Below are 143,057 nucleotides of genomic sequence, written 5' to 3'. Positions count from 1 at the left end.
TCAGATATCATCTTGCAAGGCAGCCACTGGCCAAAATGACTTTGCATCTGCTGGGGTCTTAAGCTCCCTGTTAACCTCAAAACATTCCAGCGTTGATGTTTCTCTGGCAGTTTCTCTTTACAACAAGCCTTATTCTATTTCCAGTTATCTTTGGGCTGTTCTGGACTTTCTGCAATTCATCAGTGCCTCTTCACTGTAAGACAGGAGGGATTAGTTGACTTGAACTCCTTTTCAGAGGGAGATCTTTATGTAATCGTACCAAGCCTTGTGCGAGGGTCCCGGTCACTGACTCACCTTCTGCCATTGCTGCAGCACTAATATTGCCCAGAAAACCTGCACTGACATTCCCATGTGTCCCCAGCAGCTTCCTGCTCTGAGGTTTTCAAAGACCTTCTGAGCTCTTCCTGGACCTGGCAAGCTGTTTTGCTACCGAGTATCTGTACCTGACTTGATTCATCTGCTCTCATCTGGCTAACAGCAAAAGCTCCACTAAAGAACCTACGTCCTTCTGTGTTTTGTTGGTGCTCTTGGTCATCCCAAACATCAGATCATCTGCCAGTGTTTCTTCCCCACCTTACTTCTCTGAGATCTGGGCAAGATCATAGAATGATAGAACCATAGAACCATAGAATGGCTTGGGTTGGCAGGGACCTCAAGGATGTAAGCGCTGAGATAACCTTTCAGAGATGTTTGCTTGCATCTTCCCAACGCATGATTGAGAATGCATCTTTTGTATCAGCCTTTCCCACCTTCCTAATGTGAAAATCCTCTTGAATTCACAAGTCTAGACTCGCGCACTTCAAACATGCCTGCAGGTTTTCTTTTGATGCTGTGCCATTTTTGGGGGTCTATGCAAATCCTTATTTTGCTCATTTTAATGAAACTCCGAATTGCTGTTAGCCCAGTCAGCTGGTTTCTCTCCACACTCCATCAAGCCTGGTTTTGTCACCCACTCAGGATCTGCTGTTTTGCCCCTCTGCTCCAGTGTGACTTCACGTGGCGCTTACTGAATTATTGGGGTAGTTGTCAAAGCTAGGGCTGGTGGTTTCACATCCATCCTCTATCACTAAACACTGAGGGAGAACATTTCTGAGATCCTTTTCTGTTTGCTCCACCATGTTGGTCTGCATGTGTTCCTTCCAAACTTATCAGACTTTGTAGCACTTTTGTTGACCATCTGTTGGTCTGTGGAGCAATGAGTCCCACTGTGTCTCTTAATTGCAGAAGCATCCAGAAATTCTACTTTCGTACTTGATTTAATTTCAAGGTGACACCTAGTGGTTGGCAACCCTGTTTGTGGCAGCGGGTTGGAACTGGATGATCTTTGAGATCCCTTCCAACCCAAGCTGTTCTATGGTTCTATGACAAGGTGCTCCAAAGCAGGGATCTCTTGGAAAGCAGTCACTCTATTGTGTTGAGAGGCAACTTGCTGTGGGTCTGATGCAAGCGCCGTTTGATCTTCAGTCTTCCTGGCTGCACCCTAGGGTGGGAGTGGAGAAGGGCAGGATCTGCATGCAGGCAGCAGCTGGATTTACCGGTTTACCTTGGCCGCTAGAGGGAACCATTGCCTGGTGGTCTGGGAGCTTGCACGAGGTCTTTGGTAGCTGGATCCATTCCCCTGCACTAGTTGGGCTCACGCAGTGTTTGTTTTCCATACCCAATGGATTCTGCCGCTCCTTTTCCTTGTAAAAAATACCTCTCCAGGCCTACATCCTTCAGAATTTGGGGCCTTTCCCCCATGCCAAGCCCTCCCAAAGAGCAAAGCAAACCCACCAAAACAAAGGTGCAGATTTTCAATGGCTTTTCCAACAGGCGTTTGTTTTCGTTCCCGAAAGCAGGACGAGCCAAGCGACAGTGTGAGTAAACACGAAAAAGGAAAGAAGTCTCCAAATGAGGATCTGGAGCATTTAAAATGGATGGGAAAACTCTTTCATTTTGGGAGTGACCGGTTCATTTCTTTGCTAAGTATCTTCCTGAGCCACCTCTTGTCTGAAGAAGGGAATAAATGAAAAGAGAGAAAGAGAGAGAGAGGAGAGAGAGAGAAAAAGACCTTTGCATAGCTTGAGCCTTTGTGCCGTGCATTCAGACTGATTTGTACCCTTTGTAGTCTTAATTATTTGTGAGAGCAGGATAACAGGAGTACCAAGCTCACCCATTATTTCCTGCATAAAAAAAGGCACACAGAAGCCGCTGATCGGTTTTGAATTAGCAAACATGATACTAAAAAAAAAAAAAAAAAAAGAAAAAAAAACGGGGGGAGGGGGGGAAGAGAGAGAGAGAGAGCATAAAAAAATTCATTAATATCATCAGGGATTAGGAGGCTGATTAAAGTGTAGCTGTTAGCGTATGCAAATGAGCGATAGGCATTTATCAGAGCCTGTGCAAGCTGTCTCAGAGCTGTAAAGCCCACGTATGTTTTTCAGCTGATTAAAACAGTTTTAAGTTCTGGAGGATTTTTTTCTTTCTTTTTTTTTTTTTATTTTTTTTTATTTTTTTTTATTTTTGGAGAGAATAAAAAAAAAAAAAAAAAAAAGCCACCATCATCTATCCTTTTCCTTTTGGCTAAATTCCTCTAAGTGCACTCCAACCATTTCCACTTGAATGCACTCACTCTCCCTCTCTCTTTCTCTTTTGGGTAATGAGAGTTTGGGAAGAAAATGAATGCAAACGAAGCAGGGGCTTACCACAGCTCTCTCAGCTCCACGTGAACTTGCAGAACAAGGTTGTCAAGAAGCTGCACCCCAGCAGCATCTCTGAAATGTTTGTGTGTTGTGATGCTGCATCCCAGACTGGTTCAGACTCTGGGGAGGAGAAATGGGCTGTGGCTCTTCTTCACCTCTCTGCTCCCCTCCAACTTGGATGGCATGGGAGGCTCCATCCCACTTACTCTCAAAGTTGGGGAGAGGGACATGTAAAATGGCCAAGGAGCAACATCAGAGGGGGCTGACGCTGGTCCATGCACACACCATCAGGTTTCCTTTCTCTGCACCCCACGCCCCACTGGATTTTATTGTGCTGGCCAAGGTTTGCCAGAGAGATAGGCTTTGCTTTGGGCTCCTCAGGGGAAATCCTCCAAACGGTCCATCTTTGAGATCCCTTCCAACCAAAGCCATTCTGTGGCTCTATTTTCGGAAAGCACTGACAGAATTTAGCACTTCCACACTCCTCAGAAGGGTCATCCGACATAGAAGCTGAGATCTGTCCTCTCTTCTGCAACCTTCCAAGGAGAAGCAAGTAGTAACAAACATTTTCAGTAATTTATTGAGATGTCTCCTTGCTGCTGTCAGTGTCAGGGCTTTAGGCACTTCAATGCTGCATTCCGGTTTGGTCCCTTGACTATAATCTTACTATTCTTTTTCTGTTACTTATCAGAGATTATCTCTTCAAGCTCAGCTCAAGACTTTTGTTGTTCCTCTTCTCATGTTGTGCTTGAGAAGGGAATTTCCCAGCACTGGGAAGCAATAAGAGTGGCTCTGGCAGAGTGCTTCTGGAGGGAGGTGACTGGTGGAGGGGAGCGAGCGACTGGAGAAAACTCTGCAAACATCCAAGAGCTGGGCAAAACACAGGGGATGCAGCCAAGGATCCTTTTTTTGTGTAATTTCTCATGGGGATCCAGATTTTACCGCGTGGATCTTTGACTTACATGGGGTATGCATCATGGTGAAACACCACTCGGAAGAGCAGTTTTAAGCTGACGGTCTGCCAGCTTTTCCATTATAAGCTAACAATGGTTAATTTAACAATTTAAAGTGGTTGTAACTTTGCTGTAAAATTTTGCTCCGTTGAAACTTGGCAGACAAGTTCCCTGCCCAACAGCAGGTTTTTGTTTTGTTGTTGTTCTGTTTTGTTGTTGTTTGTGTTTGGAAGTAAATCAGCCTGGCCATTTATGTTCTAAAAGATTACCTCTTCTGAGTCTCAGTCTCTCAGATTCTTAGGCTGGGAAAAGCCCCCAGCGCTGCAGGCAGAATGCATCCAGCCTAGAGGAAGGGCTTTGTGCCTGTCATTGAACAGCAAAACCTTAATATAATTGGGGAAGAGCTTTGGCAGGTCCTGGACCACATCCCATACCATATTCCCCCGCAGAAGGCTGGTAATTCATTGCTGCTTCATCCCATTCATTGACAACCTGTCCAGCACCAGGAAGAAATTCTATCTCTGTGTGGAACGTATCAAGACAACGAAGCGGGGCCAACTTGTGAATGATGTGGTGGAGTGCAGTGATGCAGTTGTGCTGGGACACGTGTTGTCTGTATGTGGGATAGGTGCTGTGTTTGCTCCAGTCCTGGGGAACTGTTGTACAGTGCCTGTTGAATGGAGCTTGGAGACACAGGAAGGCTGGGAATGGCTCCTGTCAGGTCTGAGCTTGGAGGCAATGGGTAAGTCAGAACAGTGACCAGATAAGTATTGAGAAACTCCATTCAATAAATAAAAGGGAAACCATATATCATGAAGAAAAATTCATCAGCTCCAAGCTGAAATATTTCAGTATGTCACATCAGGGGTCCATTCGGTGGCTAAAGTATCCTACAGCGATGGGTCAGGAGCCAACTCTACTGAGAAGTGAAAGGTTGCAGTAAGTGCTTGAAGCTCACTGTTACTACAGAGTTGGATTCCGGAGCAAGTCATTATCTTGGTCATTATCTGACTTTGCAAGTGTCATGTAAGTAAGTAGGATGATCAGCTCTGGACATCACAGACCTGCGGAGGACTCAGAAGAACATGGAGGCTGGGCATGGAGCTGCTGAGTGACACTAGGATTAGCAAGGATAAGATAACGGCAGTGGACTGTGGGCAAGCTGCTGTCTCACAGTGGCTTTATTCTCTATTCCTTTCCTCTCGACTAAAGGAGTGAGAAACTACGACTGCAGTATGACCACAAGCCATAAAGGTAGAAGGAGCTGACACTGCTCCCAGCTGAGATCCTGCTCCCACACTGAAGCCGGTGTGAAGTTCTGATTGTGCCACATCCAAAAGGAAGCAAGGAAACAACAAAGGCTTCAAGACAGGCAATACAAATACTTCCAAGTGTGGCTAGAGTGATGATATTGTCTCTGTTGTTTTTTTTTTTCCTGGGAGAGAATGAATAGGAAATGAAATGACTGTAATAAACCGCATAAAGAAGGTCAAGCAGGCAATCACGTTTTTTTTTAGACAATTACAAGAGTGTCTCATTCAAAGGGACACTGAATAAACTTGAAAGGCAACAGAACTGAAACTGATAAAAATACACTTTTGTGAGCAATTCTTACATAGCTTAGGGGATTCATTGCCCTAAGATATTGCTGCAATCAAGTTCTCCAGTTACGTTACACAGAAAAAAGCCATTAAAAATATATAAACCTCCACATTCCAAAAATTAGGGAAGCTTATTCCACAGCATTTTTTTTGTTTCTTTCCTTCTTTTCTCCCCCACCACCTTACCATCCCAGCCCAGACATACTGTGTGCTGAATGAAGCATGCAAAATAGCATGAAAACTCTATGTAACAAGGAACCTTCGCCCCACGCCCATGCAGGAGGAAATACCACCTTAATTAGCATAGAATTATTTGAATTGAGGTGGACCTTTAGATGTTATCCAGTCCAACTCTCCTGCAATGAACAGGGACACCCACAGCTCAATCAGGTGCCCAGTCCAGCCCAGGGATGGGACATCTTCCAATTCTGGGCAACCTGTGCCAGTGCCTCACTATCCTTTGTATAAAAAACTTTTTCCTTATGTCCATTCTAAACCTCCCCTCCTTTAGTTTGAAACCATTTCCCCTTGTCCTATCATAGCAGACTCTGCTGAAGAGTCTGTCTATTCTTACAGCCCCCCTCTAGATACTGACGGGCTGCTCTCAGGTTTCCCCAGAGCCTTCTCCTCTCCATGCACAGCCCTAGCTCTCAGCCTGACCTTGTAGGAGAGGTGTTCCATCCATGGGATCATTTCTGTGGCACTACTCTGCATGCATTTCAACACTCCGAGTTCCCCTTCCAGAACTTCATATTTGTGGGGTGCACAGCTGCACGGAGTGCTGAGGCTGAAAAATGATATTGTTAAATAACAGCAATCAAACTATTCAGAAACCATTTCAGCACAGCCACCTGGCAGGCCATGGGACAGTGCAATGAGACAGTGCAGTGGTTGCCCACCTGATGTGTGATGTTCAGGGGAAGTCTGGGATGAATTTCTTCCCGCTGAGCCCCTCTGCATGGCAGCATGGGGATGTGAGTAACATCTGAGTCAGGATGGGAGAAGAAAGGAGCTCAGGAAGAAATACAGCTCAACTCCTAAGCGTTTTTGGACCTCTCCAGTGACTGGCCGCAGCCTCGTGGAGCTGGCAGATGAGATTGGAGCCCAAGATGTATTGCAGTCATTCCACCAAGGAAGTGCTAACAACAGGAAACACAATGCAAATATAATCGAGGTCATCAGCCCCTTTTCCTTGCATAAGTGCTTAAATATGTGCTTGTATTGCAGTTACTTAACTGTAATTGCTCAGGGCAAATGTAAGCTCAGGTCTTTATGGTCGCTGAGCATGTATTCTTCTTTCAGGTGATGTATTGGTTTCTGGCCCTCCTTGAGCACGCCCTGTAAATATTTACATGCCTCCAGTCAACTGGTTTGTGTATTTATTCAAACAGATGACTCTTACTATGCAAGGGAAGGAGTTTTTCAAAGCTCCTTACGAATGAGTTGCAAGCTGTGTGGTTCTGGTACAGGAACAGTGACAGATGCTGGTGGCACATCCAAGAGATGTCTCCCTGCTGGAGGGATCTGAAAGGAATTTTGTCTGTATTATAGATGGGGAAAACCTTTTGTGAGTAACCACTGGGTGATGTTATCATTGCCCCCTTCAAATAGTCACTGAATGCTGACTGGTGTCACTGAGCTCAGCTCCTCCTCGTCCCTCCAAACACCTCAGCTATTTCCAGCCCTCCTGTAGCTGGCAAGGAGCAGCACTGACAGTGTTAACGAGGATGAGGAGATCATTTTTACAGCCAAGTGCACTGCAATGGGACAACAGAGTTGCTAAAGAATATTTACCAAAAGGCAGAATGCTTGTTAAAAAAACTATATCCAAGCACACATAATTACCACAGCATATCATGCTTTCATTTTGCGGCTTTCTTGATAACTTCTGGCACAGTTCTCTGGCAGGGAGAATGTGGGTTAGTGAACAAGCCATCCGCGTGTCCTTTCCCATCCTTGATTTGCCAAAGAATTGGATACAGCCCCGGCTGAAGCTTTGTCTTGGCTTAATGTGTGGATGCAGTCAGCATACTTATGTTTTACCCAAATTGTACCTTGTATCATGCAGACCAAGCCAGAGGAATCTGCAGACAGGGTAAAGAGGCCATGGTGTTAGCACAAGCCATGTTGTTGAGGATACCTCATCGGTCTGCACAGCTACAGCACCTCTCCTCTCCATTGCATGCAGTGCCATGTTGGGTAGAGCTGCTCAACTGTCAGGTTTGTCTTTGCAAATGTTGGAAAAAAATGATGCGTGGATAAGGCACACAATTTTTGGACTCCAGGAGTAATGTCTCTCAGCCTGACCTACTCTGACTACAACTAAATGGTTGTATTGGAACGTTTTCTTTGACCTTTTGATACAAAAAGTTTTTTAAGAGGACATCCATGCCTCCTTCCCTTATTTCCCAGGCTCCTGAGGGAGTTCTGGACCTGGTTTGCCTTGATGCAGGTGGAAAAACACAATGGTCCAGCCTCAAAATCTGCACGGATCTGGGGCTCGCTGTGGAACACAATGGAAACACACAGCTCTGGCATCAGTCTTTAGATGGAATGGGTGGGATGGATAGAAGAGGTGGGATGGGATGGGATGGGATGGGATGGGATGAGATGGGATGGGATGGGATGGGATGGAATGGAATGGAATGGAATGGAATGGAATGGAATGGAATGGAATGGAATGGGATATGATGGGATGGGATGGGATGGGATGGGATGGAATGGAATGGAATGGGATATGATGGGATGGGATGGGATGGGATGGGATGGAATGGAATGGAATGGGATATGATGGGATGGGATGGGATGGGATGAGATGGGATGGAATGGAATGGAATGGAATGGAATGGAATGGGATATGATGGGATGGGATGGGATGGGATGGGATGGCATACAATGGGATGGAATGGAATGGAATGGAATGGAATGGAATGGAATGGAATGGAATGGAATGGGATGGGATGGGGTGGGGTGGGATAGGAAAGTTCTCTGTTTCTGAGCCTTAGCTGATATCCTAGAAAGATCAGCTGGGCTTTGGAGTCTATAGTGCCAAAGACCCAGTGCTGTCCCAGGGAGGAGTGAGGGCTGTGTGATGCTGGCTTGGGTGCACAGGCAGGCACACAGAGCTCAGACAGCTTCTGTGTCATCCCCAGCAGATGGATGATCCTTTCTCACTTGAAATGCTTTTTTCAGCTAATACATGTTGCGAGTAGTTTAGCTCTAGTTTTGCTGAATGGCCTTTTACAAATTCAATTACAAACCATAGTCAGAATTGTTTTTAGCTAATATCTTGTTTGTCAGGGTTTTGTTTTGTTCTCATTGAAGCCCAAGATGTCCTTGTTCTAAGTTGTAGCATCTCACGGCCTCACTACCTTTGCGTGGAACACTTCTGGTGCTCTAAAGATACCAAAAGGTTTTAATTACAATTAAGCCAAGTCATTTCTGCAGTTTCTTGCTGTAAATAAACAGCCTGTTTTGGATAATGGAGGTAATGGTTTGCATTTCAACTCTACTTCTAACCTCTGATTTTTGCTTGTAACATTTTATGTGGTTAAATCAATTTTTTCTGCCATTGAATGTAGCCTTTCTTTTTATAAAAAACAACAAAACAAACAGCAAAACCTCAGATGTAAGCATGTATTTCACCACATCCTTGCTCGCCAAGGACATGCCTGTTGTAGTTTAACTAGGCTGCAGTCATGCTCTCTTTCAGAGGGGTCTGGAGTTGATAGAAGAAATGTTTGCTGTGTCCTCACGTTGCTATCGAAGAAAGCAGACTCATTTCTGGTTTATTAAAAGCCAGGTGTGAATGAGAGCTTTCAAAAGGCAGTGACATGTGATGGCAAGGTGAGATGGGTTTGGTGAGGTGCTGTGTGTGTGGGCAGGGGCTGGGGCTGTGCAGACCTCATAGGAGGGTGATGGAGAGCCCCAAGGCAGGGCTGTGCTCACTAATGCTCTCGGTTCTAAAGAGGCTTTACTAGGGCAAAGGGACTCTCCCAGGTAGGGAACTAATCGTGGTTATTTCAGTGTAGGGGAAACATAATACATATCATCAGTACAACCTGTCTTAAGCCAGCGAAGGAGTTATCATTATAGAGTATTTCCATTTAGGTCACTTAAAGCCTCGATTAATTAAATACAGCTATGTGATTTCTTTCTCAAACTTAATCCTCAATCCAGATTTTTGATGAAAACGCACACAGTTTAAATCAGCTCCTGACAGTGACTGCACTGTGCTTTTCAAAACAGTTGTTGCCATTGCCTCCAGTTTTTCTTCCTTGGAGGCTGCTGAGGTTGTCCCTGAGCACTGATCTGCATCCTTCCTCAGCTGCAGATGTCTTTTTTTCTGGCTACTCCATTCTCCTGTGGCTCTTCTGTGAGCAAAGACACAACCCAAGGCTGGTACAAGGGGAGAGAGGGGGAGCTGCTCATCCTGCTTGGGGGTTACATAAGGATGTTAGCAGTGAATGGCTTTATGTCGTGGAATCATAGAAGCATGGAATATCCTGAGTAGGATATATCCCATAAGGAATGTGAAGTCCAACTCCAACTTTTGTGGAGTTGGATGATCCTTCCTTGCTGGCAGATGGACAGCATCTCCTGTTGTAACTCTATTATTACCTTTATCTGGAGGACATGGAGCTCTGCACTGTTGGACCCTAAGCTGTTACTGATGATGTTTGGTGACCTCTGGTTACTCTAGAGCCAGGCCATAGCTGAATTTATCCTATCTCCTCCAAACCTTGGCCTATAGGCAGGTAAGAACAGAGACATACAGAATTTCTATAGACACAGATGAAGTCCCAGTTCCAGAGCCTGTATGAACAATAAAGAATGAACATGTGTTTCACTTTAAAGACCTGCCTCGCCCAATTCTCCAGCACAGAAATTTAACTCTTTCTTAAGCCAATAATCAATGAGTATCTAATTTGTTACACTGACATTTTTGCTGGTTTCATCTGAATGAATTAATTAACAGCAAAACGCTTCCTTTAAGAGTGAAGAGGTCTCAGCAGACAGATAAGTTTTGACCTTTGTTGAGAAAACATCTAAATGAGGTTAGGGTTTGGATCTCGTTGATTGAAGATCTGATATATAGAGGAATGCAACAGTCATGGCAGGGTGCCTGGAAGTGGCTGAAAGGGGGGAAGGGTAGGAGTTAAAAACAGAGCAAAAGCCCACCCTGATCCTCTTCCCTGGCTTGGAGATCCCCCTGCCTTAATCCCTGCAGCTGCAGCTCATCCAGGAGGCGCTGGGACCTGCACTCTGCTAATTGAAGTGCATTCAGATCGAGGCTTTCTCTGTGTGAAGTGCAGCTTCCCTTTATGGAGCATCACCTCTAATGAACCTCATGTTGATGCTGTTGTCAGACAGGGTCAGAGTGAAAAGAGAACAGAAATATTATCAAGGTGCACAGCTTTTGTTGCTTCTGGAGCTCGTCAGCTGAGCTTAATCTGTAGGGTTTACTCTTGAAGGAACAAGAATGGAGGTGAGTACAGTGAGTACACAGTTTATTGCCTGCAAGAGATGGTTGAGTTGCCTTCCTGTTGGTGTGAAGATTGGTATGAGCAGCTGGACAAAGCCTGGGCTGCTTCTCTACCACCCCTCACTAGTCTGGCTGCTGTGCCTAATGCACCCATCCACATCCCAGGGACCAAGCTCTGATGGGACACATGGGAGCCTCCAAGGGAATATTTAAACACCCCATTCCTGCCTTCAATGACAACAGCAGTTTCCAGAGCTCTGCTGTGGGCTCACCTTAAGTGTAGGACTGCTGGTGGCAGGTCACTGTGTCCATGGCTGTGACCATTGAGCACACAAAGACTCGAGGTTCCTCCTGAAGCCCCACAGCCAACACCTCCTCTACACAAAACCCACACCAGCTGCCTCCTGGGCTGCCCTGCCTCAGCAATGAGGTTCCCAGGGTGCTGTCACCAAGCAGCACACCTCAGTGTCACCCATGTTGGGAACCACCAGCAGGGACACATCCGACAAACAAGCCCTTTTGCTTGCAACGCCGCAGTGCTGGCTGATGGCACAACTCCTCCATCCCCATCCTTTGGGCTTATCCACGTGCCCACGGATTAGAACCACCAGGAAAGCTTTTTTATGCCTTCATCCTCATCTGCTGCCAGGAGATCTGGTGCGACTGCTTCTGCTTTAAAGCACCTTGCATCGGTATATAGCTGTTTATGGTGCCTGTTTCTGCTCTCCCAGCAGTGTAAATCAAGATTAATTCCACTGAAGTTTATGGAGTTACGCCAGTGTAAAACCAACTGATAAGAGATTCAGGCCATTATCGTTGGGTTTGTTCACTTGTTTGTTTGAAATTATATGTGTTGCTGTGGAATGATAAAACACATGGATTCAAAGGCAGGTTCACTGCAAAATATGATTCAAAAGGTTTTTGACTTCACATAATACAGCAAAACAATCACAGCTGTTAATATTTTACTGTGGAGTGGTATCTCAGAGTTTGGAGAGCCAGCATCTCTCTTGTCCTTGCTTTTGCATCCACATCCCCATCTCCTTAATCATGGTGGAAACTGAGGCAGTATCCCTCTCTGTGTGCTTCAACATATACTGTGTGCTTGGGGCTGAGGCATGGGAAAGCCACTGTGTTTATTCCCTTATGTTCTACAAAGCGAATGGCCAGTGCATAAATAATTCAGGTTTCTTTCCATGCTATTCCTAAAGAGATTTTCAGCTGACATCTGGTTGCATGCAGCCAGTATCAGTGCAATTTTCTCTTCTTTGTAGGAACCGTAGTTTCTGTTCTTTCACCTCCTGCCCGATTCACATTCACCCTGCTGAGCTACCTTCCTTCCTGCCAGCTGTCTGCTTGGAACAACCTGTCAACCAGCATCTGCTGGTTCCCAGCACATCCCTGAAGTGATCACAGTGCCAACGCTTTGGTTCCTCAAACACAGAGCTATTCCTCCTGAGGAACCCCAAGCTGCTGACAGGTGAGTTTGCTCTTACATAAACACACATTAAAATAGTGGGATTCAATGTTACGCCACTGTTAATAATCTGACTGTTTGTATGTATACATGCAATTCTTCTCATTCTGATTTTAGCATGACGAATGCATTACAGTCTAGGTTGATGTTAGTGAGCATTTTGCTCTGCAAATTTGAGACGTCAGAGAAAGAAGTGATTCAGGGCCATTCATGGCTTCTTGTCTTGCGGTCACAGCGCATGGTGCTCTTCTTCCTTGGCTAGAAAGAACAAGTGCTGGTGGAGGTAACGATTAGATGATTTGATATTCCCTCATCTTTCAGGATCCCTCCGCTTGTATGCTGTTGACTTTGGTGCTTGGCCTCTTGCTGGCTTGGAGAGGCTGTCCATACAGGGTGATGTGGGGGGGTGGTGCTCCCCGAGCCGCTTATCCATCTTGGGCTGCATTTATGGCCGAAGGATGGATGGCGTTGCTGCAAGCTTTGCCAAGCCAACACAAGGAGTGAAACAACACCAGCCCTTTGCTAGCAACACATTTCAGTCCCCATGCTCTCCTTGATAACCATTGTGCACAGGGTGATATTTCTCTCCCTGGCACGGACCACATCCCCTGTGTCCCCACCTTACCCCACCTCACCCAGCACCCGCTCCCCTGCCTCAATGCTCGCCTGTCTAATGTTCTCCCCTTACAAATTTCATCTTGCTGCACTGTGCATCTGAATGATTCCATGATGGAGTGCACGGGGAAAAAAAATTATAATGCCATTAAAAGTTATCATAAATTTCAGATCAGCATCACTTTTAATCCGATACACAATTTTACTGCCTCTATAAAGCAGGTGATTTGCAGTGGTCTGAGGCGTCTCCTGGCGCGTTTTACTTCTTTTTAAATTAAACACACCAACTTTGTGCTGAATTCAGAGTGCGGACATAAAAACGGGGGTAAAAAGGAGAGGGAAGGGACATCAGATGGGAATTGCAATTGAATCTTTATATATGCCATCTTGGTACTGTGGTACTAAATATAGTGCCAGGTAAATAGATGTGCTGAAATATTCAGAATAAAAAACAAATGTTCTGATAGCGGAGAAGGGGAGCATGGAAAATGTCTCCCTTGCTGCTGTGCTTACGGAGACTAAAATGCTGTTGTTTAGAGCAATCTATGCTGGAAGACCTTGCGTATCTCTTGCATTAAATTATAGGCTGTGTACACATGAAATTCTATTTTATTTTTTGTATTATGTGGTTTCTAACTCCACCCCGAAGCGAGCACTGAACCCAGAATATCTAATTAATATAAATACGACACGGTGTCATTTCTGCTACAAAGTTTTTAGGAGTGGAAATGTAAATAGGCGGCGCTTGGTGGAGAAGCATTTGAAATTAAGGTCAATGCTAAGGTAATTATGTTCCAGCCCTGAACATTTCACCTGCTGGTGGGCCCATGGATGTCACCAGACCACCGTGACCACCTGGTGGTGGCTGATCCAACGCACATCTTCTACAAACACACCCAAATTTCTCTAGAGCTCTCTAAGGAATGACAGCTATCTGTCCCCAGGTTGAGCCAGCCACGTGCTAACAGTGTACTGAAATGCCACTACCACATTTCTAGGCACACTGAGAAAGATAAAGACAGTTTGGGGAGGCCCAAAATTTTTTAATGGCCTCTCCACATCCAGCCTGATCGTTTCCTATTCCATTTTGGCAATCCTTCAGCCTCTTCCCTGTGCAGTTTGCACACACCAAACTAGCATGCTGTGGGGGCCCAAGAGGAGAGGTGGCCCTTGCAGGAGGTGCCTGACCTGATGCACCCATAGGCAAAACCCCTGTGGCGGGACCCCGGGGTGCTGGCAGCATTGGGTGGGAAATCCACACTTGCTCACACCCCAGAGCATTGCAATCCATTTATCCCCCCCCCACTGTGGTCCCCCCTCCCCAGAGCCTGCCAGCAGGCAGTGTGTGGCTGCAGCGTGTGGCTCCTAACAGTGTCACCCCCTGCTCCCGTTGATTGCTACCCACAGGGCTCCTGTGTACAGGTGACCATGTGTCTCTCTTTCTTTATTGCTCACTATTCAAATTCAAGGCTTGTTTAAGCAGCAGGCACTAGCAACTTGATGGGAGTCTGGCTGTAATGCACACACCACACTAAGCTAAGGAGAGAAGCTGGTGGGCTCGGCATAGGGCTCAGGGACATGCTTCTGTGAGGAGCAAGAGGCTCCATCTTTTGCATCTGCTTTGCTGCCCAGAGGTGTGAGGGGGGGGGGAACTGAACTGAAGCAGGACATGTGAAACCACCCAGGGCAGCTGGGGAGAGCACAGGATTTGGGAGCTTCTGCTGAGCATGCCCTGACACAGCTGTGGGACCAGTTGTGACCCAGCACAGACTTCTCCTTTGGGCATCACGTGAAGGCTAGATGGGAATCTGAAGAAAAGATTCTTTTTCCTTCCCACTTGCAAGATATTACCCTTCCCAAGCTGGCCTTTTGTCACCAAGGTTGATTCCCGCATCCCCAAAGGACTTCCCATGCCCATCCACCTCTGGTCCAGGGCTTTCTCTGGGAAGACGCCTCCAGCCCTCTGCTCTGCCCCCAAGCCCAGGGCACTGGTGGATGCATCCCTCGGGGGCCACCCCTTGGCATGAGGAGGTGGCATCAATGCCAACCATGGCAGTGAGCCACCTCTCCCTTGGAGCGCTGCCAGCCTGCGTCCCATGGCATGGTGTGCAGATTGCTGACCTTTAAGACGTAGGACCAACTGTGAATGAAATTGGAAGCAAATATCCCAGCAAGTATCCTGTTTGGGAAGAGGCACCAGAGCTGCTGGGATGCGGGGCTGCTTTTCTGTCACTCATTAGGGGCACTAATCAGGAGGTTCTGTATGCCTTTCAGCTCCAGTGTTTGCAGGAGGGCTGTCTTCCCATTGATTGAACTACATAAAACCCACAGAGTTCTAAGGAGAACTGCCAAATATTGATACTGGGGGAGAGCTGATATCAGATAAATAGTGAATAATGCTTCCAATTATGCAGGCTTTCATTTTTTTCTGCTAATATAGCTGATTACATTCAATACTGCAGGTTGAGTCAGCTGAGCACCCGACCTTCATTTTAAAGACAGAATGCAAGGCCACAAAGCATAGCTCACTGTTTGAAAATAGTTCATAAAGTGATGCCCCTGAGAAGGGGACTTTCAAAGATACCCTAAGAAACCTTTGGATGGGATTCACCCAGCACAGCTTGAATCACCCATGGGGACACCCATCTCCTCCCCTACACCTCTGCATGGTGTGGACACTGCAGTCTCCCTCTGCTTTTATGCAGAGGCCGAGGTGCCGTGCCCCACCGATGCTCACCTACCAATGATGTCAGTGTTCTTCATCTTTTGCCATCAGAAATACGGCACCACTTCGTTCTCCCCCTCCAAGAACGGTCTTTGTTAGAAATTACTTCAGCTGCACTAAAGTTGTGAGAAATCTCACAGCAATCTGTAACTGAAACACTTTTTTCCCCCTGAATTTTGAGTCAAAGTTGGACTAATTTCAGCGTGGGAATGTCCAACCAATACTTTCCTTCAACAGCTCCAACCACAAATAAATGAACACATACCCTTGTTGTTTTCCCCAGTCCCTCTGAAGCCCCAGCAAGAGGCAGGAACTGCTCTTATGCATTTCTTTCTCTGCACTAAGAAATCCCTACGCTTTCCTGCTCAGCCTCAGCCTCTGCTTTGCTATCAAGTATTGCAGCACCCTGTGATGGAAATATCTCTGCTCTGTCCCTGGCATTGTCACACGCTGTGCACGGGCTGTGTGAGCCTGATCTGTCCCAGGGCGTCATTAGCTCCGTGCATATCTGCCCTCCCTCTGTCACCTGTGAGCATCTCAATAGACTTCTATTATCCTCAGGAGGCTCTGACAGCCTGCTTCATTTTCTTTTCTACATCACCTATTTCCCATCATGGTACCTGCATCCTGAGTCACGTCCTCTCTCTTTGTGATCTCCCAGGGCTTTGGACAGTTGCAGTTGTCCCTGGCCCTGTCAGGCCCTTTGGTTCACACTTCTGCTGATGCCACATTGTGATGAGCAGGGCTGGCCAGCAAGAGAAGCTGAGATGCATGGCCAGGTGGTTTTGGGGTCTGTTGTGGAGGGAGAGCCAGAGCAAAGCTTTGCAGGAGCAGGACTTACAGGCTACTTAAAGGGCAGAGGAGAGGAAAAGCAAAACCTTTCTCCTCATTCATTCTATTTATTTTGTTTGGTTCTCTGGCTCCAAAAATGAGGTGTCTGCAGTGTGCTTCCTCCTCTCGTGGCTCCTAGAGTCTTTTCCACCCCATGCTGACTCCTCCAGGAATTACAAACTCGTTTTACCCAACTGCGAAATACTTTCCATAGCCTTAAACAGTCCTCACTCTGCCTCCTTAAAAATGGATGGAAACATTTTCCCCTGTTACCAAAGAGCAGCTTCGTGTCCTCAGCCTTCCCTCTGGGATGAAGGGTGCTTTGACTCTCCAGAGAACAAAGGGAGCCCAGGAGCTGAGTTTTGCTGAGACAGCAGGAGGTTGGAAGGGATGCCCATGCTGTGTTAGGTGCAGGAATGCTCAGGAAAGACCCGTGTGCCAGGAGGTGCATTGCCTTGTGGCCAGGTGGAGCAGACATCTGATCGCCTGCTTGTCCAAACCTCCAACCTAGTTTTATTTTTATTATTTTCATGGCTGCTTGGCTCGTCCTCTCCTTTCTTGTTCATTATCCATGAGCTGTGCCAGGTACCAGCCTGCCAGTGGTCAAAATCTCCATGCATGTGACAGCGAGGAGGATGGCATGGGCTGAAGGACACAAGCTGGACACCCTTCCTGCAGCACAGGTTCCAAACCTGCAGCTGCTCTGCATTGTCCCAGCCCTAAAATTCCCAGCTAGGATGGCTGACCACTGAACTTAGGAGGCACTGAGTGGGCAAACAGGAGATTCACCAGGTGAATCACGACGGCACTGGGGACATCCTGGCTGGCTGAGCCATACGTCATGGATGCTCAAAGTGAGTGTATTTGAGGAGTGCTCAGGATGAGAAGCAAAGATGAAAGAAGCTTTGGAGCAGCCAAGATCCCACAGAGATGTTGAAGTATGAGCTGCAGTGACCTACCCAAGCCATCTGAGGGGCTCAGCCTTGAGATCGACTGCAGAGGTGAAGGCGAGAGCCTGGCTTTTGTGATAGCAAGGGCAATGGGAGGACGGTTGGACCAGATGATCTTGCAGGTCCTGTCCAACCTTGTGACTCTATGATTCTATGGCTTCTATTAGGGGATGTGATAAGTCCACGTTTCATGCAGATATCTGGCTGGATTCTTTGGGGTGCTCCCCAGAAAGGGGCTGCCTGCCCCGATGTGACAACACCAGCCCCAAAGCATCCCTTGGTTTGCATGCGGGTGCGTGGCTTTAATTCAGGCCCTTCATGTTATTCGAGCACAGATGGCTTCCTTTTTTTTCTCCTTTTTTTTGGTGGTTTAGTTTCTCTCTTAACAGGAAAAAATGATCAAAAATAAGAAAACAATCACTGTTTGAAAGTGAATGAAGGGCGCTTTCTCCCCCTCCCCCATGCTTTTTTCCTACTTTGACATCTCAGTGGTTTTTTTTTCTTTTAGCCTCGGTTTCTGGGATAGGTGATAACTGCCAGTAATAGGATTAGCATTGATTTCTTTAGCAAGAACAGAGATGTGGCAGTTCCAGCCATTTACTGAACTGCCAGCTTTGAAATATCAAAAAAAAGAAAGAAAAAGAAATCTGCAGAAAAAAAAAAAAAAAAAAGCTTCTTGCAGCATTTTAAAGAAAGGAAAGCCTGTGTGAATTAAAATACACGCATGCACACACACACACACACACACACGTACCCACGCACATGGGGTATATAAATATATATATGGTATGTATATTATATATATGTATCTCGCTTGGTGCTTTTTTTGTTATTGTGTGATAAAGGATCAAAAGAGCTGTCTCTGTTCTAAGCTTCAAGAAAACCTTTTTAAAATTCATTTGGCTTTCTTTAGCTTTCACTTACTAACATATTTTAGGAGCTAATCTTACATATTTACTATTGTATCCTGACTTTTTTTAACCTTGAAATGCAAGCAAAGACAGAATGAGAAAGGGGAAAAAATAAAGGATTCAGAAGAGAAAGAAGGAGGGGATGTGCCTGCGGAAGTCTGCTGCATCTCTGCTGCTCTGGAGGCACAATGTGAAACCCACCCAGTGGTGCCTTTGTAGTGGCACGTCCTCTCCTTGCTGTTGGTTGTGGTCTCTGGAAAGGGTGTAGGATGGAGGGGCCGTAAAATGAGGGTAGTTCAAATCAACTGTAGCCTAAAAGCAAGAGTTTTAGGAGACCGGGGTTGTATTTCCTACCCTTGCCTAAATATTGGAGGGCATCATGTATTTAGAGTCCATTGGCTGTTCCTTTCTGACTTGTATTCAGCTCTTGGGGGAGAAGAATGTTCAAGGGCAACATCAGTGAGCAGAAATGGAAAGTCGTATGCAAGAACTGAGTGCTGTTCGGGAAGATGTCTGCTCTTTTCAGGCTCAGGGCCACTTCTGAGCATGGCCCAGGTCTTAAGGATGTCCTGGATGACCCTCTGTCCAATGATCCCCCAGAGCCCAAACTTTGTACCCTTCAAGAAGAATCTTGTTCTGGAAATATTGGTTCTTTCTCATTGAGTCTTGAGTTGACAAGATACTTTCATGAGAAAGTTCCATATCTTTATGTGAAAAATGCATGTAATAACTCACTGTCCTCATGAGCAGCACAAAGCTGGGAGCAGGATGGAATTAGAGTTTGCTTTTCAGCTTTTAAATCTGAAATAAAAGAGCAACACCAGTTCACAGTCAGTGAAGGGAAGGCTTTACTGCGCGAGGAGTCAGTGCACCATATTCTGTTCAGCTTTCTCCTCTTGTTTGTAGAGAGTTTGGGCTGGATTCCCATGTAAAACCAAATAAAAAGGTTGAGAAGGGAGAATACCAGACCCATTATTTGTAGATGCAGTCAGGATTCTCTCATTTACATGCCATTTGCTCGGAGCCACGTGCAAGGGTATCTCTAAGCTGTTACATATGGTGACTGAATGCTCCCAAACAGGGATGCCCATGAATCCAGCCAAACTTAGGAAGGGTCAGTTCCTTATTATGTACTCTGCATGGGAAGAGGTACTTGGCTGGTTCTCTTGTTTGCCACCCGCTGTAGAGATAAGGGGTCTGTGCTGTAGCAGGCACCAAGTCAGCCACATGCCTTTCACCAGTCTTCTGTGAATCTCCCTTGCTTTGACAGGAACCACGCATGCATTTGTAAAGCTGCAGGCTGATGTCTCACCAACTCCTGGAGATTTGCATTTCTGTGTTCTTATTAACAATCTCCCAAAGATCCACGATGCTCATTTCACAGCCTCACCTTCATTGTGCCCTCTAATCCATGTCCCCAGGGTCTACTTCTGACATTCAAGCTTCAGAGCAGCTTACAAGCCTCTATTATTTTTTTAACATCAAACTGCTGAAGGAATTATTGTTTCTTTCTCTGCAAACAAGGGCCTCCTCCCTCTGCATTCCCCCTCCTTAGAATGCTTAAAAACTTGCCATGACTACTCCACGGGTATAGGAATGCTGGGGCTGCTGCTACAGGTGATCTTCCAACCTTAAAGCGCTGATGCTCCGGAAATATACCTCAGGAAAACTAGTAGGACAAAACCCCTGGTGACTCTGGATATGGAGCCTGTATGGGTGGAGGGAAGGGATCATCTGTTGTAGGCTTCAAGATGGTGGAAATGCACTCATCCTGTGTTTCTGGGTGACAGGAATGGTGGAAGCTAGGAGACATTCAGCAGTGTCCATTTGAAAGCAGTGTTATCTCATCTTTAGAGGGCTAAATGCAAAATCTTTGCTCTTCTGCAAGAATAAAGTACCCAGAGTGCTGGAAAGAGCAGTTTCAGAGGGGTATCTGGATTAATGTAAGAGTTGCTAGAAAATGATAAAGATCTGAGTTTGTTTCCTGCTCTGCATTTTGTTTTTAATGCTCAGTGTCACCAAAACAAGCCATATCCCTTCTGCTCAGTGTAGTGAGAACCCCACGAAGACCTGACCCCAAAGAGCATCTCTGGCCCAGCTAAGCATTTGCACCACAAATCCAGCCAAGCCTGCTGCACTTATTCCAGCTTTCAGTGGCTTTCTGACGGCTAGCATTGATCTAGCACATTTAGTTTAACCGGAAGCCTCCTGCAGTCCTTGCAGGATCACCTTTACTGCTGTCTTGGGTTGAAGACAAACTCCATTCTGCCACAGTGTCTCATCACTGCCACTCCAGCCTAGATTGCTGTGTCTTTCCTGGCCTTGCTGCCTTACTAATCTCCAAATATTCGATACCTAGAAATTAGATTCTGCAGCAAATGGGTTATAATTAACCTTTTCCTGCCACACAGTTTCATGTTTTTTCATTCCAGCCCCACTTCCAAGCACTGCTCTGTGAGCCTAATTGCAGCGGCGGCACCATGGGACATCCGCCAGCCCTTCCCAGGGCTCTCACAGCTCAGGCAATCTCTTTATATCTCTTTCTCTTTAATTTCCTGTAATTAGCCATGCTCTAACTTCTGCACACACCAGGGAGAACGGAGCGCTGCCAAACTCCCTGAAGGATCCCGCCTCCCCCCGTGCCCGCACTGCAGCTTGGGGCCCTCCTGTGCTGGGTTTGCCTGAAGTGCCTTTCCTGGCAGCTTCCATGGGCTCCTTATGCTTGGAAGTAGCTCTAGCTGGTTTTCCATGCCTGGGTCTTTTATGTTCTTGATAATGATTTTATAGAAACCCCATGAATGCTTAACACAGGGATGATGCTTGCAACAGAAGCTCTGCATGGTGAGAGGCTTGCAAACCAAGCAGGTTTTCTGAGATGTTCCTCTCTGGGTCCACCACAAACCTACAGGGCTGCACAAGTTCTGCAATATCCAAAACACATTGAGCTCTGTAGACTCAACTTGGGAATATGGAGATGGACAGGACCTTGTGAAGACCTTTGCAACAAATCATGCTGCTTCAGGCTAATGGTTGTCATGCTGGTTGGAAAAGAGACCTCCAGCAGCATGGTTACAGCTTCTCTCTTGGTGCTTGTTCCAGCATATCAGCAGCTTCAGTGCTAGAAATACTTCCCTTGCATCCAGACTTAGCTTGGTTTAAACTCAAAACTACTAATTTTTAAGTTGGGCAAATGCAATGGCTTTCTTCTTCCCATCACCATCATGGTCTAATAGTGATAGGACAAGGAGGAGTGGTTTTAAATTAAAAGAGGGGAGATTTGGGTTAGATGTTAGGAAGAAATTCTTCACTCAGAGGATGGTGAGGTGCTGGCATTGTTGCTCTGTAGGTGCACCTCTGGGTGCTCCATCTCTGGAGTTGCTCAATATCAGGCTGGATGGGGCCCTGGGAAGCCTGAGTTGATGGGGGGCAACCAGCCCAAGGCAAAGACTGGAACAGCAAGGTCCCTTTCCACCCAAACCATTCTGTGATTCTGTGATTTACCAGGACAAAAATCTATCCCTTCCCCTTTCCATAAGTCTTCTACGTATTGTTCTCTGTCTTCTGATATTTCTTGTTTCTCTTCTTGTATAGAAAAATATAGGTTCCAAGTGAGCAAGAGAATTGTGTGAATTTGTTACAATTTCAGGGAAGATCTTCATCTGAACATACTGTAAATCTTGTGGAATTGAAGTATTTATATAATGGAAATGCTAAGTCACGGCCTGAAGCAGTGATTGAGCACCTGGTGGAAGGCAGGGCCAACCCAGGGGAGCTCAGGTGCATGCAGTGTACCTGAGTGACTGGAAGGGTGGAACAGGATCCAGCCCTTCCCAGACCTCATTTAAGGGTTGGCAGTGGAGGCGAGAGAAGTTTGCTGGAGATTCTTGTTGTACCTGGTGTCTTCTGAGGGTGAGTGGTTTTTCATTCTTTTGTCTATGTGTCCATGGTTGCTGCATTTGGGCTTATCCTCACCTTCTGTAACCTGGCTCTTTGCTACTGTGCTGTTATTGCTATGCTTTCCATCACGTTATAGCATTACAATGTGTTTTCTTATTATAAAAATGAAATGCTTTGTTTTTTTTCCAGGTGAAGTAATGATTCACTGAAAGAAGTAATTTTTTCTTTTTTTTTGTTTAAACCATTATATATTTGGAATGAAGATATTCCCCTTAAAAACAAAACAAAAAGAAAATCAACAAAAAAAAAAAAACAACAACAAGAGACTTGGAGAGCTGCCTAGAACTAAGATAGCTCCTGAATCCTTTGGTCTAACCTGCCAGTACTGCAGTGCTCACATTGTAAAATCCAGATCAGAAACTTCACAGAAGTGAAGTCTATCCAATCTTTTGTTTCCCTGCAACTGTTCCAGGCTCTAATTCCTTCACAACTGAAACCACACTGTGAGTTTACTTGCTGGAAATGGTGTAACCTTGGATTAAGAAGCAAGATCTAACTCTAAAATGAAAGCAGAAAGAAAAGGATTTGTGATTTGGGGGAGGCGTTTCAGTTCCTGCTAGATCCTGATGTTAATTTTGGTGCTAGCGTTATTGAAGTATACCCAGGTGGAGGGGAAAGAGGAACTTCTGTGCATTTGGGTGTTAAGAATAACTCATCTAACAGCATAGATGTTGGAAGGATGGGTTTTTGACCAGCGGGTTGGGCCTGTGATGCTGTGGTTACAAGGTGTGGGATTTTGCTGTGTTGTGATAGCTCCATCCTAGCCTGCCCTCATCCAGTGCCTCCATGCACTGCTGGCCATGACCTTCATAGGGCTAAATCAGGAGATGTGTTCAATCCAGAGGGCTGTGAAAAGACCAGAAATACCAGAATAGCCCCATAGAGTTGAGCACGCCACAGCTCCAGTTGAAATAAATGGAAGGACAAGTAGCATCCAATGTGGCATAACAAAGCACCAGTGAAAGATAGGAGTGTAAAGAAAGAACCTATAGTGAAAAATGGAGAAGGGGAAGAGAACTAAACAAGAATATACAGTCAGTTATGGCTTGCAGGGAAAAGATAAGGCCAGCTCAGAGAGCAGAAAGGCTTAAGGGGAATAAAAAGAGCTCTTACAATTATATCAGGGAAAAGGGAATACTAGAGAGAAAGTAGTTCCATTAATAAATGAAGAGGGAGACAAAATCAATGGTGTTGCTAAAATGGTAGAGCTACTGAACTCCTTTGCTCCCGCAGTGTTTAACAAGGTGAGAAGAGGGGCATAGGAGTTATAAAATAATGAGGGTTTTGACAGTACCATTCTTTGTGGGAAAGGCAGTTTGAGGGAGAAAGCAGCTTGGAAGAATCAGGATGCAGTACTGTAACAAGCAAATGTGCTCGCCCGTGCCTTTTGAGGACTTGCTCATCAATCCACTGTTGATGGCTTCTGGAGAGTAATGAGCAAACCAGTGGGTGAAAATAGCCAGGTGTGATATGCATTTTCCATCTTAAATGGTGAACCCAGGTAATTGCCATCTGGCAAGAGTTCACCAGATGGTGAAATCGCTCCCATGTGAAGCAGGTTAACGAGCCATGAAGAACTCTTGAGCCTTGAGGAGAAAGCCACAGTCCAGTGGATGCTGGTAGGAATTTGCCATGGTTTAGTTCATAGGCAGTTGCTCTGTAGTGAATTATCATTATTTCCTGACATCATTTCTATTTGAGCACAGCAGCAATGCTACAGCATGTTTGGGTGGAAGGAGCAGGTCTCGATGCAGGACGTATCTCAACATTGACCCTTGATGTGCAACCCATTGGTCGCACCCATTGGTCTTATAAATGGTGCAACTTGTGGATCTGGAGTGAGAAATCCAGCCCCACTTTATATTTAAGGAGTGACAAGTGATGAGCTGGAAATTCAGAAAGGAATGGGGAATTCAGAGGGAGGACTGGGAAAAGTTGATTTGTGAAACGTCTCAGGGAAGAGTGGTGCTGGCCAAACTTTGCTCTAGTTATGTCACTATGAAGCCTTCCAGGGAATTTAATGGGAAAGAAACAAAGTTGTGCAAAAACCTGCAGAGAATTCTATTTTAATGAAGAAAATGTCTCATTTTTGGGATATTTCTCTGCTTGCCAAGGAATCTGAAAAAAGAAGCATGGAAAGAATAGCACTTGCAAAAAAAAACAAACAAACAAACCTGTTTTCTTTTTTCCCTTAACAGAATATGGGTATTAAATCACTATTTTTAACCACAGTAATTTATTCAATTTATATGGCAAATGTAACAGTCCTCACAGTTTGTCATTTTAGCTACCTATGACAAAAATGCGTTGTGTTAGTCCTTACCACAGTGAAATTACAACATGGTGCACAGATAAAATGCAGCCAGGAGTGAGTGGCAGGTGCTGGGAAAGTGGTGGAGCTGCTTTAGTTCCGCATGCCAAAAAAAATCAGAGTTGTTCTTGCCATTACGTGGTAGGCCAGAGGCAGCTTCCCAGAAGCCTGAGGTATTTCAGCTGATGAATTGAGCTGACAAACTCAGTGTTTCAGTGGGTAAATTTCAGAAGGGTGATCTCAATGCTCTGTGGGGTAATGGTGCCTGCCAGTCATTCCCATCCAAGGATCTGGAATGCTGGACCGTGTGATGTTCCACCGCTTGCTCCCAGAGCAGTGCTCATTAGCAAATTGGTGACTTAGTTGCTCATCTGAGGCCATCTGGCTAACTTTTCCTGGTCTTCCCACTTCCTTTTAGTTTTGCATTGGTGTTTTTTATCCACCGTTTCCCATTTGGGAACCCTATGGGTCTTCCAGAGCTCATCTGCCCAGCTTGCTGATCTTCACTTGCAGGAGGTCTTTGCTGTTGGATTGCCTGTTGGATGTGCTGTGGTGTCATTTCCAGCTGTCAGGGAAAGACAAGGCTTTCGAGTTGTGTAAGCTTGTTAGTTCTAGTGAACCCATCTCTTGTGGGCTAAGGACCACTTCAGTGGGAAGCACGGCCTGTGCTGGGCCGTCTGACACTGCTCCAAACCACCTAGCTTGAGTTTTGGGGCATAATCAAAGCGGTCTGAGCTGTTGATAATTAAGAGCGCTTGTGATGGTGAAATTCACGACTTTACCACCTCTTTAAGGGCTGTTGAGCTTGCCTTCACATAAAATCCTTCTCAATGCGAGTGGGAATGAAACGTAGCTCTTTTGTAACCATGGCTGCTCAGATATTTTTTGAGTTGAGGCCATTCCCGATCACAAAAAGATGTTTTGCCAAGAATCAACATTTTCTGTGGGAAGATTGATTTTCATGGAATTTCTTTCCAGGGAAATGAAATGAAATGCTCTCTTTGGTGACAAGCTTTATCTCTGCATCTGTCTCGGTGGCTTGTGGGCTTCCCAGGAAGCCTGTGCAGTTGGTTAGAGGGATGCATCATCCACTGTGCCTGGCAGGTGGTGTTTTGGAGTGAACAGAGCTGAGCCATAATGGAGGAAGCAGATGGGTGAATGTGGGAGGCAGCTATGGCATAGGCTGGAAAGGAGCAGGATCGCCAGGTCAAAATGCCACGTCCTGTTTAGGAATTAGAGAGACTTCTGTATGACGCTTCTGAATCAATGTGTTTTTTTTTCTGAACTTCTTCCAAGAGGAGGCTTCAGGGTTTTGCCATTCAGTCTGGTTTTGGTCTAAATCCGACTCAAAATGTTGGGACTTCACTCAGGATGAAGTTCCGTGATTTTTAGTTATGTCCTTTTGCAACAAGAGTGATTAGCAGGAGAGGAAGGGAAGCCACTTTGCAATGGACTCAAGAAGGGGCAGGCTCTACATGTTCTCCATGGTGCAGTGTTTGTCCCAACAAATGCCTGAACCTCCTCAACCCACTGCAAAGTGCATGTTTTCACGTTCTGTTCCTAGCAGTGCCAAGTGTCTGCCTTCCCCAGCCAGTTCTGCATGGTGATGTGTAACTGAAGGGTTCCCACTTGGTTGCAGAATTGCCAAGAAAAGCTTCTTCCCAAGAAGCCAAACAGTCTGAAAAAGAGTAACGTGAAACTCCTGCTTCTCGCTGTCTTTTCTGTCCTATTGTCTGCCCCTTTTAATCTTTTGTGAGCTGCTGTGGACATTGGATAAACCTGCCCCAAGCCCAGATCCCAGCGGTCACAAAGACTTCAGGCAGCAATGACCATTTGCTACTGCAGTGGGACTGACAGTAGATTAGCTGGGATGTAATGGATATTCCTGCTAGTGGCCAAGTCCCATAGCTACCATGCTCCTTCTCCTTGGCTTTGGTACCAGAAGGAGGAACTGTGCAGCAGGTACCTGGAGACATGGCAGATCTCTTCCCATGCAAGAGACCATTGGATTGGGGAATTAACCACTCTACCCCATTGCTCCAACCAAGAGACCACCTCACACTCTGTGCAGGTATACCTGAAACAAGTACATCCCCACCAGCAGGATAAGTAGAAACGTGCAACACAATGAGGAGCCTTTCTGTTGCCTTGGCAGAGAGGGGATGGGATCCTGAATTTTGGGGTTTTGCTCCTGCAGTGTTGACAAGGCAGCTCCTTCCTCTGGGTTTACAGCAGAGAGTGCAGGTTGGGGCAGCATTTCTGCCAGTGCTCTGCATGGCAGCCAGTCCTTCCCCTCCCTTTAATTCTCCTTGCATGAGTTCAGGTGCGGCGAGGGATGAATTTCAGCCGTAAAGATTGCGAGGCAGCTCCCTGCTTTTACACCACTGGGGAGAGGAACAGCCTCCTGAAACGCACTGACAGGGGCTGTGTTAGCATCACACGTGTCCTTATGCCCCCAACCCCTAAAACAATGGCAGCTCTCCCTCCCACATCACTTCAGGATGCAGCTGGCAGGGCGCAATAAAATAGCGGTGCCTGGTGCTATCATTAAAAAACTATTACAGAAATAGCTGGGCTTCCACTCGGCTGTGTCAATGTAGAAACTGTATTTCCTATTTATTTGTTCTGTTTGTTTATTTTACCAGACCACCCCGTGAACCTGGGAGAAACATGCTAGGAAAAAAAAATTATAGCAACGCCAACTATTCTAGGAGATACACGAGCCCCTCCATGTTTATCAGGTTGAGGGCACTGTATTTTGATGTCAATAAGCAATTTTTCCAGCCCGGTCTCCTGCCCGACCCTTTTAATCCATCAATATATTATTAGAGATAAAGTTGGTGGAAGCCTGCTGCAGTTAGAAGATAAATGACATCTCTGAAGTCAGGCATTAAAGACTAGATTAAGGCCTTGTGACACCGTTTTCAGTGCTCATCTGTGCACTTCTGTTCAACCTATCACACTGAGTGACAAGAAAGAAAAATAATGAACTGGGCCAAGGAAAGAAGAAGGGAAAAAAAAGGCAGAAAGAGAGAGAGATTTTTTCCCCCCTAACACACAAACTACATCAGTTCACACTCAGGATTAGACTGCATTTAAAAAAAAAAAAGGGGGAAGGGGGAGGCTGGAACTGGATGGTACTATACAGATTAAAATAGGAAAAAGGGGAAGCTGAATGAGGAATTGCAGTCCGGCTTTGTCCTGGGTTTGTTTTATTATTTCATTTTTATTTAGTTTTATTCAGCATTTCATTTTTTTTATTTCATTCTGTGTGGGTTTTTGTTTGTTTGTTTTTCCCCTCTCTTTGCAGGACTGACCTAGTTGAGTTTGCAGGATCCTAAGGGTTTCGTCTGGAGCTAAAGCAAATCCCATTTAGGACCAAGGAAATACATCCTTTCAAGGGGCCAAGTGAAACTGCCCATAGACAGACGGGTCTCCTCCCTCACTCCCATGCCCACTCCTTGTCTTGGTGCAGCTGTGATGTTTCACTTGGGTTGGCTGTTAATGCTGATGTTGAAGACATCCCTGATGGCACAACGACAAGGCTGGGGCATTAGGGTTTAATGCTGGGTGTTTTTTGTCCTTGTGTGTCTGGCAGTACTGTGCAGGAGCTTTGGGGCTTCATATGCAGAGTCCTTGAGACCAGTAAGTTACAAATGCATCCTTGGGAACCAGATGCTGGCTGTGATTTTTTTTCTGTCAGCTGTGGGCCTTCCAGGTGTAAGCTCTGTCCATCTTGCAAAAATGCCCCACCTTGGTGTTAGTGCCAAGTTTCCAGCCTTCCACTGTGGTGGGGATCTTATTGCTCCCTTCCTGCTGGAATCAACTGAAATTCAAGACCACCCCAGGCTCAGTGATGACTCCATTGTTACGTTTGATCTCTGGGGCTCCCTTGAGAACGGTTCTTGCTCCTTCAGTTCCTGTAGGTTACCTGATGCAGAAAAAAATACTGTTTAGTGCCCACTGCTATCGCATCATGATGACAAAATAGACCAATTGTAATTGGCTGCAAGCCTGGCCACTGCTTTGCAGGGGTAAGAGGTAGAAGATCAACCTAGTGCTCGTGCAGAGCCTCAGGGTGCTGCTTCATTCCCATGGGCCACCAAGTGACTGACAGAGATCCATCTGCTCCACTGGGCTTCATCTCATTAGGGAGCCAAACATGGCAGTGCTTTACCCTGACAGCACGAACTCACAGTTGGGTAGGCTGGCATGGCTGGTCTGGCAGGCCCATCTGTGCAAAAGGTGGTATTTTATTATCATAACTATTATTAGTGACTAAAAGCCTGCTGTGGAAGTAGGGATTGGTCAAAGGATGTCATCCTTCCACTTGGGACAGTTGCCCACAGCAAGGAGCCTTTGCATCTTGGCAGAGCAGAGATGCCTGTGCTGGATCTAGCCTGAGATCTAACGTGCCTCTCTGGGGTCTCCATTCTGTACAGTATGTACACTGCTGCCGTCTTCTCCTTTTGAAGATATTTTTTAATGTCTTAAAAAAAAAAAAAAAAAAAAAAGATTACTTTGTTACAATCATTCAGCAAAGGGTTTCTGCGCCTGTAGAAAATATTAATAGACTATTATGAGGTCCTACAACTAATTTTTCCACACATATCATCTGTCTTTGCATGGTTATTAAACTCCAACAATATTTCATGCAATGCTTTCCTGCTAAATTAATTTGGTTTCTTCTTCTCCTGCTTCTTTTTTTTTTTTTTCCTCCTTCCACAACCTTTAAAATTAAATTGAATCTTCATAATTACGGCTTTTTTGTTGTTCCTCATATCTTTTTCTTTTCAATTTTCCTATCAAAGTGGCTATACAGTTTAATAAAGATGTAAAGAAACAGAAATGAAAGTGTAAGGGACAGGAAGGCTGCGTTGGGATCAGAGACTGGGGGCTCTGGGAGGACTGGTACATTCTGGTAAGAGTGGCATAGAGGTGAGCACAGAGTTGGGTGGCACTTTGCTGGGTTGGCTCCACCTTATAGCGAAAATGATATTTCTTTAATTATTTGTAGCATGGGAATTCAGAGAAAGTGGGCTTCCAGCAGGATTCGTCCTGACTTATCCATAGGTTTTTGGCATTAGACTGGTGCAGCTTGGGTTCCGCTGGCTGCCTGCTGCTAGCTGGGGTGCTAAGTGGAATGCTCCCAACAGCATCCCTCGGTTGCATGAGGAAATGCTTCCTTGCACACCCAGTCCTGCTGTTCAAGTCTGCTGGGTGCAGGACTCGGGCTTTCCTGAGGTTACCCAGTTCATCTGCTCTCACTCTCTTGTCAACACCTCCTCAACAAGCTGGGATATCTTGGGTACCAGGGAAAAAAAATGCTTTGGTCAAACTGTAGGGTAGTTTGGCACAAAGCCACAGTCTAGAGCTTGTCAGTGTCTTCAGGCAATTCCTGATGCCTTCTGGAGTGGAGCTTGTAATCATTTCAAAGCCTAATTGTGTAGAGAAGTACTGTGAGCTGGTTTTCTGCCTCTCAAAACTCTGTCAGACTTCAGCTGACTGCTGTATTCTTTATCAGGGATGCTCGATAGGTCTCACCTGAGAAGTGGGTAATCTTCATTAGCTACTGACCTACATAAATTGGTATTAAATAATAATAAATGGGAACTTTCCTCTTCTCTCCCTTCTTTTGTTCTGTCCAGCTGAGGAGGATGGGCAATAGAGGAAGCAGTAACTGCTCAACAGAGAGATCAGTCCCTTGCATAGGACAGGGTTTTTACCCTCTGCTGAAGATGGTATTAACTAATTCCCTTTGGCAGCTGGGATGGGTGCCCAGGACTGTGAACACCATGCTGGCACTTTGCTGGCTGAGTCATGTGGAGCCAAACCTGAAGGCAAGGAGATCTTTGTGAAGGTCTGATCCATTCAAAATTGGACAGGCTGCAATGGAGAACAACCACCTTTATGGGATGGACCAAAATCTTCTCTAATCCCAGGTAGAAAAAGTAGCGGCCAACAGTAGGGCTTCCTGATAAACTCAGGAGCAGCAAGCTCTTTATTCATTGGGTCATGAGCTGACCTGGCTGGAAAATGGTCAGTGGAGCTGAATGCCTCAATGGGTTCAGGGAGTTTGCCTTCAAAATGGTCCTAGATGATGCCTACATCATGACTGTAGCTACATGTCTTTGGTGAGAGGTCCAAGCCCTTGCCACAGCTCCTCAAAGGAAATGACTGTTTTCTTGGTTTGACATATGCACTTACCAATAGGTGGCACCAATGGAACAGAAATGTGAAACTCCATGCAAATTTTCTTGGAGAAGAGGGTGATGGGAATTTTCTCCTACATAACTATGGACATCCTGCAAACAGATATTGATTATATACCGCTGTCACAGTTAAAATACACTAAAGTCTGGAAGGCTCTTAAGGGACAATAGGAATCAACCCAAATTGCTTGTGATACTATTAAATGTCTTGAATTTAGATTCACGTGAAAGTGATAAATGTTTAACACAGTGTATTTAGCAACGTGATCAGTTCTTATTCACGGTTCGGAGGTAAGATTATTCAGATATGGTAAATGTGATCATAGAAAAAAGAGTTTATCTCAGGTGAGAAGATAATCAATTTTCCAAATGAATCCTTGCAGAATCTTTGCACTTTCTGGAGTTGCTGAACTCCCAGCAGAGACATCTGTGGTCCCAGTTAGGAGGAGCTGAACCTCCTTCTTCCAATAAATTCAGATGGAGCTGTGGCAAGACACAAATCAAAATCCAAGGTCAAATTCTGTCCTCAATTCGGTGGACCTGATTTGGTCCATGAAACTGAGGACCATAAAAATAGTGCAAGATACACGTACAGGAAAGCTCAAGATTGTGAGATGATGTTGCAGACAAGCTACACCAGTCACTCCACACCATTCCCATGATCATAGGCAGACTATGACCCCGCTAGGTTTTGATGTTTGGTTTATTCTATGCATTCTATACACTTAAAAAACAGTAGCCTTGTTTCCCAGTGTTGTAAAGATGATGAACGTTATCCTTCACATCCCTTTGCTCATCAGCCGTGTGTTTACATACCCAGCATCTGGCTACACTATTATTTATATTACAGGAGACCAAACCAAAAAAACCAACTCCCGACGACCTCCAAGGAAATCAAAACATTTGGGCCAAACCAGAGTGAAATGCTAATTTTTTCCCATATGAACCACTGCTACAGCAAAATATTTACTGTTTGCGATTATGCAGGCTTCTCATGTTAAGTTTTTACTGTGAAATTTATGGGCATGTTTGCATTTATATGTCAAAAGTTCCTCAAATCGCCACAATAGTCAGTTAAGGAATAATTTAGTGGTGAGATAGGGGAAAAAATGGAGAACCGAAACCTTTGGTGAATGAGTTCAGGGCCTGTAAAGCAATGTCAAAGTGAGTTATTTGATTATTTCCTGCAGTGCCTTTTGCGCCTGCCACTGTCTATGTTGCTTGTTGCTGTGTAAATGGGATGGCAGCATGGTTTTAGTTGAGTTCAGTGCTTTCATAAACAGAACCCATAACTCCCTTATGGGTAGGCCATGGGTGTCTGTAGGGTTTGGCTGCGGAGGTGAAGGAGAAAACGTGGCTTAGCATTTCAGGGTGAATGTGATGTCCTGGTGGCTTGTCTGTTCAAGTGGACAGCCTGGACTTCCTGGATGGACGAGCCAGTGCAGGCTCTCCCCTTCTCTGCCCCCCTCTCACCAATGGCCATCCCATTGGTTTCCCAGCACATAGGCAATGTTCTGGACCGGTCGGCATTTTGAGGCAAAGAACCCTCTGGTTAAAATGTCATCAAGAAGACAAACCTCAAAACATAGTTCTGCAAAAGCCAGTCCATCACAGGAAGAGAAATAGGAACTCTCTTTAAGAATACTACAGCATCCTGCAAACAAGAGTGTGTGTGTGTGTGTGTGTGTGCAGGGGAGAAAGTGCAGGCGTTGGGCTGGGCACAGGCATCTGCAATCAGGTACTCATCAGGCACCTGATCTAACTCCATTTTCTTCTCAGCATTTAACAAATCAGGAAAGAAATGCCCCTGTCTAGGGTCACAGATAAATCTTCTGCCCTGGACAAAGGGTAGATCTCCTTGTCAGCGCACTGATTTATTGTGACCTTATAGTCAGACTCTCTAATTTTTGCACGTGGCTATAGGTGCCACCAGTGATTTGTTTTCTCTTGATATGCCCTGGTTGCTCCATAACCGGCACTGCTGTGGGATTACTGATCTCTTTATGGGGTCATGGTTTGGGTGGCCGTTGCACTGCAGCTCTGCAGTGGCCAATCTATGGTGTCTCTGGTGGTAAAAGGATTCTCTGTGTCTGATTCTTGGGGCCCACAAGCCAGGTGCTCTGCTTTGCCTCCTCTAAGGCCACAACAAGTATGGGGGGGATCTGCGGGGTCTCAAACAGCCCAAATCCAGAGTGATGAGGAACTGTCTACTGGTTCTCCTACCATTGCACCCTCCCACTGCTGCTGTGCCAAGGTCCTCCGTTCACATGGGAGTTGGAAGAATCGCTGTCCCTGGAGGTGTTCAGAGCTGTGGAGATGTGGCACTGAGGGATATAGTCAATGGGAATGGTGGGGTGGGTTGGGGTTGGACTTGGTGAATCTTAGGGGTCTTTTCCAACCTAAATGATTCCATGACTTTATGATTCTATGCTCCTCCCATGGTGCTTGTATTTGCTGCTAGGATCTTCAGAGTTCTCATCCACGAGAGCTGTATGAGACAAATTTCATAAGGAGGCGTTCTTGTTGCACCCAGTGGGCATCCAAAGGGTCCACCTCTGCCATGCCACACATTAACACGGTGACAAAACTAGAAGGGAGGCAAGCAGTTAGATCTGGCAGTGTTTGCAGTGCTGCCACTAAAAGCCTGCACTGCCTTAAACCACCACAGCTTTTCTGTAGCATGCACAAATTGCCTCTTACCTAAGCTACCTAGAATGTATTTCAGAGAGCTTGGGACAGCGGTGCCCTGATCTCTGCTGGAGCTCCTGTGCCAAATCATTGTGGCAATTCGTTGTATCATGTTTGTATTTGGAGAAACAAAACCAAACGAAACACGGGGAACGATATCTATCTGCATTTAATGCAGCACATTCAAAGCACAGATCCTGGCAGAGCAAATTCATGCTTCATGCAGAACTCCTGAAGCACATTGCTTTGTGCAAAAGCCTCCAAGTCCAGCACTACCCTATCTCTTTCTTCTTTACAAACATACAAAGGGATAATAAAATAGCTAAGAAGCAAAAGCAGTAAAATTTCATACCCAGAGGGGAGAAATGGCATATACTGCCCTGAGCCTATAGCCGAGGCCAAAATATATAGAGAGAGACTTGGGAACTGTTTTCTTTCCTGGTGCGATATTTTACCTCTATTGCCCTCAGAACCAGTCAATATTTGTATAATATATATATAAAAATAACCTCAGATGGATGGATAAAAACCAAGCAAAATTCAGCTCAGAAAGCCTTTTATTCCAACTGGAAAATTGCCCTGCAAATGTACTCAACACAATACCCACTACTTCACTTGAAAGTGACAGTTGCAGCTGTTAACGTGGCTACATTATCTCATCTTTGGAGACAAATTTCAGGCCATATTTCACTGTAGCCTGGTAATGTATATATGCCCTAAAGACTGCTCCAGCCAGATCTGTCTTGCTGTATAGATTTCAGATACGGCTGTATACTTCCCGAGGTTTTTGCCTTCCCCTTGTTAGTCAGGTAGGGCAGGAGGTTAATAAAACATCACCGCATTTCCAAATGGTGCCCATTTCGTGAGAGGGGTGAGAGACAGAAGGGAGAGCATCCTACCCTGGGAATGGAGGAGGATGGCAGCTCGGCTTCTGGGAGCGATGCTCTCAGCGGTTGGTTGCGCTCAGCGTAGGGCTGGCATCACTGGCACAGAACCGAGGGAGAAAACAGCAGAGATTTGAAATGCCCCTTTGCTGCCCCTGCTATGGCTTAACGGTGGTCCCCAGTGGTGTTCTCAGAGCTGTTCCTCCTGGTGTGATCCCATGTCCTTTGCAGATCTGAACGGGGGGCTGTAACTAGGAATTCTGGGACTGTCGGGAAGGGAAAGACATAAGTAGGAAAAAAATAGCATCTATTAGGATTTTAAATAGTCTCTTGAGTCTCTCCATTATTTGAGACACTTAAGATCGCTTGACAAAGCCCCGGAGAATGTACAGAAAGCCAGACAGGGACCTTTGATGGATGTTTTAAACTATCTAATGCGTCTTTTCCAACTCTATCCACTAAAAAGTGACTAATTGGTTGCTGTTCTTCATTACTACGATTATAACAGTGTCCCGAAAGAGATGGGCACTCCCCCAAGTGGGATGCTACCTATCCATCCCCAGCTCAGCAGGTGCTGCTGCGTGTAGCCATTCATTTTCAAGGCAAACATCTGTGCCGTGCACTGCAGCGCCTGCATTGCACCTTGTCCAACGAGAGCTGATGCGTGTGCACGCTGTGACCAACCTTCTCCGTGGGGATGGAGAAGACCACGACCAGTTGATTGGGCACGGGGGGGAAGCCCAAAGCTGGTGAGAGCCTCCAGTCATGCACATTCTACTCTACGAAGCAAAGAGGGAGAAAGTTTACCGGGAGCTCCCAGTAAAGTTCAGAGAAATAATCAGGCACGCTTTATTTTTATCTGGCTAATTTTCTCTGCTGGAATTAGTTGTTTGAATGGAGAAACCTGCTGGAGCAGGAAGGGAGAAAAGCCTTGGACGGAGTGGCTGCGCCTCCCAGGCCCTGAAATTTAAGATCTTTATAAATGATCTGTTAAAACTATAGTGACGATAAGCTTATGAATCATGATCTATATTAATCAGGGCTGCTGATACGGAAAGATTAATTGAAACGTGCAGTTCTACACAAATGATAAAGTGGTAACAATTTAATATCAGACAAGGAGAGTGAAGAAATTACACTCCAAGCTTCATGCATCATTACTATGGATATTAATATTTTACACAGCGCAACAGCATCGGGAATCATAATGAAAATCCATAACTAGTGCACAGACATGATTAAATACAACAGTCTTTAGGTGCTGTTTGGTGACGGGGGCTTAGCCATATTTCACTCCTGCTGCCGGTGATTCGAGTGATAGAGTCTAGACGTGGGTGATTAAAAAGTGTTCCTCCTAAAGGCTGTTAACCTTTTACTACTGAAATGAATTTCTTTGATTTTTAAATTATGCCGCTCACTCTGTGGGGTTTTTTTTTTTTTTTATTTATTATTATTTTTTTTTTTCCCCCAAATCAAAACCTTGTCCAGAATATCGATGGAGCAGGTTCCCCAGGCGGTTGACAAAGCAGAAGCAAAGCACCACGAAGCAGACACGGAGGGGTATTCAAGAGCTGGAAGGAGAAAGAAGGGGGAGAAAACAGGTTAAAAAAACAGGTTTTCAGTGCTCGTCATTATGGTGGTGCATATATTAGATGTAATACCCGGTGCTGCGCTGGGCCGTAAAGGTTTTATCCGCTGGAGTGCAGAATGGGCGCATTACTCACAAGTGGCAACGGCGCCGGTGAGTTATGCACCTCATTCCCGACCAGCACAGATAAAAACTTTATGCTGCACCACGTCGTGGCGTCTCTCTCCTCGATGTGGGATTCATCAGCTCTGGTGGGGGCTGGATCTGGCCGTGAGTGAATTGCGGTGGGCGGGGGGAAGTGAGCCCTGACTCAGCACTGCGGAAAAGAAAACCCTTTGAGAAAATGCTTGGGTGACTCTTTAAATCCTCGGAGCTTCAAGGAAGGACATCTTTGCTATCTGGCTTTTCTGTGGAGATGGGGAGGGTCCAGACTGGCCCATATGTCACATGAGCTGCTAAAAACACAGTGGATTTTAAACACACTACTCATTGACTTTCCATCTTGGCCTACAAAAGTGATGGTTAGCGCTGTCCCACCCAAAGTGCCTACTCCTTCAGGAAAGGGCTCTCCTGGCTCTGCAGCAGTGTGGGATGAGGCCTCAAGCCTTGGTGTTGCCATGGGAGTTGGTGGTGGTGCGACCTGGGAGTCACCTCCTACATATGGGAGAAGTCTTGGAGATGCTACATGACTTGGTCTAGTTTAGATGGCATCTGTCTGAACTGCAGATCTAGCTTAGAGTGGACCACAAGAATGGTGGAAATGCAACCAAATGCAAGCATGCATGAATCAAGTCCAGGAGTTGGACTCGATAATCCTTTTGGGTCCCTTTTAACTTGGGATATTCTGTGATTCTATTCTCTGATTTTATGAATTGCCACCTTGTACCATTGAAATTTTGGCTTCTTATGAGTAGATTACACAGTGACCAGCACTCACATTCTAGTACAGCAATGCCAATGAGCATCCAATGCACGTTAAGGCAAAATACTTCCTTGTGTTCTGTGAAATCAAAATATTTTGTATTCCCAAGAGATCTCGAGTGCTGATAGTTCTAGTCTTGGGCATCATTTTTCTACTGTGGTTTTTGTAGCTAACAAATTTTCTCTGAAGGACTGCCGGCATCCAGAACCAAACTATGGAAATATGGAAGAAGTGGGTTTTGCATGTAAGGGGCAGGTTTCTGGGAATACTTAGATCTCAGGTGTCATGTCTTGAATGAGTCCTAGAAAAGCCTTAGGGATACCGAAGGACTTTCAGTGTCCAAGATCTTGGATATGAACTCTGGGATAAGTTTCAGCCGTGCAGTAGGCAGTGCCCAAGAAATGAAGTTGCATCCGGAATAGCTGCAAATGGCAGGACATGTGGCAGGATCCATAAGTGGTGTGGGTATATGGCTTTTCTTTCTGAGCAAAAGAATGCTGAAAGGACAAAAACAGATGCTTTGCTTTGTAGAAGAAGATGATCACATACCATCATGATGGGCCTAGCATACATATGACGGTGGAGGACGTGCAACAGTGGACGAGGACATGGCAGTGGGGTGGGATTAGCAAGGAGGATAACAAAGCTTTGGTGCTTCCCTTGTCACTTGAATTGGGCATCCTTTGGATACGTCTCACCTCCCCCTCTCCCTCCAGAGGTTTGAAAACACAAGGCTGAGAGGGAGCAGCTAATAATCAATGACATTAATTAATAGATGAATGGCAGAGAGGCACGAGTATTGCCCCACGAATGAAAAGCAAATCCCAGCCAAGGGAAAACGGCAAAACTGTAGCAATTTCTACTCTGTTACCCTTGAGATTTGGCTCCAGATTCAAAGGATAGGCAGGCGGAGAGGGAGGTTGGGAGGAGGCGGGCGGGAGGGGGAGTTGGCTCATATTCTGCTGTGACCCAATTCCATACAAAGCATCCTGTAACAAAACACGTCTCTATCTACAAAGTACAAGTAATCTTTGTTTTCAGTACAATACTTATCTGCATTTAGACCGACGATGGCAGTGCTTGGCTTATTTTCATGGATCCAGTTATCCTTTTTATCCCTGTGAGCGTGTGTAAGTGTGCGTCTGCGTCTCCTCCTCTCCATTCTCCTTTGCTGTCTCTTGTGCCTGTGCCAACAGCTCTGCGGTTGTGGGGTGCCGTTAGCCATCAGCAGAGATGGAAATACTGAAGGTCAGGGCCATTTTCAGGTTAGCCCAATTATTTGGAGCTTTGGGAAAGGGCGAGATTGAGAACTAGTCTTTACAGCATCTACCCATGGCCTGAGATGGGGCAATAGTGGCAGACTGGGAACCAGTGTGCAGTTTGTGAGATGCTGGTGCTGCCAGGGTTATTACCAGTCTACTCTCCGAGTCTCTGCACGATCTCCAAGTCTTTACACATCTGCTTCTGCTGGTACCTTTTAGGCAGGGCTGGTCTTCTAGCATTTGCCTTCAGAGCACCTCCCAGCAGGGTAGTCTTGTCTTGGTGGGACTGTTTGCAGGCACTACTGTGCTGAGCAGTGTCTGAAAGAGATGTCCAATGTCCCAAAAGGCAAAGTCGCAGAGGGGTAGCCTGATACTAAATCTGACTCTCCCAATCATGCTGTCTTCTTCAGTTGTACCAAAGGGGGTGGTATGTCACCGAATCACAGTGCTTTCAATCATGGAGCATCCATAAGGATGCCATCATCTGAATTCATCCCACTGCACACTGGTACTCCTGAATTTATGAAGCCTTTCTGCCTTCTCCCTCTCATCTCTACTACGACAAAGCACTCACACAGTTTGCTTCCATTGGTTTCTGAACATTTTGGGAAGTAAGGTGTCAATGTATCATTGTCAGTCATCCAGTAACACGAAGGAAAGGGACAGGAGACGTAAAGTGGTGTATCTAGGAGTTACACACAACCCAAAATTAGACCAATGAGGTCCATTGGGGATCTAGAAGCCATAACCTGTGAAGGAGGATTGGAGAGTGTTCAACCGTTCAGATTGAAGAGCACACAGATCTGAGGGCTCTTCAGGGCCATGATTTTGGCTTCTACCCTCTGAATCTTAGCCTGTTGAATGTTATGCTACCTTGATTTAATTCTTGTCCCTTACATTAATATTTGCTATGTTCGGCTGTACTGAATCCTGATTTTGTTTCTTATTTTTAATCCTTGCTTTTCATCGGAATCCAACCCTAGAGAATATGTATATTTTAAATAAGAATAAGAATAAGCACCAAGTGTAAATACATGTAATTCCGTAGTAATCATGTGTTTTACAGGCTGTTGACAAATTTGCTCAGCTAGAAGTAAATATCCTCATCTCCTTCCATCCCTGCACCAACAGCCTCTGTTTGTTGGGTAATCAGTGCGACCTCTTCCCAGGAGAGCTACCTGAATTGGTGCTGATAGGCAGATGTCTGCTGTTCTGTTTTTTTTCCCTTTCTTATATATTTGTGCACGGTGATTCTTCACCCTTGACAATCCTCCAATGATCTGCCAGCTTTTGGGGAAGGATCTCTATGCTCCTCGTTGCTTAGTTTGCCCAATAGCGGAAACAATGCTTTTGAACCCCTGATCGTGTCTGGGTTTGGCACACAAGTGGTAGATGGAGTTAAGGAGGAGCAAGTTTCAGCTTGAGGTCTTCTCTCCAAAAAGGAAGAGAGTGCTGCCAGAAGAAAGCAAATTGCTTTCCTCGAGAGACACGGTGCTATGGGAGAACTGTACCCATGATCCAGGCTACACCTTTGCAACCTTAATGGGCATCACAACTGACTATATTCTTTTGGTAAAACAGCAGATCTTGAACTTTTGCCTTTTATCATGAGTATATCTATTTTTCATTCAAAAACATAGTTTGCAAGAGGAGGACATCTCTGGGTGTGAGACAGGTGGACAGATCTGGGAACATTCATGGGTGAATAACCCAGCCCCAGTGCTGGGTAAGCAGCGTGCAAAAAGATGACAATGCATCCTTTATAATCCACCAAATGACACAAAATCTGCCAAAGAAAAGCAGAGGGAAAGCATTAAAGACGTTCACAAAATGCAAGAGTGCTGAAGAGAATAGAAAAGAGAGGAAAATTTCGGTGGAATTTGTCAGAGCAAGCAGCATATTCTTTTCTCTATAACCTCCATTTTAATGCATTTTGGCTTGAGATCTTCCCCAGTCAAGTCTGCAGGAAGCAGCACATAGAGCTGGGTGGGGGTCAACTCACTTCTGCTCAGCACAGAAGAGAGGTGTATATCTAGAAAACCTTCCCTTTTAGGAAAAGCTGCAAGAGTCAGGACTGGCTCTCCTCTTGAGGAGAAGGAGACAGGATGTGGGGAAAGAGATCATTCCTCCAGCTCATTTCCTCTCCGGATAGCCTTCTGCTAGCTGAGAGGCTGCTGAAAAGAGAAAGACAATAAATTGTTCTTCACATCTGCAGGGGATAGGAAGAGAAGTAAGAGCCCTAAATTGCAGCATGGAAGATTTAAGTCGGGTGCTCAGAAAAACACTCTGGTGCTAAGGGTAGTGAAGAACTGGAATAAATTTCCTGAGGAGGCTGTGGAGTCTCCAGTGTTTAGGAAAAGGTTAGATGAGCATCCTTCAGGGTTGCTTTAGACCTGCATGATCTCTTCCTGGAGGGATTAGATGACATCTCACCTCCTTCCCAGCCCTGGGCCCTGCACCTCTAAAGCACTTTCTGACATTTGTTCTGATGATGGAGCAAACCCTGGTCTAAAAGAGCCATGGTGGGACATGGGCTGGGGGGCTGGAGGGGGCTTCTCAGTCTCTGAGAGAAGGGGAAATGCAAAATTTACTCAAGTGGGCTGGGAGGTATTGAGGTTCAAAGCCGTGTGTTTGAGTCCCTGGAGCTCAGCGTTGGGTCAGGTTTTGCCTCCACTGGCCTCTGGAGATGGACAGGCAGACAGAGAGACCATTGCCGTAAGTCCAAGAATGAGGCCATCAGGACTGCTCACTCATGTAGTGTGGAGATGACCTCCACGGTGGCTCTGCTTTGCCAGGACAGAGCATGAAGATTGTCATGAATATGACGAGGACTTTTCCAAAGACCAGAGCCCTCTCCCGTCCATAGATTTCATCACCAAAGCCCAAGAATGAACCCCAGCGTCGCTTCACTCAAACCTGGTGGCAGATTTTCTCTCTCTTCCTCCAGCAAATTGCTCAGGGGCAAAGAATTGTGAAAAAAAAATGCAGAGATGGTGGCCAAGAGCCGGTCAGCAGATGGGGTTTGGTAGTTCCTATGAAGATATTGAATGGTGCTGAGCCGTGAGCATCCACATGTGCAAGTGGGGATGAGGAGAAGTCCTTTGTCACTTCTCCAGGCTGGATTCAGCCTCGTGGGACTTCCCCAGACTGCTGGGATGCTGGGAAGAAGCAGGTGGACCACTTTTCCAAGGGGACACTGAAGAAGAGAGAGAGGAAGGCAGGGGAAGGAGGGGCTGGGGAGAAAACCAGAGAGAAAGAGGGAGAGAGAGAGAGGGAGTGCGGGGAGGAGGGGAAATGAAAGGATATTATTTTTTTTGTATCTGTCATTTCCCTGCTATCTCCCATATGACTTCTTAATCCATCAGAATGCTGGGAAGATAATGTTTTGGGCGAAATAACATGAGAGAGAGGATAGACTCCCAAGGACCAATATCTTTATTGCTCGGAGGATAAACGGATTATGTCAGCCATTTTCTGTTGCTGACAGCTTTTCTTATTAACCGATTTTATTTTTTAATCTTCCAGGGAAGAAATATGGTTTTATGTCACAATAAAACGCCGGTCACATCTAATTCTGCCCTCAAACAAACAGATTTCTGAAAGCCTTGCAGAGAAATTTGAAATAACTTTAAAGAGGGGGTTTTTGGATAAAGTCTTTATCCAGAGGCTTGTTCAACCGCAGTGTAAAAGGTTTAGAGAGAGTGAGAGAGGGAGTGAGAGAGAGAGAGAGAAGGAGGGAGAGGGAGAGAAAAGTCCCTCACAGTTGTTTTTCCCCGGTTGATCCCTATTAAAAGAAACTCTTCATTGTGGTGTACTCAAGGAAATGCAGCTCAGACGAAAGAGTCACATGAATGTTAACAAATATGGCTATTTGTGTGGCTTACGCGCTGCGCCGGGCTTAGAGATGTTGTGTGTGACACTCAGAGAATGAGGGAAGCAATCATTAGCATCCCAGCAACCTGCTTAGCCGCCCGCTTTCATGCTCCCCCTTTTGATCTGACACTTTTTTTTGCTTCAGTTTTGCTGGGATTACTGCGGAAGATGCTAATAAAGTATCACACGCATTGTAGGCAGAGCGATAAGAAAGTCTGCTCGGGCGAAACTTTGGAGTTGGGAGCCAAGCAGGCTTTGTACTTGTTGCTGCTATTACCAGCACAGACCCGGAAATTGGGAGGGGTTTGGTGAGCTCCCTTTTTTTTCCTCCCCCAAAATAACCCTGTGTACAGACCCTGCACATTCCCTGTGCGTCTCCTGCAGGGATTCAGAGGAGTCTCCGTGAAGCTGCTCACATCCCCGTTGCCTGTGGGTATTTCCTTTCAACACACTGACTCAGGGAGCTGAATTTACTGCCATTCCCCAGCGAGACGCCGCCGCTGCCCTGCCTTTCCCTCTTCTCTTTTTTAGGAAACACGCCTTCTGCTCATTGCAAACACTGGGGAGTGGAGCAGAGGTCTTTGGGAGTCTTAGTGCGTATCAAAGCGAGGAACCCGTCCAGCTCTCAGCATCCTTTTTCAGCACACTGCTGCCCCTAAAGCACCAGCTGCCATCGCAGGGAGCGGTCATAAGGAATCAAAGCTCAGGACCATCTCTTGGGGTCGGTACGTTACCAGTTTTGTTGGTGTTTTTTGAGGAGGTCTACGTTTTCACTGCCTTCATTTGGTTACACAAATGCATCTTGGCAGGATCTCCCCTTCCTAAAGAGCTTACAGCCCGAACCAGAGGCATTAATAGCTTTTGTTTTACCGCTGGCCAAAGGCAGCTGCATCTCTGGCACCCTCAGCCTGCACCACATCTGCAAGCCCAGCCTTTCTGCCCCACATGTGGGGTGCTCCCAGCCAAAGCAGCAAAGAGCAGTGACCGCTTTGCCCACAGGGGCAGGTGCCTCCGAGCTCCTGTTCTCCATCCTCAGACCCGGGATCTCCTGCAATTTAAGATCTCAAGTGGCACGAAGCCAACACTGCCTGCCCTGGCCTATAAACCCTCTGCAGGCAGTTGTAGTATTCCCCTCGATGCGGATGTACAAAGAGCTACCTGGATAACTGTTCATATTATACCATCTTCCCAACAAAGTGTTGAGACTAATGGGGAAAACAGGCTCAGGTTCTCCATATGGTATGTCCCTCTCCAGGCTGGGTCACAAGAACACCCATATCACTCTGAGAAGAGCAAGAACTGGTTCCCCTGGAGCTGACTTTCGGGACATGGTCCTGATGCTGGAGCAGCTGCTGACTACTGTCTTGTAGCAGTGAGTTCCACAGGTAAAGAGCTGACAGCACAAAAAATATTCTCATTTTTCAGAGGCAAAGAACTGAGATCTGTCTCTCTTTTCCTTGACAATTTTTATTCTCAGTAGCTTTGGCAGAACTGTCCCTCTCTCCAAGGTAAGCCGTCCCAATCCTTCCATTCTCCCTTCTGATTATGGCCATGAATAACATCTAATATTCTTATCGCCCGCCTCCAACCCCCCTAATGCTGCTGTAGGCTTTTCATGAGGAAAACCACTAGTGCAAACATCACTGTGGACTGCAACTCTGATGTATATAAAGGCATTAGCACATCCTGCAGCCCACGCCTGGGCAGCCACGTGGCTGCTGTGCTGTTGCACTGCTGCTGCACAAAGAGCAGAGGTCTCTGCTGAGCTGCCTGAAGCTTCATTGGAGCTTCCTGCTTTCCCCAGTTGAAATTAAAACCCGATGGGGATGGATAATTTCAGTGTCTGTGGTGAGAGCTGCAACCTGGCTTGGGCAGCTCCCTGCTTGATACAGGAGGAGCCAGGCCACACTTCCACCCCAGCTCTGATCCCCATATGGGACGTCTCCTAGCCCTGGCTACATCATGTGGGCTGTGATGCACTGAGCTCTGTGGCACCTCTGAGAAGATGAGGCCACCCCATGGGCTCTCAAGTGGAAGGACAAGCCAGATCCTGGCCAAGGGCATGGCAATCAACTCCCATGTACCCGGAGGGGATTAAAAGACTCATCTCCCACCAAGTGTTTTCCCAAGTCCTCCATTCAGAAGTGGATGGCGTCTCCTAGTTGGAGCTTTTGGACCTGTGTGCATCTCTGATTGCATACCCAAAGAAAACAAGCTGAGTTTTTGGGTGGTGGCACCAAGGTCAACATATTTATGGATGACCTCAGCCCCTGACCAAGCCTTTGATGAACATTTGGTGCTGTCCCACTGATGAGCACCCTTCCCAGGGCCACGCTGGTCTCTCTGTGAGACCAAGGCACTAGCCAAGCAGAGAACAAATAAATCCACATTAATCCTAGCTCCATTAGAAACACAGAAAATAAATAAATGCTGTTTTCAAATGTGGAAAAAGAAAAAAAAAAATCAATAGGGAAAGAAATATTATTTTTAATCTTCTAAGAGGTTTTTACAAACAACAGGGAGGGGAAAAATTGAAAGCCATGAAAAAAGACTTGCCAATGTCCTTTTAACCTTTATTTATTATCACTCAGTCCACATCAGCCCCTGACTGCAAGATAATTTGGAATTTCATTTTAATTTCAATGTATCACATAATTCAACACAGCTTTCCATGATATTTTTTTTTTGTACTGGAAACTTAAAAAATCTCTCTATAGGAAATGCATCTAAAAAAAAACAGCAACAACACCATAACCCTTCTGCAGCAGTTACTTAATTTATAACATGAAAAGGGTTTGTGCTAAAATATGATAAAAATAAAATCAACAAACTTCAAAAAAGGAATATTCTTTAATAACATGCTTAACTTGAAGGGTGCCTGCTCCTCTGCTTTTCTTTAGCTTTGTCTGCTGCTCGCATTAGAGTGCAGGCTGGTTGGAGGCTGGCTTTTTGGAAGGCTTGTGTGTTGTGTTGGTTTGTTTAATGGCGTTGAGTCTGGCTGTGCTAATGGGGAGCGCAGAAGCAGCCTGTAGAAGGGATGGTGGATGAAGGGTTTGTGTCACCAGCAAGAGACAAGAAGCATGTCCCATGGACACCATGTCCTGGTCTCCTTCCTTCTGTGTGTGGGGTCCCACCAAAGCTGCCTTTTCCTGGCCCACATCTCTTGTGAGGCATTGGCACAGGCTGCCCAGAGGGAGGTGGAGTCACCATCCATGGAGGTGTTCAACAAGAGGGCAGATGTCGCATTGAGGGATGTGGTCCAGAGCAATCACAGGCATAGGTTGATGGTTGGCCTGGGGGATCTTAGTGCTCTTTGCAAGCTTTATGATTCTGTGATGATATGTTGTCCTCAAGACCACTTGTCCAAGCTGACAGCATGATCAGCCATTCCCTCCTGACTCCTTCAAACTGTAGGTTCCCTGGATGCTGCTGCCCTCCAGGGCTGTAATCAGAGCTAGTTTGAGGAGCATTACCTTCTTGCTACGTGAGCATGTGCGTCTGTATCTCAATCCATGCTGAAAATCCTCTACAGGGGAGACAGAGCAGAAGTGGGGGAGAAGAAACTTCATGATGCAAACAGTCTGCTTAATGAATTGTGCTCATTTATTGTTGTGCAGCTCCCTTGATTGCATCATTTTTCTTGCAAATCATGACTAATTTGTAAAAGAAGTTCCTTGGGCCCCCCTCTCTCTCTTTTTTTTTTTTTTTTTTTACTACATTTTTTATTTAAAAAAAATTCCAGGACATTAATTTACTTAATAGGACCTGACGCAAATGGTGCATTTTGCCTCAGATCTTGGCACTGGCTGTGGGCAGGAGGGATCTCATATATTCATGTCAGTTCCTCTCCACAGCCATCTTTATCAAGAGCCTCCTGAAGTGACAGACACAAAAGGGTTGTTTGTACTCCAAATTGCCCATTATTACAGGGCTCCAAAAGGACCCATCTCCCACCCCCAAACTGCTCACTGAGCTTGCAGTGAAGATGGGAGAGAAGATGGACATTAAATTGAAGAAAGCCGAACGTCAGAACTCACAGCAGCTCCTGGTGGTTGTTCCACTATGGCCTAGCCATGGAAAAAGGCAGTAAGTGAAAATGCTCCTTCACTGTGTGTTGATGCTTGGTACAGGGACTTGTGATCACCTGTCTGAAAGCATCCAGAAAATGCCACCAAGAGGTTCCTGTATTGCAAATACAAGCACCATTACTTGCCAGCCGGGGAGGAGAAGCCCTCTTGTTGGCTGGCTCTGCTGTAAAGTGCTGACTGAGTAAAACTAGAAAAGGGATGCACACCCAAGGTAATGGACTCCCTCTGCTTAACATTCAGCCATTGTTCATCTCCTGCTATCTCATATTTTGGGACTGAGCACCGTTTTTGCTTACCATGACTCCTGGCTTTGCAGGCAAGTGGAGATATGCAGTCAACTGGCTTTGAGCCATGCTCTGAGGACCAAGGAGGGCACATCAGGACAACCAGCTTAGGAAGAGGTAGCCTTCTGGGTAATCCATCCCAAAAGTCCCTGGGCTATGGCCACAGGCATAAACATTGATTTTCTGGACATGAAAAAGGAGCACAGCCACCAGTTCCTGATGGCCATTGAGGTCTGTAGCTTGATGCTAGGTGACTACAAAGAAGACACTGATGCCCTGGAGTGTGTCCAAAGAAGGGGAATGGAGTTGTGAAGGAGCTGAAGCACAAGTATTATGGGGAGCAGCTTAGGGAACTGGGATGGGTCAGTCTGCAGAAGAGGAGGCTCAGGGGAGACCTCATTGCTCTCTGCAACTCCCTGAGAAGAGGCTGTGGTGAGGTGGAGGTTGGCATCTGCTCCCAGGTAACATCAGTAGGACAAGGGGTGATGGCCTTAAGTTGTGTTTTCATGGGAAGATATACCTGGACAGCAGATATTAAGAGACACTGAAAGAAGGGGTATATACCCTCAGTGAAGAACACATACCTGGTCATGGGAAATGGTGCACCTGTAATGGGGTCATGGAGATAATGCTTCTGCACACAGCATCTGGACACCAAGGGTTTTGCTTGGTGCGATATGGAAAGGCGCAGAGGAAGTTTCCTTCTGCAGGAAGGGGTGAGAGATGTCTACCAGCACTAAGGGGAAGCTGGAGGGCCAGGAGAGGATGGGGAAGGGAAGTGCTGGAAAAGGAGCCCAAGGACTCCACTTCTTATCCCCACTGCTATGCCTCTTTGAGAGCTGATCTGCCAGGAGGCAGCACATTTCTGCATAGCCCTAAGCCTGCTGTCACTTGTAAATGGAGAATGGCAGTGCCTAGACTTGGCAAAAACACAGCTTTTTGAATCAGTGGAACCAGCATCCCCCCTTCCTATTTCATCAGAAACCTATGGGTAAAAATTGATAGTTGCTAGAGGTATAAAGAGAAATAATTTCAGCGTTCAGATATTCACGGAGCTCCAATGGCTGAGCTTAAAGGTGCCTACGAAAGCTGGTGTTTTTCCTTCATTTTCTGTGTCTGTTTCTGTCAGGGGACATAATCTTACGGACCACTCTAGTAAGAAAAACAAGAAGAGCTGGGGAGCTGCTGCACCTCGGACTGATCAGCCCACACCAGCCCCGCAGAGACAGCGATTTCACGCGGGTGTTATGCACCGTAACACGCAAGCACGAGCACTCAGTCTGGGAGCAGAACAGCAAACTCATCATGCCCTATTTAGCAAAATGTTCCCTGCCAACATGAAATTCTGACCCTCACATTTTATTAAAGGGATTATATCTTAAAGCAAACTATTTCAGTCCCTTAGCTAGCTCCTTTCTGTGGAAACTTGCGAGACAATTTTGAGGACCGTGGCGGGATCAAGATGAAACACTTCTGCTTTGCCCACTTATTTCTTCAGATGTGCTCAGATCCTTCCTCTCCTCTGGTGTGTCCCACCTCGTGGTGTCAGCAGCCATTTGTGAAGCATCTTTGGCTTTAGTCTCATCCTGCTTGCAATTAAATACATGGAATTAAATAGGTTGCTGTAGGGTCAGCTCTTTTGCTGGTGACAAATAGCCCTGCTAACAACCTGCATAACTCAAGAAGAGCATCTCCAAGGCCAGTGGAACTGGAAAGACAGTTTTACTCTCGATTGTTTTTGTGAGGGTTTTAATCCATTCTAGTTAATGGTAAGAATATACAGTTTATATTGTATATGATTGCATATGCATGTTGCAAGGAAGTGGGGGTGGGCCACATGTTGGGGTAGATTTGATAGAACAGCTTTGTGTCAAATGAATAGGTGGGTTTATTATAGACTTTCCTTGCTCCAAGCTTCAGATGAGAGAAATCCTATAATCCCGCCCTACTTTAATACTGGATTAATGTGGATTTGTTAATAAAATGCTAGTGAAATCGAGAATAATTTGTAATTAACTCAAACTTCTACTCCCGGCATCATTTTGAGTATCTTTTAATAGAAATGAGGAGCAGTTTCAGAGGCTGCACGCACTCCAGCAGAGCAACGCGAGTTGGAGCCTTGGCAAAAAACATGAAACCACTGCAACAGAGTAATGTGGGCTCATGGCAAAGAGTAGAACCAAATGAGTGTCAAATTAGCAGACACAACTTGGGAGGTGCTGGGAAATGTTTGATACGGCACCCCATTCTGATTCAATGCACCAGCACTCATGAGAATAAAACCCAAACTGTTAACCCCCAAAGCAAGGAATGCACCAACAGGCTAAGTGTTGCAAGTAGCAAATATGACAGGAACAATATGGAAACTGCTTAGCAGGTACAGCAGGTTTAGAATTATAGCCTTAATACTGCCCAGTGCTACCTCCTCAGCAGCATTAAAAGATCATGGACCGTGTACATGGATTTCAGACAAGATGCTTTTCTGATCTAAAATCTTTATAGGCACACAGAAATAGAGGATTTGTCCTACCAGATCAGAATGGCAGGCCATCCATCTCCAAATCCTGCCTCTTGCAGTGGTTAAAAAAAAATGAACTAAAAAGGCTGATTTGTACTGCTCAAAGATAACTGCGCTCTGCTCGGCCGTGTGGCAGTAGAAAGGCATAAGAGTGAGATGTGGAAAAGGCAATTTTACCCAGGTTAACTTTTGCAGAGATTTGCAGCTGTTTGAGTTAATTCTGAAAATATATGGGCTGTCTGGCTCAGGATTGCATAGGTACACGGTGTGACAGAGAGGTGGTTGGGATGGGAGAGGGGCCAGGATGGTGGGCTTAAAAGAGCAGCGTGGGGGATTTGTCTTCTCTAGGCAGGAGATGTCAAAGGGGTGTCATGGGAACATTAAATAGGTGAAGGTAACCACAAAATGGAAGGGTGTAAGCTTCCTGCATGTCTGGGAGCAGTAGGATTGATAATGGGTCTTGACTGGGGCAATGGACAAATTATGTTAAACAAGCTATGCTTGTAGAGAAGAGGCATCATAATAAATGACCCGTAGAAATTGTGAGATTTACATCGTGGACACGTTGGAGAAGAGGCTGAGAGCAGGACGTGTGAAGGTGGTGCTGCCTGAGCTGGTGGGATGTACTTCACCCTTTCTCTGCCACGTGTCCTGTGGCCCTCTGATGGGGACATCATGACCAAGTAATCCCCTACCCTAAGAGCCACATGAGCTTAATGAAGGGCTGAGGTCTGTAGAAGTCTCCAAAGACAGTCAAAGGGTCCTGCCTATACCCTGCAGATTGCAGTGACCAGTTGACCCAGGCTTTGATGTGGTTCATCAACTGCATCTCTTTATAATCTCTCCTCCTAGCCTTCACTGTCTGAGATACTTGCTCCAGAGATGTGGTGTGCTGTCATCTACAACAGACCAGAGTCTCACTGTGCTTCCTTTATTTCCTGTATATGTCTGTGCCATTGGTTTCCTTAAGTGACTCCGTTTGCAATCAACATTAGCTAGAAAAGGCTGCTATCTTAGCCTATGCCTACTGTTATCAATGGGCCTTAAAAGTCCTTTTAGACCTTAATCATTGACTTTATGTTTACATCCAGTTGCTTAACTTCTAGCTCAGGTAACACTTCCTGGGAGGAATCTTCTGGCCATATCACTGACAGCTTTCTTTCCGTCTTTTGAGTCTGAACCAGAGATGGGAAGAAGTCTTCATCCTCCGTGTCCCACCAGGGACTGACCCTACACTGCTACTGCTTGCTTGATTCCTGATGGAAACCCACGACTCCATGGCCATCGAGGGAACCACTCCTGCCGTGCTGGAGGAAAGGCTCAAAAAGGAAGAAACTATCCTGTTTTCATATTGGAACAACAGGGAAGGTTGGAAATAACTGTGAAACCCCAGAAGTTAACTGGAAGGGCCACTGGAGCTGTGGGGCTGGATGGTTCATGGTAAGAGAGCATCACCTCCCAAAGCTCACAGTTGTGCCTCACCCTGACACTGGCTAGCCAAATTCCTGCAGGAAGAAGCTGCTGGCAAAACAGACTACCATGAAAAAATCTCACTGTGACAGTCAGACAAATCCAGCGTTGAGTGATGCCCATCTGTGACACTGGGAATGAGGAAAGATGCTTCAGAGGGAAGCAGAGCAAATCCCCTCACCACAAACAAACTCCAGTGGTGCTGTGGGTCACAGTCTACAGCATTAACCACTGCTATCACTTGTTTCAGTCTGGCTTTGACCACTTCACCTAGAGCTCTTATTTCTACATGCCCTGGGTTGCACCTTTGAAACTTCCCAATAATTGACCCTCCTCAAGCCTTCCCTTTGGATCACAGCTGGGGTCATTGGTCAAAAATCCCCAAAAGACTAGGGCCTGTCCTTTCTCTTAGGGAAAGCCAGCTGCCAGTGTTGGACAACAAAAATAGTGATGACTTTTCTGTCTTCTAGGTTAATTTCAACATGTTTGTTCTTCATTTAAGGGAGATTCAGTTCCAGCTGGTTTGCCTTTCTGAAGCTCCAAAGAAATGTCATCATTTCAGCTGTGAGTTTGCTGTGATGTTCCTTAATGGTATCCTCAGCTGCTCAAGCCTTGTGTTGGGCAGGAGATAGCAGCCAGTCCTAACAGCATGTGCTCTCACCTGCCCTGGCTTACAGCCTTCTTCTTGCCCCAGGCTTCATTGCAAAGTATGCACTGGGGAGCCAAGAAAACGGCACCAAAATATCAGACACCAAAAACTGACTTTTCTTAAATAAATGGAACCACTACCCCATGGAATTGTTTCATGAAACCTAAACTCATTCTATTTTAACAAGGCTAAGCTGCTGTCAGGTTGGGATGCACATAGCAGCATGTATGTGCAAACCTGCTGCTTCTCTGCGCCCTGTCTCCATCCCTCCCAGCCAGGTCCATCAGGACAGTCTGCTCTCATGACCACACTTTCAGCAGTGCTTCTCCTCCTTGCTGCTCCCATCAGCTCTTCCAAATGTCTCGTTTTGTGTTTGTTTTTTTTTTAATTCTGGACCTTGGCACAACCTGAAACGAACAGAAGATGCTCTGGCAGTACTGCAGACCTCTCTCTTGCTCAGAGACCTCAAGAACAAACTACTTGGCACCCAGCTGATCTCCGCTTTCACTGCTGTCCTTGGTGATTCAATTGTGCTCTGAGGTCAGGTGAGGTATTTGTGTCTCTTGAATCCAACTGGAACCTCACCATTTAATTTGGATCATTCTTACTTGCACCTTTGTTGTCTGTATTCTTCATGACTTTGTCATCTGCGGGGCTGTTTTTTCTTTCCCTTTCCACTTCAGCCCTCACATGGCAAGTCTTTGTCTAAGGCTACGACTCAGAAAGGCCTGGAGTATGGATGGTGTCATGAGAGTGCCAGAAGTGCTCTCTCTTGAACAGAGGCGACTTTGTACAGAGAGATCTAATAACCTTTTATTAGACCAATCAGTACAATTGAAGAAATTGACAAGTATTCAGGCAGACAAGCCCTTTTGTATCTCTCTAAAATTCGCATTCTCTTTAAGAGACTTTGCTTGAAACAGTTACCAGAGCATTTACAAAAAATGTTCTCTCGGAACATGAAGAGCCTCTCTCTCAGAGAGACAGTTTTTGGGTCAAATGCTTCACTTCCATCTTTGCTATGGGCTGAAAACAAGGATTTAGTTGCTTTTGGGTTCTTTGGACTCCAATGGAGTGTCAAAGCAGAGACCGTGTGCAGAACACACTGTGCTTCCTACTGCTGCAGACTGAGTTTGCAAAAGCTCTGCAAACTCGAAAAAGACCAATTATTTTATATACCTCTATCATGCCATCCCTAAATTATGTACCCATGATCTTCCTCCTCTCTCTTTGCATGGGTGTCTTTCCATGCCTTAAATATTCTCATTTGCCCTCCCCTGCACCTTTCCTTAGTCTGCACCTTGAGGCAGAGAGGACAGAATAGAAAACATTATTCTGAGCAAGGGTGTATTGTGCAGTTCTGTGATTCCATTGCAACATTTTCAGTACTGTTTTTGAGCATAGCCTGGTGTTTTCTTGGCTTTCTGGCTTTCAAGATTGCACCGAGCTTTTGGCAAAAACAACTGGGATACTGTACCAACAGCTTCCAAGTCATTCTCATTTTGTGGTGGCCTAAGGAAAATCTCTTTCCTGAAGGAAGTTGTCTTCCACAGGGGAAGAATCCTGTGTCCCATGGGAAGCTGGCCCTGCCTAACCTTTGCAGTTGTCTTTATCTCATCTCCAGGACAGGAGAGGAAGAAAGAATAAAGCAGTCTGGGAGTGTGTGTCAGAGAGGGCTCCCAGGAAAGAAATCTGATTGTGGTCTGCCAAGAAGCCCAGTGTCCCTTGGCCGTCACTAGGGGCTGGGCAGTTGCTCTGAGGGGGCACTGAGCACTTCAGTAGGCTCTCAGTGAGGTTTTAAGTGCAAGGAAGGGCAAGATGCTGAATGCTCCAACTGAAGCAATAGCTTTACAGGCACAGGGCTGAGTTTCATTTCACTTTAAATTTGGCAAAGTCAAGTAGACAGCCGACATCGGGGATAGGGAGGGCTGCAGGAAAGGCAAATCAAAGAGCATTCCCAAGTGTAAATGGTTTGCTGTGGTTTAAGAACAGGAGCTGTTCCTGCAACACTGGTAGATGTGGTGGTTGGAGATGAGTCAAGTCCCACATAAGTACTGAAAACAAGAAAAAGAGCCATGCAAGAAACATGCTCCTTACATATTGACACATGTCCTCAATCTCCACAAGTTTGTCATACTGGCTGGGCAGAGCTTGAAGATGCTGCCATGCAGATAAGTGTCCCATTTGGCAGAAGGGATCCCAGTGGGGCTGGCTGCTTTTTGACACTCCTTCTGGGTCCTGCAGCTTGTGCTGAGGATCATTTCACTTACCAAGGAATGCTGCCTCAAAGCTATGCCTGTGAGCAAACACTGTGACCAACAGTCCCAGGTCTAATGACCAAGAGGCTCAGCGTTCAAGGAGGCAATTCCCAAGGCTGTCTGACCTCAGTCTGCCACATGAGGACTCCTTAGGACCTATCAGACCATAAGCATGACCAATTAATGCTAACGCTGCTGGCCTTGTTAGTCCTGATGGAGCTTCCCAAGGGTTTAGGGGGCTAAATGAGCAATACATATCAAAGAGCAACTGAAAAGCCATTCTGTATTATTGCCTCTTTGTTGATTTGAGGAGGATGTGATGAACTAGGTACTAATTACATTTAAAAATGACGTATTCTAAACCAATCTCATCTCTAATTAGTATCAACATAGACGGAGACATTCCTACTTCACAGCAGCCTAAGCAAAACATTAGTTAATGAAGGCAACACATGCTGAGCAGCTCTGGGATATGCAATAAGAGCACGTCTTGAACAGGGGGCACAGACTTCCCAGTTCTGAAGAGCTGAAGGAGATGCAGGTCACATCAGGGTGCCTCAAATACATTTTTGAGTCCCACACCATGTCATGGCACCACGCGTGCAGTCCCACGCACGCGCATTGCCCAAGGCAATTCTTCCCCAGCATCAGGAAAGTTCCTCTTTCCACTTAAATGGCTTTTTTTTCCCCCCCGATTCATTTTTACTTTATTTTATTTTTTTTTATTTATTTCTCTTCTGTATCCTTTTCAATCTGGAAAGTGACTTGGCCTCTCTTCCCCCCATCTATTTTCCTCCTGCCACTATTCAGTTTAGGCATGAAACACAGAACCAGATTGAAAGCATTCAATGGCCATTCAATCGGAGAAGAAAAGAGCCCCTCAGAGCTTTATTAGATATGAAGATCCACAATAAAAATCAATTTCTGCCTCTTTATGCAGTTTAAATGACAAAGCACCCACCCATTCTGCAGCCATTGTGCCTGGGAAATGTAATTCAGCGCTGGAGCTGGGACCAGAACACCACGGACTCGCTGACCTGCGCCGGCAGATTCCAATATGATACAGACCTTCGCAGATAATGACAGCCACTTCATCTCACCGCGGGGAAAAAAAAAGTGATCTGATATCTTTGAGGGTTAAAAGGCTATGTGGGCAGCATTTTTAATAGCGCTCTAAATCAGCATCTTCAAAATACCTCTACTTTTTTTCTAACTTCTTCCATCTGCCTTTTCCATTTTTGGCCATGGTCTTCTGTAGCCTTGGTGCACGAAGGGAAGAGTCCTTCCCAGATGCTTTACTGAATGGGAGAGGATTAGAGCTCAAACTTGATGACTGCAAACATTCATTCGATCCGCGTGGCATGCAGGACTTTGTAGAGGGGATGTCTGCAGCACTCTGGCTGAGCCAGGGCTCTGAGTGCTGTGGGACAGCTTCAGGCAATGATGAACCATGCCGAAGGGCAGGCAGCATCCTCTGGCCTTCTCTCCCCATCACTCAGCATCCCATGGCTGGCAGCAACCACTGCGTGCACATCACAGAGTCATAGAATCGTAGAGGCTGGAAAAGACCACTAAGATAACAAGATCCAAACCATGCCCACTGCCCATGGCCCCATATATTTTAATGGTAATCACACTTAATCCAGCACCGACAGGCTTCAAAAGCTGTACTCGTTTTATCACAATTTAAATTAGGAGAAAGGAACATGGAGAGAAAATGAAGTCATGACAGTCCCAAGAAGTGCCACTTCTGCATTTTCTGCATTGGGAGAAGCAAATGCTTGCACCTTTTTACTTCCAAACCCACTGTTTCTGCATGTTTTAAAATCCTCCCTTGTAAATAATGACCCTGAGTGATGTCACGATGGAAATGGAATGCTTTGATCTGCCTCAAATGAGTCGGAGCCCTTGGGTGACTAATGACAAAACCTCACAGGACTTGTATTAATCTGAATCCGGGGGTTATAGCTGCTGAGGTGGAAGGCATGTGCTCTGCAGGGCGATGCTGCAGCCCTCCACCACATCCATCTGCCAGTGACTGAGGCCCAGAGTCCTCCCTCTGCAGTGCAGGGTGTTGAATCCATTGTAGTTCTTGCTATTCCCTTGGCCTGCTAGCAGCTTTATCCTGATGAAGATGTGCCGTGTGCTTTTCACACAGGCATTGGTCTTGCTCCGGATAATTTTAAGGAGAAGGAATATGTTCAATAAAATTTAGGGTTTTTTTAAATGTTCTCTTGTTTTACAAGTTAAAATAACTTCAAGGCCTTCCCTGCTTGGAATTACATCTGTTCTTGTTTCCTGGGAAACGCTGCCCTTTCTGGCTATGGACAGACCAAATATGTGCCATAGTTTTGTGCCCTGGAGCATCTCGGCACTGAGGGAATGTTCTGTGCAGGAGGTGACCCTGCAAGTAATACGAATCACCTTTCCATCATAAAGGCTGGGGTGAGTTGGGGTGCAGCCTTCTGGCTGAGCTTGGAGAGATGCTGCCAGTCCCAGTGAGAGCACGTCCCTTTCCTTCTCTATCCAGAAAGGGACCACTTTTCTTGACACCACACCAGTTGGACGTCTTCTGAACCAGCTGAACTGCAGCGTGTTTTATGGTGGGATGGAGATTGAGAGGAAACAAGGCTTGGTACCTTACAGTAAGAAGATCTGTGATGATGACAGGACGCACAAGTATGAAACAAAATAAAGCCTTAGCATGGTGCAGCCCCAGGATGCAACCCTTAGGTAAAGTGTCACCAGTGGAAAGAAGGAATTATAATGCCATTGTGTTCTGCACCAGTCTATCCTTGTGTGCAAAACCTCAGATTTCTGGTCAGCTATCTCTGAGGAAAGATGGGCACATCCAGAGCCATGGCTAGGTAAGGCACGGAGACTGAGCAGGAGCATAGACACATGTCCTATGAATGAGACAAGAACCTGGCTTGGTTACTCCAGCAAAAGGAAACATGAGGGAAAATGTAGGAAACATGTCAGAGAATTAAATGGGAGGGAGAGAAAAGAGTTACTCCAGTCAAAGGACAGCACCAGCTTAAGAACCAAATGAATTAATTTCAGCAGAAAATCAAAGACAATGAGAAGATTCATATTTTGGAAGAGCCCCTAGAGACTATAAAAGGGACAAAATGAAGAAGCATGCATCCCTTGTGGACACAGATGGCTCTTTCCAATCCCTGTGACATTAAAAGGCTGCATGAAGAAAAATGTGGCTCAGTTTTGCACACATGTAAATGTATATATATACATATATATGTATTTACACATACATACTGTTTGTGCAGATGGATTATCATGAATATAATCAAGGCCAAAGTCATCATGCCCTCCCAGACCTGGAATGTTACTGTGACAGACAGCAGGCAATATGATTTAAGCTTGATCCCATTCTGTTGTGCACTTCTTTCAAGTTTGCCACCTGTCAGTGGTTCAGAAGCTGTGAGGAACCTATGGCAATCAGCAGTATAAGGAGCCCATGGCTAAAACCAGACCTCTGGGTAAATGGTGTGGTTGAGAACAGTGGTATGAGCAAATTCAGCTGGTTTTGGCAGAGAACTGGTGCAGAGTGCTGGAAATCTGTTCCAGTTGCAGCTTGCTCACAGAACCCAAGGGAGAGGGATACACCCAGACTGCAAGGAAATGATTGCAGTGGTTTGGAGCTGCGAGTCATTTGCCTGTCCTCCTCCATGGGTTGAGCAGACCACAAACCCTGTGTGATGGTGCTGAAGAAAGGAGCAGGGAGAGCCACATCTAGGAATCTCCATCCCAAACAGCGATGGGCAAGGCTGGGTGCCAAGGGGCAGCACACACCAATGGGGAAGGTTTGCCCAAAAGCAGCACACCTCTGAGGTCAGGTTCTGTGCCAAGCAGAAAAGCATCACAAACACCAGGAAGTGAAGTTGCTCGGAGTGTTAGCAGTTAAACTGACTCCAAGTGATAAACTGGGGAGAGCATGAGATGGCAGCAGTCTATGCACAGCTCTCAAGTAAATTGCAAGAAGAGAGCAAAAGCAGACTCCTCAGGTTCCTCAGCCATACATAGCAAAGCTTTTTCCAAACCTTTGAGGGGTTGTTGCAACTTACCAATCTTAACTAAGTCACCATGCCCTAGTAAGTCACAGTGTAAACCCATGAAACTTGGTTACTGGTTGATTCTGTGCTTAGACATGTGGTCCACCTCCATCCATATGCTCTTGCTCCCTATCAGTTTGCCCCAGCTTTCCCAGCTCTTGCTAAGGACTGACACATTACCAAACATCTTGGCACATTGACTTTGAATCATTTTTTGCAATTTGATAAAGTGCAGATGTGTCCGAGCTCAGGGAGAGGAGGGACATATGACAGAAGGTTCTGGACAAATCACTCCTGATCCTTCATGTGAACCAAAAGCACTAAACTCCCCAGATGTGCAGAGAGTTAGCGCAGATTTATGGTAGAACATCAAAAGCTGTGTCAATTCCAGCTACTTTTCAGCTGATTCAGTTACAAACACAGACGTGAGAGAGCAAAAAGGCATTGAAGCAGCAGAAAGGAGGTCCCGTGTGGATGGGTCAACCTCTTGCCTAGCTTTGAGGATCTGGGGTTGCTAGCCTTGTCTTTGAGGAGCTCTTTGGTGAGAGAGATGGTCAGGGCCATGCCAAATCTGGTTCAACCAAACCCCCTGTTAAGAAATACCCACAGCAAATTCTGCTCCCTGCTCATGCTGCCTCATGTCCCAGCGGTTGCCTTATCTCTCCTTGGCTTTCTCCTCCTCCCAGTTCCTCCAGGCTTGGACCCAGAAATCCCATACATCGTACAGTCAGTCTGTGCTGGCTCTGTGCCCCTGGCCCCAGCCCAGAACCAGAACCAATCCCCTGGCAGAGCACCCTGGTAAGACAACAGTGATTCAGCCATATATGAAAGAGGAAGCGAATGACAGAGCATCAGGCAAGAACCGAAAATGTGACACTTCTGCCAAACGACTCCTGAAGCTGCAAGCAGGTGCTTGTGCAACAGGCCAGAGAGCAGAGCAAGTAGTCATCTGGAGGGAAAGCAACAGGGGATGTGCTCCCCTAGGGCTCATGATTTTCAAGCATGGGCTGCATATGGATTTGTCCAATATGAAGAATTACCATAGAATCAGCAAGGTTAGAAAAGACCCTTAAGATCACCAGGTTCAACCCCAGCCCAACCCACCGTGCCCACTGCCCACGTCCCTCAGTGCCACATCTCCACGACTCAAGACTTCTGGGTGTGTAACCAAGACCACAGGAGGCACACATAAAGTCATGAGCTGGCAGTGTTGCTACATGCCTGGCAAAGATGGAGAGAGAAAGAGCAAGTAATAGAACCTTCCATCTGCAGTGATGCCGAGACCTAGCTTTGGTCTCTTGCCATGCGAGCTGAGAGGTCGATCCTGTTCAGCAGCAGTAGAAAAGGAGACAAGTCACCAATCTGCCAATGGTTTGGGTTATTTTTTTTCTGGAGTGAGTAGATCTCATTGATGATGAATGTTGGTCATTGCATTTGCACATAAAAAAATAGGGATGCAAGCGGAGTAACATCCACCATCAAAACTGTCTTTGAGAAGTCACTGCTTGTTTCATAGGGATCTCCTGAGATACAGACATGTTGAGGAGGGGGCTCCAGACAAAACACTTCCACGAGGAGCCAAAAAAGCCTATTTCCATAGCAGGCCACCATACAAAAGTTTTGAAGATGGAAGAACCTTCTGGCAATGCCCAACATTTACAGCAACCACGTAGCACAACTTTTCAGGTCAGCAGCAACTTACTGAAGTCCACTTGACATTCCTCTAAGTTCCAGAAATGATAGTTATTATTGGCAGAAATTGCAGCCAGAAAATAACAGATAATGTGCACATGAAATCTCATTCCATGTGATGTATTTTCCAGACGTACTGGGTGATGCCATAAGACCACTGAAAATATTGCATAATATCTTATGGCATAGGTAATCCATTGTCATTTCAGATAACATCCTTCACCTTGTTTATCAAAGAGTGCAGCTCTTTCTCTGAGTGCTTCTGGAGTTGATCCATACCCAAGCGGGCAGCTTTGTGCAGATGTTTAAAAGAATATCAGAGTAAAATGAGCAATATTCTTGCACCATTGTATTGCAAATTGATTGAACCTGGTCCTCAGCTGGTGTCCTTGCTAGGCTGGCCAGCAGAAGGTCAATAGCTGGCTCGAGACTGCTTGCAATGTCTATTGCAGATCCTCATCTCAAAAATGCACTGGAGTTTTCTTTACCACATTATTTTTTTTTCAGCTTGACTTGTGCCTGAGGTTTTATTTCTACAGAGAAGATTTATTGCAAGTACTGATGGAACAAAACCTCTGTTCTTTTCCATGCAGATTTATGGCTAAAACCAGAGGGGTCTGGGGGAAATTAAGTAATTATTTAATTAATTAATATAAGGGTGATTTAACAGAAAAGAAAAAAGGATAGTAAAACAGAAGCGTTGAGCTTCAAACAGTGATGTTTTCCCAGCTGAAAGCAGATAAATTTAAGCATTAATGGATCATAGGAGCAGATCACCTACGCAGCTGGCTACTGAGATGGGGAAACTGGTCAAGAACATTGCGTATATACAGGGATAAAGCCCAATACAGAGAGAAAAAGTTGTCAGCTAAATTATTCCAAAACTGAAGTTTGAGTGGGAAAGAAAGGAATTAATAGGGAGAAAACACACATGAAAAGAGCAGCACCTCATTCTATTGCTGCATCTAGCTCCAATATCCCAAAAGCTTTCTGCTCTTCCAGACAGCAGACTCCAAGTCAGCAATTTGCTTTGTTTTTCACTTAGGTACATCAACGTGAGCTTTGACTGTCCAGAAATGGGTGAATCAGGTTCTGATTTAGCAAAAGCCAGGCCAAGCATCTTCTTCATCCCGTCTGCATTTTAAAAGAACCAGTATTGGTAAGGATGAGTTCAGACAAGTGGGGCTGGCACTGGCTCATTTCTGCTGTGTGTGGATGTCTATGTGGCCAGGAATTGCACCAGGCTGAGGATCCTCCATCCTTTTCCCAGAGCACGGGGAGGTCTGGGGGAGGCACTGGGAAATGGGAAGGCTGAGAGAAAGGTGCAACTGAGCAGACCTGCTGCACACATGAATGCTGGCAGCTATGGGGAAAACACTGGCTAAATTTTTGGTAGTACAAACCCAACAGAGCTCTGTTGGCTTCTGCTGGCCGAGGACCTGCCCTGGATTTAAAGAAACCAAAAAATGAGCATTCTTTGTCACCACACACACCTGCATGCACACACCTGAAGGAAGCCATCCTGCCCTCGTGAGCAGCCAACCCAAGGCAGCCCAAAGCCAGGCAGACCTCTCCACCTCGCCCTGCAACACTCACATCTTCCATTCCTCCTGCAAATGAGTTTTCTAAAATCCTTCGCCCTTCTCCCCCAGGGAAAGGAAAGTGGAGAAGGGTTTATTTATTTAGACTGTTTTGCTGCCTGATCAGAATTACCCGTCTGAGAGGGGGATTTGAATTGCACCTTATCTGGGGTCTTTCTCTGTCTCCTTAATGCTCGAAATCAGAGAGCTTTGCTGCATTTATTTATTTATTTTTAATTACACCGAAAAGAGAAAAGGGAATGAACAGTAAAGTTAAAATGAAATTAAAAAAAAGAAAAAAAAAGGAAAAAAAAAACTTTAAAAGTACAATGCGAATGAAAAATGATGGCTTTACTCTTTGCCTTAAAGTAAAATAGCTTTTATCTTTTTTCCCCCCTTACAACAGCCTCCTCTACCTAGATAATACATTTGGTTAGATTTATTTGCTCAGCCCAGAAAACTTGACACTAAGGGGATTATTTAGTTTTAGATTCGCTGTAGTCCATAGTAATAGCCAACAGGGAAAGGAATGAAGCAGCGATATTAGCAGGAAGATGGGAGGGGAGGGTGGACGGGGGAGGGGGTGGCAGGGACTGCAGCTAAGCAAAACTGCTTGCATAAACACCATTAAGAAGATTTAGACATTGCTTTTCTTATCATCAGCACTCCTGGAAGAAATAAAAAAAAAAAAAAAAAAAAAAAAGGGAGAGAGAGAGAGAGAAAGGAGAAAGGAAAAGGGACAGGCCCTGACTTGCTGTGCATGCGTTTCCATCAAGGTTCAATAGAAAAATAAAACCGGCCCTGGGTCCATCCGCAGCAATTCTGCCAACCTCTCCAAGTTACCCCATCACGGTCCAAAGCAGGCATTTGTTCCACGTGTTAAAAGGAGGAAGGAGCAAGTCCAAAGAGGAGAAAACGCACCATTTCCCCACACCGACTCGGGCAATTTCATACGTATCCAAGAGAGCACATTTCTTTTCCTGTAAAATGCTTGAAATCTCTTTGTGTACTACTGAGAAGTTGAATGTGCTCTGTGTGAGAGGAGGGAGGGGGTCTGTGTGAGGGAGGTGTCGGACTTCATGTTGGCAACCCAACTTTAAGAAACTGTGGTCCCCATCCACCAACCATGGACCCCGCTGGAGGATGCAGCCATCGAAAGGAGTGGGCAAAGGAAGGCATTGAGAACTTTGCTCTTCTGCAGAATGCAATGCGTGGGGAGTCACAGACATTAGAACAGCTTTCTAAGAGGTTGTAGCCTGGGTCACCACACAGCAGTCGTGCATTTGAGATGGCTCACATCAGCCGCTGGTGGAGGGACGTCCAACCAGTGGTCTAGCTCAGGAGCATGGGGCCAAGCTGCTTTTCTCCCTCCTCACAGTGCCTGATTACAGTAACCTCTAAGCCTCATAGAGGCACGCACGCTTCAGGAGAGCAAAAATTAGGTTATCTGTGGTCACTCAATGAGGACAACATAAGCTAATCCATGGGCTTCCTTGTGTGAGCATTCTTTGTCCCAGAGGTGCGGTGGGGACGCCCGACAGCCCAGGTGACCCAATCTCCCATCTTCTTCTCTGTTCCACTGGATAGGCACAAAGTTTCTCCTTGAACCTTTGCTTCCCCAGGGAATTTGTTTGCATCACAGCCCAAAGGTTTGAGTCAGCAGATCTCAGCTGCTGAAGCATCCACAGGAAGGGAACACGGGCTATTTTAGAAGTCATAATGCTCTGAATGTTAAACAAAACATCCAGCGCTCTGGAAGAGACATAAACCTTCACGCTTCAGGGCACAAAAAATCTTCCAGTTACTGGGGATTAGGAGGGAAGTGTCCTTGGAGGCAGGTATTGTGGAGCTGCCAGTGAAGAGACTTCTTACCCTTTACTCTGTGTGAGCCGGATAAAAAATGAGAATTCTGTTTCAGGAGGAATTCTGTGGCTTTGGGGTTTGACCTTTATTCCACGTGGGCATGAGGCTGAGACCTTGCAAATGCCTCACTGGAAAGACAGCCCACGTATCTCAATAAGGGCACACAGGAGAAAGAAGAGGCAGCCATGAAGGAGAGAGGAAATTGAAGTTTGGTTGGTTAACCTACACTTCAGAAAGGATTTCCATATTCCAGGTGACTGCTGTGTTAACTCTGAATGCAAGGATTGTATTAAGAGCTGACTTTTCCACTATTTATTGATTTGGCAAGTAGATTATTTGGTAGTCAGCTTGTGCCTTTTTTTTTGGTTTTTGCCTGGTTTCCTAAGGAAGTGTGTGAAAAAGCCTTCCTGGGCAGGGAGATGAAAACTAGGGATTAGAATGGGAGGATATTTTGGAAGCTGTGAAAGAAGGAGAGATGGGAAAGTCTAATTCCAGATGAAAACACAATAAATTAATACTTCCACGTGGGGAATAACACCCTCCCTGTTGATAATGCTCGTAAGGATGGAAAAGCTCAGGGGTCAAAATGGATGGAACGTCTCCCTCCTTGAATTTCCAAATATTCTGCTATTCCAAACATCTCTTGGCTCCTCTCCTATAGAAGATGCTGTGCTTCCAAAATGGGTTCACGTTTGGGTTGGGAGATAAGATCAGCTCCAATTCATCGTCATCCTCTGCTCATTGCAACTCACCTTGATGAGTGCTGGAAGCCTCATCTTGGAGAAGCAGCATTTCAGCCCAGGCTCAGTGAAAGACTGTGCCCTCCCAGAATTCACATACAGAAAGAAAAGCAGGAGAGTGAGCAGTGTGCCTGGGATGGGCTGAGCAGTGCAGCCCCAGACCACTGGCATTCCTCTCCCCATGCAAGTGAGAAGACAGCACCAGCACTGTCTTAGAAAAGGCCTGAATGGCTTTTTTCTTTTTTTTTCCTAGAAGAATCATTTCCATCTTGCCTGGCTTGAGCTCCAGCCAGCTGTTTTTCATCCAGGAGCTTATCTCTTGCAGGCATAGTGACACTGTGTGACAGTGCCTGTTGTGTCTGCTGAGAAGACGTAAAGCTGGGGGCCAGCAGCTGACCCATAACACAAGAGCCCCTTGGTCTTTGTTATCTCCTCCCAGCGCTGAGTTCTGTGCCCATGCTACAAGATTAGCTGTTCTCCCATAACATGCTATTGTGTGTGGGGGGGAACGGGTTATTTCTATTTTTCTAGAGCAGCTGTTTTCAGTTGCCGGTTAATGTTGCTGTTTGTTTCAAGCAGCTTTTCCCTGTTTCTCAGCACAGCTGTCTCCTGTAGAATCAGCCTCCAGGAAAACCCATCTCTTAACCAATCGCATGTTCAGATACTTCCCACCAAGGTTTTCTGCATCTGCAGCATGAAGTTCTTGCACTTGCAGCCAGGAAGAACCCCTGTTCACAAGAGGTGGTGGAAAACTCAAGATTCTCTGATGCAGAGGTATGTGTATAGGAACACAAAAACCTTTGGGTGGAGCATCTCCAAGGGGGTTGGTTTGCACTCCCTTTAGATCCTGGGCTCCCTGTGCACGACCTGCTCCAGGTTCATTAGCTTTGTAGGATTTTGTATGAGGACAGATCTTGTGAGGGCCGTATCAGAGCTCACGTTGGTGTTTTATTGACCTAATTCCTCTTAGCTACACGAGAACAGCAGTGAGTGGAAAATTAATTTTGTAGCATACGTTTACAAGTTAATTGCAGTTTTGAGGGAAGGTGGGAAAGCTGCATTTCATAAATAAGGGAAAGAAGTGCCAGTACGTGCTTTCCTGGTCTTAGCACGGGGGTTCCTGTCGCACCACAGGCATCCTTCCTATTACAGAGCAGGACAGGGTCTTGCCCTGATGAACAGGCACACAGTAAGAGAGCTGCTGCCTCTGAAAGTGCCTCTTGGTGCTCTCCTACTGAGGACGGGGCTGATTCATTCACTCCTCGATTACTGCAGTCCTGATTTTCATTTTGAGGGCTTTCTTGATAGATTTCACAGGTAGACATTTCTGTCAGGCTTGGAGTATCCTTGGTACCAAGAAGGAAATCCTCAGATGCTCTACTTTTCCTCTGAGAAATGCCTTTTCTCCAAAGGTACTTGTTTGCTGTTTCAACTGCCTCTGTTGTTTGTTGTTTTTTTTTAACTTCTTTTCCCACTGAATTCCTTCAGTTATGTTTTCCTCGATGGGCTCCAGTGTGAAGGGTTTCAGACACGGCGAGGAATGAATGAGTTGAAAGCAGAAGATGTCATGCAATGGGTAAATGACGAGGGGGAAAAATTTAATGCTCAGAATCACAGGAAATGAAAACCACCTCCGTTCATCTGCAAACAACAAATAACTTGCACTCCAGCAAGCAGTTTGTCTCATATGCTAGTTCACACCTGCAGCAGGGGCAAGAAGGGAAAGTACCAAACCCCATTATCCTCAGAGTAAGAGATCAGAGGAAAGCAGAAATTATACAATTTCCATATAGACGAAGCAGCGGAATGCGATTTTGGCCATCTTACAACAGACTCCTGAGCTCTGAAAAATGCTGTGAAAGCTGTCAGCTGGGCTACAAAATGCATAACCTAGTAAGTCAGTAAAGACTGTGCACAAAGGGATGGAGAAAAGCATGGAAGAAGAAAAGCCCATCGCTGGACAGGCACTGCCATGCAATGCCACGTGCCAAGAACAAGAAGAGAAGAAAGATCCCAACAGAGCAGAGCTGGTGCCTGGGCTTGGCAAGGCTCAAGGTCACATCATCAGCAAGACCTGGCTGCAGAGCTTTTTCTCCACTCAGGCAATCCCAACTGGATTTAATCTGTGCAGGCTTTGCTCTGTTGTTGGCCCAAGCATCTTTTTCTGGGCCAACAATGATCTTAGATCAACGATTTTAGATCTGTCTTGGTATTTTGAGCATGCAAGCTTCCTAACTTCGAGCAGGCTCTGAACACAGGAAGCAGCCACCTGTAAGTGTTGCTCATTTGGGTCAGGGCCGTCTCCTGCTGTACGCACATCATGTTTCTGTGCACACTGTGCTGGTTTAATAACAGCAGGAAGAGAAGTGCCACAAGAATCATCCTGATTTTTATACATTGTTTTTGCACAGATATCTGTTTTATTTATGTATTTGCCAAGGACATAAATACGTGGAGAAGCACAGATAAGCTTTTCAGCTTTTAATCTGTGCTGCCGTGGATGTTATGGGCTTTGACTGGACCAACTCTCTTCCCCAAACAGCCAAGTTACTCAGATGAATAAGGTCATCTGCACACTTAAATGATTGCCACGTTGGGCCTTGTGCGTTCAGCATGGGGACTGGCATTAAATGGTATTTCCTTACTCCTTTCCTCCCCCCCCCCAAAAAAAAAGAAAAGAAGAAACTCACCAAAAAAAAAATGTAGAAGGTGGACAAGAAATCTCAGAATCTTACTCAGGAATGAAGAGCAAAGAGTTTGCTGCCAACCCAGATGTGATGGCACCCTGGGAGGGATGAGAAGCCCGCTGTTTCAGGAGGGCCACTAAATAATTTTTCAAACCTTTTGTTAATGAGAAGAAGCAGAGCGGCCTCTGCCACAGCCTCCATCTGTTTCCTTGGGCAAACCATTTATTGAAACCCGCTGTACTCCAACCTCTTCTTCTGCTCCCTCTCATCTCTGGTCTTGGCTATCTGACACCTTGGGGCACAGCAGGCTTTTGCTATTTCTATGCAGAGTGACTTCTGCCACGATTACTGTCGTGTAGACAGCAGAGTAGGACAGATCCCAGCTCCGTGAGCATGCCTGTGTTTTCCCTTGGGGGTCAAGCCTTTGAAGCAGCCCCTCTCAATTCACCTGAGCCAGGTAAGGACCTTTTGCCATGGTTAACAGCACTTCCTTACGTTTCCTCAGCAGTGATCAAGCAAAAGAAAAGGGGGGGGGGGGAACCAAACAACTACAAACCAGCCCTATAACAAAACCCCGTTGTCGTTTTGCTGCAATGGTAGTAATATTCTTAGCTATTGTTCCAGATCTGCCAATAATGTGAAGTTTAAAGGCGAAAGGGGTGGGCAGCGGGGGCAGAGGAATCAAAGCAGACCATTAGGCTCAATGGTTATCCAGGCAGTTTGCTCCAGGCAAACAGTTAATCCAGACCTGGGAGAGAGCACTGGTAGTTAAAGCCCTTTAATGGCCTAAGTCCTATGATAATTAGTCCTGCCCTGGAGGTAGTTAAGTGAGCCACTCCAGCCTGAAATGGAGCTCATCCACTGCTGAGGCCATAATCCTCTCCGCACAATGAAAGCTGAACTAATTCACTGAGTAAACACTTTCTCAGTTACTTACACGCTGTCTTCTTTCAGCCTGACACCAAATAGATTCACTTCCAAGAGCTGGAAAGAAAATCAACTTTTTTTTTTTTTTTTTTTTTTTTTTTAAAGCCAACTGATCTTGCTTGAAATGCTTTTGGATTTAGTATCCAGGGTATAACCTGGACAGATATCATCTCCTTTCCCCTGGCATCACATAGCAGCTTCTTTATTTTAGCCCGCTACAATGGCAGGGAGCACAAAGACATTTCCCCATCTATTTCCTGCTCTTTTCTCCTGCCTGTTTCTCTGACAAGGCACTGCAGGAGAGGAACAGGAAGGCTTGTGGGAAGCTCACTAAAATTTGGGGCTCCTTAAACTATTGAGATCTGTGCTCTCAGCTCACCCGAAGGCTCAAGGTGAGAAATGCGGCACAGAGAAAGAGAAAATGGAAGTAGCAAGGAAAGAAACACAAAGTATTTTCAACTGTTGTGACACCAGCTTTCTCCTTCTTCATGTTTCAGTTAAGGAAAGGAAATCGTGGATTTGTAGAATATTCAGAGTTGGAAGGGAACCTCAGGGCTCACCGAGTTCAACCCCTGGCTCCATACAGGCCACCCCAAACTCCGACCCTACATCGGAGAGGTGTCCAAATGCTCCTTGAACTCCAGCAGATCAGGGCTGTGCCCACTGTCCTTGTTCCATGCCCACCACCCTCTGAGCATTTTCCTTTTATTCAACCTGAAATGTACGTGGCTTGGCATGTTGTCCTTCCTATGTGTCCACTGTAAGGATGTGCCATAGGTGTCTGGTTGTCTCTGGATGCATTTCATGCTCATCTCTTCTCTCCAGCTCCTCCCAGTGCTTATTGTGCTTTCAGACCCTCTTGAAGACTCAGCTTTCAAGGACCTTTGTTTCCCACCAAAGATCTGCTTAAGGGCTGCCAATGGCTCTGCATACACAAACTCGTGCTGTCCCCCAGGGTGGTCTGTCCATTGGGCTTCCTAACCTGTGAGGGCACTCTGAGTGCTCCAAAGTCTCCATCAGTGATGCTGTAAGAGTCACAGGGTTTGTCCACCCTGATTCCTGCACTCCCAAGTGTTGAGGAACTGAGGACCCACAAGTGGAAGCAACCTTCTGAGCTGCTGGATCACCTCCACACCTTGCAGTGCAGCCTGAGCACATGGGACATGGTGAGGGATGTGCCTTTTATAATGCAAACATGTTGTGAAGTCTGTAATGTTATCGTTGTTCGTTCTTCTCTCAGCTTGTCCTTGCTGCCTTCTAGCCCCAGATCCCAGTGTCATCTGACTACTCCAAACTCAATGCTCTTTGATGGAGAAACTAGAAAACCCAGAACTCTACTCACTTAAAACCTAGGAGGAAAGTGAATTACATTTCAAAGTTGGGGTGATCTCATTGCCTTTAGAGGTGAACAGAGTACTTGTTTATGTCTGAACCCTTTGCTTAGGCTCATGTTAGAGTCTACACAGACAAATGGACATTTCTGACTCGCAGTCCACTCTGAATCAAGTAATGAAATGTAATGAAAACTTCACTGGTGCTTTCTGTGGTCTACCAGCAATGCTTGTTTTATGAAGGCCCACAGGTGGATGAGAATGGACCAGAAAAGGAGAGGAGGGATATGGGGTGTGAGAGATGGTCCGGAGCTGAGGTTGGGCACGTGGTGTTGGGATGTTCAGACTTTGGTAATCTGAGAGCAGCCACAGGGTGCTGCCTGGTGCTCGGTGAAGTGCTGATGGACAGGAAAAAGAAAAATGCTCCTTGAACCTCTTGACCTGAGCAACGTGAAAGGCAAGGCACGCAGCCTTGTTTTATGAATGCTCCCACAGCTTGAAACTTGTTGGTGGGTAGTAGTATTAATGTTGCTCAGGGTTAGGAGAAAAAAGAAAACATTCTGAAATGTATGTTCAGAGATATTCCTTTTTTTTTTTTCTTCTCTTATGTAAGGAAAATAGAAACAAAAAGGGGGAAAACAATAAAAAAAAATCCCTACCAACCCTCTCTGCATCAGCAACCGCTTCTGTCTCCAGGCTCTACGGCAATGATACCTCAACCCACCCATTCAGCAGTCCATTATCATTTCCCTCCTTCCATTATTCCCCTTCAACCTTATCAGACGTAAGCATCGTCTCAGATGCTCCAACTGGAGCCTTGTAATTGTCCCTGGTTAGAGCTCGATAGCACCTTGAACCGCCAGAGTAATCTCTGCTTTAAGAAAAAGGTCTCTGCAAGGAGACAACGGCGCTTGAATTTGCCCGTGGCTATGCAGGATCTTTAATAGCTAACTCTTTTCTCTCTCCCTCTCTCCTGCACGCACATACGAGCACAGATAAATGGAAAACTCTCTCTCTTTTTTTTTTTTTTTTAATATTTATCCTCAGCCTCTTTCGACTGCCTGTTAGGCAGCCATCACAATATTTATTACGGGGTTTGCAATATTATTATTAGCAGCTCCTGAGGGCAAGTGGAGGAGGAGGTGTCTGGAGAAAGCGTAATAATGTTAGTGAGGAGATCTCTCTGGAGAGGGAGAGTGGAAATGGCATTTTCTTGTGCTTCTCAATGGGAGGAAGGAAATCGGACCCAGTTGGACACTTGTTGTCCTCACATCTGGGTGAGGTTTGGGCCAGGGCAACATTAGTGCCACATCCTTCTTCAGTAGGAAAACAAACAGTTATTTATTTGATGGAATAAGGAATAAGAATAAGATGGAAAACAGGAATGGAATAAGAGCAGAACATGCAACATCCTGTTGAAAGAGGGGGTGAGGAGGATCTTGGCATTGCTCCCCAATTCAGGTCCCACCAGTTTCCCTAAGACAGCCTGAGCTACCAGCACAGCCAGCACAAGAGGTTGCAGAACATATAAAAACTCTCACCCACAAGTTAAACCCTTTCTTCAGTGAAGGCCTACGTCAGAGGATTGGAAGGTGGAGGGATTTAATTCCAAGAACTGATAGTTTCATAGAATCCTGAAGGTTGGAAATGATCACCGACGCCATCTAGACCAACTGCTGACCCACTGGTTTCTCTCTAACAAACAAGACCAAGCTTCCTGCTGATGTTCGCCTCCTCTGGCCTCTTCCAGATTCTCAGGTTCCTGCCCCATCCTCAGGATACACTTTTCAGCAGTCTACCAAACGTCACCTGAGGATTGCTGCCCATCATTTAATTGCAACAGTTATGCTCGGATGCTCGTTTCTGTCAGTGCCCATGAAATCTTCATTGTTATCTGCCTTTTTATTCCTCGTGTTTACACCTGCTTACACCTGCTGATTTTTCTGCTAAAGGTGCTTGTGAAGAGGAAAATGAGTTAGTGACAGTCATTGCTTTATGATGTATATCTGGTAGACTGAAGGCTACAAAAAAGAAAGAAAAAGAAGAGGAGGAAATAGAGAAAAAGAAATGGTTGAGTTGAGATGATACTTGAGAACATTTTAACGTTGTGGACAAGGTTTTTTCCTTTAAGTCTCACCAGAATATTAAGAAAGATGGAAGTTTGCATCATTAGTAACCATTTGCAAAGAAATCTTGGCTGGATTACAGAGTGTTCGTGTCTTGTATCTGGTACAGAGGGCCACCACCTCAGAGAAACAACATGACGTTTGGAAAATGCTATGTAAGAAACTATTCTCAAGCAGATACAACATTTCTTTTCTTTCCTCTTTAAGCAGGGCCAATCAATCCAAACATACCAGCTGGACCGTTTCCAGTGCATTTTTAAGAGCACAGCAACACGAGTTGTGATTACTTTAGTGCTAAGCCCATCCCAGGAGATGGGATAGAAGAATGCTGCAGCTTGGAGAGGGAGGATGTGGAACACAGATCTTCTGAGGACGTGCCACAACCCATCAGGCAGGGGAACACGTGCTCCTAAATACGTCCTCTCCTCGGATAACCACTTTCATCTCCTTAAGCATCATGAGTTTTCTACTGCAGCCCCTCATCCTCGCATGGTTGGTGTTGTGCTCCCATGGGTAGCAGCATCCACTTTTGATCATCACGTGGGTACAGCAGCTGGTGTCAGCAATTGTCTATGAGCTCACTAGATGTCAGGCTCAGTTAGAGGTGGAACATCCAACTGAGATTTATAGATCTGAGTTTTGCATTTAATTGTGAGAGCTGGATCTGTGCAGCCTATCGTAAAGGTGACAAGACCTCGCAGTCCTGTGCTATAAATCAGTCTCTTGTATTCCTAATGCAAAGAAGTATTTGTAAATTAACAGTAGTTATTATTATTATTATTATTATTGCTTAGAACCTCCTGGCATGACTAGTGATTATGTTTTAGGATTTGTAAATCTGTTTTAGGATTTGTAAATCTATTTCCTGACTTCGAAGCCAGTCGAACGCCACGGAAGTCAGTCAGGGAGTTGAATCTGATGCGAAAAGTCATGGTTTGTAAATCAAACTGCAGTTCTAAGGTTAGCTGAGAGGATTTATGAATCTGGATGGAGATATCTAAATCTGGTTTATAAAAGGACTGATTTATAAATGAAACCCCTCCAAAGAATGGCTCGGATCCTGGCAGGTGAGGCATCAAGAGGTGCAAAATGACCATGGTGGGGATGCCCAGCACTATTACAGGGACTTGAGATCCTCCGTCAGCAATCCCAGCATCATATTTTAATGGAGGAAAATCTTGAGGCCTCTGTATCATACCCAGTGTAATGGCAAGCCACGGGTGCTGAGGATGGAGAAGTTGGAAGTCTGCAGTGGTTCTGCAGCCCTCGGGAGCCCATCAGGACCACCTTGCTTCCACCTCCATTAACCAACAGAGAGTCCCACAGCCTCCTCCCTGGCCCCATTGCACCCCAGCTGCCACCAAGGCCAAGGAGTGGCTGCTCCTGAAACGCTGCTTCAAAAGTTTTACTGTATGAAAGTGTCTCTTCCATTAAAAAAAAAAAAAAAGAAAAAGAAAAAAAGAGAGGAAAAAAAAAAAGGGGAAAAAAATCAAATTTCTACAGTTCTAAAACTTTTTTTAAAGCATTTAAATTTTAAGCTGGGGATTTATAAATGGGCTATTAAAGTTTAAGAGTTTCATTATAGTTTTTTTTTAAATCATAATTACTTTAGGTAGGGGAGGAGGGATAGATCTACTTTATTCCTAGTGGAAACTATACATATATATGAAGTATCTATATAAAAGCTGGAACTGAGCTTATATTAATACAGTTTAACTGATATTCAATAACTTCACCCTCCCTTTTTCCTATTGTCCATATTTAAATACTTCAAAAAGAATTCTAATCAAGTGGAAATTAATAGGGGAGGAAAGACTGGGGTAGCAGGAGAGGGCTCTAATCCCACTCTCTCTTAATATTTCAAAGTCTCTTTTATTTTCCTAATAAAAAAAAAAAAAAAAGAGAGAGAGAGAGAGAGAGAGAAAGTGGAATTAATCCATGCTCTGAACTGTCCTCCCGTCTTACTGATTTAAATAAAATCCAAGAGCACATCACACCCTACGGCCGTGCTGCCCACGTGCCAGGGCAGGCTCTCACGTCCCCATTTCCCTCCCACCTTCTCCAGGAGGTGGTCGCCCTCCAACCCCAGCCTGTTGCAGAGAAATGATGGGCTGCCGACCTTCCTCAGGGCTCTGGGTTGTCCTCTATCCCCCCTCTGCACTCCTGTGAGGGCTGCCTCATCGCTTTGATGGGCCTCACCGACCCCAAAGGTCTTGCTCCCATGGGTAGCTTCCCCTTAGGGTCTGGTGGTGATAGCAGAGCAATGGGGGGTGGTTCTGGATAGGGAAACTGATGGTGGATGTCACTATGGGAAAGAAGAAGACAGGGTGTTCTGCATCATTTTGCCTTAACTTCTCTGCTGGTGTGTGGCGCTGCTCGCTGAAATGGGGAGCAAACCCCACTCTGACACCAGGTTTCATGGTTCCCCATGCAGCTCCAGGGCTCTTGTGCCAAGGAGTAAAGCAGATGAGCCACCTGACATATTATCTGTTCAGCCTAAGCTAATTATTAAAACACTAAAACACCAAACCTGAAGTCAGCCTTGTTAAACAACACAGAGCAGAAGAATATATTGCTCTGAGCCAAGCAGGTAAATAACTGCTTTATTAACACACTAGATGGCATACCACTCCCTACATACTGCTGTGTTATATCCTTGTTATTGTACTCACATTACCCACATTTGCATGGGATTTTCCCAACACAGGGAACTGCAGCTGGCTCGTACCAGAATAAAACACACAATATTCACCACAGCAGATCTGTGGAGAGCCATTTTCTTCTCCCCAAGCTGTTCTGCAGGCACATTGGTTGATATGAAAGCTGCTAATAGAAGTAGATGTCAGCACCCAGGCACGTCCTGGCAGTTGCAATAGGTATCAATTGGAAGAGATGGCAGGTGCTCCTTGGAGAAGATGCCTCTCAATGCTTTGATTTCATTTGACCAATCTATCTAGCCTATGGGCACTCAAACAAAACATCTCCCCAAACTCTCTCTGGGGGATTTTATTTTGTGATTCTGAAGATTTTTGTTGGGGAAAAAGAACAAAAGGTGCCTTCTGTTTTTTTGCAGGAAGAAGCATGTACTGCGTAGCTTCGTGGCTTAACGCACTATGTACGACGATGACCATGCAGCCCTATCTCATGTTTTAAGTTGTAGAACAATGAGTAATTTTTATTAGAAATACACAGACCTGGGCAAAAGCCTTCATTTGGCAACTCCAGAAATTGGCATAGAGGCGGAAGAGAACAAAAAGCTATTGGTTTCACAGCTATCCAAGGCAAACGGTGGCACCCAGCAACAGTCATATTATGGCAGGTATGAATGAAGATGACAAGGATACAGAATTTTCAACGCACTGCTGAGCAATTCAAAGCAAAAGAACGAACAAACAAGCGAACAAACAAAAAGATCCCTGCTCCAAGGCCACCAAGGGAAAGAAGTTTGAAATAATATTAAATCCTGCAACCGAATACGTTGGAGATGTGCCCTGTTTGCACACAAATGCACATCCATGCGCATGCAGACATCTCCTGCATGCACAAAGATCCATTTGCTAACAGAAACACAACACAACCCAATTTGAGCCTGTACTTAAGGATGCTCTGTTGCTGTAGGAAGGAAAGATAAAGTGGTGCAAATACAATAGCCCATAACACTCAGCAAATCCTTGGGTTAGAATATAATTTTACTGGAGAGGGGAAAAATAGCTTTTCTCTCAAAGAAAAGGTGGTTTAAAATTAAAATTCATTAAAGAAGGCTAGCTGACACGTTTTTGTATTCTTTGAGGAAGTATATCTTTAATTTAATGCATTGTCCAATTAAAAAGAAGTGGTCCCTTATTATAGATACGATTTATTCTCTGATAAACCACTGATTTATGGCTCGCTGGAGTATATATTTAATACTGTCAAAAAATATATATATAAAAAATGAAAGGACACCCAAAACTATCTGCAGTGCTACAGTGGCTGAAAAGGATCTGAGGAAGCAAAGACCCCTGGGAGTTAAATGTAATCTTTGCCTGGGATGAAAGCTGCTGCTGGTGACAAAAGCCACCATCCGTACACAAGCCCATGTACACATGGGTGTCCTTCCTCACCTCCTCCTCCTCTCGCAGCCCAGCCCAGCAGCTGAGGAATCTCACCTGCAAATTTTTAAGTGCTTTTCCATACGGTGAGCCCTGCGTTGAGGGTGGAGACCCAGGGGATGTAGATAGGGAAGGTGCTTTGCCTGCATTCCCAGTGTGATCAGGAAGGAACGCTGGGATTTCTCCATGGGTGGTGACCACATTGCATGGGGCTTTTGCTGGCCTTGAGCTGCCTGGTCCCTCCTTACAATCAGCAGAAGAAGAGGAGGACGGGCATGTGAGAGAGTTCCAGATTTTGCTTCTCTCCATCACTGACGAGGGGAGCCCCAGCTGAATCACCAAATGGGAACACCTGCACTGGGGATCCTTAAACTCCAGCAGACAGAGAATTGTTGGAGTTAGAAGAGCCCCTTGAAGGCTGTCTGGTCCAACCTCCTGCAATGAACACCTACAGCTCCATCAGGTGCTCAGAGCCCCATCCAGCCTGACTTTGGGTGTCTCCATAGATAGGGGCAGCCACCACCTGTCTGGGCAACCTGTGCCAGTGCCTCGTTAGTAGATACCTGCCTCAACCCAGTTCTATCTCTATTAGCTCCTAAGGAATGGTATGTAATATTTTCTTTGGTGCAGCACACCAAAACTTTCTGTTTTCTTACAATTAGCACATGAGTTTGGATCCAGGATCATAAATTCAAGATTAAGAGCTGTCTTGTGAACAGAAAGAAAACCTTAGGAGTAATTTGCCTCTATCTGCTTCTCATGTGCCCCTGTAAAATCCAGCTTATGAAAAGTAAAGCTCCACTAAAGCGATGGCATTTTAATTTTCTGGAGTATGCTTATCTGAACAATCGCTTTCTACGCTGGTGGTGGGAAGTGAGGTCAAACCCAGGCGAAAACCCCGTGCAACATGGTGATACTGTGCTCAGAGGCTTTTCTTCACTGAAAGCAGAGGTGTACGTTGGAAGTGTTAGAACTGCAAAAACACAAGAGATCGTGGGGCAGGTGTTGACAGGAGATGGTGGGCTCAGGTTCCCAGAAAACTTTTGGATACAGGAGCTGCCATGTGGCATACTGGCCAAAGGGCCCCAGTCCCACAGCTGTGGATGTGGAAGGGGTGTTTTAGGACATGCTGTCCCACCAGCTGCTCCTCCTGATGTCTCTGCAGAGAATAGAGTTGCCCAAACCCCCATCACAGCCTTAGGAAGGTGACACTGCCAGCTGCCATCCTTCCTCTCCCCTCTACCCTGCTGGCAGGTGGGTTGGCACACAGAGGACAAGCTGTGATGGCCACTGCTGCAGTGATTCACCATCCTGAGCGTCCTGCATCCAGCCGAGAAGTGTTAACTGCTTTTCCAGATACCATCAAATACATTTAAACAAGCCTGATGCTTGAATGCTTTTTGCATCGGGTGTGTTATACATAAAATATGTTGAGTCAGTGATAGTGCCCTTATCTAAAGACAGAAGCCAGGAAAATTTCATCCGGTGCACTTTGTCAGATTGTGCCTCGACACAGGCAGGCGGCAGCTTGCTGTGACAAGCAGGCGATGGCATCTGGCTCTGGGAGAGGTCGTGTTTGTACTCCCAGGGCTGGTAAATGGATGGAGAGCAAAGAGCTTGTCCTGCAGAGCAGGTGGGCTCTGTGGCTGTGCACCGTTTCGGTGAGGCTGCAAGCGTGCAGCTCTGCTCTGAGGACAAGGTGGGATGAAGCTTTGTGTTTTAAGGATGAATTACAAGCCTGATCTCTTCTGCTTGGCCAGCAGAATGTGCATTTGTGTTATCCACACCTCTTATAGCTGTTTATCTCCAGTGTTGGTACCCTCTGCATTGGCACAGTGTGGGCAAAGCTCTTACATCCCTACTGACCTTCTCACCTGCTGCCTGTGTGCATTGCCATGAAAGCTTTGTCCTGATCACTGGAGTTCCCATGCAGGGAAGCAGTCTTCTACAATCTCTGCTGTGCAAGAATTGCATTTCTTTCCTTGAGCAGTGCCTTCACAGAAAAAAAAAAAACCAAAAAAAAGCCAACAGACTCCTTTTCAAATTGGGGGCTGCCCTAAAGCCTACTCCAGTGCCAAGTGGTGCAATAGCTCCAGCAAAAGCTTGGCTCCTTCATCTGCAAATTCTGGCCCTATTGCAGTTCATCCCTAAGATCTTGCTGAGCCTGAGCTGCTTTACCCAGGGACTGGACGCAGTAGTTCCATACACCCTGACTTTGCCTTTTTTATGGAGACGGAGATTCTTTTTCTCCTCATCCTCCATCTGAGAACTGAAACAAAGCTTTAATGCACTATTATGTACCCTGGGGGCCAATTACAGTCTACTGTCAGTTCCAAGTGTGGCCATAGCAAAGTCCCGCAGGCTGCTCATCCCGACCCTTGGTTTCTGCATGGTGCCTGGGGATAACAGCACTGCCTGCCTCCGAGGGGTGCTGGAGAGATAAAGACAGTGACGCATCCAGAAACGATGGGAAAGGAAGCAGATAAGCACCTGAGCTGGAGAATATAGGCACAGGAATTATCTGAAGGCAGAAAAGAGATTATCACTTGGGAATGAGTCTGCCTCTGCTGATCAGGGGAATATTTGGCACTCTTGCTGCACCCTTGGCCCCACCACCAGCACTCACACAGCCCATGCATCCCCCCATCCGCCCAGGAGCCTCTCATGATGTTTGCACCCTGCTCCGTTTTCAGATGGGTTTTGGTTAATTTGGGACCTTGGAAATAAAAGCACCAGGTGAGCTCCAGACACGCTGTGACTTCTCCAAGAGGAAATCCATCATTGTGATTTCAGTTATGACTCAGCCATCCTTTAGGGCTGTGCTCCCAGTGCCATTTGCAGCTAGCCAGCCAGGCAACCTCTTCATTACCAGCAAATGTAATGAATTTTGTGTTTGCCTCTTGGTTTTTGGGCAATTACAGCAGCCAGGTGCAGGACAGGAGTGCAGCTCTGTGTTCCCAGCCATTGCAAAGGTGCTCCAACACACATATATGTGCAACTAGGAACCGGAGCAATTCATCCTGGAAACACTAAAGCAAACAAATCAAACAGATGGAGAATGACCCATTTCTTGTTTCTGGTGCACAGGAGGCCAGCAGGTAGCTGCTGGTAGGTGGCCAAGAGGAGAGCTCACCCTCGGAGCAAGACTTAACATCAAGCCCTTCACATGGGGAACGGGCAAGGCGCCATCCAAAGAAAGCCAACTTCTCTGCCTTTAACACCACGAAAGAAGCCTTGCTAAGAAACTCCATAAAAGACCAAGAACTTCCTCTTCATCTCCTCTCCCTCTCTCCCCCTCTCTCGCCTTCTCCCACCTCAGAAAGTAATCTCATCCTTTCGTCACATATTATTGAAATCCCAGCTCTTAAAAAAAAAACTCTCATTTTTGCCCAGACTGAGAGCATGTCATTCGGAAGTGATGTGCAAGGCAGGAGATAACCAGGTAGAACTCAGCAATTCGCCACAGAAAATGGCTCCATGTATGGTTGTAATGCTATCAGAGTCCGTCCCTCAATAGCTCTTTACCGCTGCCGAGCTCAGAATCTGCTGATTCAAGAACTTTGCCTGTGCGGGTAGAGGCGGAGGAAACGGGGCTGGAGGGAGATGGGGAGGTGTATAAAAATAGAGCATTTTCGGTCTGGACGGAACACATAATAATGCAAAGGCTCTGCTTTCTTCCTTTTTATTTATTTTTTTTTTTTTTTGGTGGGGCGGGAGGGGCAGAGCACGGTCTCTCCCACTCCTTCCTTCTTTCTGTGTCCTCATTTCATGCTTTGGTTGTGCTGATTGGGAGGGCTGAATTCGCTCGGCTACCTACTTAGTGCAAAACAGTTGCACTCCCTCCTGGAATGGAGAGAGGTTAGAGGCTAACTCCCTGCAGACAGGGGATTTTGCAGAGGCAAATGGGGTCTCCGAGGGGGTGCTGCCATGCGAGCCCTCAGACAGGGAGATTTCCCATCACCGAGGAGTTGGAGGAGAAATGTCCTGTGGTTTTCCCCAACGGTTCTCATTTATTAACCAGAGATATTACGTCTGTGTGTGCAAAGCAGGGTTTCTTTCAGATGCAGTAATGCTTTGGCATACGCAGAGAGCAAAATGCAGCTCAGCTTTAAGCAGCCAAGCAGGTAGCAAGTGGGGGAGAGGTACACCCATCCACACCGTTATGCCTCCACCAATGCCTCTGCCATCCTGGATTCCTGGCTCTCTTCGTTTATTTTTTGGATGTGATTTAATGCATCCAGAACAGTTCAGATGGCTTTGTAAATTGTCAGAATGTCAAATCTTGTTTCTTGTAGTTCTGGCGACTTGTGGCATAGGAAACTTGGTGTGGTTGCACAGGCACTGCATGGTAGCAGTAGATGTGGTTGGTGCAGTCACCATCCAAGTAGACAGTTCATCATTTTGGCAAGCAGCTATAATGGCACCACAGAGCCATTGGAAAAAAAACATCACAGGCTTCTCCCTGTGAATGCTGTCTCTGGATGGACAGCAGTGCTGCCAACCTTCCATCTCAGCTCTGAAGCTTATTGTTGGGCCATCATTGGGTAACCTGTGTTTCACCACCAAGGGAACCAACCCAACCATTTCCTGCTTGAAGGGTGAGAAAATGGGTTTATCTGACCAGAGAAATCTTTTCTCTCTCTGACAGATTGTTTTTTTTTTAAGGAAGCACAAGGCAGGTGGTTGCTCCATCATTTGCTGTCCTCTACACCCGTGTATCCATCACCACCTGCAAGCAGCTGGGGCACTCACCCCCACCATCCCTTTTCAGCTGAAGCAAACTGGCAGCTGGACTTGGCCTGAAGTTTCCAGCCAGTTTTCTGGTTCTCACAAATTTCGAAGCCGTCAGCAAAGTAAAGGAGGATCACAATACCATACATGGAGAACTGCATAATCTTGAAGACGAGAGTAAAGGAAATGGGATGAAATTTAAGACTACTAAATGCAAGGTCATGCACTCGGGGATTAACAAGAAATTCTGCTCTAAACTGGAAGCTCATCAGTTGGAAATGAGAGGGGAGTAGAAAGATGTGAGCGTTTAAGTTAACCAGAGGATGTCTATGAGCCACTAAGGAGCTGTACTATGAAAAAGCAAAGTTCCCAGCCTCTGTCAGCCAAAGCATTCCTAGTTCAGACCAGTTAAACTGCAGTGGTGTCTTATATGATAATGGCAAGGTATCACATGGATTGTTGTCCAGCCCTCAAAGAAGATGTGAAAAAATGGGCAGGGTTAAAAAATAGAGGATGTTAACAGCTCTTGGGTTGTCTTACAGATTGCTTCTTGATCTGGCTTTTCTTAGAGGCAAACAAAGGGGCTAAAAGACACCGCTGGCATCAGTGCAAAATGAACCTAGCAGGAATCAGTGTATTCTGGAAATTACAACTGTATTTATAGCTTAAGGGCAGGGAAGTTGTGAGGCAGGGAAAGTAAAGACCAAAGCTGTTGCTCACCTGAGGCATGTCTGAATGTCTTGGTCGTCTCCAGAGGAAAGGTTTGGTCTCCACTTATTCTGCAACATGTCCGTTTGCAAGCAAGGAGGTAAAGAAGGTCCCAGCCTATTCTGGAAGGTTGAAGCAAAGCCCAGATGGGACCTGGGGGAAGCTGTGCTAGAGCTGCAGTAAGATCTATAATGTCAAAGGAGCCAAGCCATGTCTTGTGGTCTGTGTGTGTGTGGCACCCAGCCCCAAGCCACCTACAACATGCTCCTTTGCACCTGCTGGGGGGTCTCTGGTCTGCCACACCATGGGTCCCAAATTGAGGTCAAAGGGCCAGCAGCGTTGAGCCTGGAGCTCAAAACGAAGGCTCCTTCTCAAAGGACACTTTTTGTGCCTCTCTTAAGCGACTTCGGTGAGTCCTCTCCCTTTTTTTCACAGCCAAAAAAGTCCTGCCAAGAAGAAAGTCTACAGGGCCTGCTCACATTCCAGCAACACTCTGGCCTCCAGAAGTCCCTTTCACAGCACACAATATGGCATTGTGATTAGATATAAACTGAAAGTGTATTTCTTGCCCTTCAGTAATTACACTGGCTTATGGGAGCTTTATTCAGCATGAAGCCTTATTATTCTGCAGAATGAAATTCTGTATAATTTTCCTCTCCTCCAATGCGCAGATGAAAAATCATATTTTGGTCCGAGTTGGAAAGAAAGGCTCAGTTATCACTTGAGAGCGTGGTGTTATTTTCCCCCGGAATTAAAAAATCCATCTGGGTGTACGACCCCCTTCACCCTCCTGCCTCTCCATTCAGCCTTTTGTATGCATATGAACCTTATCAATTTCCACCGCTGCAGAAAGGTGAACCAAAACAGCATGCCTCCCCCAGTCCTCCTCACTCTAATGGAAACGTGTGAGCAGGAGCAATAAGTGGATGCTAACCCTCCGGCTCCACCAAAGAGAGGAGGAAGGATGGAAAGCCTGCTTTCTTGCTGCTGCCCATCAGCAGGCTCTAGCATCAATGCAATCCCATTGTCAGCACAGGGTTGTCAGGACAGCCTTGTTGTGTACATCACAGCAGCTTCAATCGAGGCTTAATTCTAAAAGCAATAAGAACAAGTAAGGCAGCTTCCTTCACTTCATTTGCTAAGCTCTTGGCCAACATGTTTGGAATCCCTTATGCAGGCACAGCTCAACTCTCATCCCCTATCAACCTGTTTCTTAGCACAGCAGACACTTTCTTCCCGAATCTTATGTATCAGTCATGGTCCAAAGAAGAGCAGAAGATTGCCCTGTATTATTTCCGTGTCCAAATTAAATGCTTACTCACGGCAGACATTCAGGTTCTCCATGCCTACACAGTGCCCCATCCATTTCATTTGTGTGAACCATTTTCACAGCTCCCAGCAGCCACTGGTGGTGATCTCAGAACGCCTCCTGTCCTATCCACATCTTGGTTGATTTAAATGTCTGCCTGTGACCATAAATGCCTCCAGCTTCAGAGGGTGCAGCTTCCTCTGAAGCCAAAACACCCTGGAGAAGGCAAAGGGTAAGCATCTCCCATTTCCTGCCTTTCTCTGATCCAGATGTACCCCTACCCTTGGCTGTGGGCACACCTCTTCCTCCTGCATTTTCTCTTGAGAAGTTTAGATGGAATAATATCTGCTTTCTTTGCACTGGTCCTACTGGTAGCAATTGACCTACGCCATGATGCGAGGCACCAATAAGGCAGGCTAGATTTGGGAGGTCTTGAAGATGTGGATTAGCTTTGCATTGAATGGACACTGCCTTCAAGAGAGAAAAATGCTTCTTTTGCTGTGTGTTTGATGAGCACAAGTCCAGAGATACCGAAAAAAGGCTTGCATAGCTGGATCATCACCAGCTGTACTGGGAGATGCTGGCCTGGAGGTGGCAGGAGAGGAATTTCTGGGTAACTATCATTAATGCTCATCTATAGGGCCCAGGGGTGTCAACGTACATGTGTCACCTAAGGTGAAAAGAGGAGGATGGATGGTGCAAAGAGATCTCTAATTTTATTTGTCGCCTACTGCCCCATTAAAGGAGAGGAGGGGGGAAGGGCAGCCCATTTAGCAGGTCACAGCAGGCAGTGCTATCAGATGCCATGCCAAAATAACTCCTAATTGGGGTAGTGTTTGTCAACACTGACAGAGCCTTAATACACTGTAATCACCGGAGCCACAAGCTCTGATAGAGATCTTAATCTCTGCACTCGGTCCCTTTCACCCTTTCACACCGCAGGAGCGCCTGCTCCTTCCCTGGCCTCACCGCACCGATGTGATGGGCTCTGTGCACCCAGAGCTTTTCAACACAGCCCCTTCTTTTTCTTATAGATCAAAGAAAGGCGAGGACACAAGAGGCAGCTGATGAGGAGAAAAACACAGCATTGTGCTGGTGGGGAAATTCTTCAGCCTTCACGTTTGAAAGAGGCTTTGCTTCGCTGGACAGCATCACTGTCTATTCCCCAGGCTGAACATCGTCTGCCTCCAATATAGATGTCACCAGCTGCTTTGGGATCACTCAGGCTCCTTGTATGCTCCTTCTTGCTCTCTGATGCAGCCTTCCTGAAAAAGCTACCATCCTCCTCTTTGGAATTTTCTTCCCTCAAAAGCTTTAGAAGACAATTTTGTAGGAGTGACTCAAGTGCGGAGCAAAGATGAGCTTTGACATAGGTCAAACTGCAGGATTGAATCAAGTCTTCTGAGTTCAAGACTCTCTTCTGGCACAGGAGGTGATCACAGTCACTGAAAGCTGGGCTTTTCTTACCCACAAACTCTGATGAAGGCTTTTGCACTGTGGCAGGAGCAACGAGCACCAATAAGGGAGATACTTGTCCTGCTCTTGCTGGGACAAGCCTGAAGGTCTATCCACTGTTTCTCTGTGCCCAAAAGTTGTTTCAAGGAGCATGGAAAGATCTCATTTTTGTCAGTAAAAATTTATATGGTTTTCTTCTTTAAATAAGTGTAATCACCATCCCTGGGAGTGTTCCAGAGCTGTGGAGATGTGGCACTGAGGGACGTGGTCAGTAGGCATGGTGAGGTGGGTTGGGCTTGATGATCTTAGAGATCTTTTCCAACCTTAATGATCCTGTGGTCCAAAAAAAAGAAAAAAGGAAAGAAAGAAAGAAAGAAGGAAGGAAGGAAGGAAGGAAGGAAGGAAGGAAGGAAGGAAGGAAGGAAGGAAGGAAGGAAGGAAGGAAGGAAGGAAGGAAGGAAGGAAGGAAGGAAGGAAGGAAGGAAGGAAGGAAGGAAGGAAGGAAGGAAGGAAGGAAGGAAGGAAGGAAGGAAGGAAGGAAGGAAGGAAGGAAGGAAGGAAGGAAGGAAGGAAGGAAGGAGATGCAAAAAAGAAAAAAACACCTTGGAATCTCCAACCTGCATGGATTTATGAAGAGGTACGGAAAGGCATTTTCGATGTTTCTCGCTGCGACCATGTGAGCCCATGGCTGTCTTTGTGCAGGAACAACACGGCGCAGTGAGTTATTACCAGACTGAAAGACTTCAGCTCCACATCGGAGGGGGCTTTTGTTTTTCCTTTCACGCCAGCTCCAGGAGCCTCTCAGCCAAGCCTCCTCGTGGCATGTGCTGTGCTTACCTGTGATTTATTGATGATAATCATGGGGCAAGCCATTTGTAATCGAACGTACAACAAAGACATTCTCGCGCTGAGAGGGAGTGATAACGCACCATTTAGTAATTTTTGTGCAGTCAGTAATTTGGAGAATGAATGATAATTTCCCCAACTGAAAACCTGCAATGACAACCCTTAGTGCTATTCACCTCGTGAATAAAGATACCTTCCTCTCCATGTCTTGTGATAAATTCCTTTTATTAGGGCCACTTATGTGGGACTTTATCTTAATCGTCTTAAGTACGGGGCAGTCTCGGTGGTGAGGTTGGGTCGTTTTTCATTACAACCTCAAACACGCTCTATGAAGTAAATAAATACCAGCCAGTGAAATGAAAACGAGCATTTAAATGAAGTGGGCTTTGCTAACGTCTGCACAACAGGACCTGCTGGGGAGTGGGAGGTGGCCTGTTGCATTGATGGCCTCTACAGTAGGAAAGTTGGGCATTTTGGCCGTTGTAGCTGTAGTAACATTGAGAAGTGTCAATGTAATGACATGAACTTTCCCAATTCCAGTTTTAAAGCCAGGAAGGCAGCTCACCTTTGGATTTTCAAGGAGAAACACTGCAGGAAAAGCTGAAGGGGGTTTAGTAGTGAGCAAGGAGCTCTGCTTCGTGACCCTTGTGCTCTAAGGCATGGGTGTCCAATCTTTCAGCTTGCCTGGGGTACAGTGAGTGAAGAGGAATTGGCTGGGGCTTTACATACATAGATTGCTCCAAAAGTAATGCCTCCTGTTTATTCCCATAGAAACAAGAACTGATACGAAGAGCACAATAACACTGATTGAGCAAATTCTCAGCTACAAAACGCTATTTTTCCATGTAGTCACCACCATTAGCTATGCAATTTTGCCAGCAATGATCAAGAGCCTTCATGCCATGCTTGTAAAAACCTGTACCATGGGAGGTGACCCAGTGTTGCTGTCATTACTGCCAAAACACACCACCCACCCTTCAGTGTGTTGACATCCACTGTTTGGTCTCAATAAACATTAGGCAGGTATTAATGAACATCAATGGGTGCCATTTTTTTCCACACAGAGGAGTTCAGTGACATGCCTTTGTTTCATACACACTTCCATGTCAGATGCCATTTGCCAGACTGCCCCTCTGCTGCCATCTGTCACACAGCAACGAGATGTAATTGGATGTTGATGGGAAGGTTCAATTTCTACTGCCATCCCACCAACGTCTACCTCTGACCTCATAAGCCAACCTCATAAAATATGAGCCATTACTTTTGTGAATTCAAATTCCATGTGAAAATTCACAAGTAGTCTACTTATGTCGACTGAAAATGAAGTTGTAAGGAAACCAAAAAACTGATGATTTTTTTCAGCAATCTTGAAACTTGTTCTCAAATCCCTTTCTCTAAACAGAAAGCACAGCTGCAAATGCTTTGCTTTTCACAGGACTCTATTTAGCCAATGTACCAAAATACATAAACCTTGATTAACATTTGTAGTGGAAATGCTAAGTCATGGCCTGAAACAGAGCACCTGGTGGAAGGCAGGGCCAACCCAGGGGAGCTCAGATGCATGCAATGTACCTGTGTGACTGGCTGGAGCCAGGATGCACCCCTTCCCAGACCTCATTTAAGGGTTGGCAGTGGAGGTGAGGGTATCTTGCTGTAGATCCCTGCCTACCTGAGGCCTTGTAAAGGTAAGCAGCTTTTTCTTTTTTTCCTTTTGTTTCTGCAGCTGTTCTATTTGGTCTTGCTCTCTTTTGCTTCAGCTAAAGACTTTGCCACCCTGCTATTACAGTGATGCTTTCCATCCCATTACACCACCATGTGAGTTAGCACTGCACTGTGCCTTCCCCACGCCCTGGTTTCAGCTCAGGTGGGGTTCATGTAGCATCAGTGTTCTGAGGAGCATCCCAGACTTCTGGGAGGGAAGAACTCTCCCCATGATGATGCGGGGGTGGCTGCAGTGCAAGCTGTGCAGTGGTGTTTGTGAGCCACAGGCTGCAGGTTGGACACACCTTCTGTAAGGCTTTATGAGTCTGTTCCAAACAGGCTGCTGGAGGTGGTTGGTTTTATGTTGAACCAGTGTTCCTCTTTGGGCTGCTAGTACAAATCCAGGCTGCCACCTGCCATCCAGTAACAAGATGAGTGACTTCGTTCTCCATCTCTGAGAACAGGTGCTCAATTCTTGCACACTGATACCAGAGCTGGCAAGGTTTGGAGACCAGGTGGTCTCTGCTCTGTGCTACGTCTCAAAGGTGACTTGAACAAAGCCTCCACGTTTGGGTAAAACTCCTCCCCTGCTGCTGAGCACACCAGTAGTGCTGCTTTCCCATTACCCCTGGCCCAACACCTCATGTTGCAATCAAGGGCCAATATAGACAGTGATTTGGCTTCTACATCATTGGTAGTATCTCCATTGATAGCTGCAGTGACTACCAAGCTAGTGTGAGGAGTAAACAGCATTAAAGGTGAGGCCCTTGACTGCCTTCTGGTAGCTTGGACATTAGTCACCTACCAAAGGCTGGAGGTGAGATGCCACTGAAATTGTTGCCTGTTGCCTCTTCCCTCTCCCCAATGCAGCAGTAACTCAATACCAGACAGCAGCAAAGTTTGGAAACATGCAAATCATTTCTGTTCTACCTTAATCACTGTCACCAGGGGACGTAGAGGAGGAAAACTTTCTAAAACCCATGGATAAAATGAACTGAAATGATGAAGTGCACAAAGAACAGGGAAATCTAAATGAGGTGGAAATAACATCTCAATTGGAAGGGCATGCTTTAATTTCTCTCCTGTGCTTCCATGAATACACAGGCATGATGTGAACACAAAAGAGTAAGGCACAACCTCTGACCTCTAGTACCACTATGGGAGCTGTGGTCAATGAGTGCTGGAGTCCAGAAAGCTCTGCAGTTGAGGAGCTGTGGATGTTAACATGAGGTGCATTCACCTGTGAATTCCTGACCCCAGGGGGTGACAGAGCTCAGATAAACCCAGAGATGAAGCGTTGTCCACCAGATGCAGTCTGCTGGGATGGTTGTACAGCGAGGCTGTAAGAAATAGGATTTTGGTTTCCTATGCCACTTAATCAACATTTTTTAACGTTAAGTGATAAAAGGAAGATTTAGAAAGCAGAAGAAGCCTTGGAAATTGCTTATGAATGAAGCATTTACTGTATATTGTTCTAAGTCAAAGGCAATGCCTGCTCTGAACACTAGCCTGCATGACAGCCAACCTCTTTCTCTCCCATGGGCCCTGTTTTGGCAGTATTGCTCTAACTTGTGTAGGATAACACTGTAGCCTCCTTACACAACTCGAAGGAGATGTCCCTCATTTTCTGCAGGCAAACTTCATCTCCTTCCCTGGCAGCCTCTTATCCAGCCTTCCTTTTAAAAACAGCGTACAGGAATTACAGCCCAGATTTTAGGGCAACAGGAGTGATGAGTGAAAGAAGCTCCATCACAACCTCTCTGCAGGATTTTGGGCAGGTCATTGCATCAGTTCTGACTGATCCACTGTCATGGCCTAGTGCAAGGGGCTACCAGGCATCCCCAGAGGTCTATGGGTGGAGGGGTGAGAAGATGAAGATGGTGCCAGTGAACCAGGCTACCCATTCAGCAACAGAGTGGTACTTATGGTTATGGTACAAGGCCATTTTCACCTCCAGTCTTATTCAGTATAGAGCAAAAGGCAGTTTGTGAGTGACGAATTCAAGACGCTGCCCAATAGCTCCCAATTATCATCTCCCAGGAGGGTCAGGCTTTCTGACCTGACCAGAAAAGGGGTTCTTTACGTAGAAATGATATCAAAGATGATGTGTGACTGTCTCCATTGGCTCAAAAAGAGGCAGGTCACCGAGTGAATTTGGGATTTTAATTTTACGACTCATCTTTTGAACCGTGCTCGTTGTAGCGGTTGATAGAGTCTGTTTCTCTCTTGATCTCTGCTGATTACATATTTTCTTCTGAATGATATCTCTCACTTCTAATATGCTACTACTATTCAGAGTGACTAATTGAAGTCCTTGGTCAGATCTGTATCTGGATATCAGCTTTAACTGTATGTCTGCCATACTGAATTCACTTTCTCAGGCACAGGGCATCATCAGACATTCGAGTGGTTGTATTTCCACAGCAGACGATATAAGAAGAGGCAAAAGGGAGTAGATGCCACGTTCTTGGCTCTTGTTGATTTTTATTCTTATTTATTTTACAACATATAAGATTCAAGGCAGAGATATTTTTTTCTAAAGGCCATTTGGTCCAACTTCTCTGTGGTGAACAGGGACGCCTATGTCTCCATCAGGTGCTCAGAGCCCTGTCCAGCCTGACCTTGAGCGTCTCCAAGGATGGGGCATCCACAACCTTTCTGGGCAACCATTGCATGCCATTGTTGTTATGCATTGGCTGTAATGTTGTAGTATGTAATGTACTGTAGTTTGACCTAGGTTGTGTAGGGGGGAAAAAAAAAAAAAAAGACAGGTGATTAAAGAAAAAGCTGTGTGAGTACAGAGAACTATTAGTGAGGGGCTTCTCAGAGATGAAGGAGGGTGAAGGTCACTCCTGATTTCCTGTGGCCAGAGAGTCTGACCCAAAATCTGCTCTCTGGTGGGCACTGGCTGCTCGGCCTGCTGTGCTCTACTCCATGTCTACCAGCAGAAATGGAAAAAATCCAAAAAAACAAGTATTGAGGGCACAGCTTGCACCTGCCTAACTCTTGGTAGTGCAGAGATGATGGGGCAGGGCAGGAGAGGCCAACTGGATGTCCCACTTCTGGTAGGACTTTTGGGGGATGCTGTGGTTTGAGGAGCTGATGCTAATATGGGCATGACCCAAAAGACTGTGCCAGAGACCTGCAGACCACTGTGGGTTGGCAGATGGGCTGAGTGTTGTCCTCCCTCATCCTGGGATCTGCTGTCTACACTTGGAGATGCAGCATGAGCCTGGGCTCACAGCTTGCTGGCCACAGTGCAAGGCCTTCCTTCCAATATTGCCCCGAAACGTATCCATGTTCCTTTCCAGTGCCATTCCCCAAGCTTCTCACACCCATCACCTGTGTAGAACCAAGCTGGAGGTGTCCTGGACTCCCTTCCTGCATGGGACATGAGCCTCCAATCAAGTGGCTTGGCCATCCTGGGACTCGAGGCATAATTAGAGAGATCACAATTAACAAGCAGTGCAGCATGAGCAGCAGAGAGGAGGGCTGGTTGAGGCAGGATGCCTGAGCCGTCCTCCGGCGGCAAAGTGCTGAGACAACAAACTTAACCTCTCTGTCCACAGTGCTCCTATCAGCCATGGTTATTAAATCCCACAAAAGGAAGAAGAGGAGAAGTGAATAGGGTTGAAAGAAAAAGCACTTTCCCCATTTGGATTACCTCCTACAGAACAGGACCTGCCACTGAAAGGCAGAGAGTGTAATTGCTGGCCTGAAAGACGAAGGGAGGGGGAGAAGGAAAAACTATAAAAGGGAAGAAAGAACGAAGGAAGGGGGTAAAAATTGATAATGAACAATTTATCCTCTGAGCTAACGGTTAATTAATTCTGAAAATATCTGTCAGACTAATGGGGGGTGGGGGGAGGAGGAGGAGGAGAGAAGGCTGCGCTACTGAACACAATTAGTAAAATAATAATAACAAAAAAGGGGGGAAAAAGGAGGGGAAAAAAAATTCTTTTTAAGGTGTTGCTATCTTCTTAGAGACCAGGCCCTTGGCTTCCCAATGTCATTCTCAACACAATATTTTTTTTTTTTTCTTCTCTCCCTTCGTCTCTTTTCAGAAATTGTTCTCATGAATGATTTATATATGTCTAGTTATCTGGAGTGATTTCTATGGACCCGGGCGCATTGCTGCATAATTGTTAATTTTAATGCCATAATAGCTTCAGATGGAGGAAGAGATTAGGCGTTTATTGCACAATTAAATGAAACATACTTGAGAATCACAAAAGGTTCCGTAATTATTTCAGACCATTAATAAAATGGGCATTAAATTATATGGGACACAAAAGGGAAAGGAAATAGATTTTCATTACAGCAATAGAAGCCGAGAGTAGTAATAGATCCTTGTTGAATTCTCTTTCTCTCTCTCTCTCTCTGAAATTAATTGTTGCCCGGCTTATTTCAAAGCAAAATAAAAGAGAAATAAAGTGTGTTAAAGAACCTCTGATGAAAGGGCTTTGTTTGATAAGGACAATAGCCAGTGATACACTCTGGGAAAAAAAAAAAGAAGGGGGGGAAAAAAAAAAAAAAGAAGGGAAGATTTGATTTTGGCTTCTTGCCCTCAGTCCCGGAGGCAGCACGGGGGCTCCATGCACTCACATCAGGACCTCTCCTCCCATTAGGAACAGAGGGGAGGGAACAGGGACCTGGAAAGTTCCCCATCTGCTTCCTGAGCGCTGCTGTGGTGGCTTTGGGCAGAAGTTCTGCTGATAGAAGTGCTGGAGGTGTTTGGGCCATTTCTGTAGGAAACCACGTGTGATGGATTTGTCTTGGACAAAAGACCCAAGGCACAGAAGGGAGCTACAGGTGGGTGTCCTGGTGCTCAAAGCCCAACCTGCAGCCCCAGTAGTGTCTGGAGACCTTTGTCACAGCATGGGGACTCCACTGGGACAGGGAAGGCGGTGTTTCAGGGCTCCTCTTGCCCCTGGCAAAGCTAGCATGTAGGAGTCGGGACCTGAATGACACCCAGATTTTGACTCTGGGTTCGGATAGGTCCAAAAACCCTCTGGTGCAACAGGAGTGCAGCAGCTCTCACCCTTATTGCCAACAGCAATTATTTCCAATGGCAAAAATGAGGGGGAACAAATGATGTCTTACAGTGCATTTTAGAGCTGGAGAAAGTTCCTCTTGAAAGTGCAGGACACCCAAAAATGCAATGAAAAGCAGGCAGCCTGGAGCTGGAAGCATGCTAGTTAGTCTATTAGCAGCCTGCTAAAGGCATATTCCCTAGCATGAGTTGCACAGGGATGTATGCAGATGGGTCTTGAATACCTCCATAGGAGGACATTCTATCACCTCAGCCTGTTGCAGTGCTCTGTCACCCTCACAGTAAAGTTCTTTCTCTTGTTCTGATGGAACTTCCATATTCCAATTTGTGCCTGTTGCTCCATGTTCTGTCTATGGGTACCACCAATAAGAGCCTGGCTCCTGGCCTTTAGATATTCATAAGCACTGACCAGGTTCCCCTCTCTGTCTTCTCTTTCCCGGGCTGAACAGCCCTATGGCTCTCAGGCTTTCCTCATAAGGCAAATGAGATGAAATGCAATGCAATAAAGATGAAATGAATAAAAATAAAACAACTCCCCCTCCCCCCTGCTATGTGCAGGGTCACCAACCACCAGACCAGGCTGCCCTGAGCCACATCCAGTGAAAGACAAAGTGAAAATGTTCTGACAAAGACAAGTTTGAAATATATATATGTATATATATATACACCTGAGGAAAGCAGAATGTCCTCCAGCACCTCCCAGCTGAATTTGGGCAGACAGGGAATCCTTCACCTCCTGTTGCCTGCATGCAGGCATCACGAAGAGATCTGAAACAAGGAGAACCTGGAGCCAACGTACAGCCAAGCAAGGGTGCCTCCTCCCTGGAGAAGCACTGCACTCAGAAACTGAGCTCTGCTGACGCAGCTCAGACGCACGGCAGCTATTTTTAGGCTCCATGCAGTGTTTTACTCCCAGAAGCACAGGGTCTGCTTCCTTCCATTGGCACTGGGGAAGCGATGGTTGAATGGATGGGGGGGTTTGGGTGCTGCGGGTGTGGGAGAAGGAGGTGTAGGGGGGGCATGGGTGTATGGGGAGAGCACTGAGCACCCCAAGCTCTGGTGATGGCATTGGGCCCAGAAAGAGGACCTGCAGATGAGAAGTTCAGTGTGGGAGGGAAGAAGGAGAGGAAATAGATGGAGAAAATGTTTTGTTTTTTTTTTTCTTGGGGGGGGGAAGGGGGAAGAATTAGGAAAAAAAAAAAAAAGGGAGAAAAATAATAATTAAAAAAAAAAAAAAAAGCGGGGGGAAAGAAAAGAAAAGAGGGGGTTGGAAGGGTGAATGCTCATCCACGGGGAGGAGCCGGAAAAGAAAAAAAATAAATGAAAATGCGAGTAGATGGAGGCTGCAGTGAGGAGCGCTGGGCTGCTGCGCCACTGCCCTCTCCTGGGCAGAGGGAGAGGAACAGAGCCCGGCTGGGTGACAAGCATGAAGCCCTACACTGATCCGGTACAAGGAGAGAGAGGGAACGGGGGCTTACGGCGAAGAATAAGAAGCTAAAAGGAGACTCAGGCAGGAGCAGAGGGAAGAAAGTCTTAGGGAGATGAAAGAAGGTCGGCGTTAGAGGGAAATAAATAAGAAGATAAAATAAAACACGAACAATACAAAGTATTAAAGAGTCTCTAAAAAGGACGAGGAAAACAGGCTGAAGTGCAGCAGGAGATCAGCCGTGTCACCCAGATGGAAATAAATAAGAAGAGGACTCGAGACATGGAGTCAGATGGATTTTAACGTGAGGGACGTCCTCCTTCTGCCATGGTATGAGCAGGAGGAGTGGGAAAGGAGCAGCCCTGAGAATGCTCTGGGGCTGAACACCCTCAGAGAAGGGACCAGAGGCATCCCAGCACACGGGGCATCCTTGCTCCACACTCTTGTCACACAGCAAGCTCACGTTTTATCTGTGTATGGCAACTGTTGAGTCATGGCCTGACCCACTGATTGAGCACCCGGGGAAAGGAGCCGGTCAGCCCTGGGAGCACAGGTGAAGGCAATTCAGCTGTGTGACTGGAAGGGGTGGAGCCTGGCTGCACCTCTCTTAGACCTCATTTAAGGGCTGGCTGCCACTAGGGAAGGATCTCTGGTTGGAGATCCCTCCCTTGTGGAGTTTCTATTGCAAGCCTAGATCTTCAGAGACAGGTGAGCAGTTTTCTTTGTAACACCTTTCCATTGTGCTGGTCCCTTTGTTGTTATGCCTCTTGTATCACTGTTCCATCACATTGATCTTGCTGGTTGTTACAATCCGTTATTAACTCTTTCCTGTGTCTCCCTTATGTCCTCCCTGGGGACCCTGTGGCTGCACACTGTGAGCTCTTAGTAGCAGGAGGTAATGTGGGTCTACTGGGTATAGCAAGAACCAGCCTGAGTTTCCTTGGTGAGCAGGGAAAAAGCAGGAAAGCAATTCCCACCTCACTTGTCCCCACTATGCTTTAAGCTTTAAGTACAGGTTTTCAAGACTTCCATGCATATACAGGCAGAAAAAATGCTGCCTCTTGTATGCCATGGGGTATGGAATGTCCCAGTCCTAAGGCAGCTCTGCACCCACCACACAGTGACCAGTTTAACAGCAGGAAAGCCACAGCTTGCCAGCTTTACCTGCTGTGGTGGAAAATCCATGGAAGACTCAGGTGTTTCTGCATTTGTTCCCACGGCCAAGGAAAAGGCCTGATTTCCCCTGCCCCTCATGGGCATCTTGTTTCATTCTGCTTGTGCCCATTGGAAGTGGTCACCTTCTCTTGGTGATTACTGCTGGAGGTGTGATCTTGTAGAGAGCAGAAGCCCATGGTCCTGGATCCAATTTGGTCTGGCATCCTCAGCACTGAAACAATGTTCCCTACGGTTCAGAGATCCCATCCTGGCTAATGCAGACTGGATTGCCTGCATCTTTTGGTTGCATATCAGGTTGAGTATTAGGGAGAAATTCTTCTCTGAAAGGATGTTGAGGCATTGGCACGGGCAGCCCAGAGAAGTGGTGGAGTCTCTGTCCCTGGAGGTGTTCAAGCAAAGGATAGCTGTCACACTGAGTGATGTAGTTTAATGGACATGGTGGGCACAGGTTGATGGTTGGACTTGTTGACCTTAGCAGTCTTTTCAACCTTAAAAATCCTATGATTCTTTTAGGGACACTTCTGGTTGTACAGAAATAAGGAGATCAGATAGACCTTCTGGACCAAAGGAGTGGTCGCTTTGTTTCCAGTTGGATTCAGCTACATTTGAGCACAAAGATCAAATTTGAAGGCAGCCAGGCTGGATTAGCCACTTTTGGATGGGGGGGGGGGGGGGGGTCAGAGAGGGGAGAGCTTTTAGCAGTGATTTGCACTCTTCTAATGAAAGCTTTGGGATTCCTCTCTACTTCATTGACCTGCCCTCCAATGGCTGCATTCCCAGGCAGAGCACCCCAACCTCTCTCCCTCCATAGGGTTTCCCTGCTGGCTGCCCTTCCCCTGGTGCTGATCAGTGAGGCAGGCTGCGATCTGGTCCTCTCACTCCAATAGCACAGAGCTATTTCAGAGCAGCCAGGACCTGCCCGTGCTGCACCCCGTGGGAGTGAGGGTGTTTTATAAAGGCATTCTATGGCATTCCTCTTTTCCTTCCCCCTTTTTTCCTCAGGCACGGTTCCAGATCTATTTCAGATTCCAAAAGGTGGAATATTGCTCGTGCTTTGGTTGTTGCTATTATTTTTTTTTTAATGGAAAATTTCCACAGGAGAAATATTCCTGTTTTGCAAGGGAAACAGAAAATGCATTTGCATCCTTGAAATTTGCTGCATTAGAATAAGAAGTCCTTCCAAGGGAATAGGGCTTGAAATACAAATGTTGTGTGACAACAACAGGGAAAGAGAAGGGGGGGGAAAAAAAAAGGGACAGCATCTTTGCAAACCCTTGCCTTAGAAATTAGGCAAGTTCTCAAGGGGAAAAAAACAAAACAAACCAGGATGCCATTATAGTATCAATCTAGGGCTATATAAGTTAACCCAAATCTTGGAGAAAGGACAAATATATGAGAAGCCACTCTGACCAGAGACATCATAAGCCTTCATGCTGGAGCCACCAGGTTGACTTGGCTGGAGGAACTCACCCAGGAGTCCTTTCATTTCAAACAGGCTCTGCTCGTCCTCTCCAGTTAATGCAGAGGGATCAGCTCCCAGGAGCAAAATAATGGGGTCAAGGTGCTGAATTCCCTGGAATTCTGTCCTCCCTGTGCTCTTGGGTGTTCCCATCCTATTTTGGTTCTGATCCTGTGGTCTTGCCCAGGAGGAGTGAATGCATGTGACCCAGGCAGCCCAACGCAGACCTGGCAGGCATTGCATGAGTCAGAGGGAAGGGCTTTGGGCTGCGATTCCTGTCAGTAAGCGATCAAATGCTCAACCAGAACTGACTAAATGGAAAAGAATCCTGAGCTGTAAACTGGTGAAAATAGTCTGCTCACACACGTGTTGGGACAGTTGTGGGGATAGGCTTGGCACAGCCAGGCTGCCTTCCCCCAGGGTTCATCAGCACTTTCACCTGGGAGCTGTGTGATGGGATGCTTCCAACACCAGGAGCTGGTGAGAAGAACCCACATGAGAAGGAAGATTTCCTTCTTCCCCCCCCTTAATATTTGGAGTCTGTTTTGGGAACCCAGCTCTGAAAAGCAAGGTATGTGCAGAAATGAAACTGAGCTCCACTTTGTCTTGCTGGGGAGACTCCTCACTTTGGGGCCCCAGCTTCACACACAGTGGATGTCTTCCATACTGAGAGACTTGAGGAGCCAGGGCCCCTTCTGATGGCACTCAGCTGTGACCCAGGGACTCCAATGGATGGAGAAATGAGTGATGCTAGCAGAAAGAAAGCAGAATGAGCTCCAGACTGGGGATGTGATGTGTCCTTACATTGTTGCTTGTACCACAGCAGCCTCAAGGGAGGCACTAAGGTCACATACAGAGCTACCTATATTCTGGTAAAACTGTGCAACAGCAGCTGCTTTGGTCTTAAAACCTGACATCTTGAGTTTAGAGCAGGTAACCTCCACAGGTCCCTTCCAACCTAAACCATTCTGTCGTTCTGTGACACCAGTGCAAGAAGCCACATGAAAACCAACATCAAGTAGGGCTGCCATGGGAGAGGAGCAAGCAGCTTGGTAAAACAGCAGAGTGGCCTCTCTGACCCGTGTTTGATAGGGCTGGGAGATGGTTTGAACTCCAGAAACCATCAGATCCTCAGGATCTCAATAGAAGCAGAGCATCAGAGGGGAACTGAGATGTTTCTCTTGGATAAAGGCCCTGGGCTGGGTTTAAATGCATGGGGCAGCCTGATTTCAGTCCTTCCTGGGGGAAGTGATGGCTGGGGGGTTATCAGCATGCCCTGAGTTGGAGGAAGTGTGAGAAGTCAGTGCTGTGCACAATGCACTCATTCTCTCTCCTCACCCTGCAAATTTGTCGCTGCTGATTAAATCCCTTTTCAGAGCAGAGTGTTACAAGGCTCCTACACGCTTTCCCAGGCGAAGACCTCTCTGCTCCTTCTGCATTTTCATTCTCATGTTGGCCTCTGCCCACTGAATAACAACAGTAATTGGATGTGTTTGAATAGTGCTGCTCATTGTTTGGCTGGTAATCAAACAAGTCTCCCATCCCCTGCAACTTGACTGTGGTGGAGGAAGTCCAGACACAGCACCTCCTTCTCCTCCTCTCTTCCCACCCACGTCCCCTTAACTCTCCATTTATATACAGTGCAAATTGCATTATAACAGTAACAAGTTTTCTCTCCCTCCATGACCAGTGGGATCCTGGATGTCCACTGGGACAAGCATGAGATGCTTATTTGTTAAGGCAGACTTGCAGGGGCTCAGATAGAACAACGATGCTGGTCCTCTGTGCTGTGTAGCTTCTTGGTGACCAGGCCTGAAGCTGTTGGCTGTATGAGGGATATATATACCCATATATTTACCCAGGAACAGAATGTATTGCTTTGGTGTGATGGTTCATGGGGATTCATGAGGACCTCTATCCCCACTTGTATGTACGTTAGTTGGCACAGCTGCACATGAAAGTGGGGTCACCATCCCTGGAGGTGTTCAGAGCCATGGAGGTGTGGCATTGAGGGTTGTGGTCAGAGGACATGGTGGGGTGGGCTGGGGTTGAACATGGGGATCTGAAGGGCCTTTTCCAATGTTAAGGATTCTATGTTTGTGAGAGCTGTGAGGGATTCCTGCCTGGCAGAGTATGCTTGCGCTGTGCATCTCCATGGTCCTCCTTCTTCACTCCCATCTCTCTCTAAAAAGGATTTAAAAACAAAAGAAGTCTCATCACCAAGTGAGGCTCGGAAGCAATAGCAAACACCCTGAATCACCAGTCAGGTGGAAGTACCAGACCTGAAACAACTACTTGCTGACAGCCCATTGGCCACATGTGTTCATGTGAGCTGTGCCACGTCTCTTTATTATGACTAATAGACACTCTTGCAGAAATCAGAATCTATTTCCAAGTGATTCATGAGAGTGTAGGAAAAGGAAGGAGGGGTGAACAGCAGACTGAATGCACCTGGTAATTTATTTGCTATGAATAATTTGAGCAGCCTCAAGTGACGGAGATATCTCAGTTATTTATCCTGGGGGTGAAATTTGCAGGTGCTGCAGACTCGGTGTGCTCCAGAGCAGGCCCTCCCTTAAACGTTTGCTTTCCCACACCCCTGTATAAACCTCTGTGACTGTATCTGGAACAAGATATAAGGCATGCTTCATCCAAGCCTTTTGTTAATTGCAGTTTCTGGAATCTCCTGCTGGCGAATTTATTCCCCACAAAATCCCTATCTGGAGGGTTAGGAAAGGGTTAGCAGCGTGCCTTCCTATTTGGGGTGAGTGGCTGAAAAATAAAGCTTGCTTCCATCTCCCAACCTCGTCAAGAGCCAGTAGCTGCTGGAGAGATGGGCTCTGTGCAAGTTGAGTGGGAGGCATTGCTCTGGTGTGGGCACTGGTGGATGTGCCAAGTCCTGCCATATGGGGTGGATGCTGGAGGAGACCCTTTGGCTGTTCCTCTTGCCTGGGCAAGGGTGGCTGCCCTCAGGGGTGGTGCAAGAACAACATCTGGGCCCTGGCACGACTGCATCAGTTGCTACAAGAGCTGCTGCAAAACTAATGCTTCCTATTTAATTATGTTGGCCCACAGCATCATAGGCAGGTGTTGGCGGTATGGCAGTAGGGGTTGCACCTTCCCCACCCATATGTTAATCACTAGTGAAAATGCAGACCTAATGGTGGAGACTATGTGGAAAAACAGTGTTTTGTAGATGAGAACTTGCTCTTGCAAGTAGTAGTATTTGTGGCTGCTGTCTTCTGCGTGGAAATAAATAGGAGGCATTACTTGTGGAGCAACCTACATCAATGCGGGCGATGACTCCTCCATAGCTCACGTTCTGTGTCACCATATTGCAACTGTAGGGTTTTGTCTGCTGGCACCACAGGATTCTGATGCATTTCATTATTTCTAGTGTTAAAATTCAGAGAGACTTTTCCATCAAATATCTGTGCATTTGTTTCCAGAAACAAATGATTAGCATTAGTATTCATTAGTATTCGTGTTAACAATTGATAAAGGACCCACTACTGTAGTATCTGAGCATAACACACAAAATTCAATTAAAAATATAATAATTTCCTCCAGCCATGATCTTAGAATCTGTACCATCCCCCCCAAACTACTTCCTGAAACTTCCCCAAAGTTGGGTTTGCTGTGTGGGGATGCATTTGCCAAGGAGGCTGAGGCTGGAGTCAGGATGCTACAGCGTAATGAGTGGGGCTGGGCTGGGCAGAGTGGGAGAGGGCACAAAGCAAACAAGCCAGGAACACTTTTTGCAACACCAGTTCCTGTTTCTAGCCGTTGTATCTATCTTGCAGCAGTTTTTCTGTCCAAGTAAGGCCACGTCCTCCATCTAGGCTGGGTGGTTCTCCTGCTGTTGCAAGGCATTAGAGATCATCTCTACCAAAGCACTTCACTGATGTGCTTGATGTGTTTTGGGGTCCAGCGGTGACTTTTTTTCTTTCCTTCCCCCCCTACTGGCTCTGTACATCAGTTTCACAGCCCTGACTGGGCAGGAGGTTCGTATGATGCCTCGGGAGGATGCTCATGGCATGGCTGAGGGCCACAGCCCTGCTGTTCCAAAGGAGGAACAACTTCTGCCGCCCAGGAGTGAATGCTGGAGACCTCCCTTGTTACTGACGGGGACCCATCATCAATGTCCCCACCAGAATGTGGCATCTGAGACAGCAGTCCTGTGTGAGCTCTGGGCACTGTTCTGACTGTTAAGATTTTATTTCACCACGACAGACCAAAGCTGTGTTTGATAGATGGCAACTGCAGCCAATGGTCTACTGAGGGTCTTGGATTTGCGGTGAATGAGCATCTACTGATCAGCTCTTATTGCCATGGAGCATGGAGCACTGTGGTCATCTCCAGCAATTTGGAACCTAAACAACACATAAAACCTCCCTGACTGATCTGGAGGCTACCCAGATTATTTTGGATCACAGAATGGATGATTTCTTCAGGGCTCTGACAGACAACGCTTGGCTCTCAGTGTTCTTAGAGCCCAGTCTTTGTACTGGGAGTGTGTCACTGGCAACAAATGGCCCTTGGTGCTTACAGTATCCCAACCCACCTCTGTAGCTTCACCTGGAGATGCTGAGAACAGTTGTGTGAATGGGGAGAAGAGGTATGGAGTCTTTGTAGCAAGAGAAATTGTCTGCTGTTTGGATCTTTGATGGATCTTAAGTGTTATCTGCTCACAGCTTTGTACCTGGGGCTCTTCAGTTGATCATATTCACCCATCAGTGCATGTGGGAAGGGCAGGGAGGGAATTACCTGGTTCTGGTTTGATGCCTTGAAAGGGGTAGATGTGACACTTGGAAATGTGGTTTAGTGGGCATGGTGGTGATGGGCTGATGGTTGGACTATGGGATTTTAGTGGTCTTTTCCAATATGAATGACTCTGACCTGGTGGGGAGGCAGCCCATGGCAGGGGTTGGAACTAGGTGGGCTGTAAGATCCTTTCCAACACAAATCATTTTGTGATTCTATGATGATTTAACTGCTTGAGGATAATAGCAGGAAAAAACACTTTTGAGAGTTTGTTTGCAGAAAACAACTGCTGGATCTGACAGGGCATCACATGTAGCTTTGGACTGATGTCAGTAACCCAGAAGTTCTACTGCTGAGCTCATCCCACAAGCTGAGCCCTGGTGGTCAGTTCCCTCCCCACCTCGAGCCCATCACCCAGCCCCTGTACAGCCCCCTGTTTCTCCATGCCTAGCATGTCATTAAGGACAACCCTGCTTCCTGCAGCAGGGAGGAGGGCTGCATTACCACCAATGGGGTGTCAGGCTCCCAGCAAGGTCTCAAGGTAAACAGTTCAGCTTTGGTGCTTTCCTTGGAAGTTGCTGTTTGTGTTGCAGAGCTCATGTGCCTGAGAGACTGTCTGTGATTTTTATTTATCTATCTTTCCTGACTCTATCAGTGGTTCCAATAAAAGACACCCCTTTCCTTACCAGCCTGCTCTGCACTTTTGAGCTCAGGTCGTTTATCCCTTACTCTGTGCTGCTGACAAGGACTGAGGCTTCCCAGCCATGGGGTATCTGGGATGTCAGCTCTGTGCTGAGCACTGGGTTTACATGAGAGGCCACAGTGAATGTCCTTTCTGTTTCAGAGAGGATCTCTACTCTCCCACCTGTTGTCTTTGATGCAGAGGAAGCATGTGAAGATCTCATCTCCTTCTGCAGGGGCTGTGTTGGGGGACTTTTGGGGCTTATCCCACCTGTGGTCTGACCCTGCCCAGGCAGCTTTGGTGCTCTCTGCCCCTGTAGTGCTACACACTGCAGTGGTATCCCAAGTGATGTCCACTGGCTGTGGATGGTGCCGCTCAGAGCACTGGGGCCATACTGGTCCTTGCAGGCTGCTGTAATTCAGTTTAAAGCCGTGTTGTAAGGCAGCCCCATTGGGATGTTCCCTCTGTCAGGAGGCAGCAAAACACATTGGACTCATTCATGTGTCACCTTGTTCTGATACAGACAGCTTTCCCAGCACTAGAGGTTCCCTGGGGTGAAATTCTTTGGTCTGCAAACATTAATTGTCCTCCTCGTTATTAAAAAAAAAAAGGGGGGGCTGTGGAAGAAATAGAATTGTCACCAAGTTTGGAAAATAGTGAGCATATCACCTGTGGGAGAAGTGTTTGGTAAAAACACCCAGCACTGTAGTAAGGGACAGGGTGCAATCATGCAGCATCACAGCCAGGTGGAAGGAGCAGAATGAAAATGAAGCTTCGGATGGGGCTGCAAACTTTTCAGCTTCAGAGCGTAAAGCTGGTGCTCGTTGTTGGAGCTGAGAGGAATCTGTATTTTTCTGTAGTGATTTTCCTCCTGGAGAATGTGGTTGCTTCCCACCTTGTGTTGGCTGATGTGAGGATGAAGATTGGGGCTGATGGGGTCTGACACATCCATCCCACTGCCTAAGGCGTGAGATGGTGACCTGCTCCCTTCCACCTGCCCATGCAGAGGGCTGCCCATTTCTATGAGTGGTGTTCCTCAGGGCTGAGAGGTGCTGAGCAAGAAATACCACAAACGTGCAGTGAGAATGTCCTGTAGATGCAGGCTGTGTTCTGCACTGCACCTCTGAATGCATCAGTGCTTGGGTGAGTGCGTGTGCAAATATTTTACAGACAAAAATTAAGTGTATATATATATATATTAGGTGATAGCTTGTGATTAAATGGATCTGTTTCAATATGCGGCATGTGTGTGAAAAAAACTTGCTTATGCATTTGCATGTAAAGAAAAAAATAATCAAATAGGGATGAAAACTGCCTCAATATTCAGCCTGGGCACTGAGCTAGTTGCATACATAGGCACTGAGTGCTGCTGCCAGAGGGAATGGCACCGGGGCTGTGACACGGGCAGCACCCGGTCTGAAAGGCTCACCAAAATGTGCTCCTTTCAGTTTCAGATCCCCTCCTTTTGCCCGATGCCCGAAGCACAGACAGGAAGCCAAACATTCTTTCGTGATCCATTATCCTCCAGCAATTAAAGTTTAGGTCTGGGCACTTTCAAGTTCGAACTGCTGTGCCATTCAAACAGTGCCCAACAGGGTTTGCTGCGAGGAGGAGGAGGATGAAGACAGAAACATCGCTCTGTTTGTGCTCCTGTCACATTTCAGGCTCCACGATCTCCTGGAATTTAAAGTTACTCCGAATGAACTCCCACCGAGAATACCATTGTAACGTTTCCATATCAGCATCTTCTTATCTTTCTGCGTTACGATGATGTCATTCGTAATTGCGCTTTCCGTTTTGATGTTTAAACAATGTGGCATCGCCCTGGAAATCGCTGCTGCTTGCTACGAAGTTCCCAAAAAGCCCCGAATTTCCTTGGGGGATGCAACAGGCGCTCTGCTGCCAGGAGAGGCGGGTTGTTACCAATGGGAGTGTTTAAGGATTGGGGCATCAGCACCTCGCGGGAAATCTTGCTTTTCCTCTCTCTCTCTCTTTCTCTTTCTCTCTTTTAACTTCTATAGGATGGAGATGAACACCACCCAACCCGAAACGCCTCGAGCTCCCGATCGGAGCGAAGCATCGCGGCGAAGGTAGCAGCCAATGGAAGCGGACCTGACTGGTTTTTATCGTTAATATTGCGAAGCTCGGAAAGACTTTTTGGGAGCGGGCAGAGCCATCGCTCCCTTCCGAACGAGCCGAATTTTGGCAAACGGCGCCAGGTTTCCCTCCTTCAATTTGAACACGGGATGACAAATGATGTATATATTCCGCTCCCCCACTTCCCCCCCTCCCCCCCCCCATCCTCGAAGTATCCGAGAATAAGCAATGAAAACAAAGGTAGTTTTGTATTTTAAACGGAGGAGGGGAAAACACGATACACGAGGGCTGCTCCCACGGCTCGGGGGGAAGGGGGGGAGTGGAAGTAGTTTCCATTCGGGTCGCCCGCACGTACCGTCCCTGATCCCTCCCCCTCGGGGCCACGCGTGGCACGGAGCTGCCCGAAGGGGTAACGTTGTGGGCACTCTTAATGGGGGAAATCCGGGGGGAAATCCCGGGGAAAGGGGCCTCCTGCAACCCCTTTTTTTGTCGCGGGTCCTCGAGAGAGGCTGCTGGGGGAGAAGCTTGTGGGACTTCACCTTGAGAAGGGGTTGGAGGGGTTTCCCCAGGGGTTTCCCCCGTGCCGGGAGTTAAGAGAGGGGGAGCCCGAACCGCAGCCCCCGCTATGGGGGAATGGGGCTGAGAAATTTCCAACACATTTCTAAACGCAACGAAAAAAGCCTCTGGGACGGCGCGGGTGGCGGCAGCCAAAAAGTCTCCGGCCCCGCCGGCATCGTCCAGGTGAGCGGACTCTAAACCGTGCCCCCATCTTCCTCCTCCTCTTCCTCCTCCTCCTCCCGGCCCCGCACGCATACGGGGAAATGAAAATCATTTATTGCGAGCGGAAAGGAGGGGAAAAAAAAAAAAGAAAAAGAAAAAAAAAAAAAAGAGCAGGAAATAACCGAGGGTGGTTGATGATATTGTTATCATTATCGTTGTTGTTATTCTTATTACTACTCCGGGGGTAGCGAAAAAACGCCAATGGCAGAGCGGGGACGCTCCGACGGGAGCCGGAGTTGCCTCCGGGGGTCGGCGGGGGGAGCGCGGAGGTTGCGGGGCTGCGGACCGCACCGCCGGCCCGGTCCGAGCCCCCCGCCCGGTCCGCATCTCGTTTCTTCCCCCGTTAGCCATAGAGCGGCCGGAACGCTCCGCGCCGGGACAAGGGGTGACCCGAAGGGGACAGTTCGGAGCAGGTTTGTTAACCGAGCAGGTGCTCAAAACCAATAAGCCACGAACAAACGCGGCCCCCGTCGGGATTCGGAACAATTGTTTCCATTTAATAAATATTTTCCCTACGGGCGTTTGGAAAGAGGCAGGCAATTATTCAAAGCGAGCCGGGACGCGGGCCGGCTCCCGGGGTTAAGCGGGGCTGCGGAGCGGGGGAATTGGCAGCGGGGAGAGGCCTCGGCCCGGCGGAGCGCGGTGCTCTCAGCCCCGACGGCGGCGGAGAGTCTCGGGACCTCGGCACCCCCGGTCCGCACATCCCGGGGGTCCCGGTGCCTTCCCCCCACCCCGCTCCGCTCGCTGTTAGCGCGGCAACTTACAAAGCCTTCCCTTTAATCTGCGCGCTGGTGGAGGGGCGCGGGGGGGAGGGGGTCCTCCTTTCCCCTCCTTTCTTCCTCCTCCTCCGCCCTCCCCTGTCCTGTCCCCTCCCCTCCTCTTCCTCTCGCCCTTCCTCTCTCCCTCTCTTTTTAAGCTGGTCCCCCTCCGCGCTGATTGGGCGCCCAGCCGCGCTGTGAACGCCCTGCCACTATGTCAGCCCGCTCGCCGCAGCCCCTCGCCTTTGAACTGCCCCGCGCCGCTCCGCGTCCCCACCGCCGGCCCGCAGCTGTGCCCGGCGGCTCGCCGCCCGCCTAGCCGCCCGCCGGGCCCCGCGGGCCGCCCCGCGTTTCCCCGCGGGCCGCACCGCACCGCTCCGCGCCTCCCCGCGCCCCGCCCCGGCGCGGCTCCCGGCGGGGACGGCGTCGGTGGAGGACTGTGATGATCAGCTGAGCCCGCGCCTGGAGCTCCTCCGGCTGCCCCGGCCGCCTCTTCTTTCTCCTCCTCCTCCTCTTCCTCCTCGCGGTGCCCGCAGAGCGCCCCGCACCGCCGCGTCCCGCCGCCCGCCCGCCCGCCCGCAGCATGTCCAAACCCAGCGACCATATCAAGCGCCCCATGAACGCCTTCATGGTTTGGTCCCGCGGCCAGCGGCGCAAGATGGCCCAGGAGAACCCCAAAATGCACAACTCGGAAATCAGCAAGCGGCTGGGAGCGGAGTGGAAGCTGCTCTCCGAAGCGGAGAAGCGGCCCTACATCGACGAGGCCAAGAGGCTGCGGGCGCAGCACATGAAGGAACACCCCGACTACAAGTACCGGCCCCGGCGCAAACCCAAGAACCTGCTCAAAAAGGACAGGTATGTCTTCCCTTTGCCTTACCTGGGGGAAACCGATCCCTTAAAGGCCGCCGGGCTTCCCGTGGGGGCCACTGACTCGCTGCTGAGCTCCCCGGAGAAGGCCAGGGCTTTCCTGCCCCCCACCTCAGCACCTTACTCCTTACTTGACCCCAGCCAATTCAGCTCCAGCGCCATTCAGAAGATGACCGAGGTTCCTCACACCTTGGCCACCGGCACCCTGCCCTACGCCTCCACCTTGGGATACCAGAACGGGGCGTTCGGCAGCCTGAGCTGCCCCAGCCAACACACCCACACCCATCCCTCGCCGACCAACCCGGGCTACGTGGTGCCGTGTAACTGTACCGCTTGGTCGGCCTCCAGTTTGCAGCCTCCGGTTGCCTACATATTATTCCCGGGCATGACCAAGACTGGCATAGACCCCTATTCTTCAGCACACGCGACTGCTATGTAACACCCGCCCACAACCCTACGGGCGGCCCCCACCTCGGGGAGCCGACCGGACCGGGATTCCTCCGTGTGCATGTATATAAAACCCAGCCGGAGCCTCCCGAAGCCAAGACTCTGCAGCCCGGACAGCCGCGGATGCGCCCCGGGGGACGCGGAGATGCTGGGAGTTGCCCCAGGGCCCCGGGGTGGGGTTTGGGGAGGGGGGAGTGGGGGGGGGGTAGAACCTGAGAACACGGGAACGGATAGGATCCGGGCACCGGGCCGAGTTGTAAATGTGTTTTAAAAGGAAACAGGAAAAAAAAAAAAAAGGAAAAAAAAAAGGAAAAAAAAAAAAAAAAAGCGAATAACAAAAAAAAAAAAGAAAAGAAAAGAAAAGAAAAAGAAAACGACAAACAAACAACTCAGAAAATCCGAAAAAAAAAAAGGAAAAAAAAAAAAAGAACGAAAAAAAAAAAAGAGAGAAGCGCGAACCTCGAACTGCCCCTCTGGGACAAAGAGGGGGGAAAAAAAATCAGAGAGAGGCGGTGATTTTTATTTATTCCCTGAACGTCTCTGAGTTCTCCATGGTCTCACGGCACTTGGATGTGACTTTGGGATGTCCCGGTCCTGCTCTGTTCTTTTTTTTTTCGGGGGGGTGGGGGGGTTTGTTTTCCTTTTGCACATTGAAAGACGAGAGCGGCTGTGTTATATATATAAATCTCTATATATTTTGCCACCACGCACTACTCGGGAAAATAAGAAATTGCTTTTCGTGTCGGGAAAAGGCTCTTCAAAGTTAAAAAAGGGAGGGGAGAAAAAAAAAAAAAAGCAAAACAGAGGGAGAGAAGCATTTATATTTAAAACATATGATAGTGTTTGCTTCATTTAAAACGGATAGTCCTTAAATTTGTGTGATCCAGTGAGATTAGATCTAAGTTTACTTTAGGCAGAGCGTCAGGTATGAAGTCAGGCGGTAGAATTGTACAAAACAAATGAACGATACTGATACTAATACTACTAATAACGGAGAAGCGAATAATAATAATAAAAATGATGGTCATTTAAATATGTTTTCGCGATGTTTTGGGAAGGAAAAACCAAAGCTTGTGTATCCGGTAGGGTTTTTACCTCGTTGAACCTTTTCGTTGGTTGAACAAAGCCGTTCGGAATGAAAGCAATCCGGAGTTGTTCGCTGCTCGGTGTGAACGCGGTGCCCGTCCCGCAGCTCCGAATCCCGACGGTGCGCACCGGGCGGCTCCGCACCGCGTCCCGCACCGCGTCCCGCATCGCTGCGGGCTCCGCTCGGAACCCCTCGGGGAAAGCCGGCGGCTGCGGGAGGAGGATACATGCAAACAACGAGGGGGGGGGGGGGGCGAGGGGAGGGGGTGCATCCCCTCCCCTCCCATCGGGGGAAAGTGAGCTTTGCGAAGTTATCTCCGCGGCGCTGAAGTTTTTTGTTGGTTTTTTTTTTTTTTTTTTTTTTTTGCTTTTTTACCGGTGCGACGATTCTCTTTCTGTCTCCCTCTCTTTTTTTTTTTTTTTTTTAAATTCTTTTTAATTGAATTTTTGGAAGTCGGGATGGGAATTAACATCGTGCAGGGGGACGATTAGCAGTGTCCGGGCGCTATTCACGGGGTCTTTTGTGCAGGGAGGGTCTGTGCGAGGAGGGACGGAGGCGAGAAGGAGCGCGGGGTCCGTCTGCGGGAGCTGAATAGCGGAGCGCGGCGTGTTTGGATGTGCTTTGCTCATTAAGTGCTCTTTGGAGACCGATGTTAGAATTAAACGGCATAACACAATTAACATACATGGGGCTTGAATGGGAGGGTAAGCAGGGGAAGAATAGATAGATAAATAAATGAGAGATCAGGCGAAGGTAAACAAAAGGGGAGAGGAGAAAAGGGCTGAAAGGAGAGGTTAGAATGGCTGCTCCAGCCTTGTTTAGCATGACAAAACGGCTCTTACAAATGAGGACAATTAAAGGAGCTGGCTTCGGGAGGGCCTGGGAGCAGCGGGCCGATCCGCTGGGACACGCGGGCTGAATGCGGCCGGCGTGGGGCAGAGAGAGCGGCGCCGGGAGCGCCGGGCGCTGATGTAACCCCAGCTGACAGGAGCTGTCAGTCTCGGTGATAACACCGATAGCTCAGTGTCCTTTAACATCTACCCAGATTAGTTTGACAATGGTCGGAGGTAGCGCGGGGGGGAAGCGGCTGCCCGCGCCCGCCGGGCCCCGAGGGAGCAGCCGGGGGGGGGGCACCCCGTCAATCCCAGCGGAGAGCGCCGCTGACGATCAAGTGGGAGCCCCCCAGCCCTCGTAAAGATGGGCCAGCCGGGCCGAGGGTGCGCGTCGGGGCCGGGAACGGGCACGTCGGGGCCGGGGCAAAACCATGGCGATGACGGCTGGAAACTTTAGCTAGGAGCTTCTTTTCTTTCTTTTCTTTCCTTCCTTTCCTTCCTTTCCTTCCTTTCCTTCCTTTCCTTCCTTTCCTTCCTTTCCTTCCTTTCCTTCCTTTCCTTCCCTCTCCTTCTTTCCACATTTTCACTCCTCTCTACTTTTCTTCCTCTTCCCATTCCCCTTCTGTCCCCCCTTATCTCTCCCCCCCCTCCCCTTTCTTACTCTCCCTTCCTCACCCTCTCACCTCCATCCTGCCCTTCCCTCCTGCCCCTCTCAGCGCTGCATTGCCATTCCCCCAGCGCTGTTATTGGAGCTATTCCTCCAGCTCGCTCGCCCGTCTGCAGGTGTGTAGCTATTTAACTCGTGGAGGTAAATAAATTAAATAATGATCTTGACACTGCAATGAACCGATTGCTGACTTTGATGTCAAAGGGAAACCTTAAAAAAAAAAAAAAAAGAGAGAGAGAAAGAGAGAGAGAGAGAGAGAAAAAAAAAAGCTATTCCCTCGAGGGAGAAACATAACTTCTCGTTAAACCTGTTTCCCCACAACTGTCTCTTTCTTTCAATAAAATCATTACACAAAGGCCGCGAGGTTATGCGCACCACGCCTTGGGTGCGCGGTCGGGCGCTGTCCCGGGCCGGGCTGAGCATCGCAGCTTCTGCCGCGCAGCGCCGCGCAGCGCCCAACCCCGGAGCCTCGGAGCGGCCCCGCACAGCTCCAATTCATTGCTCCGCTTCCTTCTTCTCTTCTCTTCTCTTCTCTTCTCTTCTCTTCTCTTCTCTTCTCTTCTCTTCTCTTCTCTTCTCTTCTCTTCTCTTCTCTTCTCTTCTCTTCTCTTCTCTTCTCTTCTCTTCTCTTCTCTTCTCTTCTCTTCTCTTCTCTTCTCTTCTCTTCTCTTCTCTTCTCTTCTCTTCTCTTCTCTTCTCTTCTCTTCTCTTCTCTTCTCTTCTCTTCTCTTCTCCCTTTTTTCTCTCCTTCTCCTTCTCCTTCTCCTTCTCCTTCTCCTTCTCCTTCTCCTTCTCCTTCTCCTTCTCCTTCTCCTTCTCCTTCTCCTTCTCCTTCTCCTTCTCCTTCTCCTTCTCCTTCTCCTTCTCCTTCTCCTTCTCCTTCTCCACCCCCGGACCACCGAGGCAGTTAAGAGCATCCCATCCCATTCGGGCTTCCTTTAACCGAAGTACAGATCAGGAGGGAGAGTGCAGACAGCAGGGGCAGAGGGAAGCATTCGGGCCCGAGCTGCAGCCCAGGTGCAGCCTTGCAATCGCTTCTGCAGGAGAGACAAAGACGGGGGGTGGGGGGAAATTATGTGATGTTAAAAAACTTTATTTTAAAGGAGACATTAAGCTTACAGAAGTCTCTGAGAGATATTACTTATTTCTGCTTATTAGTGATAATAGCCCAGTAAATTTGCTATTGAGTGTATCAAAGGCATTCAAAGCGACTTTGGAACATCAAAAAGATTGCGAGGCTGATTTTACGGTTTCCTTCCAGGCCCGACCTCCCGGCTACATGCCGGGATTGTAGCGTTTAACGGTGAGCACCGATCGGCCCCGCTCCGTTCCGCCGCCCGCCCCGACGGCCGCGCCGCCCCGACCCACGCGTGAGGCTCAGGGGGTCGGTGAAGAGGCAGCGAGAAAAGGAGTGAGGGGGTGGGGAGAGACGCATCCCACGCTGTTCAGGCGACAAAACAAAAATGAATTTTAAAACGGGGGGGAAAAAAATCCAAAGTGCTGAAAATTTCGCCTTAGCGAGCTGCGTGCGGCGCGGTCCGCTCCGCGGGAGCGCAGGGGACGGAGCGTGCGCTGCTCCCACCTCGCGGAGCGGCATCCCCTGCCCTGCCGGCCTTTGATGTGCTGTAATTGAGCCTTTCTCCTTCAGCCCTTCATTTCGCCTTCCCCGCTTCTCTCTCCTCTGTTCCAGTTGGGGTGTTCTATATAAACATCAAAAGGACAACGCAGCATCCCTCCCTCCCTCCCCCCCCTCCGCCCTCCTCACTTTTTTTTTTTTTTTTTTTTGGTATTAGGACAAATAGCGAAATGCTTCATTTACTCATTGTGAGCTACAGACGAAATAAGGCGCGGGGTCTGTGCAGGTCCGCACGGCAACACGCAAACATGTGTACGCTCAAAGCCCGGCATTAAATCCCGGTTGATCCCAATTTAAAGCGGAGAGCGAGGGAGAGGGAAGCGGCTCTTTGAGTGTGAGAGAGAAAGAGGGGCCGAGATGAGGAGCTGGTAATTATTGAAATATAAGGATGAGATTAATTCAAAGGAAACAAACTATGGAAACAATTGGAGCCGAGTGAAAAGCAAAACCCAGATTAGAATTTGCTCGTGGTTTGTTGTCTGTCTGCTTTCTTTCCTCCTCCCCACCCATTGTCACAGTGCAAGGCAATGGGATTTGCACACTTGAGGTGTAATAGCATTACTGCATTAATTAAAATTTTCATTTCACGTCCAGATTGTTTACTTATCTGCTGGAAACATATGTCGGGAGAAGTTGAGATTCTGGATTCTGCTCCGCTGCCCAAGGTGCAGCGCAGTACAGGGGGGGAGAGGATGGCTTCAGATTTTTTTTTCTCGCCGCATCCTCCAGCCTTATCTCGGCGCTGTAAATTATAAGGAGACTCCATTGAACTGAATATGAAGATTATATTTGCGAGCGACGCGTCCTAAAGCGGCCCCGGTCCCGCTTGGAAATGAACCGCTCCGCTTCTTGCCCAGCTCCGTGCCCACCCCCGGGGCCGGGTGGGGGGGACCACCATCCTTCACCCACCCGCCTCGTCCCGGAGAGTGGGGACTGCCGTCCCCGGGGTGTCCCACACACGGGAACAGCCGTCCGAAACAACGAGACATCCATCCCCAGGCTGTGCTTTCCGAAGCGGATCCCCCCTCCCCAAAACTACCCCCGAAAGGGCCGGGGGAGGGCTGGGGTGGGGGTGTGGTGATGGGCACGGTGTGGGTCGGTGCTCCCTTTCGGAGAGCTGGGCGGCCGCCGGGGCCGAGCCGTCGGGGCGGGCGCTGCACGGGGCAGAGCGAAGAGAGAGGCCCGAGCAGATGCAGCTCCCCCCTCTTCTATTTTATTTCCTTTTTTTTTTTTTTTTTTTTTTTTTTTTTTTTTTTTTTTAAGAGGAGCAATTTTTTTTTTTTTAATTTGACTTTTTATTATTATTTTTTAATTTTTTTTTTTAAATTTTTTAATTTTTTTTTTTTTTTTTTTTTTTTTTTTTTTTTTTTTTTTTTTTTTAAGAGACCCCTGAGAAGGCGGCGAGGTGCCGTCCTCTCCGCCGGGTCTATCTGTAATTGAATCTAGGTCAGTTATTCTAAAGCATGGGAGAGGCTGATTCCCTCTTTCTGACATCAGCCCGGAATTTGGGGGGAGGAGAGGGGGGTCTTGCAATTTCATTTAAAATGTAATGGTGGATGAACTGATAAGCAAATAGGGGGAAAAAAGGCTCTGCTTAAAGGAAAAAAGAAAAAAAAAAAAGAAAAAAAAAAAAGGCATGCTTTTAATATGCTTCCAGATGGGGGGAAAATGATTTACATGGGAGTTTATTTCCTCTTTGCTGATATGAAAGAATTACAGATACAAAACCCACTGATCTATAGAATAAAAAAAAAGAAAAGAAATGTTATTTTCCTGTAAAGGTATCAGTTCATTTATATTCATTTAACCATCCATCCATCAATTCGCTTTCTCTCTCCCTGCACATTCTCTCTGCCTCTGGTAAACCTACCCCACCAATATACTTTTCTGGAATATACAATGAAGTTTCCTTAAAAAAGAGAAAGAAATAATGAGAGATTCAGCCGAAGTAGGGAAAGAGAAGTTCCCCTTCTCCCCCCCTCCCCAATCCCCCAGCTCCTGGTTTACCTTGCAGACTTTGAGGAAATTAGCAATATGAAAGAAAAAAGAAACGTTTAAGTTTGGAAGAAAATGTCTGTATATATCTATAAATAATATATGAGCTATAGATGTTATATATGTGTCTACTGTCTATATATAATATATTCCACGGAGCTTGTGTGCTCAACATGTATGTACCTTGTCTTTACGCTTATATTATATAAATAGTTCATTCTCTCTCTATGTGCGTGCCTATAAAATAAAATATACAGATATTGTACAGCTATTTACAGCATTCATATATCCTAAGTGCACAGACATAGATTGAAACGTACATCCAACCTACCTATGCTGTATTTATGTATGTGCAGTATATACGATGCCCGCTCTGTGCACATGCAAAGGGAGCGTCTCTCTGACCCGCAGCAGAATGTTTGCATTTAAACATAAAATATCATCCTGAATTCCCCACGTGTGTTCCTGTGTGAGTGTGGAGGCGCATCTGACAGCGTAGCAAGAGTGCTGGTGTTTGTGTCCACATGCTGAGCACTCTGTGCACACAGAGAGAGAGCGGGCTAGGGGAAGGCAGGACCAGCCTGGTGCCCTCAGACCTTCCCAATTGAAGAGCTGTGGTTGTATTTTTTTTGTTGTTGTTGTGTTTAGGGTGATGGCTGGGCCTGAGGTAGAAGTTCCTTTATAGGGAGAAGGGCCAAAGAGCAAACCTCTCTCATTTTTGGTAACACGGGCAAGTATTACAACAAATCTACCCTATGTGAGCCCTTCCCCACGGGGCTGGCTCTGATTGGAGGTGGCTCCTTCCTCCCCAAGTCCTCACCCATCAGAATAGCCACGGGGAGGATGAGGCTGTGTGCCCAAAGCAGGAGGCTGTTAAGCCACCATCAGTCATCTCCCGGAGACCTTCGCACAGGCTGGAAGCGAAGGGATCAGCATCACTCTCCTTTGCAGGCTACATGTAGCAGGAAGAGCTATACAAGAAGTTGGCTCTTTATTGAAAGGAATACGTAAACGGAGAGGCAGCTAGATATGGAAATACCTACCTAGGCAGATCAAAACACACACCTTTATCTTCAGCCAGATATTTATATAGATCCTCATATAATTTCTCCCGTGGCTGCCTGTTAGAAGTGCCTCTGACGGCACACGGGGGGTCCCTGCCACTCTTCCAGCAATCCCAGTTATCGATGCATCGCCCACCCTGCAATCAAACAGCACCAAGATGGGCAGCCCTATGGAAGCATTCTCTGCGTGTGCATCCCTGCAACAACACCAGGCTGATCGAAGGCGGAGGCGCCGGGCTCTGTGCTGTAAGTGGCACCCACGGATGTCAGCCCCGCTTCATGTTTGGAACCCACACCTGAATAAATACATAATCATATCACATAGCGTAATTAATAAGAGTAGCACCATGAAGGACTCTTAAAGGAAAGGCTGTTGAAAGAGAGTTCCTGAAGATAATCCTTTTAAAAGGTTTCCTTAAAATGCAGCCGCTAGTGGGAATAAGAGGCAGGTTTAGTTCCAACATCTTAATACCTCTGGGTAGCACCGTTTTAGATCTCATAATGTCTTTCCCTCAGCACTGATTTGACTTCTGATTCGGGACTTGCACGTTTTGGAGGATCTTGCTGCCGTGGTGGTTCTCGCTGAGAAGGTCCCCCAAGGATGTTACCACCAGTAGCCTGCTGGGATCCACTGCTCCATTTCTGCTGGAAATCATACACCCTCCCTGCTCGTAACACCCTTTCCAACCTCACCCTTCTGGAGTTTTGTCTAATGACCCATTCAAGTCGTTTCAGGGTGCTGCTTCGTTTGTGTTTCCCTTATCGTGGATGGCATGACAACCCCCAGCGCTGAAATGGGGCTCGGTTTCTCCCGAGCTCTTTGCTTGGGAATGTCCCCAACTCCATCATGCTCAGGATGGGTCTGCATGGCATTGCCTGCCGGGGTCGGTGAGTAAAAGACTTTTTATTTTGCCTTAAGAAATAATGTCCGTATAAAATGATGCAGAACCACACAGTAAAATGCAGAGCCAGGGGTTAAATGGAAAATAGGCTCTGTTCTGTGCTCCCCAAAACCTTTCTTCCTCACCCCATGAGCTACTTCCCTGGAGATGCTGAGGTCTTCCCTTTTGCTGCTGCTGCTCATCTGGAGCTTCATCCCAACAGCAATCCTGCTGGAAGTCCCAGCAGGACAAGTTGGGATTTGTGCAAATGTCACCAAATTGGCATGGGAATTCTTAGTGAGGGTTTTTGGAGTGAAACGGACACGTCCTCTCCGCAGAAATACTTTAAAAAAATGGAATACAATTAAATCAGATTTGTTGTTGTTGTTATTGTTGCTTCTTTATCCTACGACTGTGGACAGCCCCTTGAACAGCCCCAGTCTGAATGTATCAACCACAGTGTAAGCATCCCATCCCATACCTGTGATGTTTTGGCCTCTGGAAAACCAGCTATCTCCATTTCCAGAGAAGCAGGGAGCAGGCTGTTGTGTTGTGGCAGTGGGTATGTAGGGGAAACCAGCTTGAGGGCAATGTGAAGGGGTTTCAGGGCTGCCCCAGTGGCTGTGCTCACTCAAGGAGGCTGGCACCGGTGAACTTTGCATGTGCCACCAGCCCACCTCCTGCCTGTGAAGGGGAATGGTGAATGATCTCAGGCCTCCTGGAACAGCAGGATCAGGTCTTGGAAGGCTCACGTACTTTCAGCTCTTTCAGCTTTGAAATTGTTGCATAAATGAGAAATATTGCCAGCAGGTTCGGGATGGGAGGCAGCACAGGAGGGCTGCTGTCCCTGGGCCTGGGTGGTGAAGTGTCCATCACTGGCACTGGTGGGATCCTGCATTGTCACAGGCTGAGCTGGGCTTTCTTGCTCCCATCAGTGATGTCCTCTGCACAGTGGGCTATACTTGGGAATCACCACTTGCCCCAGCACTGCTCCCCAGTGTTTTGTCCCTATTCTATCTTTCAGCTGTAGTTCCAATATCAAATAAGGCCTTCATTTCATTTTATTATTTTTTTCCCCCACTAAGATAGGAAACCTCTGATTTAGAGTGGGTATTTAATCACATATGATTTCTCCAAATTTCCATGCAGGAGGTTTTGAAGTTCGCCTCCTTCCTTCCCTGTGAGCCGTTGTCTGGATGACACAGACACATCTTTCCCTTCGCTTCTTCTCCATCCAGCCCAACTCGCATGGAAACTCCCCCTCCAGGCAATGAGAGGAGAACAGGAGCAAATCTTTATCAGAGACTCACCCACAGTAAGTCAAACAGCCAAATACTCTTCTATCTGGAATTAAAACTCTTGAGGCATTCCCTTCCTTTGGAGGCAAACCAGGCGGTGGTGCGACCTCATGTCCTTCTCTTGGATGTGCCACTCCTCTGTGATGGGGTGATTTTGTTTGTTCTCTTTTGGCTATGGAGTTCCAGGGAAGACAAAAACTGAATTTCTAGCAGAATTTATTTTTACAAAAAAAAAAAAAAAAGAAAAAAAACAGAAAAAAAACACATCAACCCCGCGTTGCTTCAAATCCCTGCCAACTTTTTAGCTTTAGCCTTCGTAGCTAAGCCAAAAATAAGGGCACAGAGCAATTTTTCTTCATTCGTAGGTCACCTTGAAGGGTAGATGAGTAACTCTTTTAATGGTATTTCTTATTCTGAGAGGATGTTACTGAGGAATGTAGCAACGACTGAAAATCCCTGTTTCCTTACAGGTCCTCAGTTTTGTCTTAAGGATATGTAAGCATCTGGAAAGATCCCCACTATGGATTTTTATTCCACTGCTGCAACGTAGAGGTACTATGGAGGTTTGGAATGAATATTCTTCTTTACCTCAATTTTGTAAGCACCTCTTGGCACTGTACCTCACACCCACACGTTCAAATAGCAGAGCTGGAGGACATGCCTAGTCGTGGAGGCGTCCTCTTTCCATTGAAATGCAGCCTCTCTTTTTAGCATGGATTAAAAAGTACAAACAAAAAAAAAAAGGATGTCCAGTACAGCATGAGCATTCCAGCAGTGCCAGGAGCACCGATGAGGAATAAAAGCATGAGAGTGAAGGTGCTCCAGTGGTTCCTCCCTCTGGCAGGACAGTGGTTAGGCGCTCATTGGTGTCAACGCCCTTCTCTCTTCTCCATGCCTAAGATGATACATGGAGCCAATGGGGCTACATTGGGACAGGACCCCATGGATCACCTCCTTTGCTGGCACATGGAGAGCAGCTGTTACTGCAAAGGAACTGCCCCGAAGGTCAAGCTCTGCACATGCTTTGTCTTAGTCACAGTGGTTTTCCCAGCCCTAATTGATAAGTGATGAGAAAACCTTCTGCTGTATGCATACCTATGCATATGTATAGATGTGCCCGTAGATGAACATGTGTGTATATAAATGGATCTCTTTAAATTTAAATAGATTTATGCCCAAGGGCAGGAAGGTGGATAAAAGGTCGTTACAAAGAGAGGAGATCCAACACATCTGTGCGCTCTTTTGTGAGGATTAAATCTGTAGTAGGCTGCATTCAGTGCTAATACTCCTATTAATTTCTATTTTTCATTATTGTTTTCACATTTGTCAAGCTTCGATGAAGGGATAATGAAGTAAACGGATGTTAACTGCAAATTAATCATCCCTGTCCTGATAGCGTAACACAAGTTCCTATTCACTTACCTTCATTACTTAGAAATAGCAACACACGTTACATATTCATAGCAGCAAAACCTGCTGGATTCTGCAAGATAGCAAAAAAAAAAAAAAAAAAAGAAAGGAAGAAAAAAAAGAAAGAAAAGACTGGCTTATTTCTAAAGAAAGTATAGATACTCATTGAAAATGCTAGTTTGAACTCCAAGAAAGAGCTGAGAAAGATGAGGGTGTAGCGTTGCAAGGGGAGCTTGTGGGAAACCATGCACAGGTTGGACCTATGGCTGTGTTTAGATATTGAAGGTGAGATGATTTGAAGGTCCCTTTTTTTTTAAAACTGGGGTGTGTTTCTTCTCTTTGGGTGGCAAGAGATAGATGTATTTGGCAATAGAGAGATTTTTTTGCAAACCTCTTTGCTTTGCTTTGGGACTTGGTTTCTCTGAGCCTGGTTTTGTGGTGGTATCGGGTTTTTGAGAGCTTGGAGGCTCCTCGGTACCTGTGTGAATGGGAACTGAGTTGGTGAGACCGTGGGCTCATTGAGGTCCTTCCAAGGGACTAGAAAGGGGCTGGAGGTGGGGATGGAGAGCCTCCAATCCCAATGATGTGTCTGCTCAGGGTGTCTGCTGGAGGCTTCGGGTACACTGCTCTGGGACAGCTGCTCCTGTAGATGAGCTTTTAGCACTCGCTTGTTTTCAGCTTGGACTTTGACTCAGGCAAATGTATGAATTTCTGCTCACGTGTTTTGCTCCCAGTCGGGTGATGTTGGGTTTTATGGTCTTAAAGATATGTGTTTCATGGTAAATGAAGCCATTCCTGGGGGAAGCAGCCACTGTGGGTTCATCTCAGAGATGCTCAGAAAATGCTCCAAGGTTTGCAGGCATCACTGCTTGTCTGGGAGGAGGCATCATACATCATTCGGGCATTTCTTAAAGCGATTTCTCTCAGCTTTTGTCAGTTCCTTTTTATCATATTCCTCTTTGCCAGTCCTTGGTACAGTCCTCCTTCTTTTACTGGTCACTTGAGAATGATGTTGACGCAGCAAGTTTACATACCTATCCCAACTTTACTTTTTGTCTTCCCAAATTGGATTTATCACTGGCCCTTCTTTTTTGAAATGCGATGTTTTCACACCAAAGAGTCATCTAATCATTGTCCAATGACACCTCTCCCAGGATATTGCCTTTCCTGTGATTTCCATCACATGTTTTGAGGCACCAAGTGACATTTTCCTGCATAACTTTCACTCGCCTGTTGTTCTGGAGAAACAGCCAGATCTTCACATCTGCCTGCCTCGTCCTGCCTAGCCTGTGCCTGCATCGGGAGAGCAGCAGACCTCTGTCCACAGACCCACTTTCTGCATCCAGCTTGTCTTGATTTTACCCAGAACCTTCCCACTGTCTCCCCTCCTCTTCTCTCTTCACATTCCCTTCTTTTTTTTTTTTTTTTTTTCCTTCTCAACAGGTGCTGACAGAACAATTTCTTGCTGTAGTTCTGTTGGATTTCAAAGGCCTGGATTTCACTCCTCACCCACCATCTCCGCTACGTGCTCTCCAAGCTGAAACATCTCCATTCATTTAGTAAGCCATAGAAAGAAACAAAGCAGTGGAGAGGGACATAAGTATGCCAGAATTCAGTGCTCTGACAGCACAGTTAACTAACATTGACCTCTGGCTACTTCTGTGGCTGCTGCGTAACGCTTCATACTGAGTGTTTCTTTTGTTTTGTCTCCAGCCCAAGAATTCATTTTTTAATAAGAAAATTCAGAAGTGCCTCTGAAGGGTATGGGCTCATGAGCATCACTGCTGTGTTGCAGACGTGCAAGCTTCACTCGCTCACATGGTCCACGGTCTCCAGCTATTTGGATTAATGAGGGTCCAGTGTAGTCCTTGCTTTCTCCTCTTGCGAGACGCATGCAATAGAGCCTCGGATCTGCCTTTGCCTCTTCAGGCATCTTCTCTGTGCCATCACGTGTGCACGCCGCTGCTTGGAGAGCCTTGGAGAAGAGGAGGAAAGGCTCTCAACATGCTAAGCGAGTGGCTGGTTTACTTTCCTCGTTGCTCCCATGGCTGGAGGAGCAGCACACTTCATGTGCCTGCCTCCAGTCCCTGGAGTCAGCTGTTAAATCCGGCACTAGCTGTTTGTTCTTGAAAGTCAGCCCTGCCTTGCTGCCTTTCGTGGGCCCTCTTCTGCTTTATATCTGTCCTTTTACCCAGGGGTTCCCTTGGTTGCCAAACTGCCTCTTCCCGTTTTCCTTTCGCCCCAATACCCACCTCTCCTGCAGGTGGGTTTTCTAGTTGCACACATCTTGGAGCCCCAAGCTTTCTGCCTAGCTGCCTCCCATCTCCTCTGTTGCCCGTGACTTGCTCCCTTTTCCCAGGACAAAAGGGAATCCCCATTTCTTGGCACAGATAACCAATTTGCTCCATCTCCAGCTATTGAAGAACAGAAAAGGAATTTGTTTCACCTGTGCTTGAGGGCTGAAGGGTGGTGAGTGCTCCTCCTAGTGAGGTCCCTTGCTCTCTCAGGGCAGTGGGGGGTGTGCTGGGACTCTCTGTTCTCAGATCTGAGCCCCACAATGAGAACTGATGCATGACACAAGCCATTGCACTTCTACTTGCTCCTTTGCTTGGCCTGGCTGGGTGCTGATTCCTCTGGCTACCCTGGAGCACCTTTATTTCACTTTGACCTTCACAAAGCCAGCAGTGCTTCGTCTGGGAAGGAGGAAGAAGTTCATCAAGACCCACATCTCTGTGCTCTTTCATGAGCTTGTCCAACCAAAGTAGCAGGGACCTGTGCCCCTTCCCACCCTGGGACTGGGATTAGGATGCAGTGGGTGCTGCTGCCAGAGATGTGCAAATCTGACCTTCCTGAAGTGTTTAGGATCCTAAATCACACGGGCTTATCAAAAAATAAAATCCAGGCTCTCAAGTGTCTCAAGCAGTTAAGCTCATTTTGTGGAGAGATGTGAGATATTTCTAAATGGAATCAGGAATGGAGGAAGCAGCTGGGTACGTTTTAATTCTAATTTTTCCTATATATCAAGCGTTAAATTAACAAGTGAGGGAGAACACTACCGAGGAGCTATCTGCTGTTTAGACAGGCATATCAGGATAAAATTACTCTGTGCTTGCCCGTGGTTTGTCTGGATACTCCTGGAACTGCACCAGTAAAGAGTATAATTGCACTGCTCTTCGAGGCTTCGGGTCTGTGCTGCGAATCCTCCCTGCCTTCTGACTACGCAAGGCTTGCTTGATGACGTGAGGTAATTATTCCCTGTAGGCAATTTCTAGCGAGGCAGGGCACAAAGCTCCTCAGAGGATGTGCTATCAGGAGAAAAGGGAGAATGGCTCAAGCAAAGGATTAATATTTTTAGCTGCAAAGACGGTTGGCTCGGATGTTTGTTGGAGAGAGGCTTTCCTTGCTGTGTTTCAGTGTGTGTTCCTAATTGGCACAGGAAAGACACTGCAGTTTAGAATATGATGCCTACTTCTGAATGACAGATATAATTCACAAACTACCTCGATATCATCAGCACTTTTTAAAGCATTATTTTTATTTTACAGTAGCGAGGATAAGGATCAATGCCATCGTTTTCAAATTAGAGCAAATGAGTTTAAAACCAGAGCCCTCCCCAGCATTGGTTGCCACAGGATATTGGGCACTGAGGGCTTTGGGTTAGTTCACATCCACATACATCACCTCAATGGAGCACCACAGGCACAGCTGGCTGTACCTTGTTGGTGCACTTTGAGTACTCGTGTCCCTGCATTCATATTGACTTTCACTGAAGCTCAGACATAAAATGCTTCGGTGCACCGAATATGATATTTTTTCTCAATCCAAGTCCCAGGAGAACTCACTCCAGGCATCCCCACTCAATGAAATATTGTCTCTGCCGCCAGGGAAAGCAATCTCTTGAGAAACAAGGCTGGATGTAGAGGAACGGATCATTTCCCAGCAACCTTTTGGTATTGTCAAACCTTCAATCTTTTGGCGATTTTTGGACTTGGTGACTACATCGAAATGGCCTTGGGCACTAAATGCTTCATTTCAATCAACATTTGTTATTATTCCACTTGCATATCTCAGATCATTTAGTGATCATTGTTCCCATTTTATAGATGGAATTGCTGTGTTGCCAATAGATACCTGGACAGCCTTGGAAGCGGGTGAAAGTCTGCTCTGGGTTGCTGAATTCTTTTTGCAATGCCTAAAGGATGCATGTGTGCATATGCCCTGACATTTGTTATTCAGGTTGGTAGATGTAGCAGAAATGCTGAGTCATGGCCTGAAGCAGTGACTGAGCACCTGGTGGCAGGCAGGGCCAACCCAGGGGAGCTCAGGTGCATGCAATGTTCTTGAGTGACTGGAAGGGCGGAACAGGATCCAGACCTTCCCAGACCTCATTTAAGGGTTGGCAGTGGAAGTGAGGGCATCTTGCTGGAGATACTTGCCTTCCTGAGGCCTTCTGAAGGTAAGCAGTTTGTGGTGTTTTTTTTGTTTTTTTTTTTAAATTATTATTATTATTTCCCCCCCCCCCCCCCCCCCTTCCTGCTTTGTTTCTGCACTCATGACTGCTGCACTTGGGCTTATCCTTGCTGCAGCCTGGGACTCTGCTACTTTGCTGTCATTACTGTGTTTTCCCACCATGTTGTAGAGTTACAGTAGGTTGTCACTTATTTTCCTCCTTTCTAAGGTCTTCTGAAAGTGAAGATGGTGGCTGCTGATGGGACGCACAGCTCTTTTCCTTGCTCCTGTTTCGGTGCAGTATCTAGTACTTACCAGGGCCGTGCTGGTCCTTAAGCCAGGAGCATCAGGGGCAGCCTCTAAGCTTGTGGTTGATGAATACTGTGACAATTAACACAAGAGACACAATAGACAGGCAAGAAAAGACAGGATTGGTTTAAATTCCTGGCTTACTCCTCGTGAGGTGGTAAGCTTATTTAGTGTCACATCAAACTCCAAATGGCCATTAGAGCTTTAGAGCTCATGAGATCATCGTTTTGTTGCTGTCTCCCCCAGGTCGTCCTTGAACTCGTTTGTTCACAGCTCCCAGTTGCAAAATCTCATAGGCAGACACAAATGTTTTCAGGAGGAAAAGCCCAGCTTTTATAGGCCAAACTTGGATTTTAATTATAAAACCTTAACTTCTGTAAGTTCCTATCCATCTAAAAGGATGCCAACATGCCTGCTCCTTATGGAAGGGTGAGTTGGGGCTGCCCTCTGCTCTTGCTCAGAAGGACTTCTCCTTTGAAGGGGAAGAAGCCTCAGAGACCACATTTGTCTGCAGTCAGCAACATCTTCTGAATGAACTAGAAGCTGATACATAAATCTAATCCACAAGTAAGTAGTGGGAGGGCACAATTATGCAGTAGGCAAATGAAAGGTTATCACTTACAGCCTGCTTCTGATTTTATTTTATTATTTTCCAGCGCGTTCCTCCAAAATCCCACATCCTGGACTGTATCCCACCAGTACTTGTTTTCCTTTCTCTTCCCAGAATGTTTCCATGCGCTATGGAGTCTCAAAGAAAGTAGCAGCAGGAAGCTTAGATTCCATTTCCCGCTCTGTAATGAAGCTGTCTTGCTAGCAGACTTTATATGACAGCATCCTGGTATTCATTGTAATGCTGGGGAGGTAGCAGCATCCCTTGGTAAGGATGTTACACTTTCTATCAGTGCTGGCCTCCCTGAAGCTGCAGCTGCAAATGTTTAACTTTTCCTTGGTATCTTCACTGATGTCCTTGGTTTCAGCCTTTTGATAGACTTATGGCTGGAAATGAGAATGTATTCTTTATGTCTTTCCAGCTCTTCAAGAAACCAGCACCTACCGAAGAGGACAGGACTGGAGATGCTGCCAGAAGAGCCACAAAAGCGTGATGCAAGCTGTATCCTCTTGCTGGGCTTTGGGAATTGCTTTCAGCTGGTTTTGTGCCACTCAGGCTGTTCCTGGTTAACAGAAAGCAGGAGGAGTGCCCTTTTGCCCAAGGTCTGATTTCCCAGGGGCTGCTGAGGTGCTAGCTGATTTTTATTATTTCTTTTTTTCCCCCTTGTTGCTGCACAGCTACCTGCATTCCAGTGTAAGTGCATGAGGATGTCAGCAACAGTCTGTATGCTGAAGGTGTATCAGTGTAATACATGAGATGGTTCTTTTTCCCCATCTCCTCCACCTCTGTGGGCTCCAGGATGCTGCCTGAGTTCCCCTTTGGACTCCAGAGTCCCATTGAGATCGTGTCTGCCATGTTTATGTGCCATTCTAATGCTGGTTATTGCAGCGTAAGTGCTTTTTAATGCACAGCATTACAGCAGGTGCATGCTGTACTCTCCCTTACCAAATGGCTGTCTGGAGGGATGTAATTCCAGCTTCTGCCTCAGCACGCCGTTATTTACAAGTGTGGTTACATGGCTTGTGCCACCTCTGAGCTTAATTTAGTTAATTTGGCACATGGTGTGAGAGAATCACCTTTGCAGAATGAGTGCTGTGATTCCCAGCTGGCTCAAGGATCCTGTAACTGCATCCCAGAGGTGACAGGACTTCAGAAGAGCATTCAGAGTGCAGTGGTGTCAGTAACATGAAGTCCCATCCCTCCTACATGTAAAAGTAGAGCAGGACACATGCAATGTGTGTCTTGGGGTGGCCAGGTCTGTGGTAGCACCTTGGCCATTGACAGAGTGCTTTGCTGTCTGGCCCCACAAACACTTTTGGCTATGGATTTGCAGATGTAGTTGTAGAATAAAATAAAGATCCATCTCATACTGGACTGGTTCCTATAGCCATGGACTGTTTCAGTGTGAAATTCTGCAGGGAGAGAGAGGTCGGCTGGAAGCAATACACCTAACAAAGGTATTCTGTGCTGATTTTTCAGAGGGAATGATCTATTCTGATGATGTTTACTAGATCATGTGTACCTCTTGCCCTCGGGAGCCTTCGTTGGTGTTGCTATCGGTACTGAGTGAGGAACTGCAGTGAAGTGCCATCCGTGCATCCAGTGTGTTGAGAAGACTCTGGTGTGGTGCAATGAGGAAGCAGGAGCTGATGAGTTTTAGCATGAGGATTCTCAGGGAACTTCTCCTGGATTGGTTGTAAGAGACAGCTCTTGTATAAGTGTCTAAGTGCTCCATAAGTTGCTGCTTGTGGCACTTCCCTGGCCCAGATTTGGTTGATGGGGGAGGGAAGAGGCTTGCCTGGCCTCCAGAGGCAGAGCTCAATTTCTGTGTCCTGGAGCAACATCTCTGGCTTCTATGTTGAAGGGTTCTTCCTGGAGAGATGTAGGAGCACTGTGTAGAAAGCAGCAAGACATACGTGGCCCTTGCAGTCTGAAAATGACTTGCCACAATAACTAATGTTGCAGGCACTGAAAAGGAGCTTCAGATACCTGGAAAGGAGAAATTCAGTGCAAAGAGAGCTCATTCCCAGGTCCTCCTCCCATCCAGAGGATCCTAAAAGCTCAGGGGGTGACTTCCAGGGGTTACCTACTGGTCCTGGCTTCCCCAGGAGCTACTTGAGATGGTTCAGAGTCAACAGACATTACCCCCTTTGCCAGGGTCAGTGGTTTCAGGGTCAGTTGCTGCTCATAGACCACCTTGTCCAGGTGGCAAGTGGGAATTTGGGCTGCTGCAGTGCAAGAGCTGGAAGATATAAAAACAAACAAACAAAACAGGTGTAAATAATATGTAAGTTTAATAGGCTAAAAGATCAGGAATTGTGCTTCAGTGAAAAGAAATTCCACTGATTACTTTTCTGTATCTATCCATGCTATCACTTCCCAATATCTATGTTTTCCTGTACCTGCTGTGTTGCTACATCCACAAGCAGCTGAATTTCAAAGGTGAATTTCATGGATGCTCCTGCAGGCAGTGAGGAGACCAGAGATGTGAGAGTGTCACAAAAGCAGCAGAGAAGCAAAACATCTCCTTTGGGCTCCTTTGGCTGTGTCTGCCTTTGTTCCAGCCCATGATCTGTTTCTTCCAGTGGTAAAGCCCTGCTGGATTGACCACAAGTTGCTCCAGCCCTGGAATCAGTCAGAGCCCTATGGGGCTATGGGAAAGGCTTGGTGATTGGGAGCTTTCTGCATTGAAGGCAGGCAGGGTGATGATGTTCATGGCTTCATCTAGGGCTCCTTTTTCTTTGCAGAGAACTCCTGCTTGCTCTGCCAGCTTGCAGCACTGATAAGAACGTATTTACTGGCTTAACTACTGAGATCTCTCCAATGGAGAATTTAATCTCGGGGCATTGCTGTCTCATGTTTTCTGTGTCTTAGGTGCTCAATAAATGTTTGCTAAAGTAATTTAGTGTTCTCTCTCAATCAGAAAATATAGAACCGTGTCAGCTATCCAATCACACACAGATTCAATAAGGCAGGGTGAGGAAACACTGAAAGCAACTCTGAAGAACAGGCTTGGAGCTGCCGAGCTTCTCAGGGTGATGGAAATATTCTGTTAGTAGAACATTGTAGGAAGGAGGTAAGTGAGAGCTATGGGAAGACATTCTACAGGGGAATGACATCACGCTGAGTTACAGGTTACAAGCAGATGTTGTAGTGTTCAACTGCTCCTCAGAAGCATCTGCCTGGCTGCCCACTGCTGGACACAGTGGAGCTTTGCGTCTCTCATGTCTTGCAGAATTAATGAACTCAATGTCCTCAGAGATGCTGTCTTTTGCTGATGACCCTCACAATGGAATCCTACGTGGCACCCTGCAACCAGGCACGCTCATCTTTCTGTTGTGTCCATCCTGCCCTTGGTACTCTTTCTGGGACGGATCCCCTGCCTCCTTTCTGATTTGCCCTCTCCAGATGTGTGATGTTCCCTCTCCTTCCAGCCTAACGTGCCACTGTGTGGGTCTGTTTCCCCCTTGACAGCAGGTGCAGCCTCACAGAATGAAGTGCTCTGTGAAGCTTTTCCAGCCCCGATGCATCTCAGATGGGTGACTTTGAGTGCTAGGATGAGATGTCCCAGGTTTGACTGGAGCTGCTGTCATCATGGTACCATGGAGCCCAAATGCAGCTGTGTTTTTTCATTCCCTATGAAGTGTAATTCATCCACACATACCACAGAGCATTTCCATTCTGCCTTTTCAGGCTTGGGTCAGATTTAATACAGTCTATGAGAAAGGCTTAAAACAGCAAGGTGGAAGATTGAATTATGGTCTAATCTGCCACTAATAGAACCTGACCAGCTTCATTATTCAATGTCAAATCACTGCACTTGCTATTAAAACAGAGTGTGAACTTCCCTAATTTCTGTCGGACTGGGACCATATCCATCATTCTTGCCTGAACCGGCACCAGGGCAGTGCAGATAACACAGACAAATTTAATATGGTAAATTCACTTTAGGAAGCTTGCTCTAGCAGTGCTGGTAAGGGAGGGGCTGGGCAGTCCTGGGAGGAAAAGGATGGATGAGAACAAGCTGCAGTTTGACATTGCAGGGGCAATGAAATAGCGTGGTGGCTCGTTAGGATGGGAAGGTCTGTCTGGCCATGGTGCCCTGACTGTGTGGCTCAAAAAGCTGCTCAGAGGAGAGGTGGCAGAGAACTGACCAGTCCTGTGTTCTGGTGCAAAAGGGAGTGGGAACACATAACCACAGTGTCTAGATGTGCTGGTAATGCCCTTTTCTTGCAGCCCATTACACGTAGCAGCATCTTTTTCATGTGCTGTAAATGTCAGTAAACCAACTCCTACTTTCTCTCCAGTGATGCCACCTCCAGGAAGGTGGAGGTGTCATGTTAAATTCCTCACATTGCTCCCTGGTTGGCTGCAGCCAATATGCTGTGTGGGCAGAAACTCCTTGGGAAGGGACAAATTGAACTGCTTGTTTGCAGCATCCCGATTTGACCCAGAAAGTCATCAGCAGATAGATGAAGAGTTAAACATAGGCCTCCTAACCTGGTTTAGCTGTGACTCACGTCAGCTCTCACTAGAAGAGGTGAAAAGCAAGAACACTCATTTGTTGAAGCACCAGGCTATCTTTATGTGTCATCTCTTGCTTTTCTGTCTTTCTTCTGTATCAACCTTAATTCTAGAAGTACAAAAACGTGAAAGTAAATCTCTACCAGGTCAACCAAAATAAGATAAGTAGAGAGATGAGCTCCAAGGCACACTAGAGGCACTTTAAACCATAATAACCATTTTCAAGGGTAAACAGAGTCTGACCACAATGGAGATTAACAGAATTCATTAAGGAAAAAAGGACTTGTCATTACTAGGTCTAATGAGTTGACACTGGTGAAGAGGGACTTGTCACCATGGAAACAACAAATATTAGGAAAGGAAGATAAACAATTCTAGCTTTATCTGTCCACTCTCTCCTCACTGCTGGTGTGAGTCCAGCCAGCAGGTCTGCCTTTAGAGTAGTAGCTGTGTCCACTCATCTTTGCCTTCAGCATATCTCCTTCATTGTAATGACTAGAGACAAGGTCTTTAGTACTCAGCTGGCCTTCAGGCAAATATACCCCCTAGTTATAGATCCTCGTTTGCTGGTAAATGTTCCCTATCTTTATTGATGCTATCGGAGCTGCCATTTATACATTCACCTGGCACAAAAAGATAGTTGTTCAGGAATGTATTGTGTTTGCATCTCAGAGCATCACTCACATCCTGCTGCCATGACCAATGAGAGCCTACTAGAGAATTTGGGTGATGTAGTAGACAAATACCAGGCTTACACATGCTGGTAGGCTTCACAAATCCTCCCCATGGGCAGGTAAGGAATGGAGCAGGTGGCAGAGATCGAAGGGTGATGGAGACATTCTCCACCGCCATTTCCAAAGGAAAGTCACATGGGACCAGTAGCAGGAGCTCAGTCATGGTATTAAGGAATCAGACTCTAACAATATTAAAGACACTGTCATGGATGTGTCCCCACAGTATTTAGGGACATGTCAAGAGCAAGGGGACAGGCTGTCTGGGTACCTTACTTCCAAGTTGCAGCTCCATCGACACAGTGATTTCATGTGGAGGCACAAGGAAAACTCCTTTATTAAGCTCTAGGAGCAAAGATAGCCCTGCCACGGAGGAGCATTGCTTAGGGCTGGACCTACCTATGCATCCTCTGGAAAGCACAGACTATCAGTGACTGAATGGTGCAGACGTCAGGGGACAAGGGAAAAATTCTGTGGCATGGGGAATGTTATGAATATGAGTGATCCATGCTCAGATGTACAATTTGAAATTCCACAGGCACTCACCTAAGGCTGTCCGAAAGGAAAAGTTATAGGGTATGGGTAGCACAGGGGCTCTTTGCCCAAGCCCATCTGGAAAGTAGTAACATCAAATTAGAACAGAGTTTTGTGATGCTCCTTAAAGACAAAGCATCCCTGACACCTGCTGAATCCTTGTGATGAGTTCGTTCAGGCATAACTTTTGCTATGATTGGGATGAGGAAGTCAGCCAAATCCCTACAGCCAGAGCATTGGGAGTTGATAAACTGTGATGGCTGCTGTACCAGTGCCCAGTGCAGGTAAATAACAGAATCACAGAATCACCAAGGCTGGAAAAGATCTCCAAGATCATCTAATCCAACTGTCCACCTACCATCAGTATTTCCCCACTACACCTCCACCTTCACTGCCATCAGCAGGTGAGGGATTTAATGGTTTCTTCCAGATCTTTAGGAGGACAAGGGAGGTCACACGTAAAATAGCAGCCCTTAGCAGCTCACTGGAGAGCCATGCTACAAATGGGCACAGAAAATGGGTGAGAAACACTCATATCCAGCTGGTCTGCCCAAAGGTTGAGCATGGTATCACGGCAGTCCCTGACGAGGAGATGACAGAATTTCTGTGGCATATTGTGTGGATCAGAACTCAGAAAGGCTTCTTTTTTTTTCTCCAGCCTTCATCTAATTTGCCCTTGCTGTTCCCTCCTCGTGTGTTTTCTACCAGGATTGACCTTTTACTCTAGCAGGTACTCCATTACAGGTACTGCAGCGGGGACAGGATTGCACCCAAGGGAAGGAGTTGTGGAGACCAAGGTGACATTCATCACCTTGATGATGAATCAGGACTGGGGGACAAAAAGAACTGAGGTCAAAATCTTGCAATTGAAACTTTGAAGATGGATCTGACTATGGCGATCTGTTTGGAAGGAACGAACTGGCTCCCTCCTGCACTGTACATTGTACCGTTGCACATTGGTAGCCTGGGATCTTGGGCAATGGCCCTTGCTCCCACCATCCCTGTGCTCTGGTGAATATTGGCCAATACACCACAGCCAGTGGATTTGTTGCTGTGTCTAAATTTGTTGACAGAATTATATGGGCTGCACGTGATCCCAGGCACATCATCAGGCGCAACGAGATGAGCAGCACTCATTGCCCCTTGCATCCCAGCCTCTGTACATCTCAATTAAAAGGTGCTGTTGAAGAGGGTTTTGTAAAGTGAGCCATCGAGTATGAGCAGCACAGTGTGCGGGACAGGGAACGCTGCAATGTCTGCATGCTGCTCAATTATTCATTTCCCATTTCTGCATATACAAAAGGTTAATCCATGAGGCGCCTGCCACACAGGGAAAGCAGCTCTTTGGAGACAGCTCCATATTAGTTTTTTTTTTTTCTTTTTTTTTTTTCTATTGGTTTTTCAAGCATTATCTCTCCTCTGTTTCTTCTCTTGAGGGCTAGTGAGGGAGGGAGCATGTAGGATAATGAAGAGCTCCCTCTTCCCAGGCAGACAGTTGCAAAGGAAACTTGGCTGGTGTAGGCAGGATGGATGATGGGTTATTCAAATGCTGGAGTTTTAACAAGGGAGCCCCTCACCTCGCCAGCCCTCACCTACACCAAACTTTATGTTCCAGGAGAAAAAATGCCACTGCTTCAGCTTTCCTCTCCCTTTTGTCACTCTCCTGGGGAAGCTGCTATAGAAGCCCACAGATGTTGAGAGCAGCTGGGTAGATTTACAGGTGAGCAGAGACCTGGGATGAAGGCTGCTCCCCATGTCAGACCTGTGGAGGGCTGTGCTGGCTCATGCTTCTCCCTGTGCTGTCGTTCAGACAGCAGGGAGCTGAGGGGACGTGGTCTCAGACACCCACTCACCAGGATGGCCAGTGAACACTCCTACTTAACCCTCAGCCTCTTCCATTATTCATCCTGCTGGACTGATCTCATGGAGCTGGTTCAAAAGGTCAGCTTGGTATTAATGTGCTGAATGGGAAGATGCTATAGGCTGGAAATTGAGCTTGTCACACCAGAGCGATTCTCATTGATGGCGTTTGATTTGCCATTAATATTAATTTTAGTTTTTGAGGGACACTCACAAAGATTTGCCACAAGTTAACAGTCTCAGGCACCATCATTTGCTGTTGGGAAACATGAAGATCATCCAGGAGTTGTTCTTAAAAGAGATGACTTTCTCTGTCAGTGAAGCACAGGCATGAGCAAAGAGATGCCCAGAAGATCCATAGGCAGTAGGTGACATAGAGCCTGGATTTGCCACCTTTGGTTCACCTGTCATCTCAAAGCTCTTGGAATGGCATGGGAAGGGGAAGCAGGAGTCTCCTGGAAACCATGAGGGTTATTGAGTAGATGTGTGAGATGTAGAGATGGAAGCAAGATTTTCTGCTGCTGCTGTCCCAGTGCAGTGCACACTGGATGAAGGTGACCCTGATAGCTGAGGATATCCCACATGAAGCATACATACTCCATCCTTTCCAGCCATGGCAGGCCAGGCAGTGCAAAAAAACCCAACAACTTCCAAGAGTGGTCCTCTACTCTCAAAGAGTCCAGCTGCCTTTGAGCGGATCCATGTTTTCCAGGGTGCCTTTCAGGCTGTCCTTGATGTCTGGAAGCCAAATCTGCTCTCTTTTCAACAGCAGAATGATGCTGCTCAGAAAAATGGGGGTGGATTTGTTGCATCCATGTTTTGGCTGGTGAGAAAGGAAAGGGAGCTTGGAGTTTTTAAGTGAACGGAGCCACAGAGGATTGCACAGAGGATGCATTTCTTTACTTAGAGATGCAGAAAAGTAAGGTGCAGCACTGGGTTGTCTAATGCTCCTTTTGTACTCTTTGGAAGGTCAGCAAGAGCTTCAGCTCCACAATCTTAGGCACTGTTTTTAGCAGAGAATGAGCCATCCCTTGGTGCAGTCGGCACGCACTGCTGCTCAAGGAAGGGGTGCAGATGATGGGGTTGATTGAGACACATCATTGTTAAATGGCTACAAGGGGTGAAATGAGTTAGCTCTTCTTGGTCACTTGGTTGACCAGAAATACTTGCAAACTTTCACTGGTGTTTCTAAAAAAAGAGTCCTGGGGAAACACCCAGAAAGATTAGATGTTCCCTTTCAGTCTTTTCAGAATGGAAAGTTTCAGATTTGCATTTCAAACACCAGCTCAGGTACAAGTGAAACGCAAAGGATGCTTCCAACAAAAGGAAAGAAGACCTGTGTCTGCTAATGAAAAGCTTAACAAACATTTTGGGCAGGCAGGCATCCTTTCTGCAGGAGTACGAGTGTTTTACAATATGGAGCTAGCAAAAAAGGCAGCAACAAACCAGCAAAAAGAAGTGTTTTCTACAAGTCTGCTACAAGTAGAGCTTGGGCGTTGACTGGGATGGAGGTGAAGTGTCAACTAGCTTATGTTGTGTTAGCTAAGAAATACTGTTTCAGAAAGATTTTTACCTTTGGCTTGTGGACTTTGAGGAATGTCCAAAGTTAGGCTTCAAAGTGTGCCTGGAGGGGACTAATGTTATGCCATTGTCCCAGACAAGAGTCTGGTGCTGGGTGAGTATGTTTGTTTTAGCAGAGCTTTTAATCCACAGGCAGTTGAATAGATGCAACTTAGGCAGCTGCTGAAAAGGCTTTTGAAGATGTGCAAAGTGCAGGGGCTAGGGACCTTGTCTTGGGGCTGGAGACAAATCCCAGCACATCATTCCTGAGCAATCTCTTTGTGTCTTTAAGTCTATCTTTGGCATTATCTGTTTAGAAGAATGTGGAGGAAGACAGCTCTAAACTATTGTCATTATATTTTCCTGGGCAGAGAACCAAAATTTAAATCTACCTGGCTTTGACAGTGAAAGAGATGAGATGTTCCTGATTCAGACTGTAAATGAACTGAAACACAACCCATGATGGTCTCTAGATAGAGAATTGAGTGGTGGGCCTCTGCTTAAGCCGGGGGCTTTGATGCTCATATCTACATAAGCCATAGCTGGCTGTGGAGGAGGACTCCAACATGCTTGTTGTGGCTGTTCTGTGAAGCCTTAACATTCATTCATAACTATCTAAAGAAAATGAAGACAAAGGTGGGACACTGTTTTCTGCTCTGGGATGACCAATTGGATTAGAGGCTGAGGATTTCCTAATCATTAAACCGGAGATGCTAATACTGGAAAACATTAATTAATGTATTTTTTTTTTCTTTGTATGAGCTAATGGACAATCAATGGAAATCTGAAATTGGTGTTCTTCAAGCAATCCTAGAGAAGAGTTTTCATACAGTGGTTGATTTTTTCTCTGAGAGAACAGTCAGACATTGGAATGGGCTGCCCAGGGAGGTGGTGGAGTCAACTGTCCCTGGAGGGGTTCAAGAAACATTTAAATGTTGTACTGAGGGACAAGGTTTAGTTGGAAGTATTGGTGATAGGTGAACGGTTGGACTGGATGATCTTAGAGGTCTTTTCCGACCTTGGTGATTCTATGCTTGTATGATTGAACCAAAGAAGTCACAGAATCACAGAATCGTAGGGGTTGGAAGGGACCTCATCGAGTCCAACTCCCCTGCCAAAGCAGGTAAGTCCTTTATACAGTGAGTTAATATGGCCAAGAAAAGAGCTAGATCTGAAAAGTGATGGAACATTTAAACGCATGCTAAGAGCTGTCAGTGCTGGTGACAACAACCGATTTGGAAATGTGGAGGTGAGCACAAATTTATGACCATGTCCTCAATGCTGAAGACCTTTAATATCACAATAAGGATGTGATATCAGGGTCTGGGCATGAAAAAAAGGCAATGTTGTTTGTTGGGTCTCTTGTATCACCTGCTGAAGCTGGCCCTTGGGTGCAGTGCCCAGGAAGGCAGCAAGCCAAGGTGCATTTGACAGCACCTTCCCAGACCCATCATAGTGATTGCACGCAAATGGAAGGAATGGGATATTTGCTGCATTTACTAATGAAACAAAGACCTAGAGGAGATATGCACAAAACAGCCCTCCTTGTTTACAGAGCTACAACCCCCCTAGGTTAAACACAGAGATGTGTGTATCTACCCAAGCACATACAGCTGGGAAGGATGCTCATTTTCATGCCACTCTAACCTGCATATTAAGCACACACGACTCCTCCTTGCATACACAGGGGAGACCTAAGCGGGGCAACATCACAGGGAACCACAGAAGTCGCAGCCTTCTCCTGTCTCCCCAATATGCATACACCCAGACACATTTGAATGCAGGATTTTCTGCAGGTATTAAGTTCCTCTGGGTTTATCAGAGAGCAGGCTGCTCTAGTTAAAATAACACTGTGCAGCAGAACAGAAAATAAGATGTCACGGCAAAGTAAACATCTTCACTTTTGCAACATACTAAAAAGCTCTGGGGTGAGCAGAGATGGGCTAGCAGCAAAGGGACCATGCAGCCCTGCTTGGCCCCTCGATGGGTGGGTTTAGTCAGCCATGCATTTCTATCTTGTCATCATTCCCAGGGAAGGGCTGGGTAGATGGGCACAGGCCAATCCTATCTCCCAAGACATCTTTAATTTTTGCTACTGAAGAATGTATTTCATTTGCAGTAACATCTTATTTTCTGTTCCACTGCACAATTTTATTCTAACTAAGGTGGTTTACTCCTGGATAAACTCTGAAGAACACTCTGGCTTTCTTTTCAGTACGAAGAGCTTTAGAAGCCCTGCTTTTATTTATTGGTTCATTTTATTTCCTGTTCTTTTTCTGCCATGTTTAGTATGACTGAGTGACCAATTCAATAAAAAATGGAAAACTTGTGTGGATTGTGTAATAAAGCAGAGCAGGTTACTGAAGGCTCCGTATTATGCTTTCAATATTCTTTACAAAATACAGATCTGAAATAGAGATAGGCTGAATAAGATGGGTCGTTGATATTTCATTTCACTTCATATTATTGCTGTGAATAGGAACAGTCACCAGTACATATCTTCTGAGACATCTGCAGGGAATACGCCCTGCTGCTCCTCGTAAATACAAAGCAGAGCCTTGGAGTGGTCTTCTCCACCCCCAGGAGATGGGCCCACAAGATCCTTGGGGCAGCTTGTGCTGTTTGCAGCTTGCTTTGTGCAGTGCCCAGCACCAAGACCTTGCACCTCCTACTCTTAGGAACTGATGAAACTGTAATGAACCACGGAGTTCTTCCAGCTGCAGCTCCCCTTCCCTATGGGCTGAGGCTCACCCCACTCACCCTGCTGTTCCATTTCCACTACCAAGAAAACCCTGTATTGATTGAACAGAACATCTGCCCCCAAAACAGTGTTTTTCTGCATGCAGTCATGGTGTGTGCTCACACAACACGCGTTTTGCTGGTCACTCCTTCCCAACTCAACACACAGCTCACAACATTCTGCACGTGTTATTTATTTTACCTCTACAGCATAAATATCAATGCCTTATTGCAGCAGCTGCTTGTGTCCAAGGGGGAAAAGAAGGTACACAGGAGCATGGGGAAGGCCGGAGGTTGCTTTTGTACAAGGCAGTGCGGTGGGTGATGTGCAGAAATGGTGCCACCGTTGGTGGAACACTGGTGGTATCTATGGCACTGAGGAGCTTATTTTCACCTCCCGTTTGTGGAGTCTGTCTAACACAGGGTAGGACTGTAGTGCAGTGTTACTTTGGCACAACAGAGATGCTGCAGGGTTGTTTGCAGCTGTTTTCCACCCATCGCTGGTGGTAGCACAACTCCTGGCAGGTAAAAAGTCCAGCAGCTTATGGAGAAAATGTTACCCCCTGGCAGCTGCTCATGAATTCTTATGTGCCAGCAGCAGTGCATGAACCATTCTTTGTTGTGAGATAAAATCTGACAGAAAAGCATAGCTCCTGACGGAAAAATCTGATGCAATTAAGTTTCTGTGCACAGCTCATAAACTTTGATATGGCAAATAATGGTGAAAATTGATCTTAAATCCAACATTTAAAAAATCCCCAAGCCCACCCCCTTTCACCAAATCTGGGTATCCATCTACAGCAACTTTGTGTACGCAGGTCATGCTATTCTTCCAAAGGAAAAATAACAGGCAGCAACAACAACAAAATAGAGCTGTATGGGTAAAATTCAGTCGAAGGTGAATTTTCATTGCTGCATATTAACAAAACTAATTCTGGGGGGAAAAAAAGCTCAAAAATAACATGGAGTAGATAGGAAGAGATGTGTACGGAGCATGAGCTGGAGAGCAATCATCATCAACCTGGGTCTTGTTTAGGAGATTGCTTTCACCACTTTGGTGGTGTCTTTACAGCTGGGTTCATGCTGCAGTCAACTTTGCAGGTGGAAGGACACGGGAAATGGCCTTCGTGCTTTTTAGGGTATATTAAGAGTGGACCGTGTGAGTGTCTTGAATTTGAAACTAGATGATGTGGAGAGGGAAAAGGAGAAGAGGAGATTGTGACTACTCAAAATACCACACTGCTGTGTTCAGCAGAGCTTCCTGGAGGTGTTCCAGAGCTGTGGAGATGTGGCACTGAGGGTCATGGCCTCAGTAGCCATGGTAGGCATGGTGGGAGTGGGAGTGGATTGATGTTTGGACTTCATGATCTTAGAGGTCTCTTCCAATCTTAAGATTCTGTGATTCTACAATTCTCCTTGCCAACACGAACAGCACAAAATCCCACTGCTTCCAGCATATGGGGATGGGATAGCACAACTCTGGAGCTGTTAGCCCAGGGCAGCAACTCCTAACACAGTCCGGGTGAGGGGAAAGCCAGCATTTGTGGAACAAGCTCCTTTAAATGTGAATAAAGGCATCCGAAGTCGACAAAAAGAGCATTCAAACGAGCTGAATTGCAAAGAACATAAAAGAGAGATTAATAAAACAATAATAAAACAATATTTGGGAGCAATCTCAGCTGCAGGAGATCCCTTAGCTTCGTGCATGCTAAATAGAGGGCAATTTTCTTCGGAGTGCTGCCTGCCCAGAGCTGAGCCATCCCCATATCGTCCCATCTCTGGAAGAGGACACCTGGGCAAAACCTGCCTGCAAAGAGGAATTTCCTCAGGCACCGCACTTTGGAGATGCCAAATGATCCTATTACAGACTTATCAAAGCAGTGGGGATTAACAGAGATAAAACAACTTTCAGCACTGGTCTCTGCCTTTCTTTGCTCTTTTGTTTGTCTAAATAGCTGTTTTGGTGAGCGCGGGGAAATAATAGGAGGCAATTATGGCTTCATGTAATGTTCCATGTTTGGGTTTTGTAATCCTTCAGTTGCGTTTATTTTCATTTGAAGCAAAAAAGTTCCCCCTGGAATATTCTAATCGCCTCGCAGCTCTCCTCTCGCCGCAGGGCTGCTGGCTCTGCGTGCACCTGATGGCAACACAGGGTTAGCCGTGTCCCCAGGGGTGCAGGGAGCTCAATGCCTGTTGTCTGGGCTGCGGCATGGGGACCTGCAGTGTGGCACAACACACCGGCAACAAATCCTCCGGGCGTCCGTCGTTGCATCTGGCCTCCCCCCAGCACCCGCGCCTCGGCTCCTTTCACCTTCAGAAGCCTAGAGAGGGCTTTTTGGAAAGGGCTGGAAGAGCCCAGAGAAACAGGGGAAAGAAGAGGGCTTTTCCAAAGCGGCTTTTCAACAGTCTTTGAAAATCTGACCTTATCTGAGCTTTTAATCAGCTTTTAGACCCTGAAAATTTCTATCCATCCTCTCCTTAGCAGGTGATCTCTTCCAAAATCTCCTCAGGGAGATCTGGGGGGGGGGGTTTGCTTGTGCCTTTCTCTGTTTACTCACCTTTTCTCCTCATTTTTTCCCCGGGAGGAGCAAGGACATCTCCTAACAGTGCTGCTGTCCCCACAGCGCCAATGCGTGGGTTCCTGGGTTATGCAATCTGTCACATACTTCTGCAAGTGGCTCTTTGCATTAATGCTGGGGGACACCACATTTTACTACTGAAAGTTGCCCTGGAGGCTGAGCAGAGGTCTCCTGGATGGGATCTGCAGTGGTCGGGCTGCAGGAGGTGGTGTTCCAGTGGATCTAAGTGCTGGTGTTGCCATACATGATGTGTACCTGTACACTGAGTTCTCTAGAAGCAAATCTACGATTGCCTAGCTCATGGAATCATAGAATTTTAAGCTTGGAACAGACCTGTAAGATCATCTAGTCCAAACATCAACCTGTTACCTTCATGCCCACTGACCACATCCCTCAGTGTCACATCTCCATGGTTTTCAAACACCTCCAGGGATGGTGACCACCACGCCCTGGGCAATCTGTGTCAGTGCCTCATAGCTCTTTCTGAGAAGAAATTGTTACTAATATCCAACTTGACCCTCCCATGGCACAACTTGAGACCATCACCATTCATCCTATCGCTGTTACCCAGGAGCAAAGGCCAACCCTGTTTTTGAAGGACATCTGCATTCTGTGAAACAACCATTTGGGCCAAAAAGGATAAAATATCACCTTTTTTTTCTCCTTCCACTCAGAAAGTTCCTAAAGAAACTAAGTAAGACTGCAGAACTGCCTGGTGATTGGGAGGACTTTCATTGAGGTCCCTTCCAACCCAAGCCATTGTATGATTCTATGACTTATTTAAACACTTTGAAGGTTCAGGGCCCAAAACAATGCTCAGGGAGTGGATGAATGGGCTGCAAGTGGGATATCACCCGTGGTGCTATGGGAGGAAGATGCATGATGTACTCTCCGGTGCCCCAGTTCAATTCCAAGGTGGCTGTGTCCTGCACTTTGGCCTGGAGAACCATCAAACCCAAAGGCACGTCCATCAACAGATGGGAAATTTACCCATTCACTGGGATGTTTCTCACCTGTTTACACCATGTTTTGAGGAAAACACAGCTCGAGGCAACAGTCTTGTGGGCTGTAACTTCAGCACAGGGATGCTCCAGTGAGCATTAAACATAAGCATGCACTTAAGTGTCTCGCTGAGCTGAGAGGCAAAACAGCTCTTCCACTGAGGATTTTAAAATACGAATAGCTGCTGGCTTGTCGTGCCTGAGTGTCTTTGTTTCACTTGTGCAAGCTTGTTTGCCTAGCTCCATAAATCCTGAGACTGGTGCTATAGGGAATTACACGCGCTGTGCTCCGGGTTGGCGTGGTGGGCTTTCTGTCCTTGCTCATACACCGACTGCAGCAAACACAGCAGAGCTCCTCAGCTGAGTGTTCATAGCGGATTAACCACAGAGCCTCTACTGATACCTACTGACAACAGCTCTCTTGCAGGAAAGAGAAGACAGGTGACAATATTCAAGGAATGTACATAATAAAGCTTCGGAGAAGTGTGCTTGAAGCAGAGGGGGAGGAAAGGAGATGGGGAAAAGAATGCATAATTCACAAGGCAAATTAATCAGTCCTCTTCCCTCTGCCTGTTGCAATTACACTGAACACGAGTAATCATCTGGTTACTATTTTTTATTATTATTGTATTTGTATACCAGAAAGCTAAACAGTGGAGATGGTGATATTGGAACGAGGACAAGCAGAAAACTGCAGTCACATTTAGAGTGGTGCCTAGCCAAGATTTCTATCTAGTTGCGCTTTCATTGTGGAAAGAGCTTTTTTTTTTTTCCTTTTTTCCCTTTTTTTTTTTTTTAATTCCATCCCCTTTAGATTGGTGGGGAGTTGTGGCAAAGGAGGGCGGGGGTTGGTGTGCGTTAGAGCAGAGAGATTGGGTAAAATTATTTTCCTTCATGCTTGGTTGGGCCTCAGTGTGAAAAAGGGGACCCAGCTTAGGGCTGGTGGGAGATTGCAGATAAAAGCAGCTTCATTTCTAACTGACCTTCCATGCGTTTGGTCAGCAGGGGAAGGCGGGGGAAGGAACAATGAGAGCCACCTCCAGAAAAGCCAGTCCTGAATACCTACACCAGCCACAGTGAAATGAGAGGGGGAAACAAAAGCCTTAGGGGGCTCTGTGTGGCCCCTGCAGGATGAGAGCTGTGGAACAGGTCATGAGCAGGCAGCAGAATGGCCATAGGCATGGGCATCTCCAGCACCTGTAGTGATGTGGGATCCAGGTCCCAGCTCAGCCTGATATTTTATCCAACACCCAACACCAAGAAGAGCTGCAGGCTTAAAATGCTTGCACGAACCTCATTACTCTGACTTCTGCTTGCCAAGGCCCCTTGGAAAACATATGTGATTTATATCCTAGGAGGAAACAAAACTTTGTCTTGCATTGGGTGTGGGCTGAACTGAGCAAAGGAACTGATTAAGGGTGCAGGGTGCAGCTGGTCCTGCTTGGCACAGGTGGAAGGAGTTCACCAAGAGCCTGATGGGCTTAAAAAGGTCTCAGGAAGGCTTTCTCTCTTTGGATTTAATATTGTAGGTGCTGGCTGGATCTTTTCTTGCAGAGAAAGGGATTCTCTGCTGTATGCCCTGACTGGGAGGTATTTCTTTTTGCAGCTCTTGAATAGGTATTTCTTTATATAGTTCTTATCTTAGCAATCCAGAATCAGATCTTCTACTTCTTTTATTTTATGGGGAAGGTCTGATATAGAAGTGTCCCCTGGGAGAATCTGAAAACCAGCATGTTAGCAGAAGAGTGTCTTTCTGCTCCTCTACTCTGTGCTGGTGAGGCTTCACCTGGAGCACTGCATCCAGGTGTGGAGTCTTCAGTACAGGAAAGACATGGACCTGCTGGAGCACATCCAGAGGAGAGCTACAAAACTCATCCCAGGGATGGAATATCTCCTTATGAGGATAAGCTAAGATAGCTGGGGTGGTTCAGCCTGGAGAGGGGAAAGCGGTGGGGAGGTCTGAGGGCAGCATTTCAGTATCTAAAATGGGACAGTAAGAAGGAGGGGGACAGACTCTTTAGCAGGGTCTGTTGTGACAGGACAAGGTGAAATGGTTTCAGACTAAAAGGGGAAGGGGGGGGAGAGGGTTTAGACTGAATATGGGAAGATATTTGTTTCAGTAAGGGTGGTGAGGCACTGGAGTAGGCTGCTCAGAGAGATGGTAGATGCACTGTTCCTGGAGACACCCAGGGTCAGGCTGGATGGGGCTATGGGCACCTGATGGAGCTGTAGGTGTACCTGTTGTTGCAAGGGAGTTGGGCTAAGTGACCTCTGGGAGTCCCTTCACACACAAATGATTCTATATATATATATATATATATATATATATATATATATATATATATATATATATATATATATATATATATATATATATATGGTCTGTGGCAGAAATTGCTTGAGCTGTGCTATACTTTTTGTACATGTAGGTAAATCTGCTTGTGGTGAAAGCAGGCCTGGTCTTTGGAAGCTGCTGTAATACTGCCATGTTTATATGAACAGCCTGGGAACCACATGGTGTCAGATGGAGTATGGGCTGCCTCATACTCCTTCATAGCCTCAAGCAGTTGGGGTGGCATTTCAAGTGGGGTGGGTGATTTCAGAGGAGCTCTTGGAGTCCTTCTTAAGCTGAACAGAAGCTTAAGCTGGCTACAGGCTCTTAGATTCTGGTGTTGTAATAGAACAATATGTATTTACCTTTACTTCCTTGCTCTTTTCTAGTGACTGCCATGAGCAGCTCCTTCCCAGCACTCTCGTGATGATTGCACGGTGGGATTCACTCTGTAATTTTCTTATCAAGTGCCTTTAGATAACAGAAAGCTCCTTCTTGTCCCAAATTCTAGGCTTGTTTCTTCATTTTGCAGGAAGACCTCAGCACCTGAAGGTCCTGATAGCAATTTCAAGCCCTCATTGATGCCACTGTAGCAACAAGATGTGCTTGCAGCACATCTTCAAGCCCAGACAATACTTCTAGACTGCTTAAGTGCTAATAGTGTCACTGAGCTCGTTTGCACCTTTCTCCATCAGTTGCTTGTGTGCATTTGCAGTTTTTCTGTAAATGGTGGTAGAGGTAAAGTCTGCAGGTTTACATGTGGGAGAGCCTGGGAAATGAGGTGGCTATTTCCTTTAGCCTACCTAAGATTAAAAGGAGATACAAAGCAGATGAGCAGAGTACCTACCTGTGTGTGTGGAGCTTTTAAACTGAAGCTGAGACAAAGTGGCTGTGGAAATGCTTCCTTGTTTTGTTTGTTTGCTGTTTGTAAAATAAAAATGAGAATGAAACTTTTTTTTTTTTAAGCTTAAATTTCCACTAACTTAAGATAGTGATTAGTCCCTTTGTTGCTCTATGGAGTGCCCATAATCAGGGGATGGTTTCACTCAACTGCTGAGGATATCTGCCAGGTCTCCTGTCTCCAGCATGGTCTTAGCAAAGCGTGATGCTCTCAGGGCCTCCTGCTCCAGAGGCAGACTGTTCAGCACTGCTGGTCAGTGCAGTAAGATCAAAAGGTCTGTAATTAGACCAAAGACTCCTTGAGTGGGTGCTACATTATTGATGATGGAAGGAGTGTTTTTGTTTTTCTTGGTTATAAATGATGCTGGCAGACAGGAGTTTATTTCCTGAAATCTGCTTTGAAATGCCACTGGAAGCTGAGCAATTAGCTCCCTGGGAAACCTCAGCTTGTTGCTTTCATAAACTTTGAATATTAGAACTTTAAACTTAAACTCCAGGTGCATTTCAACTATCTTCCTAGCTGAAGCTTTTCTGAGAAACTTTGTCTTCTTCAAAAGTCTTGCATGTGAAAACAGCGATCAGAGGTGTGCTCTCAGACAAAAGGACTGACATACAATGCTTTCTGTATGTAAAATGAAAGGTATAATGCTGCTTTCTGTTCCTGTAAGTACTCTTCCAGCAAGAACCAGCCTTCTACCATTAAGAGCTGCAAGCAGCTCTCAGATGTCCTTGCTGAGCTACCAAGGTTCTAAGCTGAAATAGGGCTTGGAGGAGCTGAGCAACCTGTCCCATTGCCTGGGGCTGATGGGAGGTCTGGGGCTGCAGTGGGTCCTCAGAAGCCCTCTGCTGACCTCAGAAGCCCTGCTGTGGGAGCTTTTGGGCCTGCTGGATGTTTCTGGGTGCCTGGCTCTTCCTGGGCTCTAAAAGAGTCCCCAGATTCTGCATTCCCCAGCTCTGTGCTCTCCCCTGTCTGCCCCTGACATCAACACTAACAGCAGCCCAGTGGATCCTATGGGGAGAGGAGGTGTGGAGTAAAAATGCTGTGTTTCCTTTAAAAAGAAATAATTATTAAAGATAAATAGGAAAGGAAATTTATATCTTCTTCAGAGTGGAAGCTGCACCTGCCCATCCACTTTCTCAGTCCTCAGCTCTGTGAAGCACTTCAACCCATTTCTAACTTGAGCCACATGAGTTATCCCTCTGCCCAGCTTTGGTGGGTGACTCATGGATTTCTAAGTTGGTCACGTCCTTCAGGATGCTGCTGCATTTAATGGAGCCTCTCCTTCCCTCCAGCTCAAGGATGAAGAATCAGAGCTGATGTCAAGCAAACAGCTGGTCCTCCAGCATCTCGCCATCCTGCCTCCTGCCAAAGCTCATGTCAACATGTTCTGCTCTGAAAGCTGCATTGTGGTTTTGTTTGACAAGGAGTACAGAAGCATGCTGAGTACTTCATGAAGGAAATAAGTAAAACTCTTTTTTTTTTTTTTTTTTTTTTTTTTTTTTTTTTTTTTTTAGTGGGGAAAACATATTTTCTCAGTGTCTTGTTAACCTCTTGCTGTCCGGCTGGAGGACACACAATATCCCTACACACTCGGGTTTACCTAAGAATGATAGAGCTTTGATTTTAAGTTAAGGCAGAGAAGCATTCCACTGTGTGTAAAAGCTGAAGGGCTTCACCAGATTCACTCACTGGTGCTCTCTGAGCCTGCTTTGCCTTCTGCACCCTCAACTCTAGAGATGGTATATCAGTGGGCATGGAGGAGGCTTTCACCAGGCTGTGAACTCCAATCTGTGCACTTGTGGTGTTGCCTCCCATTGGTGCTCTAAGCTTTCAAAGTGAAATTTTAGCTGTACTCAGCATATTGCTTTAGGTCTTAAGACTTTTCCAGGAAGCCCTGTGAGTATTTCCATTTTGCTCCTTATAGATACTAGATTATTTCATAGAATCCATCGAATGGTTTGGGTTGAAAGGGACCTTTAGGATTATCCAGCACCCATCCCCCTTTTACAGGCAGGGACACCTCTCTCTAGCCCAGGTTGCTCACAGCCCCATCCAGCCTGGCCTTGAATGCTTCCAGGGAGGGGTAATCCACAGTCTCTCTTGTTCCTTCTGGGCTTGTATTGTTTAAGGTGTCTGCTTAGGCTTCTTCATTAAACACTGCGCCGTCTGAATTTCTCCTGCTGTTTCTGCCCAGGGAAATTGTGCAAATCAGCTCTTCTTGTACTACTTTCTGCCAAAGGAAGAGGCCTCTAGATGTATCATGAGATCTCAATGGAGGACCTTGCTTGTTTTAGGTCCCAAAGGTGAACAAGAGTTGTTTTCTCATCCTGACAGTTGACCTGAGCAGGTGCTGGGGAGCCCTGCACTGCTGTATTTTCCCATCTGGTTCTTTGGTTTTTTTAAAACAACATCTGGCTGTCCTGCTCCTACACACCATAAACCTGATTCTAAGTCCTATCTAATTTCAGGGAACCCTTGTAACAGGTTGTCCAAGGAGGTTGTGGATGCACCATCCCCGGAGGCATTCGAGGGCAGCCTGGATTGTGGCTTTGGGCAGCCTGGTTCGGTGTTTGGTGACCCTGCACATAGCAGGAGGTTGGAATCAGATGATCACTGTGGTCCTTTTCAACCCAGGCCATTCTGTGATTCTGTGATAATTCTATGAAATGGCTTCAAGTTGTGCCAGGGTAAGTTTAGATGGGATATCAGGAAGAACTTTACAGAAAGGGTTGTTAAGCACTATAGGCTCCCCAGGGAGGTGGTAGAGTCACCATCCCCAAATGTGTTTAAGAACAGTTTGGATGTGCTGCTCAGGGGCATAATTTAGTGGAGGGTTGTTAGGGTAGTGTGGTTAGGTTGAAGTTGGACTTGATCTTGAAGGTCTTTTCCAATCTGAGCAATTCTATGGTTCTATCCGACATAGTTTTCAAATTAAAAAAAAATTACTTGTTATCCATCTAATTTCTACGAGAGGAAATTCTATTAAATCTCCAGAAGAAAGTGCATTATAGCTGTACTTTCAGAAGCAGACCCTTGAATAAACTTCTTTAGTTATTTCGCATAACTTCCATTATGACAGTCATTATGAAGCAGATGAACATTTTCTTGAACAATTAGATGAGGGTGTATGGAATAAAGAGTGTAGTTCGCCTGAGATCATTGAAACCTATCTGTTTGGGTGATTCATTTTCTTCCGACTAGGCTGCCCATAATAAGCTTTTCTTCTCTGGCTTTGTCTTGTTTCTCATTTCAGTTGGCCACAATGCCCAAAGAATTGAAAGAATGTCTTTCCCCATGTCCTTGTGCTGTGACTGAGCCTGGCAAACAAAAAAATATAATCTATTTTTTTTCTTCTTGAAGCTGAAAAGAGGAGGAGGAGGAAGGGCAGATTAAAAATGAAATGTGCACTGTTACCTGTGTGGCAGCAACTTAGAGCAGGTGGGCCCTTCTAACTTTGGATGCTCTGTATGGCCCAGCAGCCATATTGGGTGGAGC

The 143,057-nt window shown here is 46.6% G+C and overlaps 1 protein-coding gene and 4 long non-coding RNA genes across 11 annotated transcripts; all 5 read left to right on the top strand.

Moving 5' to 3' along the window:
* Positions 1-21,878: 21,878 nt before the first annotated feature.
* On the top strand, positions 21,879-122,559 carry LOC128082163 (uncharacterized). Of its 4 annotated transcripts, none has more exons than XR_008207569.1 (5): positions 21,879-22,138; positions 120,112-120,177; positions 120,591-120,758; positions 121,223-121,403; positions 122,281-122,559. It is a non-coding gene; the product is annotated as an uncharacterized LOC128082163 (long non-coding RNA). The 4 variants fall into 4 exon arrangements; XR_008207571.1 differs by lacking the exon at positions 122,281-122,559 and adding an exon at positions 120,848-121,068 and having other exon boundaries at positions 121,223-122,250; XR_008207570.1 differs by lacking the exon at positions 122,281-122,559 and adding an exon at positions 120,848-121,068 and having other exon boundaries at positions 120,591-120,762; positions 121,223-122,250.
* On the top strand, positions 63,724-69,874 carry LOC128082165 (uncharacterized). Its single transcript, XR_008207575.1, has 3 exons — positions 63,724-63,915; positions 64,630-66,285; positions 67,253-69,874. It is a non-coding gene; the product is annotated as an uncharacterized LOC128082165 (long non-coding RNA).
* LOC128082164 (uncharacterized) lies at positions 92,172-101,852 on the top strand. Of its 3 annotated transcripts, none has more exons than XR_008207573.1 (4): positions 92,172-92,247; positions 98,155-98,785; positions 99,211-99,472; positions 101,062-101,852. It is a non-coding gene; the product is annotated as an uncharacterized LOC128082164 (long non-coding RNA). The 3 variants fall into 3 exon arrangements; XR_008207574.1 differs by lacking the exon at positions 101,062-101,852 and adding an exon at positions 100,474-100,615; XR_008207572.1 differs by lacking the exon at positions 101,062-101,852 and having other exon boundaries at positions 99,211-100,192.
* Positions 103,803-104,698, top strand: SOX14 (SRY-box transcription factor 14). Its single transcript, XM_052686044.1, has one exon. The coding sequence runs from the start codon at positions 103,832-103,834 to the stop codon at positions 104,552-104,554; it is 723 nt and encodes a 240-aa protein (XP_052542004.1). The 5' UTR covers positions 103,803-103,831; the 3' UTR covers positions 104,555-104,698.
* Positions 122,560-137,855: 15,296 nt separating the features above from the next.
* Positions 137,856-142,056, top strand: LOC128082166 (uncharacterized). 2 transcript variants are annotated; one of them, XR_008207576.1, is made up of 4 exons: positions 137,856-137,919; positions 139,732-139,836; positions 140,855-141,025; positions 141,757-142,056. It is a non-coding gene; the product is annotated as an uncharacterized LOC128082166 (long non-coding RNA). The 2 variants fall into 2 exon arrangements; XR_008207577.1 differs by lacking the exon at positions 139,732-139,836.
* Positions 142,057-143,057: the final 1,001 nt, after the last annotated feature.

This window comes from Tympanuchus pallidicinctus, unplaced genomic scaffold, assembly GCF_026119805.1.
Source record: "Tympanuchus pallidicinctus isolate F22 unplaced genomic scaffold, pur_lepc_1.0 scaffold22, whole genome shotgun sequence".
NCBI classification, from domain to species: domain Eukaryota; kingdom Metazoa; phylum Chordata; class Aves; order Galliformes; family Phasianidae; genus Tympanuchus; species Tympanuchus pallidicinctus.
This window is presented reverse-complemented; position numbering and strand designations above follow the sequence as displayed.

What these genes read in the sequence shown, in the direction of transcription:
- SOX14 (XM_052686044.1), top strand. Translation starts at nt 103,832, where the DNA reads ATGTCCAAACCCAGCGACCATATCAAGCGCCCCATGAACGCCTTCATG.